This window comes from Galleria mellonella, unplaced genomic scaffold (genome assembly GCF_026898425.1).
Source record: "Galleria mellonella isolate WM207_F2 unplaced genomic scaffold, CSIRO_AGI_GalMel_v1 utg19, whole genome shotgun sequence".
In the NCBI taxonomy this organism is placed as follows: domain Eukaryota; kingdom Metazoa; phylum Arthropoda; class Insecta; order Lepidoptera; family Pyralidae; genus Galleria; species Galleria mellonella.
The window spans coordinates 4,933,733-5,077,599 of record NW_026442028.1 but is presented as its reverse complement, the minus strand read 5'-3'; the positions used below and the strand labels follow the sequence as shown (position 1 = coordinate 5,077,599).

The window sequence follows — 143,867 nt, the reverse complement described above, 5'->3', positions numbered from 1 at the left end:
GAATATAGAATTATTATCATGAATTTAATTATAACGAATTACTCGTAGTATTTGACACTAGTTGCAGTTGCACTTGCAACAGTGTGTGTGCAACTGTTGCATTTATCCAGTAAGTTAAGTTGGAAAGTGATTTTTTTTTTATAGTTACGCTTTACTCATTTTTTTTATATATTTTTTTATATACAGCATTTATTGTGTAAACTATCATTCCTGGTTAAATACAAGACTTAGGTGTGAAGATTTGATGGAAATATAAAGTACAAGTTGTTTGGTTAAGATTGTTACCAATTGCAGTTACTGTCGCCTAAATTTGCAGTTGTTAACTGACAACTGAAGTGTATTCACACATCAGTGGAAACGAGAACTTTTAGATTTTTTTTAGTGTAAGTTAGGTCCTAGTGTCCAGAGATACATATATCAAAATATATCGGCACATTTTGTTTATATTTTTTAATTTATGCTCTGGCTATATATCTCGTGGACGTGTAACTAATAATGGTTAATGTTTACGTTGTAGTTGTAATGAAAACGAAGCTATTTTCGCTTAGGTAGCAAGCTCTTCTTTGCCATAATGCATGTTCCATTATATTATTGTAATACTCATTTAAGTTAATTTTTTTTTATTTCGATTATTTTTAGATCTCTTTACGTCTTATGCATTTATTTTATCAGTACTTTTAAGCTTACAATTTGATCCGTGATTGCAGTAGTGGTAATCCGCTCGCTAGTTCCTCGCGATGGCGTCTATGATGCGTGCGTTGTTTCTATATTATTGGCTCGATCCAATTAGTGATTGTTAGTTAGGGCCCGCATAGACTATATATAGTGCCTTACGTGATCTTTGACGCCTATTGTATAAAAGATCACGACACTGCCACAAAATTATTGTGAAACGAACATTGCACAGTTTTATAGTTTTGAATTGTTAAAATCAATCTTCCAAATAGTCTTTAAGTACGTTATACACATTACCATTTAGAGAGTATCATACAATAAGTGGTGGTATCGTGAAGCGGCATCGTTCCGCCCTGCACGCCGGCGTACACAGGCGCACGAGCCTGCCGCTGTGAGTGAGGACTCCACCGTATAACAGTGCGTAGAGCGACAGCGGTGCCGCCTCACCCGCACTATGCCACATTAGGTTTACGATCCGCTCGAGTTACCATCATACAATCAATGTAAAGTTCACAAAGTACAATCATTACATGTCTTGTCAATGTAAAACTAAGTGCCTTTGAAAAGTTAGTCATTAGAGTTTAAAATGTTTCCGTTAATATAAAGTTCGGTTAAATCACGCATTGTTGTTATTGCAAAATTTCTAGGTTGTGATTTTGACAGACTATTTTCCTATACGAATTGTTGCCAAATTTTGTAACAGATATTTGACCATGTTGTATATGTATAGATTAATTCGCATTGAACTACTACTTGATAGCTGTGATATTGCCATTATAAAACGAACTATTCTCCGATATTAAATTTAAACCGGCGAAGTGTATGTGCGCTGAGAGTAAGCAGTATCTCTTGAGGCCGCAACAGTATGTTAGATAGAACAATATTTTAATAATGACCCAAGTGATGTTAGTGACAACCCTAGATACTTCTGTAATAGGAATTACTGCCTAGAATATTTGTAGTATTGTAGTTACTTTGTAATCTGCCAATAAGAAGTTACAGTGATTAAATGCATTTGATTGTATTTTTATAACCTTTTTTTGTATTTTAATAAAGTTGCTATTCTTGATATGTAATAGTTTTAATATTATTTTTTTCAACCAGTAATTAAATTAGTTGTACGATAATTTAAAAAAAAATCCGCGTGTAGTCTATGAATATTGAGCATCTAGATGAAATAGATGTGGGATTGCACTAAATTCTATTTCATCAGGTGTGACATAATAAATTTAAGACAATCTTATGCATGCTAAACATAAACTAACAATATATATTTATTTACAAGGTGGACCTTTCACTGTGGACTTTCATATGGTTTACTGTATATTACCTATCAATGTTTCACTGATCTCCTACAATGGATGGTTCTGCATCACATGGTTGCATGCTACCTGGAATTTAGATATAAACAATAGTTTTAGATTAATAATGGTAGACTGTTCGGAGCAAATTAATGGGAGACATGGTGCATTATCCTCCGCTTACATATGGTAGCACATTTTCTTTTTTTTAAGGTGGCTTGGCTTACACAGTACGGTGGTAGCTTTAGTGTTATTGCACGTATTTATTTTTATTTGCGTTTTAATTTCAGTTGCACAATTTTACACTCCTTATATATTGGGTTATGGTGCTCCTGGTTTGAGCAGCGGTAAGGCCGGGTGGACACTGTACGAATGCGTCGATTGCGGCAACAAATACAAGCACAAGGGCTCTCTGCAACGGCATATAAAGTACGAATGCAGAAAACAACCAAGTTTTAAATGTCCTTACTGCGTATACAGAGCCTACCAGAAACACAATCTGTTGTTGCACGAGCGGCATCTACATAAAGACTTGCCAGAGAAGGTGGATTTCGTGACGGAATGACCCGCCGCAAATGTAATACAATGTCAGTACATGTTACCAACTAACGGCATACATATATACTAACCTCTTTTTGTACCAGTACCAATACTTTGGGGCACTAACGCTAATTCTCCACTCATTTATATTTATGGGTTATCAAAATGCATATTATTTTATATTTTTATAAATCATAATGTTTAGCTTTTTATATTTACAAACAACATTTGGTACATTTGCCACTAAAATATAGGTGTTTTTGTTACTTGAAATTTTTATATGACAACGAAAAATCTCCAAGTCTTACAAGTGGCAATTATGCATGTACCAAATGTTTTTTTTTTCTATACTTATTACTATTCGATCGAGGGAATCTTATTTTAATTGTATAGATACTGTAAACTTTTGCTTTTAATGGACCTGTGCAAACGAGAAATTTGTAAATTAGTACAAAATGCTCATACCAGTCTTGTTCACGTTATGCAGTGTTATATGTGTTTAACACTTTAATGGATAAAAGAGTACCCTAAAAATTGTCCTCTCGTGTACACAGGTCTCACACCTATATGCATAAAATGACAAAACAAAGCATGCTAAATGTTCAACAAACGCACAAAAATGGTTATTGGGGAAACGGCACTAAATAGTTGTAGTATTCGTATTACACCTAACAAATAGCACCAATAACTATTTTAACATGTTTTGATCAGCAAATTGATAATTCTTTATTTCTGTTACAGCCATAACTATTTCAATGTATAGAAATAGTGGACCTTTTACTTAATCAAGACTCCAAAACGAAAAATGACGGTGAGATATGAAGTAAACTTTACAGCTTCATACAAAGCTGTAATTCGCAGATTAGCTAAAATTGATGAATTCATTCGTGCCTATATTATATGCCAAAGAAGAGTAACACCTTCCTACTAATTCTAGGAAATGTAAAAATTCTATGAAACGTATATATATATATTTTTATAATCAACAGTATAATAAGGAAGTATTTTCAATAAATATTTTCGTTAATATTTTATAACTGGAGGGTAACGAAAAATATCTGGCTCGAAGGACCAGTTTAAGTGCAGTGTATTGAATTATTTAATATTGTATAAAAATATAGTATTATCAATTTTACAAACAGTTATCATTGTTGGTAGACGTAAGGTTAATTTTTGTACTGCGAACAGTACACACGGACAGGTCACTTGTTAACCTATTATAATATTTATTAGGAAAATATCAGAACAAATATTTATAAATCTATATAAGAGGCATGCGATTATGAAGACTACGGCATGTTGACCACATTTACATATACTTTTTAGAAATCTACAGGTTTCACACGCTGAAATAATGAAGTTACTGACATTTTATAACTGAAAATTATCAACATTTGGAAATAACATAATCGCAAAACTTGACTAAAATAATTTTATAATAGTTGTACTTTTATCAAAATGTTACTTATTTTGATCTATCTATTGTTAATAATCGTTTTAAGACATTCATGAGCAGTTAAATAAATATAAGTCTAAGTAATTGTGGATAATATTCCGTAGCCTTTTAAACAATATCAAACACTAAAGTGTACGTAATTAGTTTAACCCTTCTTTGCACCATTATGGTAAAAAATTTCAATCATAACATTGAGAATGCCCGAAAATTATATAAAAGGACAAGTTCACTTTAAAATGATCGTGTCTGGATACCTTTTTAATGTCCATTACAGAAAAAAAAAACATAGCTGTCAAATTATTTTTTTTTAACCATTTTTCCTTTAATTTTGAACATGAATTATATCTCCTTGATTTTTTTTTTTTCACGAATAAAAATCATGCAAAGAAAGGTTAAATGCGAAATATGCAAATATAAATTACTTAAGTCTTTAAGTAGGCAGCTATTATCTGAAATACTGTACCAAAAATCTCACCCTAAACCATAAACTTTATGCATAATAAGTAGATAATTAGCAAGTTATTACTTAAGACAGTGGTTTTTTTTTTTTTAATTTACGAATAATTCATAAAGTACCTATAATACATTGTTATATTTTCTTGTTATTAATGTTTGTTTAGTGTGTGTTCCTTGTTACCAAAGAATATTAATGTATTACCAGAGATTGTATAAACAAATTTTGTATTAAGGGCACAGTATTTCTGTTGAATTGTATATTATTTTTTTTGCATTTGTTACTGTTATGTAAGTTACCTTAAAGTTCAAATTATAATTCATGCAATATTAAAACCAAAGAATCTTCCAGTCGATTCTTAGCCATATTGAGTTAGTCCTTATACATTATGTAGTGTTAAGTAAATTATTACGGTACTCAAGATCGGTGTGACGTGGTTACCTGACTCCCAAAGAAATGTAAACCATATTTTTATTACGTGTTGAGTGTTTATTATGTAAAGTTTTATCTAAGTATAGAATAGTTATATTAAGACAAATAATATACTGCGAGACCCACCAACAACGTAGTTTAGGTATTATCGGAAATTTTCACCGTCGATTCACTGTTCGTTATATTACTAACAGTTTTCGTATCCTATACATTACTGTGACATTAATAACCAGTGTTAAATTTATATTTAAACCATCATTTGGAAAACATGGATCCACTCAAGTTCTCGACCGACTATAAAAAAGGTATACTTTCTCATGTTTATGTTGCTACTTTTTCGACAATATATACACGAGTAATCTGGCAGCTATGTCAAGTATATTATAAGTAAGTATTCCTAGCACTTATCAGGACTCAGATTCGATGAAATTTTTTATCATCCCCTTAAATAAAAAGAAAAAAATCTGTAGGCACATCCACCAGTATTCAGAATTCAAAATCAGCGTTCTGATCAGTCTTGTCTGAAGTATTTATAAATTAAATTTCATTTAATCATTCAGTCAAAAAATTGATAATATATGTGTGTGTGTATATATATATATATATACACATATATATTTCATCGATATTATTTTTTACACGTCCTTTAAACACAAATATGATATGTTTCTATCGTTGACACTCAATATTATCAATAACAAAAGTTTAATATCAAAAGCATTGCTGTACTGTAATAAAGATATTGTAATCTGCTTACATACTATAATATCACTATGATTAATTTCTGTCGTACGTTAATTCCTGTCTCTGTATCCACCTCTAATAATTTGATATGATTTTGTAAAGAGAACAACTTTAATACTTGAGTAGGTCCATGTTTTTTTTTTTTTTATTTTTTCTCTAGGTACAGTTAAAAAAATATATAACAAACATAATTGCAGCTGAGATGAGCGAAAAATCACTATAACTTAGTATATTAAAACAAAAACGCCTTATGGGCTTCTGTGCCTTATTTTTTATAAGCATGCTAGACTGTAATATTGTTGAACGATGTAGGATACAGTCGGTATAAACATGTATTCGAGTGTATAGACATAGTAGGCATTATACAAAACTGTAGCTCAGTGTTTGTATTTTTTTTAAAAAGGAAATCAGTAAACAAGGTGTGAACATTGCAAAATCTCATTTAAAACAGCTGCTACATTTAAATTGAGTTAAAAATTCGTAATTTTTTATATATTCGACCTATTTATTCTGTATTACTAGGCAGATATATTTTTATTTACAATACTTGTTAATTATTTAGTTGTGAAATGATCACTGTTCTTGTATTTAGTTCTAAACACTGGACGCTAAAAATTTATTGAGATTGTATAGAAATAAAACGAAAGTAAATTCTATAAATTGAAAAAAAAAAACAGTTAAAATAGATGCAGATTGGCAAAAATGTTGCCTGACATACTTGTTAAAATAAAACTGAAAAGCTAAAAAGAAAAACAATAAATATACTATTTATTTCGTTTACGTATTGTATTCGATTTATCATTATTGGCAATATAATAATAATAATAATAGCGCTAAAAGCTGAGAAATAAGCAATTCAATATAAATAATAATAATTTATTTACAAATTATTGGTGATTGCCAGTAGCAGATCCTAAGTTATTGTTAAGTAATTGTTCAGCAATATTTACCATTTCGGTGTGTAAATGTTTTTTTTTTTTATAATATCCAAAATAAGTCAAATTAACATCAACAAAACCAATTATTGATTAATTGCATTATAGTTTTTCAAGTACCTTCCACATGATTACTTTTTGATAATTTGAATTATTATTAAAATATTTTTTTTATAAAAAAAAATAACCCGCTTTAAAGCGCTTTAATTTTCGAACACTTAATCATATTTAATGCGATTTGTACATGGCATCCATATTTGTCTAAAACGTTACTTTCGTACAGCTACAGTGTCGATAAGTTAGCAGTGGTGTGTTTCCGAACTAATCTAGAAATAGCCATTTAGAATATAAACGTCTATAGTAGGTACAGTATTATTAAAAAATCAAAATTATAAGTATTGCTATATACCTTAGGCCTTTTAACTCTATTTCAGTATCTGTATAATATTTTATATATACATGTAGTGCAACGCACGCTACCATTACATAACAGCATTCTAGCATGCATTTTAAAAAGTTACCAATAAAATAGTATTTATTGTTATTATAATAATTATGTGAAATATTACCTAGTGCCTATTTTGATATTATATTTAGATTTAAAATTTGATAATTATTTTTATTAGATATAAATAAACAGAAAAATGGACGATATATAGGTATACTTCAATAGATATGGCACAAAATATTTTTTTTTTAATCGTTTCCATTCTTTTTTTCTTTTGATGCCTTGAATTTATGAAAATTAATTCATTTACAAGAATAAGATGTATAGATAAAAAAAAATAGGATATTTTATTGTGCAACAGAGTTGATCCTATATCTTTTACTTACTACGCATTTTAGCATTTTCACAAAATCTAGACTAAAGCTTGAGCTATTGACACTAAAAGAATGGAAAGTAATTAATTTTAGTCGCATAATAGCGCAAATTCTATAAACAGGCAAAAGGACACTTAGTAGAATTCAAATCTAAATGATATTTTAAAATAAAGCTAAAGTTGTTCTTTGTCTGGAAAAAAAAATGTTACCTATCTACGTACTTTTTCCGTGATTAATACCTTTTATATATTTCTGTTATCCAAAAAATACAACAGTGAGAATGGCACAAAATAATATTAAGTTTGGTGTATTTTTTATTTTTCAGTGATATGGAGTGCGTTTGGTTTGTTCTTTTTTTATTGGATTATGCATGTGAATAAATGTTCTCAATTAAATAGTTATTCGTTTGTTTGTAAATAAGTTATCCCGTCCGTTTCGTGAGAAGTCACTTACCAAGTCGTAATGTGGACTTGCTAAAAACAAAAAATAACTTGCCTAGTAAAAAGAATATATCTCTATTAAATTTTTTTATACTTGGCTTTATTTAGTAAATAATTTTGGCAATTTAAAAATATGGCGTTACCCACATAAACTATATAATAAACATATTTAAAGTAGTTTGTTTCTAACAAAATTCTATATAAAATGTGCCAAATATATTTATTAGATATGCCAAGGATAAAAAAATAATAGGTACTAAGAAACATAATACACAAAAGTAAGCCAGTCGTTACATTACTCATTTTTTAGACAATCTATGTCATTGTTGCAGGTGAAATGGATTTCTTTAAAACAATGATGCAAAATATGTTGCCCGTTGTGCCAATGAAGACAAAAAACTATTGGTCGCACTACGACATGTCGTACGAGTGTGAGAAGTGCAAACGGAAGTACAGGCATAAGAGTACGTATAGGAGGCATATCACATACGAATGCGGCAAAGAGCCCATGTTTCGATGTCCCTTCCTCGACTGCACCTATAAAGCTTACCAAAAGACCCACACGGATGCACACATCAAGACAAAACATAAAATTTTGTCGTTAGAATACAAACGATGATGCATGAAAGTAAGAGATTATTATTAAATTGAAATTGTGATATTAAAGAGTTAATTAATTGTAAATTTATTAATAATAGTTTCATTTTATTATGTACTTTCTTCCCCTTGCACTGATAATTATACTTCAGTTCCTTCTATAAACTTCTAGTCAGTATATAAAAAGTACTTTGTAGCCCCTAATCGCCTCTTACGACATTTTAAGCAGTAATGATATTCCGTTTACTGAACCGTTTATCACGAATAGATAAATCTCACACGCAAAATTAAAAAGTAGATACCAAATATTACCTTTCATTGTTTTCTTTCTTGATTTTATCTCAGAAAAGTAGATTCATTACATTTAGTACAAACAATATTTAATTTTTTTTTAAAAATTTCGAAATTAGCGCCAAACCCTATAAGATATTCTAGATGGTAGATAACTTCCTACTCTATTACCTAGGTACTATGTCAATACCGAGAAATATTTTTTTTACTATCAACAATTAAGCGCCTAGTTCACACTACACTGTATCCGAATTTGAAAGAAAAGTCACTCGAACAAATATCATTTTGACAATATGAATTGTCAAATCGGCTAGCTAATGTTTCCATTGCATTTATTAAAATGATATTTAAAATCTTTATTTTCTAATTTATGAATTTAATATAGATTCGAATTACAATGAACCGTTTAGTATGGATAAGTAGATGTCAAATCAATACAATAAGAAATGGCTTTTTTGGCTCTTCGATACTAACACCTAGTAAAAATATACAAGATGTAATCTTAATTCGTGGTCTACACGATCAAAAAAAAAATGCACGGTCTACTCTCAACTACGTTATGGCTATCGGTGTTATGACTGTAGGTCTAAGCTACGCGGCTGTACCATTATATAGGATATTTTGTCAGGTTTGTTAATACTAAAGTAACCTCAAAAAAATATAACTGGAATCAGATTTTTATAGTCACTGGATAAGTTTAGGTTTAGTTGATGGTAACTACCCCTAAGATACTGCATTTGGGTACTGTATTTAAAGACGAGCCGATGAATCGCTGCCTACCATACAATCACAAGTGAAACTTAGCTATAGACAAAAACATCTGAGAGTACATATGCCCTTGTTTTAAGGGGCCAGGCCCACTGGAAAATTATCTTATATACACCAACGGTGCTGCTCCTTATATAGCCTACTAAATAAAATATAATATAGTACTTTTCTATGATTTAGATTGTATGTTACTAACAAGTGATAGTAAATATATAAGTTACGTATATTAATTTTAGGCATACAGCTATGGTGGTACTACTGGGCATGTCCAATCAGACGATATAATAAGCAACATGCCTGTTAAAAAGCACAGGCCGTTGAAGATTAAATTCAATGCAGATGTTGCCTCCTCTATGCAGTGGAATTTTAAACCTCAACAAGTTGATATTACTGTGAGTATATTTGTTCATGTATATACAGCTATAGCATTCAACTTTTACAATTCAATAACACAAATAGAGGGAGATTTTGTACAAAAGTCCCTCCCTCTGGTAAGACAGTAAGGTAAATGACAGAGTTACTAGGTAGCAAACATAAAAATGTAAACACAAATTGAGAACTTCCTTTTTTAGGCTTACTACTGATAAAATAATAGTAGAGATTATAGCCATTATTTCTTATCTCTAGAAATAGAGTTTATTTCATTATTGATCCCATACTTATAATGTCCCTATAGATTTTTTTTTTGTTGAAAAACTAGATTTTAATTATTTATTAATATTACCTTCACTTTATTTATGTTAACATTTATATTATACAAATATTAACTATTAAGCTACTTATATTTTAAATTAAAACATCCTGATTGACATTAATTAATTATATAAATGCAGGTGGTGCCAGGTGAGACAGCACTAGCATTCTATACTGCTCGGAATCCAACAGACAAGCCTGTGACGGGCATCAGCACATACAATGTGATACCATTTGAGGCCGGCCAGTACTTCAATAAGATACAATGCTTTTGTTTCGAGGAACAACAGTTAAATCCACATGAACAGGTGAGTGACATTTTTAAAAAGCAACCTTTATTAAAAATAAGAAAAATATTTACTTCAGCACTTACATTTTATCCAATAATCTTCAAGTTTTTAATGAAATTGGTTTATTTTAATATAAAATTAAAAAATATTTAATTTAATTTACATTATGCTGCTAGGTATTGCACAATGAAAACTACTATTTTTGCTGTACTAATTTATAGTTCTTTTATTTTTAATTAATAATAAATATTAATGATATTAAGTATTTTGTATATAAATGATGATATCCAAGCTTCAAGTAACAATATCCAAACTTTTCTAATTTTAAAAAGTACCATAAAAAGATGCACATATTTCAGAGGTGCTGCTCATGTTTATAGGCGATGGTTTTTTAATGGGTGAAAATGGAATAGTAACCCCGCCCGCGCTATCGGAATACACCGACGAAGCACCAGTTGGCCCACCATGATGAATTCGACAAAAATTAAACATGATGGTTTTCAGGGGGAACCGTTTGGAGGTCGACCTGAGAGGGTATATTGTTAGTAATAGGGCTATTAGTCCCCATTACTAACTATCCCTTTCCCCCCTATAGGTGATGGTTACCACTTTCCATCAGGTAGTCAGTCAGCTTATTTGCCACTCTAAGCATCATAAACAAAAAAATCACTGTACACACACAAATAAAATTTGTGTTGATTTTGTATTACTATACTTGACCTCTTCCTTCTTAATAAAAACATTTTTTTTTTTGTATTCAGGTGGATATGCCAGTATTCTTTTATATTGATCCAGAGTTTACAGATGACCCAAAAATGGAATATGTGGATGAAATTGTGCTCTCATACACGTTCTTTGAGGCTAAGAAGGGCATGAAGTTGCCTGTTCCCAGCTATATTAAGCAGTGAAGTGATTGTTACGTTTAGTTTATTATTAGGAAACTTTATTATACTTCAGTTGTATAATTACATTGTGGTACATAGTCAGATTTTAGTCTAATATAAAAATGGAATAAATAACTCATATATTGGATGGACACCAATATGAAGTACATTATTTGTACATAAAATGTATTAAAAAAGAATCAATCGACTCCATGTAGTATTTCTGTGAGTATAATTTAATTTTTTTATCAATTGTTATGTTAATATGGAATAAAATATTAATTTGTTATTATTTTATTTTGACTGAGCAAATAATCACTTGTTCATACATTTTCTAAATGCAAATGGCACAAGAATTGCATTTATTCAATGATACTTACTATCTGTTTGCAACTGCCTCTGTGCCGATGAATTGTTTCCATACAAACTTGGTGACGTTGGTAGACAGTGGCCTATTTGCAGCAGTTGCTGACAAATACAGAAATGTAAGAAATAATCATCGTAATCAGACAAAGCCCAAAACTCTTTTATTACTTAATATGAAATCAACTAGAGGCCTACCACAAAATGAAATTCCAAATTTTTGACTCAATTTTGTGTTTGCTTTCATACCAAAATTGGCCCAGTAAATGGAGCTTAACATTTCGTTCGTCATAAATCCTATCATAAAAGTTTAAAAGAACTAAATGTTATAATTTTTGATATTTTTAAATTTTGGCACAAATTTTTAACTAATTACGTTTTTTTGACACCAAATTTGATTCTTACGGTCAAGAAATTTTGGAAAATATTTCATATTAAACTCTATGGATAGTAGCATTATCATAATAGATATTTACAAATGTAGATAGGGGCGTGGCTAGCAGGCTGCGTATAATATTTACCATTTTTATTCAAAAGTACTCGTGATTCATCTGGGAATTTTGACTGGAAGTACATTTATTGATTGCTATATCTTTACCCTTCATATATATATATATATATATATATATATATATATATTCTTTATTGCACTTGAACATCCATCAGTTTAGCAAGGGTAGGCTTGAATTCTCTCTTTGATTGATCTCTAAAGGAGATCTCTTCCAGCCAACCCAGTGTAGTTAGAGAGAAAATTAATTTCAGGACTAAATAAAAACTCTGACGAGGTTATGTATAGTTTATTATGTACGCGATGGTCGCGTGTGTGGTGCGCCGGTGTGCGGCTAGGATTTGATGGCGGCGGTGACGGGGTAGCCGCGGCGCAGCGCCATGCACTGGTCGCGGTCGATGAAGAGCGCGTTTGCCTTGCCGCGCAGCGCGGCCTCGAGCCCAGCTCTGGTGGCCAGCAGCGACTGGTGCGCGCCCTCGGCCGCCGCCAGCCGCGTCCGCAGCCTCTCCATCGTGTCCTGCAGCTCGCACACCTCCCTCACCAGCCTGTCATGCCGCACGCTCCACAGTGTAGTTTCGCATCTCATATACGTGACAATAATGGAAGTGTCGATAGATACGTTATCGCTACCGCGTACCTGACGCGACAACGATGATAGCAATGAGACGGCAACTACTGCCAAAAAACGACTAGGTTTTTCCATTCTTGTAAATATAGGATATAAAAAGAATTTCTCGACAGATTTTAAAGGATTATAAATGGCATATCTTATGCAGCGTTTTATTACCTTACACGAACCTTTGTCTAATAAACCCTGTGCCTAAATTAAGAGATCAGTTAGACCCACAGTCAAACCTTATAAAAGCCAGACCCAATAAACTGCTATCACTATGTTAAAATGTGACGTGATCATAAACATCACGTAACTGCCAATTACCGACCTCAACCAAAAGAGAAAAGAGGCGGCGTGGTCCAAGAAAGACGTCAAAAAATAAACAGTGCGAATACCCGATTGCCCTTTTTTGCGTCATTATCAGAAAAGGAAGCGCCGTCAAAAACTTGGCTAAGAGCGCTAAGTAAGCTAATCTTTCCGTAAAAACTACAGCATGGAATTCTTCAAAAAGGGCGTATTAAGGCTTCTTAAAGATCGACAAAACGCGCCTGACACCCATGGTGTTACAGGCGTCCATAGGCTACAATAACTTCGTTTACCATCAAACAAACCATAAGCTTACTTGCCACCATAGTAGTATAAAACATTTTTAATGCAAACAAGAGTTACTATTATTGATTGTGATAATCTGGACCTGTTCTGGGCGTCGTCGCGGCACTTCTCCAGGTGCGGACGGTTGGTGCGCGCCTGCAGCCGCGTGTGCGCCACCTTCATCGGCTGCAGCTTGTCCTCGATCGCCTTGTTCAGCAGCTCCAGCGTCTTCTCCACCTCGAAGATCTCCTGCTGGATCTGCCACAATTGATACGTCACTTATTGATTGGAGCGAAATCTATGATGTGCAAGATATCAAGTTGAAATCTTTAGTATTTTCACATGAAAGTATTTGACTAGTAAAATCGATTATTTTACTCAAACGATTTTTTGACCCTTGTTCAGGTATTTGATAAAAATATTCAGTTTTAGTGGTGAAACGTTCATTTAAATTAATGCAAATAATTTAATTTCATTTTCATCTTAAAGTTTATAATTGTATATATTATTTGTCAAATGACTTGATGCTTTCTTAATTTTTTTTCGAAAAATGTTTTTGTCTATTTATATTTTACATCTTGTTTCAAATGCCTGACTTAATACATGAGAACATTAGAAATTGGCGTGAATCAGTTACCACAAAACCATCTAGAATCAGTAGAGGTACCTACTGCATCAACGAGTTGATACCGTGTATTTCTGCCATTATAAGTCATATATAAAAAGTTGCCCATCTGCGTAGTTTTTTTTTAATGAACAATAATGGAATGGCAAGCCCGCCTGCGCTGACGTTATACACTGGCGAAGCACCAGTGAGGGATGATAGTTGAGAATGAAAAGGCATGTGATTTAGCCCATAGTGTGACTACACCTGGAATTCACCACGATGGTTTCCTGCGAGGGACACCACGTGAAGTTCGATCCGGCAGGGTGTATTGCTAGCAATGGAACTGAAAATCCGCATTACTAACAATCTCCCCCCCCCCCCCCCTCATGTGCATAGTTACCTTGTGCAGATGCAGCTGCAGCTTGTTCTTGATCTCGATGGTCTCGGCGATGCGGCGCGTGAACGCACTGTTCGTGTTGCTCCACTGGTCCCATATCTGCGTCGCTGACACGTTGATCAAGTTCTCTGAGTCTGTGTAATAAGTGATCATTACAACTTCATCATCATTATCATCATATCAACGGTTAACTGCCTACAGCTGAGCATTGGCCTACCCCATAAGAAGGTCTGTCAAAACCTTCTTATCATGCTTAGCCACTAGTCAGACTTTGGTGATGTTTTAAGAATGACGTTGCTGCCCATCCTTCGAGTCGCCTTTTACGACACCCACGGGAAAGGAAAGGGTGGCCCATTCTATGCTGATATCATTCATCCAAATTAAATAACACTACATTTTTAACTATTCTACAAGGCTTAAACATTACGTTAATCTCCAGACTTCCGCAATCTTTTAAGATGCCTACCTGAAAGAACAATTAAAATTAAATGTGATAATTTTCGGTTGTAATTTAATATTTCAAAGGTGTTCGATGCAAAATGTATATTTGCAATAATGCGAAATGTCTGTGCTGTCTTAAGTTGCAGCGAAGTCGAGAGTACTCTTGCCAGAGCCTCCGATTCCGACAGGGGACGACTAGTCTTAGTTCAATTTGACCAATCTAAGACAAACTGGGCGTTTACTGCAAAAAAAAAGCATTTACTGTGGCTCCACAATTTTGAAACACATGCATTATTGGTGCGTATGCAGCGCGGTTGTGTATGGGGTGGTGCGGTGCATGTGTATATAGGGTGGTACGGTGCGTGTGTGCGTGGTGCGTGCGTGTATGTATGGTACGATACGTGTGTTGGGCGATGCGATGCGTGTGTGGGGCGGTGTGTGTGTGTAAAGTGTAACGTGTGCATGTATAAGGTGGTGCGTGTGTGGGGCGGTGTGAGTGTAGTGTAGCGCGTGTACCGGACAGCATCTGCACGGCTTTGGCACGTTCAGACTGCGAGCGCTGCAGCGTGGCAGCGCTGGCGGCTGCCCAGCGCGCCGTGTCGCACACCGTGGGGTCGTAGCGCTCGATGCCCGCGTACAACTGCAGGCCCTGCGCATGCGCACGCGCCTATATTACTATGCTTACCACACAGTTCTACACACACACACCGCTCACTACGAACCGCGGACTCTATTTGAGTTTGTCATGAACCAACGAGATTATATATAATCGATAGACCTGCACGATTGGACTATTTATTTATTTAACTCTTTATTGCACCATAAATAAAAATATACAGTGACAAGTGAATAATTCAAGTGAAATACAGTAACGTAAATGCAGATTGAAATATACACATAAAGGTACAAAAGACGGTCTTATCGTTAGGGCAATCTCTTACAGACAACCTTTGGTTAAAGGAGAACAGATAGAAAAGGGCAGGTGGCGCAAGGGTGAATTAATAATTATGAACTTATATCGATTGCGATTCACTTTTTTACGATGTTGCGATCTGGGTCATACATAAAAAAGTATATTATTAATTAACCGTTAAGGTTTTTAAGGGTCTGCAACGCGCGCGTGACAACCCTGGTGTTACAGACGTCCATAGGCTACGGTAACCATCAGACGGGCCATATACTTCTTTGCCACCATAGTAGTATAAAAAAATAGGCCAAAAAGTAACCCAAAAAGTACTTCTGCAGTTATTGTAAAATTACTGGTGGGTACCTTGGAGAAGTTGTTGAGCTGGTGGCACATGGAGTCGATGCCGAGCGCGTACTCCTTGTTGCGCATGTCCGTCTCGAGCTCGTGCTGCGTCGCGCGACAGTTCTTCGCCTGCTGCCGCACCTGGCGAGGCAAACGCCAGGCGAGAACGTAAAACAACATAGTGTCTGGTGACGCTGTAAGATTTTACTGTAAAGGTAACTTTACTCGTGGGGGGGTGGGAGGAGGGGTAGTAACTATACACCGTACTAGGTCAACCTCTAAGTGGTTCTCCTTGCGAACCATCGTGGTTAATTCTTGTGAAATTCATCACGATGGGCTAACTAACCTGCTTTCATCTTCACCTGTCATCTATCACTGATGCCCCGCCAGTGTATACCGATAACGCAGGCGGGGTTACCATTTCTTTATTGTTTATTACAAAAAAAAAATCTTTACTCGTGGAGTTTTGAAAAAGAGGTACACAGATATGTTTGCTCTTAATATTTATCCGCATTTCATCAATTCCTCATCACATATCCTCACATCATCCTTTAACTGTCCACTGTTAAACATAAGTCTTCTCCTTGGGAGGATTTTGCTAGTAGTTACCATGCTTGGCAGACGGATAGGCATCCGCAGTTAGGCTTTGGAGATGTTTTAAAAGGGAGGCTGTTGCCCATGCCTCGCCCTCCCTTAATCGCCTCTTACGACACCCAAGAGAAAGGGAGAAGTGGCCCACCACCAGGACCACACGACAAGTTCCTGTTTTATGCCTGATGAAATAATCACGACCGTGACTCTTGAAATAGTAATCAAAACTCAATAATTTCGTATATAAAGTTTCAAACTGTACCTTTTCCAGCATATTTCTGAATTTATCTTGACACTCGCGTAGAACGGCGACCTCCTTCAGAAGAGATTGCTCCACCGCATCGTGCACTTGCTCCACACCTAGTTATATTTTTTTAACCTGTTGAATATTTATGAGCAGACTGCAAGCAGTGGCCGTTCGCGAGTATGACGGATGAACCAGTATCATTGAGCTCAACTGTACTTAGAACTTAAAATATCACTGAGTAAATTACCACAGACTCCTCTTTACTAGAGGGAGACTTTGTACAAAACTCGTTTGCTTAGGCACCTCTGTTCCATTCGTGTTTCTACCGTGAAACAGTTGTTTGCGTGGCTATGTTTCGGTTTGAAGGGAAGGGATATGGCAGTGAATTTACAGAGTACAGAGAAATAACACCTGAGTCCTCAGGAATGGCAAAGCATGGGGGGTATCATGGGCGAAACAGTATACTCTATTATGTCCATGGTACTGCTTATGTCTATAGGCGACGATTACCACTTTCCAACAGGTGGGCCGTCAGCTTGTTTGCCATTCGAAGTTACCAAAAAAAAAACTCGAGTTCAACACAAAGTAGAACTTGTATGAGGACTAGACAGATTTTATAAATATTTCGATACTTATTTTATTTTTAATATATACATGTTGTATCAGCCATTAACTGTTTACCGCTAAACATAGGCTACCCCATAAGGGGGAGTTCTGCCAGTAGTTGCCATACTTGGCAGGCGGTTTGGCAACCGCAGAATAGCTTTTGGTAATATTTTAAGAGGGACGCTGCTCCGCATTCCTCCACCATAAGCTATCTTAGCCGCCTCTTACGACACCTACGGGAAAGGAAGGGGTCATCTTGTCTATGCCGGGACCTACACGGCAATTACATAATATATAAATATATACATATTTAATATAAAAAATATGCAGGCCAATACAAACAAATGTATGAATAGGTACAAATATTTGTATAGCGCAGGAATGGAATGTGTCCAGGCCGTACCCTGCCTCTTCTCGCGGTGGTAGAGGCACTCCTGCACGATATGCAGCGGGCCCTCGATGCCGGCGATGGCGCGTTCGAGCTGCCGCCGTGTCTCGTTCAGCTTCTCGCACGTCGCCACTAGCCGCTCCATCTCGATCGACACCTGCCCACCACCATTACCACCACGCACGTTTAGTCACATTAAGCCGTAGTGAACTCCAGGTGTATTCATCACAATGGGCTAACTGACCTGCCTTTTCTTCCTCACCTGTCATCCATCACTGGTGCCCCGCCAGCGTATATCGTTATCGCAGCTACCATTTGCGGTGGGGCTACCATTCCATTATCATCTATTAAAAAAACTAGCTCATCCATCACGCACTGCCGAGGATTTCTCAAGAGACTACAGCATGGGGTTCTTCAAAAGGGGGATAAAGAGGTTTCTTTAGGGTCAGCAACGTGCGCGTAATACCCCTGGTATTGCAGGCGTTCATAGACTACGGTAACCACTTACCATCAGCTGGGCCGTATGCTTGTTTGCCACCTCAGTGGTATAAAAAAAACGCACTTTATTTGATGGTAACCACGTTATAGAGATATCGCCTTTGTTCTACTAGTGCTACCACTAAGTATTATAAACAAGTAAATAACTAAATGCGTATACTAAAAAAAATATTATATATATATATATATATAAAAAGGTATAAATATAATTACAATTTTCAATATGTTATTTTCCAATATATATATTTATATATATATATATATATATATATATATATATATATATATTTATACAACTTAGAATGGTAAATAAACTGACGACCCACCTGATGGAAAGTGGTAACCGTCGCCTATAGACATGAGCAGTACCATGGACATAACAGAGTATACTGTATGTATATATGTTATATGAATCTATTAAGAGCACGTTTTAAGTTATCATTGAGAAATAAGTAAATCTATCTCATGATGTTGTTATCTAAGTGTGTACATATCTAAAATTTGCAACAATATCTCACCTCATTTCTCCAGAACGTGGTGTCAGTGATGCGTTCACCAATTCGCCTGCCCGAGTCGCGCTGGCCTTGTGTGCCTATTTCATCTGTTTCCCTGTAAATATATATATGTTCGTACCTACTAGATAGACAATTAGTGCTTTATATTCGAAAATTCTTTTACTATAATATATAATGACATACTGTATACTGCTGTCTACGCCACAAAGTAACTGGTGTGATCATAATGCAAAGTAGATGAAAGCGTTTATTCTAATAAATAATTGTAATGAAGCGACACTAATGCTTTCTCGTACTCTCTGTAGGTCCTAATTCAAATCCGGCTCGAAGGATCAAGTAGGAGTTATCACTCGACTAGTGCTGATATTATCCCCACCTGAGCATCCTCATAATATCGTTTCGGACGCGCTCGGAATAGTTCCTCTTGGCGTCCGATTCGTTATAGTTGTTGATGCTGTTCTGATTCCACTCGTGTTGCGTGTAGCGGGTATAGAGGGCGGCGCGCGCTGCGTGCTCTGGGCTGCGGTCGAACCCGGTCACCAGGTTCGGGAACCGCAGCGGCTCGGCCGCCATCCCGGCCGGCGTGTAGCACGGGTCTACCATGGTGTTTGTTATTGGTTGGGATGGCCTAAAAACATATTGTTAACTAGTATTTTGCGACCCCCTATTCCCTTTGGTTCCTAACCTGTAGGTATATATTTTTTTAAATTATAAATATCACATTCCTAAAATTTTATTTATTATCATAATTAGGTATCGGTTAAATACAATAAAATAAATAATACATCATGAAATATCCAAAACGGACATCAATTACGTTGTGAAGTGTCTCTATAGAAAAGCGATACGACAATATTAGAGTTAAATAGTTAACAATACGTGCATTGCGGCTTTCTGCGATGTCCTTGTAGAGGCTTGGGGACGTCCAGTGAATCGCGACCTACACTTCGAAAAACAATGTCATAGACAATCCTTCAACATTAGACAGGCCGCATGCTTGACATCAGTATAAAAAATATTTGCAACAAAGTATCATTCAAATAACGCTGTGTTGACTTTCCTGAAGTTTAAAAAAAAAAAATGGGACTTACATGGGTGTAACTTCAATCTCCTCATATCCCATGATAGGTCTCCACGGATGCTTCTTGGGCGAATGAAAACAGTACCCAACCTGCGGTGGCACGCTCGGAGTACCCGCAGTTTCTTTCACGGGACTCCATTGTTGGAGTTGCTATGAAAAATTACAATTTTTAATTTCTAAATACCTTATGTTAACCAAAGACTGGAAAAGTGGCTATATAAAATGAAGAAATAAATTATACTGTGTATTTACCGTACACATTGATACTTCCTTAGCCATTACAAATAATTTTATTAACGAATAGAGTAAATAAAATTGTAATACTGAACTGAATATTTGTTGCTACATTGAGAATGAAAAAGAAGTAAAAATTCAAAATGTTTATTTTTCGTGGCTAATGTGCCCGGTTGTGCAACATAAAGAAAATGACCAGCGACTGTATAATTAAATGTCAGTTCTAAGTCAAGCCAACTATACTTTATTATAAACTCGATCGATAATAATGTTTAATCAAAATTGCTTATAAAATAGTAATTATATATTTGTTTGTAAATAAAATATTTTACAGCGTTGATTTTACTTTTAGGAAACATTTTTTTAATTTAATAGGAAATGAAATTATCTCTGAAGATTTCAAACGTTGTTTACAGGTTATCCAATCGACGAAAGAATCTAATGAGATTTGATTGGATGTAACTAGACGTTTTCGTTGTCAGGTTTCTATTATGTCAATGTCAAATGATTCGCTAACGTTGACAATGAATCCAAAGTGAATTTGTCGAATTGTCTCGCTGTCTTATGTTTTTTATTTGGCTTAGCTTAGCACTTTCTTAATGTTTTCCTTTTGTTTAAAAAAGCCAAATTTAGCTAAAGACCGCAATTAAAAAATAGTATGAGTGACATTCCAGAAAATGCGCCTCAACGTAAGCATTTCGTTAAAAAATTAACGAAATAGATTCTTTTGCAATAAGTTATTCACTCTTCAAAATCTTTTAGATTGTCCTGGTACCGAGAGCCAAGATGCTGGTAAAGCGTCAGCATGTGCTGGGTGCCCTAACCAGAATATATGTGCCTCTGGTAAGTGTTTTACTTTAAATAGACATTATAACAATTGCCTTGCCAAGTTAAATCCCTCTAAAATTATTGCACCAATATAAAACTTTTATTTTAATTAAAAAAAAAAGAATTCCTTTTGTATAGATAAGAAATTTAAAACTAGACTTATAAATAAACTTATATTTCTTTACCAATTATTTAGAGAAGGCAGAGAGAACAAAGTGTTAATATTCTTATCTTTTAATCATGTTATCTGTAGTGGCTGTATTACTAACGTATGCACTGTATATTATATTCATCGTATCCAAACAAATATAAATTTATTTTATTATTAATGAATTTAAAAAGAGTAACTGTATATGGTTGATGGCTAGAGAACACAGTCCGGTGTTAAATCCACCAATTTTACTGTGCAATAAAATTTAAATAAAAATAACTTCTGAGTAAGCTTGTAAACAGATTTATTTAAATAAAGATGATTAATATTCTATCATCAGCTATTTATCCCTAAAGAGAATATATATATATATATATATATATATATATATATATATATATATATATATATATATATATATATATATATATATATATATTATATATTATACAACTTAAAATGGCAAACAAGCTGACGGCCCACCTGATGGAAAGTTGTAACCGTCGCCTATAGACATGAACAGTACCATAGACATAATATACTGTTTCGCCCATGATACCCCCCATGCTTTGCCATTCCTGAGGACTCAGGTGTTATTCCTCTGTACCCTGTAAATTCACGCCATATCCCACCCTTAAAACCGAAACACAGCCATGCAAACACGACTGCTTCACGGTTGAAACACGAATGGGACAGAGGTACCCAAGCAATCGACTTTTGTACAGTCTCCCTCTGGTATATGTTTTATTATATTGTAATATTGCTATATATAATTGAATGTAATTATAAATATCAGGGGATTTACTGCAATGAATATTAATGTTATAAAGTATTACAATTTATTATAATGACAATTTATTATTTGTTTATTCTGATGGAAGATAAAGAGCATTAATAAATGTATAATAATACTTCAGTGTCATTAACATATGATAATAATGTTATTCATTTATATGATAGGATATGAATGTGAACTGTGACTTATCAATGTCACTGAATTAAGCAGTGTGATTATAATAAGGTACATTATAATCTGTTTTCTTATACTTAGCTCATTTAGTAAATAATCTTAGCTTGTTGTTTTATCAAATTAATGTATTATTTTAATATATATTATTATTATTACTAGATGACCCAGTGTTTAAGTCAACAAATATATAGATAGATAGATAGATAATTTATTTGCATCACTTACAGCACACAAACAGCAAAAGATACAAAAGCAAAGTGAAAAAAGATAAAAAAAGATACATGTACAAAAGATTAAAAAAAAACCAAAAACAAAATCAGAATGCATTAAATTAGTAAAAATTTTTTTTTCTTCATGCGTGTGCCACAGTAATACAAAATGGCCACAACTCAGCTTTATATGGCAACTTTATACATGGCAACTGGTGGAAACCGCTGTGTCGCCATTACCAATCTGCAATAAGTGCATTGTAATGTGTGTGCTTATATAATTAAATAATTTAACTATAACTACAACTGCTTTTCACTTCAAGTCTAACAAATTTGGTGTCAAAACCCGGGAATATAAGAGAACTATATAACACCTAGGAAACACAATCTAAGGCACCATATCTCTAAATTTTTGTCTAAAATTATAATTTCTATTTGATATAGCAGCAAAATCTTTATCTGAAAAAGCTAATATGAACTAATTTTGTAATAGATTTAAGTCCAAATTTTATTAGAATTTTAGTTTATGGTGTTCAATAAAACAGTTAATAAAAATTAAATTATCAAATTAAATTATAAAATTAAGTGATAGGTCTAGAGAAATGACATCTCAGAATTGACCCAATGGGCCACAGTGGTTAACAAAATAAAAAACTGTACAAGTTAGAGTATATATTTATAACATTTTATGAAATCAGTTGAGTAATTTCTGAAATTAGTGTGAAAAAACATGGGATTTTTATTTATTAAAAATTTCGAGTCTGTTTTTCAATGACTAAATTCAATAAGAACATATATTAAGGTTATTATTTATTGTGTTAAGAATATAAAAAACAGATTGTTAAACTAAATATGTAGTAAAATCACAAAAAAATGACATTTCAGGGTAGTCATGTCTGTAGGCGACGGTTACCACTTTCCATCAGGTGGGTCGTCAGCTTGTTTGCCATTCTAAGTTGTTTAAAATAAAAGTCAAAAACAAACAAATTTAAAAATTTGTTTTTGACTACCCTATCAAAGATTAGAATCCTGAGTATGTTTCTTTTATTTTTTAATTATAAGAGTTTGGAAAAAAAAATATTTTACATCACTTGTAGACTCAATTACTATAAACTATTAGTATAATATTAATACACTATGATGCCTATGGTACAGTTTGTATCTATAGACAAGTATTACCACATTTCTTCAAGAAAACTGTTAGCTTGTTTGCCATTTCATGTTGCATAAAAAAAGTTTTATTTATAAATAAGTAAATATTGATATTTTAACAGGAGCAGCCTCCTTACCGGACCCAGCCATAGATATAATTAAAAACAGACTATCAAATGTGAAGCACAAGATATTGGTACTGTCGGGCAAAGGTGGAGTGGGAAAAAGCACAGTCACATCACTATTGGGGCACGGACTGGCTGCTAAGAGTCCTGATATTAATGTGAGTCAATTATCAAGTAATGTCTTTAAATCTTCATTATGGGAAGTTGTTCTATACAGATAGATGGCTCATAATTTTTATTTTTGTAGAACATATTTAGGTAAATATATTTACAGAAACCTTATAATTTAGAATATTTTACAAAAATAACATTAACCCTCACGATATAATCTTCAATGGGTCAATCAAAAATTATTTTGCATTATTGTGGCAAATATAATGCTAGATACACCCACATTTCACCAAACATATTTGAACCCATCTTGACAGGGTGCAAGCTTTATGCCACACTTGTTTTCTATCACTGGAGAATTAATGGGAAATTTAAATTGGCAAGCTACATTTCTATGTCAGCCAAATTACAACTAACCAGGTGTGGTATAACATCATACCTCCTTCATATGCTATTTATCATCTAAATCACTTGTTATGACATAACATCTATCGTGATTACATTAACATTAAATGATCTCTATTAAAACGTGCATTACAAAGGATTCATGAATATCAAACGAAGACAGTGCCAATCAAACGAAGCCGTAGAACATCTCGCATAGTACATCTAATAGTTACTAATGTATAACGAATATTTTGCAATGGATACGGTAGTAGCAACTTTTAGTAAAGATATTATTTTCAGAATTTAACAATTAGTGTCACAGGCTAGTAGAAAACTACCACAATACAATTTCCAAGGTACCTGCCTTTTTACCAGAGGGAGACTGTACAAAAGTCATTTACTGGGGTATCTCTGTTCTATTCGTGTTTCTACCGTGAAGCAGTTGTTTGAAGGGTGGGATATGGCGTAAATTTACAGGGTACAGAAGAATAACACCTGAGTCCTCAGGAATGGCAACTCATGGGGGGTATCATGGGCGAAACAGTATACTCTCTTATGTCCATGGTACTGCTCATGTCTTTAGGCGACGGCTACTACTTTCCATCAAGTGAGTCGTCAGCTTGTTTGCCATTCTAATTTGTATAAAAAAAAACTTACTAGTCTTTATCCGCGACTATGTCCGCGTGATCGTGATAAAAAATAATTTATGTCCACCATCTCAAATTGTATTTATGTGTTAAATTTTATGGCAATTGGTTGAGCCCTTGACGTGCTAAGAGTTGCTTAACCAACACTCACTTTCATATTCGTTATATTAAGAAAAACTGACGTATTACCCTGTTATATCTGGACCTTCTCTCCTGCTCACTTCCGAACTCCATTTACACGTGTTCAAAAAGTAAACATGTGGAGCAGACACGTCTATTGATCCCGGGGGCTCGACTCGGAAGATTTTGCAAGCCAGCGCGGCGCCGTGGGCGAAATGGTACCGCCTGGTACCGGCTCACGGATCACGTGCTTCCTACTTGCCCTTTATATAGGTCAGGTATTATGAGCCTGGCATGCAAATTTTTGACCTACATTCTGTAGAAAAATGACGGTTTTTATGTAAAAAAGTGCCCTATGAAATAATCTCTTGTGAATTAGTCTGATACTTTTGTCTACTATTACTGTTTCGCCATAGAGAACCTAACATTGGCATGTCCACATTTCGCCGAATATATTAGAATCCAAAATGGCATGGTAAGCCTACTGTCGTCACTCGATTCAGGGCAATTGGCCTATCGTAATGAATTTATCAAAAATTAAGCACGATGGTATTCAGGCGTGTAAAGATCGACCGGCATGATATATTACGAGCCATGGGGCCACTAGCCTCATCAGAAATTAAATATGATGGTTTAAAGGAGAGACCGCGTGGAGGTCGACCAGCCTGGTATTTTTTTTTTGATGGGTGAAAATGGAATGGTAGCCTCTGCGCTATCGACATACAATGGCGGGCCACCAGTGATAGATGACTAATGTGGATGAAAGCAGGTCAGTTAGCCCATCCTGACGAATTGAACTAGAATTAGTCACGATGGTTTCCAGGGGGAACCGCGAGGAGGTGGACCTGGTTGGGTATATTGCTAGTAATAGGGCTATTTGACTCCTTTATTAACAATCCCTTTCCCACCCGGCCTGGTATATTATGAGCTGTGGGGTCCCTAGTCCCCATTACTAACGAACTTAGTTAGTAGTGTTATAATAAAAATGGACCATTTTCAGGTAGGCATCCTGGACGCGGACATCTGCGGGCCGAGCCAGCCGCGGGTGCTGGGCGTCCATGGAGAGCAGGTCCACAACTCGGGCTCCGGATGGTCGCCGGTTGTAAGTATGGTTTTTTTTTTGTTTACTGGTCATATCTTATCTTAATCATTCTACAGTAAAGCCATAAACGTTGACCATGATATCGACATTTTTGGTAAATCTTTAGTGCAGTTTACTAAGCTTATTAATAACTAGCGGCCCGTCCCCGCGTCGCACGGGTGGACATTTTTACATTTTAAAAAGTGACCATTAAGGCTGCACACGCGACGGAAGCTTAAAAATGAAGTAACTTCTCCCGTTTTCCCAACATTTCCCTTCACTGCTCTGCTCCTATTGATCGTAGCGTGATGAAAAATATATCTATTTTTTTTTATACAACTTAGAATGGCAAACAAGCTGACAGTCCATCTGATGGAAAGTGGTAACCATCGCCTATAGACATGAACAGTACCATGGACATAACAGAGTATACTGTTTCGCCCATCATACCCCCCATGCGTTGCCATTCCTGAGGACTCAGATGTTATTCCTCCGTATCCTGTAAATTCACGCCATATCCCACCCTTCAAACCGAAACACAGCCATGCAAACACAACTGCTTCACGGTTGAAACACGAATGGACAGAGGTACTCAAGCAATCGACTTTTGTACAAAGTCTCCCTCTGGTATTGTTTTAATATTCTTTTTTTTTTTACTGTTTCAGTACGTGACTGATAATCTGTCATTGATGTCAATTGGATTCTTGTTAGGCAGCCCCGACGACGCTGTCATATGGAGGGGGCCTAAGAAAAATGGTAATTATAGCGTATTGTGTAGTGTAGTGTAGTGAAACTACGCAGAATTGCAAAGCAGGCATCTGCCGATTCATAAAACAATAAAAAAATCTTTGTTTTGTTTTTTTTTTTTCAAGCAACTTAGAATGGCAATCAAGCTCACGGCCTACCTGATGGAAAATGGCAACTAGACCGTCACCTATAATCGTGAGACATAAGCAGTACCATGGACATAACAAAGTATACTGTGTCCGTCCATGATCTTATGATTCGTTGCCATTCCTGAGAACTAAGGTGTCATGCCTCTGTTCTCTGAAATTTTACTGCCACCACCCTTCACTGAAACAGCCGTGCAGACACAACTGCTTCACGGTAGAAACACGAATGGGAGAGAGGTACCCAAGCAAACGTCTTTTGTATAAAATCGCGCTCTGATTTCTGAATATTTATAGAAGATATCCCACCAGAGGGAGATTTTGTACAAAAGTCGATTGCTTGGGCACCTCTGTCCCATTCGTGTTTCAACCGTAAAGCAGTTGTGTTTGCATGGCTGTGTTTCGGTTTGTAGGGTGGGATATGGCGCGAATTTACTGGGTACAGGAATAACACCTGAGTCCTCAGGGATGGCAACGCATGGGGGGGTATCATGGGCGAAACAGTATACTCTCTTATGTCCATGGTACTGCTCATGTCTATAGGCGACGGTTGTCACTTTCCATCAGGTGGGCCGTCAGCTTGTTTGTCATTCTAAGTTGTATATAAAAAAAAATCTTAAATTGAAATATTGTTATTTATTGTTTAGGTATGATCAAACAGTTCCTCAGTGAGGTGGATTGGGGAGAATTGGACTACTTACTGATCGACACACCACCAGGTAAATTATGCCAATTTATATTTATTTATATTTCCCTCATCATTTTAGCTGTTTACTGTCCACTGCTGGACATAGGCTTCCCCCTTACAGGTAGGGAGGGAAGGGGACGACCGCAGTTAGGCTTTGATGGTGTTTGAAGGACGCTGTTGCCAATCTCTCAATTATTACTTACTAACATAATATCAAATTTTTGTTCCTTTACTGATCAAAAACTTGTAATTAGCTCTCTGTTTTTATTATTGTTTCTATAGAGAAATTGTAGCTTAATATTTTTTATATACTACAACTTAGAATGGCAAACAAGCTGACGGTCCACCTGATGGAAAGTGGTAACCGTCGCCTATAGACATGAGCAGTACCATGGACATAACAGAATATACTGTTTCGCCCATGATAACCCCCATGCGTTGCCATTTCTGAGGACTCAGGTGTTATTCCTCTGTACCCAGTAAATTCACGCCATATCCCACCCTTCAAACCGAAACACAGCTGCTTCACGGTTGAAACACGAATGGGACAGAGGTACCCAAGCAATCGATTTTTGTACAAAGTCTCCCTCTGGTAGATATATATAATATTCTAATAGAAGAAAGAGAAATTGTTTAAATTTAATAATAATATAATAAAAATAAATTGAAACAATTATATAAATAATTATATTCTTTGTTGCACTTGTAAATTGCATTGTTAATGCATTTATAAATATTGTGAGCAAGGGTGGACTTATTTGTCAAGTGTATAATAATATGATTTCTCACAATATCCGTCATCTTATATTCGCATATGGGCTCAGCTGAGCCGTTGCACGTCGACCCCTCGGGATTTGTTGTGCTTCCCCCTGCTTTATACCATCATTTTATAGATAGATAGTGTTACCCTAACGATATCCCGCTGTTTAAGATATCTGTAGTCCCCTGGCTCTGGATAAGCCATTCTCAGTAGACTCATGCGCATGCTCGCTAACGAATCACAGTTGCACATCAAGTGTTCCATGGATTCCGATTTCTCCCCGCACAGTCTGCACAGTGTGTCCGAAGATAGACCCATCTATATCAGTCATACGGCCTGTCTTTTTTTTTTCTTTTTTTTTTTTTTATAAATATTTTTTTTGTGTTGTTTCTTTATTATAATTCTTAATATATGGATTTTTTTTAACCCCTGTGTGGGTGTCGTCGCATATTTCTTGTAAAATAAAGTTTCTTTCTTTCTTTCTTTTCTGATGGCAGATAGCATGTGGACGCCTACTACGCCAGTAGCATTGTATTCACTACACTGGTTACGAAGTAACTTATTCATGTCTTTTTAAGAATCCATAGCTGTTAGTCTTTATATATATATACATATATACACATATATACATACGGTATACATATATATACATATATATATATATATTTCCACCTTGTTCACACACACACACAAACACGCGCGCGCGCGCGCATACACACATACAATAAGTGTAATGGAGGGGGGGGGGGGGTATTTAGTCATGGGGTCAAGCATCTTCACGATATACCCTATCAGGTCGCGGGGAAAGGGATTGTTAGTAATGAGATTTAACAGGTCCATTTCTAGCAATATCAAGTCGACCTCCACGCGGTTCAGCCTGGAAACAATCGTGATTAATTTTTGATGAATTCATCACGGTAGGCTGACAGACCTGCTTTCATCGTCACATATCATTCCTTACGGGTGCCTGGTTTGGGCCTATACCGTTAGTGCAGGTGGGGTTACTATTCCACTTTCATCCATAAAAATAAACCCCATTAGGTCCACCTCCGCATGGTCTCTGGGAAACCATGTTTAATTGGCAGTGATTATTTTTATTATTACGATCGGCTAACTGACCTAATTCTTCACGCCAATTCTCTTTTATGGTAGATATAAGTAAAAAATATGTAACATTCACCATTTGGCCATCGAAAGCACTTGTATTGTATCCTATATACTGTCACTGCAGGCACATCAGACGAGCACCTGTCCGCGGTATCCAGCATAGATTTCACATTTTTAATTTTAGTCGCGGGTCTACAATTATTAGAGTTTGATCTACTAAGAGAAATCATTTCACCTTGGCGAAAATCTATGTTAATAGCTATAGATGGGTGGTGTTTGTCTATCTTACTAAGTGGTTCAACGCTCACGATACTCACAACAAGTCGAATTCTTTCATTTGCATTGCCGGGCTGAGCGGCGCCACGCGTGGTGGTGAGCACGCCGCAGGAGGTGGCGCTGCTGGACGTGCGCAAGGAGCTGCAGTTCTGCCGGAAGGTCGGCGTCCCCGTGCTCGGCGTGGTCGAGAACATGTCGCTGTTCGTGTGCCCCAATTGCAAGGTATCGTGTTTCGTTAAAATAATAATTCGATCATATCGTTTATTTATATCAACTTGTAATTGTCCACTGCAAATTCCAATTTCAAATTATAGTACATTACTGCAGCGGCCAGCAACTGAAGCATTGATGGACGAACGTGCAAATGTGGGCCGAGGCGCAGCCGAGACACACATACGCGAGTCCATCAATGTTTAGTTGTGGCCAAGGCTTGTATAGTACTTTTCTCAAACAATGTGCGGAAATCAAAAACACAATTTTACTTTTTAAGTTCAATGAAAAATAATATGAATAAAGAACAATAATATTTCACGCGCCATAATGTTCCTTTGGTATTTTTTTTTTTTCAATAAACAGCTTTCTAATTATCAATTGGCTTTAATAAGCCAATTGATAAATGATATTGTATGTCCAATATTTATCATTATATCTGCTGAACATAGACCAACCCCATAAGGCGTCCAGTTTGGTAACTGTAACCACAGTTAAGTTATGGTGATGTTTTAAAAGGGATTCTGCTGCCCGTTTCTCGACCAATAGCTTCCCTTAGTCTCACGACACCCACATCCCTACCATCAAACAGTATTTATTTATTGTGACCTGCAGTTTACAGATGATTAAGCTTCAACATACTACAGCCAATTATAATTGTTGTATGTGTCAAATTATATACAATATTCATTTAATAAGTATATATCTTGATGATTAAATGATGATGATGATGATGTATGAATCATCATTTAAATTTTTTTATGCAACTTAGAATGGCAAACAAGCTGACGGCCCACCTGATGGAAAGTGGTAACCGTCGTCTATAGATATGAGCAGTACCATGGACATAACAGAGTATACTGTTTCGCCCATGATACCCCGCCATGCGTTGCCATTCCTGAGGACTCAGGTGTTATTCCTCTGTACCCAGTAAATTCACTGCGATATCCCATCCTTTAAACCAAAACACAGCCATGCAAATATAACTGCTTCACAGTAGAAACACGAATGGGATAGAGGTGCCCAAGCAAGTGGTTTTTGTACAAAGTCTCCCTCTGGTAAAACAAATATAGTTTATAAATATAGTTGCACTGATTGCGCAGAGTCGAAGCGAAATCTTCCCGGCGACGACGGGCGGCGCGGCGCAGATGTGCGAGGACCTCGGCGCCGCGCTGCTGGGCCGCCTGCCGCTCGACCCGCTGCTGGCGCGCTGCTGCGACCAGGGCACCGACTTCCTGCAGGCGCTGCCCCACTCGCCTGCCGTCGTCGCGCTCAACGATATCGTTGACAGTGAGTCGCTTGTCCCAGGGGCTGGTCCCATGCACTTTATAAATAACTACTATTTATCATGTAATACCATTACATAGCACTTAAATGGCGAAACTAATTAATTCATAAAGGTATTTTTAGGGAACTGATTTAGTATTTTTAGATCCTAAATCGCTCTGAGTAGCCAGAACTAAGGCAGGTAGGCTAGGTAATTCACTAATCGCTTTTGTCAGAGAAAACATGTCAAAAGTTGACTATAAATATCGTGCAATGTTTGGTTATTGCAAACTGCGAGATACGTACTTTATGTAATACTATAAAAATAAGGAATTTTTAGTAGAAATAACAATAGAGTAATTTATTCAAAAAACCAATGTACAAAATTGAAATAAGGGATAATCATACAAAAAAGAGCATTAAATTAAATTGAATAATTAAAAAAAATATATTTTACAATCAACAATGTCAACTTCATCCGTAATATATATGTATGTCAAATTTATTTTTAATTCTGGCTTTTATGTTAGTCACCAGTACAAAAGTCATGTACGGAGTAATAGCATTTTTCCAATAAAAGGGATCGTAATTTAATTTCTAAAAGAAAGTTTACTTAGAAATTCACTAATAATACTGCTATTCAATAATAACCCAAGCATTAATCAATCGGCAATTATACCAGAAGGAGATTTTGTACAAAAGTCGTTTGCTTGAGCACCTCTATCCTATTCGTGTTTCTACCGTGAAGCAGTTGTGTTTGCATGGCTGTGTTTCGGTTCGAAAGGTGGGATATGGCAGTGAATTTACAGGGCATAGAGGAATATCACCTGAGTTCTCAGGAATGGCAACGCATGGGGGGTATCATGAGCGAAACAGTACACTCTGTTATGTCCATGGTACTGCTCATGTCTATAGGCGACGGTTAACACTTTCCATCAGGTAGGTCATCAGCTTGTTTGCCATTCTAAGTTGCATAAAAAAAATCCATTACCTTAAGGTTGTCTTGCAAAGATTGCTCTCAGCAATAAGACCGCCTCACTGTACTTATACAATTGTATCGTTGTGTTTGTAAATTGTCTTGCTTATTTCCTATATTGTATAATGCAAATAAAGTATACTCATTCATTCATTCATTGAAATAAATATATTCTTACACTCTTAAACATACACAAGTAAGGTTCTTAATCTATGATACACACATACATATATACATACATATCTGTCACGCCTGTCTCCCATTAGGGTAGACAGACACAATGGAACGCCAAATGCTTCGATACAAACAAACCTCTTTCTCTTCTTCCACATTCATCAATCTTATTTATACATTAATAATCTATGATCTTAAAAAAATATCCTTTTAATATTTTAAAAACTTTATTTGTTCCAGAAATAATATCAGCCTGTGAAAGTACTTGAAGTTGAATTAATCGTCGACCAGTGAAGCCTTAATATTATAACTTAAGACTAGTCAAAAATTCAGGTGTTACACCTTGTATTAAAAACGTTGGGATAATATTATTGAAATATTATATTTTCTTTGTAATTAAAATTCAATATGAAATAAAGTAACCCATCTTTTTTTTCTATTAAGTGAAAAAATGTTTTTGTACATCATATTTTTTGTTGATGGATGATAATGGAATGGTAAATACCTGTGCTATCGGTATACACTGCCGAGGCACCAGTGACGGATGATTGGTGATGATGAAAAGGCAGGTCAGTTAGCCTATCATGACAAATTAATGATAAATTAATCACGATGGTTTCCAGGAGGAACCGCGTGGAGGTCGATCTTATCAGGTATATTGATAGCAATGAGGCCTAACCCCATTACTAACAATCCCTTTCCCCCTATACATAATATTTGTACGATTCTACGTACGAGTTAGGATTCCTAATGTAGATTTACTATCTGTAAATATAAATTAGAGAGATTCTTATTCCTGTAAATCTCAGCTTACTGGAAGCTTATTATGACTTGATTATCAATCCTTACATTCAACTGCCTCGCCATAGTATTATATTATCTATATACGGATTGTGCTCAGAGGAATTGTTCAATATGATGTCCACGGCCACTTTCTAGCATTGAACGGCTCGTCATCGACAGGGAATTCATCCTCATGTACTACAGCCTCAATGGTCGCGTACTGCGCGGTTTCAGAGATGTTTTCTCCCACAAACACTCAGTTTATAGAATGAGTCAAGGTTATTCTAAGAGACTACAGCATGGAATTCTTCAAAAGGAAAGTAAAGAGGTTTCCTCAGGGTCGGCAACGTGCGAATAATACCCCTGGTATTGCAGGCGTTCATAGACTACGGTAACCGCTTAATGTATTATAATTTTATTTTACAGAACTGTTTACCTATTATTTCTAAAGTAATCTGTCTCGTATAATTTGTGGTTGGCGTATTTTTTTAATGAATAGTAATGAAATGGTAACCCCACCTGCGCTAACGGTACACACTGGCACCAGTGAGGCATGATAAATGAGAAAGAAAAAGCAGGGCAGTTAGCCCATCGTTATGAATAAACTTGAAACCAGAGGGAGACTGTACAAAAGTCGATTGCTTGGGCACCTCTGTCCCATTCGTGTTTCAACCGTGAAGCAGTTGTGTTTGCATGGCTGTGTTTCGGTTTGAAGGGTTGGATATGGCGTGAATTTACAGGATACGGAGGAATAACACCTGAGTCCTCAGGAATGGCAACGATGATGGGCGAAGCAGTATACTCTGTTATGTACATGGTACTGATCATGTCTATAGGCGACGGTTACCACTTTCCATCAGGTGGGCCGTCAGCTTGTTTGCCATTCTAAGTTGTATAAAAAAAAATTTAACACAATAGTTTCCAGGGGGGACCACGTGGAAGTTGACCTGACTTACGCATTACTAATAATCCTTCCCTGACCAAATGTCTTTAAGGTAAATATTTTGCCATAATTACTTATCTTTACTATCAGTTTCATCTAATTATTCATGTATCCGTGTGGTCCCAGCATAGGATGAGCTACCTCTTCCTTTCCTACAGGTGTCGTAAGAGGTAACTAAGGAATGTTAATGGTCAAGGGATAGGCAATAGCGTCTCTCTTATAATATAACCAAAGCCTAACTACGGTTTCCAACCCCCTTGCAGAGCGGGGCAACTACTGGGGTAAAACTCCCCTTACGGGGGTCACCTATGTTCAGCAATGGATAACGGGTGATATGTTGAAGACTATCCTTACCAATATTATAAATGTGAAAGCGAGTTTGTTTATTTGTTACCTTTTGACGGCTTATTTATCACTATGAAATTAATTATACACGTACTATATGATATGTATCAGAATATAAATTATTTTTATCCTGATTAGTAAAGATATCATGGTCCGCGGAAGAAGTCGCGGGTAAAAGCTGGTATTGAATTAAAATGAGGCAAAGGTTTAACGCACTACACAACACTTATGTGTTGTCAGAATGACACACCACACGTGACAATGACAGCGGTAATCTAATGTCAACTGTCAGTCATCTGAAGAAAATCATGTATCTTCTTCAAACCAAAGCTTTTAATTGAAAATTCGAATTTTCGAGAATATAAATTACAATACTTTCTTTCCTGTTACGTAAATAGTCACTAGATTATTTTAAATAAATTTATTAGTTGTCTTTTATTTTTTAAAAGCAACATTAATATCATTGGGATCTATTGCATCACCAATAAATTGTCTTACATGGGCATAATTATAGTAAATACCCGAAAGAAATGCCTTCTCATGGAATCGATGAAGAGGAAAAACCATGCAGAGCGTGTACGGATTTCAAAACTTGGGCTAAAAAGCAAAACAGGGTTACATCTCCCTCGCCGAGTAAACAGGTGAGGTTATAGTGCGATATTGATAATATTATCTCGTTTAAAATCATATCTTATGACTTAAAAATACACCAAGGTTACTCATTAATTATACTAATTGTCAATTTATTATTTTTAAAATTGATACCACAATATAGTGTATTTAACACTTGTTTGTTTTATTGTTTGTATTTGTTATACCAATTTGTATATATATTGGTCACTATATCTAAAAGATTACCCAACTTAATAGCTTTAGAGCTGCTTGTACTATTAAAAATTAAATAACAAATCTTTTATTTCTATATAGCACAGTTTTATAATACAGGATAATTTTAAGCACATTCCAATCTTTAATATTTTTGTCACTAAAAGAAATAAGGTGTAGAATAGTACATTTCAAGAACTTGATACTTTATGGTCTAAAAATAATACTCAGAACTTACTTAGATGGAGAGTAATAAGTTAATCTGTCAGTTTGCAAACAAAATGATATCTTTACAATTTATTTCAGGATATACCTAAAAGAACAGATTGCCCTTTAGACAAAGATGAATTGGGACGGTCATCCTGGGGATTCCTGCACTCTATGGCATCATATTTCCCAGAGAAGCCCACACACTCACAGTCAAGTGACATGGCTAGATTCTTCAACATCTTTGCACAATTCTATCCATGTGAACCGTGTGCTTTAGACTTTCAAGAAGAGTAAGTGATATAATGACTATTACTGGCACACTTAAAAAAGAACATCCAAACATAAAACACCATTTTAGTCCATAGGATTAGCAACCCATGATGTAAGATGGGTGTCAGTGTATAATGTGGTGTTCATTTCTATAGATGATAGTTACTACTTTCTATCATGTTGGCTCATCAGCTTGTTTGCTATTTCAATTGTATGAAAAAATCTCTTGTTGTATATCCATTTGTTTTTTTAATTTTTAATGTAAAAAAGTTTTATTATTTATAAATTGACTAAATAATTTTTAAGAACTAAGTCTCTGTGTACTTGTTACTCTGTGTAGTTATTAATCTTTTTTTTTATCTGCTGATTTTAATATTTGTTTTCAGCATAAAAAAGAACCCACCAAAAACAAGCTCCAGAGACGAGCTGGCAAAATGGCTGTGTGAACGTCACAATACTGTAAATGTTAAACTTGGTAAACCCAAATTTGACTGCAGCAAAGTACACGAGAGGTGGCGAGATGGCTGGCTCGATGGTTCCTGTGATTAATAAAGTCACTTTGTAAGAAAAATGTTGCCATAATATATGCCATTATATTTATTTTATATTGAATAATTAAAATATACCCAAGTTACCCAATAAAGGTCTAAAAACTACCAATTTAGAGGTATTATAATAATTTTTTTATTCACTTGGTAAATATCAAATATCTACAATTTAAACATTTTAAGAAATAAAATGGCAACATTTTTTATTGATATGTTAGTACAATAAATTAGTGTTGCTCGGTTTTAGTATGAGATTTTAAAGGATTTTTGTTGCTGTACACTTTACAATTTTGTGTAATTGTGCATTTTGTAAAAAAAAGTAGTTCAAGTTTTATAATGTATTTTGTATATAGATGTATGTGAATGCGCACATGTTTCTGAATATATGACTTATTAAAATAACTCTATTGAGTCGAAACTCGTATTTCTGTAACCTTTTATTTTAATATCGAGGAGGAAATCGTTTATCTATTTTTTTTTAATAGATGTAAATGGAATGGAAACCCCACCCGCGCTAACGGTATACACCGACGAGGCACCAGTGGAAGATGATAGGTGAGAATGAATGCAGGGCAGTTAGCCCACTATAATGAATTCGACAAGAATTAACCATGATGGTTTCCAGGGGGAACCGCGTGGAGGTTGACCTGATAAGGTCAATTGCTAGCAACGGGGCTATTAGACCTCATTACTAACAATCCCTTTCCCCCAATTTTATTTATCATCGTACAATATAGGCAGATAAAACTGAGTACCAATCACCTCACAATATCGTTCATTTCATTCACTTTCATTTCTTATTCATACCTGAAATTTCTTCCTCTAACAACATAGATCGATTTTGAGGCGACAAGAGGGGGGGGGGGGAAAGGATTGTTATTAATGCCAACTGCTTGTTCCCATTGCTAGCAATATACTCTGTCAGGTCGACATCCACGTGGTCCGTCCTGGAAACCAATTTGCTGAATTACAAGCGTATTCATCACGATAGGCTAATTGACCGGCGTTTCCATTGCTACTTATTATCTCTCACTAGTGTCTCTGCTAGCGTATACCGTTAGCGCAGGCGGGATTACCATTTCATTATCATAAAAAAAAATTATCAGTCTATCTCTCACTAGAATCCCATCGTCTATACTGCCAGTGTATCCCATCATGATGGGCTAACTAGCGTTTTCATTCTCATCTATCACCCTTCACTGGTGCTCCGCCAGCGTATCCCGTTAGCGCAGGCGGGGTTACCATACCATTTTCATCCATCAAAAAAAAAAAAATATAAAAAGAAACTACAATATTATACTATTGTAAAAAAGTTTATTCAAAAGTAGAAAGTCCCAGTAACATTTAACAACGATGTCAGTACATTTACATTATATCATGGGTAAATAAACCTTACAATTCATTTAAATTTACCATCACGTTTTACATGTCCAGATATTATCCACTCTGAAAATATTGACACACTTTTCATATTAGTAAACCACCATAAAAAATACGATCAATCCATCATTATCTTGATGCGAACAAGGTGTTTTAATTCTAGATTTTTAATGGTGAATTGAGACTAAACAAATAGAACAAAATACCTAAAATATAGAAAAGAAAACTACGAAATTATTTAGTGATGCAATCAAGCAAACAAAAATATGCCTTCAGCATTTTATACTAAATTGGTGAATGAAAGAATGGGGCCGATTCTGAGGCTATATAATAATAATAATAACAGAGACATAACATGTAATTGTTGCATACACATAGCCATAGGTGCGTGAGCATGCACATGCATATGCACGCATGGGCGCGCACACGCACACACACACAAACTCTCACACTGCACTTACTTGGTCTCGGCCCGTAAGTGCAGTATACGTAAAGTAGCGTATATACCAACTAACGCTGAGTTTGCATAAAAATTATAATATTTCTTTATTACTTGACTGGAAGTGATCTCTGTCAGAGATAAGTCCACCCTTGCTCACAATATTTATAAATGCATTAACAATGTAATTTACAAGTGCAACAAAGAATATAATATATTATAGATTATAAAGATCCAACAAAAATGGATCTTAATGGATAATAATAAAACTATTATTATTGTGAATTAAATCTATTGGAGAATTAGTTTACATTGTTTCTTACTATAAAGATTCCGCAGTGATATCGAAATGGAATTTAAATTTTAGGATTTAGTTTAGAAAAATGGCGCCTCAAAATCGATCCCACTGTCCGACTTCTTGCTTGATCTAAACACAACTTTGTATGTTAACGTGACGAGGGAATCTAATATGACCAATTATTGGTAATAAAAACGATGAACGAAAATAAAACGATGCACATTTTGAATTATAGATCAAGTAGGTAGTTTTTCTTAACAATTTATAAAATAAATCGATTGAAACCTAGCTAGCTAGTTAACAAAACGTCTCTAACAATTCTGCAATTTGGCATAACAGCGACAGGTTCACTTTACGAATTATCATAGAAAACGTTCAATTTTATGAATGGAATAGAAACAATCTTTTAAAAGAAACTTGAAAATATAAGTCGGCCACGATGCGTCTGGTGGACCATCAATCTATTATGTACTTTAATGAGGGTAGCAATAAAGCATATATTTTAAACAACCCTTTTATGACTTGAATATGAACTTATTGACATTATTATATTAAATGTCAAATTGGAAATGTGAATTCAAATCTTGTAATGGGTGGACATTTTATTTACCACATAGACCTAAATTGTGTTAATGACATATTCAAATAACTTGAAACAAATCATGCTTACTATAATGCCAGACTGGTCGTTGGGCTCCCTAAACTACGGTTGAGCGCAATGATGGCAGGCTTATCCGTCATACTCGTGAACGGGTGCTGACCTGCTCTTGTTTATTTTACATTTAATAATAACTAATTACAGTCACAATATCCTTATACATTTGTACATAAACAAATTGAAAAGAGTAACTGTTGGAGTTTTTTGCTGGTTCTTGTCAGCAGACAACATTCCGCACCCAGCAGTATGTAATTAAAAAAAAGTTGATTTAAAAGGACTTGTAACAAGTTTATTGAAAAAAAAAATCTATTCTATTAAATTCTAACGATAAATGTGGCCATTTAGATCACAAAGTGCTTTAGTACAGAGTCAATCATTGCAATTGTAAATCAGTCATTTTGCATGACACTGGAATTCGACTTAAAACTAAAAAAAAATATCTTACATAACTAAGAACCTAGGACACTTGAATAGTAGCTTGCAATTTAATTATATTGTAAAGAAACTAAATAATGTAGAATAAATCAACTAAATCCGTTACTCTGTAACACTAGATCTCAGTTCATAATAAACGTAAATTTATAAACAATGATTAAGTGAACAATTTTGTACTTTACATCTTTCGAAATGGAATTATTAAAAAAATTTTTTTTTATTCAACTTAGAATGGCAAACAAACAGACGGCCCACCTGATGGAAAGTGGTAACTGTCGCCTGTAGACATGAGCAGTACCATGGACATAACGGAGTATACTGTTTCGCCCATGATACCCCCCATGCGTTGCCATTCCTGAGGACTCAGGTGTTATTCCTCTGTACCCCGTAAATTCACGCCATATCAAATAACACACCTGATAAATGAAAATTAGTGTTTAGAAACTACATTTGACAACGAATATGTTTTTAGCTATTTTATATAACATTAATAATCCTGTTGTAAGAATTAATTTTTTTTTATGAACGCCCATAAATAGAGATTATATATATATAAATGCTAGTTACGTTTCTTCCTTATCAGATGGTGAACGAAATTTGGCCTGTATTTTAAATACACAATCGGGACTTAACGCGATTTATTAATTAAATAGATAAATATCTAATTAATTAAAACATTTTAAGAAATAAAATGGCAACATTTTTTGTTGATATAACAGTACAATAAACTAGTGTTGATCGATTTTAGTTTGAGAATTTAAGTGATTGTTGCTGTACACTTTACAATGCTGTGTAATTGTGTATTTTGTAAAACAAAATACAGCGTTTTTCAAGGCACTTTCTTCCACGCACAACCATTCTTTGGAATCAACTTGCAGCAGCAGTATTTCCGAACCGATACGACAACGTAACCTTCAAGAAAAGAGTTTATTCCTTTTTAAAAGGCCGGCAGCACACCTGCAATGCCGCTGGTGTTGTGGGTGATCATGGGCGGCGGTAGTCACTTACCATCAGGTACCAGTTTAATAATGAATTTTGTATATAAATGTATGTGAATATGCACAAGTTTGTGAATTTATGACGCAAAAGCTTTATATTTATCGACAATATAGATGCAGGTATATATACCTACCTACATACATGTAAAAGCTTTTACATCGCCTTAAGTCCCAATTGTGTATTTAAAATATGTGTACACAACGCGAAAGTTTAAAATTAACTAAACTTGGCATGTACTGTAACAACGATTAATAGAACGAACAAGTTGTTAGGAAAAAAAAAACAATTTTTATGTGTGTATGTCAATTGTTATTGTCCTTTAGCAATTATATATATATATATAATAATCTCTATTCGTCTTATGTGACCGATATATAAAATAGCCTGTCTTTTTTCTATCGCATTTATAAAAAAATTAACCATAATGAACCAAGATGTAACAGACTTCTCTTTGATCTTTCTACATTAAAAACATCACTGTGGATTACTTATAAATGACTTATTTTGTTAAGTGATACTTAAAGTTGCCAGTTATCATAATTAAAATGATAGATTACGTAATCGTACAGTGTACTACAGTATACTTATAATTGGAACATCAACAAATGCTGATATAAAATCACAAAACGCCACAAGCGCGCTGCATGCGGCCACATCACGTGGCGTGCGGTGGTCCCCGCTCGGCGTGCGAGGCTCACTGTCTGGGTTGCTCTCATAAGAACTCCATCTCCCTCTCGATGCCCACGAATTTGAGTTGCTCCGTTGGCCCGTATCTGTAAATTTGTATATAACAATCAAAATGGTATAATAAAGGGAAATATTTTCATGAATACGTGCGTGGCAACTATGTAGTTGCCGCGTATTATCCCTCCCCTCCCCACTTTCCACTGGGAAAACCTCCCTATAGGAGATTTGTGATAATCATTTTATCCATTCCATAGTTTTTGTTATAAACTTTTATTTGGAAAAAGCAACAGCTATGTTCCTTGCTTCTTCTTCTCAGCCGACATTGCGTTCCGAACTAAGCGGTAGATTTACAAAAAAGTGACTATTTAAAAATGCTTATTATTAAGTTTACTTGAATAAAAAAATATTTATTATTAATATTATTTAGAGAAATGGTGTCTTAACATCGGTCCTAGTTTTTTTTTTTTGATGGGTGAAAATGGTGTGGTAACCCCGCCCGCGCTAGCGCGATACGCTGGCGGAGCACCAGTGAAGGGTGATAGATGAGAATGAAAACAGGCCAGTTAGCCCATCATGATGAATTCATCAGGAATTAACCATGACAGTTTCCAGGGGGAACCGCGAGGAGGTCGACCTGGTTGGGTATATTGCTAGCAATGGGATTCTTAGACTCCATACCATACAAATTTACTATTTAGTTACTAGAACCGATGGGGGGAAAAGGGATTGTTAGTAAATCCCTTTCCCCCCCATCGGTTCTAGTAACTAAATAGTAAATTTGTATGGTTCTATCACTGGAGCTCACAAATATATAAATCAAGGACGATATCATTTTGTATATATAAGATTTCTAAACGCAATGCCGCAATATTTTAAAGTGTAAGATCTCGTAATAAAGTTTTGCTACTTATATACTCCCGTCAGCCGTGATTTAAGCGAATCACTTCATAAAAATCAGCATATAGACATATGTGCCACAGGAATGGCAACGCATGAGGGGTATCATGGGCGACACAACATACTCTGTTATGTCCATGGTACTGCTCATGTCTATAGGTGATTATTAGCACTTTCCATCAGGAGGACCGTCAGCTTGTTTGCCATTCTAAATTACATAAAAAAAAAATGTTTTGGTTGAGTCTTTAAATGATTTAAAGACTCGATTTAAAGACATGGGGTCTATGTGACCTTAATTTCTCCTTTTCTCAATACGCCTGATGAAAACTTAAAATAATTCACCTGTAATCGAAGAACAACTCCTCGCCGGGCTGTATGGCGCGCTTGGCGAAGATGCCGATGCGGTGGTCTCCGTTCACCATCATCACCTTCGCATAGCAGTTCGGGTTGATCGAGTGATTGGCGAAACGAATCTTGTTGCCCTTGCGCGTCGCGTCCACCACGAAGTCTGATAATTAATCATATTATTTAAATTCTCCACTAGCCCTGCCTTTCTCGTGAGTGTCGTAAGAGACCCTTAGACATCAAACTTAACGATCGAGAGATCAGCAACAGCGTCTCTCTTGAAACATCACCAAACGCTAACTGCGGTTGCCAACCCGCCTGCCAAACGAGGCAACTACTGGCAAACCCCCCAAGGGGCGGCTTATGTTCAGCAGTGGACAGTTAAAGACTGATATGGTGATGATTTAAATTGAATACTCTGCTGAAATCTGGGATTTATTTATTAAAATTTTTAATCGACTTCAAAAAAGGAAGCACTTCTCAATTCAGTAGTTTTTTTTTTATGTTTGTTACCTCACAACCTTGTTCTTTATTAATCTACTACCAGATTGGATAGAAAGGATATACTATCAGAGATAGACTTTGTTCAAAAGTCGATTGCTTGGGTACCTCTTTTCGCCGAACCCAAACTAAGGCCGAAAGTAGAATTTCTGGCCGAAACCGAAACCGAAAGTTCGGTCGGACTATTTACTACTACTACTATACTTATTATATTAGAATATAATAAATAAATAATATGGTGGCATACGAATAAATATAAAAAAATAAATAAATATGTATACGGACCGTTGTTGAGGTTGAAGAGGAACGAACACATGTACTTGTCGTACACCTTGCCGCGGCGGTCGGCCTCGTCCTGCGAGATGATCTCGCCGCAGTACTCCGAGATAAACTCGTTCTTGTGAGCGGCCTCTTTCAAGAAGATGCCCCAGCCGGCCACGTCGCTCGGCGCCAGTAACAAGTGCTTGTGCAGGCCCCTGTCCAATGTAGTTAGTTATATTTAACCTAGTAATGTATGCGATGCAGATATAAACTATCTATAGCGGTGTTTTCCAATTTTCCAAGGGGGGCAATTCGATAGTTAAGAACGGGCAATTAAAAAATGGACTCGAAGCGATTTTAACCCTCTTGCTTCGGACCATTTAAATGCAATGCTACGAGTAGATATCGGTGCCAAATTTAACAAAAAAAAAAAAAAAAATGCAGTAAATATTTATTAGGTATATTATTATTATTATTCTTATTTGACATTATCAAAATATCAACAATATATATATATATATATATATATATATATATATATATATATATATATATATATATATATATATATATATATAGGTAGTTTATATATAGGTGTTTGACTTTATTAAAGTTACAAAGCTGCATGTATAGTTTCTTTAGTTTGTCTATGACGAAAAAAGTGTTCATAAAAGATGTTGACCTCTGCACGGAGACGTTCTTGCAGCAGACGGGCGGCGCGCCGCCGGTGTTGTTGCTGTTGTTGCCGGCGGCGGTGTTGCCGGCGGCGGCGGCGGCGGCTGCGGGCGCGCGTCGGCGCCGCACGCCGAGCACAGGTCGGGGTCGCACTCGCGCACGCCCAGGTAGCACGGGCACTGCTTCGTGTTGCACTGCGCCTTGCAGCGGCAGCCCGGGAACCGGTTCTGGCCTGCCACACACGACAAGCGACACCTCGTCTACCGTGCACGTTCTATACCATGCCCTATACCGTGCGGGGGGAACGGATTGTTAGTAATGGGGAGATTAGTCCCCATTTCTATCAATGTACCCCATCAGGTCGACGTCCACGTGGTTCCCCCTGGAAACCATCGTGACTAATTTGTCGTTAATTTGTCACGGTGGGCTACCTGACCTGCCTTTTCATCCTCACTAATCATCTGTTACTAGTGCCCCGCCAGTGTATACCGATAGCGCAGGCGGGTTTACCATTCCATTATCATCCATTAAAAAAAAAAAAGTGCTATGCCATGCATTACACCAAACAAACTAAATTTGAGTTTTGATTTTAACCTGTTTTAAATTTCACTTTACTACGGAGAGATGTCTGGGGCAATTTATTTACCGGAGGGAGACTTTGCACAAAAGTTGTTTGCTTGGTTACTTCTGTCCCATTTGTATTTCTACCGTGAAACAGTTGTGTTTGTATAACTGTGTTACAGTTGGAAAAGTAAAATATGGCAGTGAATTTGCAGGGTACAGAGGAATACCATCTAAGCAATGCAATCTAGGCAATGCATGGGAGGTATCATGAGCGAAACAATATACTCTGTTATGTCCATGCTACTGCTCATGTCTATAGGCGACGGTTACCACTTTCCATCAGGTGGGCCGTCAGCTTGTTTGCCATTCTAAGTTCATAAAAAAAAAGAAAATTAAAAATAGAACAAAACAGATGTCGCAACAATGTTTAGTAAGACAATTATATTAAGATAGAAAATGAAGTAACTAGAAATAAAGCATTGATTTTTTTTTGGTTCTGTTTATCACAAATGGAAAGACAAAAGGCTCTGCCCATACAGCTCATGTCTATCGTAATAATCATTTTCAAATTATTAAATTTATCTTTGGTAAAAAAAAAATTCAAAATTTTTTAAATTGTTGAAGCGATATATTCATACAGAGAAAAAAAGGTCCTAGTCTTTTAAAAATTCTTGAAATAAGCGCGGGACATGATTCGTTTTAATAAATTTCAAGTAAACGATCTGTTGATTATTTGACAGTTATTTTGGCGGGAACGAACCATAGACTAAGAACAGAAGTATGTCGAATACGTTATCGAATCATAACACTGTTGAATTTCAATATCAATAGACAATTTGCCGAAAACTGAAACAAGATATCTGATTACTTCATATTCCTATTAATTTTGTGGCATGGAATTAGGCATTTTCGGGAAACTGACGAATACTTGGGTAACGGTTAGATATCACTTTACAATAATTTATTACAATTATATTTAAAAAAAAAAAAGCAGTTTGATTGATTCTTATAAAAAACTGTAATGGCAATAACATTATAGAGTTAACAGCATAGTTCTTGGGAATAACAAGGTATGAGAGGTATCACACGTTGTAATAATAACACTTTAGATGTAATAATTGCACGGCAACATTCTCGATAATTCATAAAAACATTTTATCCTTGTATGTGGCAATAAATAATTTTAATTGGAGGTAGAAAGATAAAAGGTTGTTGGTGTCTGCTCTTAAATACAGAAACAGAACAGTTTTGTCGTTGTCGCTCATAAAGTGTTTAATAAGTATAACATTTAATTTCACAATCGTGAGACTTTAGTTTTAGAATTTATTTTTTTTGTTTTATAAAAAGAACTTTGCAAAGGATAATTTCTCGTGTCGTTCTTAAATATTTAAAAGTATTTAAGATTGAAACGTCTGTCGGAAGATTCAAGATCGAAACCCTTAGTTCTTATAACATTTACGAGGTAATCTCAGGTAACTTTAGCATGCTTTAGGGAGCCGAGTGATCTGAGTATGTTGTAAAAGGAATTTTCGCTAATCAAAGGGTAAGTCATTTGAACTAAGTTTGAATCTAGGTAGTTTAGTAGTACTTTTAAAACAACTTGTCGGTTTTCACATTCTCAGATCTTTTAAAAAACTTATCGTACATACAGTCCACTTATATACTCGCACACACGTATTCTGCAATACCCATGGTGCTAACGGCGATAGTTACAGCTTTCAGGTAAAGTAAATTTAAAAAAACATATTTTTTATAAGCTCTATTCATAAGATACTAAGCGTGTGATTTTGTATGAAAACTGTGACTTTTTGTATTAATAAATAAATAAATAATTGAAAAAACCATAACTCACAGTCGCTGCTGCACTGGCAGAATTTCTCGCAGAAGTTCTGCGACTGAAGACAGGGGCACAGACTGTCGCAGGGCTGGTTCGGGTGGTCGCACGGAGTGTAGTTATACCTATGGACGGACAGCACATTTTATATATATATATATATATATATATATATATATGGCAATACATATATTACAATATGAAAATCTTAAAATTTAGAGTAATTAAAAAATTCGAAGTGGACGGGATTTGAACCCACGCCCATTACGCCATACCAGGGACAGTATTCTTACTACATGAACTAATAATATTACATTCAATTTATCATACAAAAATTCAGAAGTGTAGTGAATAAAAAAAATTAATTTTTTAAGTTAATAAAAACATATTTGATAAAAATCTATGGTTATAATGCAAGATATAAAATACCAGAGGGAGACTTTGTACAAAAGTCGATTGCTTGGGTACCTCTGTCCCATTCGTGTTTCAACCGTGAAGCAATTGTGTTTGCATAGCTGTGATTCGGTTTGAAGGGTGGGATATGGCGTGAATTTACTGGGTACAGAGGAATAACACCTGAGTCCTCAGGAATGGCAACGCATGGGGGGTATCATGGGCGAAACAGTATACTCTGTTATGTCCACGGTACTGTTCATGTCTATAGGCGACGGTTACCACTTTCCATCAGGTGGGCCGTCAGCTTGTTTGCCATTCTAAGTTGTATAAAAAAAAAGATGAAATTAGACAAAGCACATAATTAGATAATTATAAATATTTATTGTGGCCATACATCCAACTAGCTAGGTTCAGGGGGAAGGGATTTTGAGTGGTAAGAACTAGCAGATCCAATAGCAGTCAATGCTAGTAATATACTGTACAGAATACAATGTGGGGTCGACCTCCACTCAGTTTTCCCTGGAGACCTTCATGATTAATTTTTAGTCAATTCGCCATAATGGGCTATATGACTTCGTCGTTACAGTTTAATCTCCACTGGTGCCTCGCTATCATATACAGATAATGCAGGCGATTTCATTCAACATCATCATATCAGCCCCTAGCTGTCCTTTGCTGAACATAGGCCTCCCCCTAAGGGGGGGGGGGGGGGGGTTGCCAGCAATTGCCATGCTTGGCAGGGGGGTTAACAACCACAGTTAGCCTTTGGTGACGTTTTGATAGAGAAGCTACTACCAATCCTTCGATTAAGTTCCCTTAGTCGCCTCTTACGACACCCACGAGAAAAAAACCTTGTGTATATATATTTATTTATTTTACACTTTATTGCACCAAGTAAAAAGAGAAATTTCAAATACAGTAAATATTAATGAGAAGTGATACAAAAGGCGGCCTTATCGCTAAGTTATCTCTTCCAGACAACCTTTGGGTAGAGGACATTGAGAAAAAGGCAACAGGGTAGGTGGCGCACTATTATATAAATATTATCATATACAAATATATATACATACATACATATATACATACACATGTATATATAATATATAGACAATTAAATATAAACATAATATATATATATATATATATATATATATATATATATATATATATATATATATGGTGGCCCATTCTATATATCACATCCATTATCATCCATAAATAAGCCCACTATCTACATACACGTGGTGCGAGGCGGAGTCCTTCTTGAGCTGTATCTTGCGGCAGTGCACGGACCAAAGCCGGTGCTTCTTCTTCTTCTTGCGCGGCGGCGTCAGCTCGGCCTCCACGCGGCACTCCTCCTGCCCCGTGTTGATCCAGTACGTGTACACCTGCACCCACCACACAGCGTTACGGCTTATTACATAGAGCAAAAAAAAAAGGGGGGGGAGGCCAAAAATCTTAAAAAAAATTATAAGTAATACTTGATTATTCCCAAGTCTTAGTCTTCAGGAGCAGTAGCGAGAGCGTCATATTATATTCCGTGATGCCATGGTGCTGTTCATGTCTATAGGTGATGGTATAACTTACTGTTAGCTGAACCATCAGCTTATTTGGTATGTTCGGTTACATAAAAAAATGGTCGTACAATATCGTGAACGTTACTTTATCATTTTGTAAATTTCGTGAGGCAAACGAGCATGCAGCTCACCTGATGGTAAGTGACTACCGTCGCCCATGATCACCCGCAACACCAAAGCCCTTGCAGGTGTGCTGGCGGCCTTTTAAAAAGGAATATGCTTTTTTCTTGAAGGTTATGATGTCGTATCAGTTTGGAAATACTGCTGCTGGAAGTTGATTCCAAAGAGTGATTGTGCGTGGAAGAAAGTGGCTTGAAAAACGCACGGTGGAAGAGCGCCACTCGTCCAGATGGTTTAGTCATATATTCGTCCGTATAGTTGGTATCCCTTCTGGCATCAGAGAGGTCATTTGCAACAGACATAGTTTTTTTTTTTATGGATGATAATGGATTGGTAACCCCACCCGTGCTATCGGTATACACCGGCGGGGCACCAGTGAAGGATGATAGGTGAGGATGAAGCAGGTCAGTTAGCCCATCGTGACGAATTCAACGAGAATTGTTCACGATAATTTCCAGGAGAAACCACGTGGAGGTCGACCTAATAAGGCATATTGCTAGCAATGGGACTGTCAAACTCCATTGCTTAGAATCCCTTTCCCTCCCTTATACACATAGTTGTCAAATCATTGACAAGTAATATAAATAATTTGTCATAGTAAAATTACACGAGCATCCAATAGATGCAATGCACCATCATTATCATCTCATCACCCGTTAACTGTCCACTGTTGAACATAGGCCTCTCCCATAAGGTGGGTTCCCCCAGTAGCTGCCACACTTGGCAGGTGGGTTAACAACCGTAACGCACATACCTGCTGACAAGTCTTCGAGAGCATGATCTGAGCAATGGCACAGTAGTTGGAGGGGAACACCTTGTGTAGAGCCCTAAACAGTGATTGGTCCGAGCCAGTCCACTCAGAGTCCGTGTCGCCCAGCGTCAGACCTGCCGCATTACACCAACATTTAGAACACAATAGCCATATCTGATAAATACATACAGCCTGTGACTTTCACCGCATGACTGTAAAAATATATATACAAATTATAATAGGACTTGGCTTTGTGTAATCTAGAAATGTAAATTTTTTTATTTATTTTTATATTAATATTACATCTGGAATCAACAGCTTATATCTAGAATAATTTAAAATACTATATTTATACCATACATTAGCCAATTACAGATTCCCAATTTGTATACCAGACAATTTTATGCTTATTTTTGGAGGGTAGGCAAAATTAACTTTTTTCTTTGCATAATGGTGGAAATTTCCATCATAACATTGAATGCACAAAAATTATATAAAAGAACAAGTTCACTTTATGTCGATCGTGTCTGGATACCTTTTTAATATCTATTGCAGAAAAAAAAACATAGCTGTCAAATTTATTTTTTTAACCATTTTTCGTTTAATTCTGAACATGAATTATATTACCTTGACTTATTTCATCAATAAAAAAAAAAAAAAAAACATGCAAAGAAGGGATAAATAGAAAGAAAAAATAAAATCTATGACTATACTTATTTGAAAAATCGTATCACTGGAAGTTCAGTAATATATTAATATAAATTAGTGTAAAAGTGTGTACTATTTGTGTGTGTTATGTGGTGGTGTAAAAAACCTGTGTCAAACATATGACTTATATAACTTTCCACTAAAAAAAAAATTATCAATCGATCACAGGTATCGTGGTCGTCTCTCGTCAACTAGTTATGTACAATAGTTACCTAGTGCGTTGTACGCGTTGTCCGCGAGCCCGTCGGCCGCCGGCTTCAGGCCGCCGTTCGAGCTCCAGTTGCTGTTACTCGAGTTGCTATTGCTGCCTGCTGGTGACGCGTCGTTAAGAAAACAAAACGATTAGATAAAGATATGTTTATTTACAAACATGTGTGTATAGTAGGCACAAAGACATACTGGTTATTCAATGATAGCTTTGTATAGGTCTAACATGTTAAATCTTGTTTTGATTTGTAAAAACCTATAATAGATTTTTTGTGTCTTTAATGCTTTTTTATTATGAAATTTTCTAGTTATTGGTTTTTCTTTAATAAAAATTGAGATTCCTTATACTGGAGTCTTACAGCCCGATTTCTAGCAATATACCCTTTCTGCTTACCCCAATGGGAAACAGATGTGCTAGATATATCAACAGCATCTTAGCCACGAGAAACGGTCCTGAGTCACCTGCATCCATTTACTCCATGCAACGCATTTGAGGTCATCACTCCTTGGTCCTCAAAGTTCTTTTAAATTTTTAATATAATTTCATACTACTTAGACACGAAATTCCTTTTTTATCGTAATGTATATATCTAGTACTATGTTCCGTAGCAGGGAATGCGGATAATTTGGTAACACCTTATATATGTAAAAATTAGGTATAAATAAATTAATGAGATTGACATATAAATCATTCTATCTTTCCAATTTTGTTTACACACTACATACATACACTGTTTAGCACTACTACCGCCCACTCACTACTTCCTATGCCACTGTATTAGATTGACTGGAAAAAATCTCTTTTAGAGATAAGTTCGCCTTTGCTAACATTGTTATTACTGTATGTTTTAGTGCAATAAAGAATATATATATATATATATATAAAAGTATGGCGACCTTTCTGGTAGCGGTTGCTGTCGTTGCTGTCCTCGGAGGAGGCGTCGTTGGGTGAGTCGATGGCGGCGGACCGGCCCTTGTCCACCTCGCCGGCCGCCTGCTCACGCGCCAGCTGCTCGCGCATGCCTTCCTGCGGGGACACGCACTCACTCACTCACTATACTGCGAGTCAACGGACCGAATCATAAGAGAAAAGATCGTAGTAATTCATTAATCTTGGATATCTTTATTTATTTTTTTATACCACTGAGGTGGCAAACAACCATACGGCCTACCTGATGGTAAGCGGTTACAGTAGCCTACGAACGCCTGCAATACCAGAGGTATTACGCGCGCGTTGCCGACCCTGAAGAAACCTCTTCACCCCCCCCTTTTGAAGAAAATGATGAAATGAAATTTATGTTACCAAAAACTAAACTGTATACAATGTAACGACAACTTTTTTTAATGGGTGATAATGAAATGGTAACCTCGCCTGCGCTATCGGTATACACCGGCGGGGCACCAGTGAAGGATGATAGGTGAGGATGAAGCAGGTCAGCCAGCCCATCGTGACGAATTCAACAAGAATTATTCACGGTGGTTTCCAAGGGGAACCGCGTGGAGGTAGACCTGATAAGGCATATTGCTAGCAATGGGGCTTCCAAACTCCACTGGTAACAATCCCTTCCCCCCCTATATAACGACTACTACTCGTGTGATAGAGTCGCCCTCTAGTGTCAAAGATTTCTAATCTACCTGCGACGACACATGACAGATAGGAATGTTACGGCTCTTTAACCGGTTTTCTTGCTGGCCGCTAAGACATTCTATAGAACGTTTCGGTTTGAAGGATGGGATATGGCAGTGAATTTACTGGGTACAGAGGAATAACACCTGAGTCCTCAGGAATGGCAACGCATGGGGGAGGGGGTATCATGGGCGAAACAGTATACTCTGTTATGTCCATGGTACTGCTCATGTCTATAGGCGACGGTTACCACTTCCAATCAGCTTGTTTACCATTCTAAGTTGCATAAAAAAATTAGTAAGAGAACTCAACTCACCAACAGCATATAGCAATTGGATCCGCACGGCTCCGAGAACGGCTTGAGGTCGGGTCCCTTCCGCTTGGACAAGTTCGGTCCGGGGTGGCACGCTTGCAGACCTGGCAGTACGGCACACGTGTAGCTAACTCATAATTATGTTACTGAACACGGGGCTACTTACTGGCGCGTGGTGTTCATATCAAGCGGTGACCGTCATTGGTCACGTGTTAGAAATGGTATGAACAGTAATGATTAACACTTTGCTGACCGGCGACATTATAATAGAAGGTAAGATAGAAGGAAGGAGGGGAAGAGGGAGACCGAGGCGTAGTTGCATCAGGCAGATCAAGGAAGGAGTTGGTGTCGTGTCATATCAAGAGGTGAAGAGATTTAAGTTTTAACAATTATGATTTTAAGTCATGTTATGTTTTTTTTTACAGTGTCAAGCAGTATTATAAATTACAATTGTTTAAAAAGTCTTTTAGTTGGACGTAATCTTTGGAATTACCAAAGATTAAGACCGTAACGGTTTTCCTGGTCAGCAAAATGTTAAAATGTTGAAAATAAGAGTTCATTTTAGAGTTGTCTATACAGGCTACACAAAAAGTGAATATGGACTAAACATCTAGGAGCTCTGGGGTCCGTATGAAAAATATCAATAATTATATGAATGTTTATTTATTTATTTATTTACTCTTTATTGCACCATAAATAAAAATATACAGTGACAAGTGAATAATTCAAGTGAAATACAGTAACATAAATACAGATTGAAATATACACATAAAGGTACAAAAAGCGGTGTTATCGCTAGGGCAATCTCTTACAGACAACCTTTGGTTAAAGGAGAACAGATAGAAATGGGCAGGCGGCGCAAGAGTGAATTAATAATTAATTAATAACGTTAAGTGGTATTGGGCGGGTCACATTAGACGTATGGGTCCCGATAGGTGGGTTTGTTCTCCACCCAGTGGGTGCCTACTGACGGACAGTGTCGTCGAGGCCAGCCCAGGAAATGAAGACGTGACGTGAGATGGCGCTGAACAGGAAGCTTTGGAAGATGATAGAGACCTCTGCCCAGCAGTGGGACAGCGTAGGTTAATAATAGAATATGAATTTTATTAATATAGTTACGTAAACACATTATTATTGGTTATTAGTGAAATAGGTATATATTCAACTGAATAAGGGTTGAACAGTGGTTAGAGGACCCATGATTTATCAGAAATGTATGTCAAAGGAGTTTCGATCAGGTAAAGTGTATATAAATTATTGGCAACAACTATTAATACTAAAAACATATCAATTACTCATTCGATTCATATGATTATTGTGGTTATATTTTTTTTTTTATACAACTTAGAATGGCAAACAAACTGACGGCCCACCTGATGAAAAGTGATAACCGTCGCCTATAGACACGAACAGTACCGTGAACATAACAGAGTATACTGTTTCGCCCATGATACCCCCTATGAGTTGCCATTCCTGAGGACTCAGGTGTTATTCCTCTGAACCCAGTAAATTCACTGCCATATCCCACCTTTCAAACCGAAACACAGCCATGCAAACACAACTGCTTCACGGTTGAGACACGAATGGTACAGAGGTACCCAAGCAAACGACTTTTGTACAAAGTCTCCCTCTGGTATATTAAAAATGAAGAGTGACAATTGATATCTACATCACAACACATATTGTTAAACATATAGAGATGATAATCAACATAATAGAAAATAATATAAGAGTTATTAAAAAATAATACTATATTAAAGTATTAAAAAAGAGCGAGTGAATGGCATGAGATGAAAGCGAAATTAACAATGACCGTCGACCAATGAGGAGGAAAGGTTTTCGAGTGATCTCGTACAGACAAATGGAGTGTAGGGCGACCTTCCACCAATTGGAGCAACGACCATGTGTTGCGGGCAGCCCATAGATATATTAGATTACCCAATCCCATTGAGCAAATTGCAAACGAATCTATCGATAATTTATTACTGTTATTTTTTTTTTTTAATACAACTTAGATGGAATGATGGAAAGTGGCAACCGTCCCCTATAGACATGAGCAGTACCATGGACATAACAGAGTATACTGCTTCGCCCATGATACCCCCCATGCGTTGCCATTCCTGAGGACTCAGGTGTTATTCCTCCGTATCCAGTAAATTCACGTCATATCCCACCCTTCAAACCGAAACACAGCCATGCAAACACAACTGCTTTACGGTTGAAACACGAATGGTACAGAGGTACCCGCAATCGACTTTTGTACAAAGTCTCACTTTGGTGAAAATTTTATAATGAAAATTTTATGGTGAAAATTTATATGCTTGAGATAGAATGAGACAGCAACGTTTGACATCTTATTCTGTTTTATAGGTGCGTTGGAGAAAACGTATCTGTCGATTGATGCGTTTAGCATTTGTCTCGAGTTGGGCTGGAAGGTGGTAAGATTATTTTATAGAAGTCTATGGCGGAAAGGCGTAGGTTCAAGAGTGAACAATGAGTTGATATGGTGATGGTGAATGGTTCAGGTGGTACGGCCTTACCTGCCGTCTGGCTTCCTGTCAGCCAAACAGAACAACACACTTGTCAGCCCTATATATATATATACATATTATTTTACACTACTTATATACTACACTTAAGCAGTAAATTCCAGTATCTTTTTGAAACTCACGAACGTAACTGTAACAGACCGTTGTTGGAAAATGTTTTATTTGGTAGTTATCAAAATGAAACGGATGCTGGCAAGACACTTTTTTAATCAAAATCCAAAACATAACAAATTAACAAGTAATAACAACTAACAACCCGTGCACACACGTGTCACAGGGCAATCGTTCGGCGCATGCGCGCCGGCATTAATTCAATCAAATACTAACAGATGGCGCTAGTGGTTACAATTATAACATTTTACGAGTTGCGAGGTGCGTCGCTTACAGTAACCTTCGTTCCAATAATATTCTCCAACTATCTTTCCCCTCTCACCGTACTGGTTACGCTACAAACTCTTTTCTCCTACATTCTTCACGACTCTGGAACGCGCTTCCTGATGCCATTAAGAGACCGACTAAACCGTCTTTGAAAAAAAACATTCACGCTCACTTTTTCACTTTATCCGAGCAGTAAGTGCTTTATATTATTCTCAATTTCGTGTATAATATAGTATATGTCATATATGTGTAAGTATATTTGTCATTCATATATATTTATTCGTTTATATATGTAATTTTAGTATGTATGTTTATCAATAATTAGTAGTACCACATTCGAGTATTCTGACACTTGCCTATGGTTGACTGGGAGAGAATGCTTTTAGCATTAAGTCCGCCATGTACACATATTTGTACTAATGAATAAATAAATAAATACTACATATAATAAAATTATGGTATAATATAATTTATATCACTTACATACTTTAGTCAATATTAACTGTATGTTTATGACAATAATTTATACTATGGTAACTTGAAGTACTCATATTTTAACCAACAAATTCATGAAGTTTCAATATACTTTGCAGTTGTGTTTGCATGGCTGTGTTTCGGTTTGAAGGGTGGGATATGGCGTGAATTTACAGGGTACAGAGGAATAACACCTGAGTCCTCAGGAATGGCAACGCATAGGGGGTATCATGGGCGAAACAGTATACTCTGTTATGTCCATGGTACTGCTCATGTTACCACTTTTCATCAGGTGGGTCGTCAGCTTGTTTGCCATTTTAAGTTGTATAAAAAAAAAAAAAAAAACTTATTACAGGTATATTAAGATGTTACATTTTGCTTACTTGAATTATATTAGTTATTTGAAAGGAAGTGTTAAAACATACAAAGGATCAATGAAAATTTATTAAATTTATTACTGTTTAGAAATAATATGGTTTATATTATAATACTAAGATATGCTAAAACTACTATTTCATTTTTTCCCTTATCTAAAAAGGAAGGATTTGAATTAGATATTTATTTATTTAAACCCGAACACCGGACGGTGTTCTCTACCAGTCAACCATTGGGCGAACCGAGAAAAAAATAATATACATACGAATATCAATAATTTCATTCATAAATTAATACATCCAGTTTTCATACTAGTAACAATGGCATAAAATAATACAGTTTTGGGTTCGTCTGTTAAATTATTTCTATGATTTATAAATAATAGAATATAGTAAATTAAGTACTGTGTTACAGTATTAATGTATGAATTTGAAGGCGGGGGAGCATGATGGTGCGTACTCACGGTGCAGGAAGCAGTCGTACTTGAAGCAGCGGCGGCAGAAGAGCGTGTGGAAGGAGTGCATGGTGCGGTCGCGCGACACGGACTCGGCGAGCGGCCCGTCCACGTTGGGCGTGCACTCGGGCTGCCGCGCCAGCGGGTCCGCCGCCGACGTCAGCGCCGTGTACCTGCAACCCGCCCAGTCCCGCTCTACTCTACCACTACCACTACCACTACCACTACCAGTGCACGGCTGTCTAAACTTTTTTTTTTATACAACTTAGAATGTCAAACAAGCTGACGGCCCACCTGATGGAAAGTGGTAACCGTCGCCTATACACATGAGCAGTACCAATTTCATTTGCCTCAATTTCAATTGATGTTGCCTCACTATGCGTGTTCTACCCCTGTACAATGGATTATACTCAGAGGAATTGTTCAATATGATGCCCACAGCCACTTTCTACCATAGTATGGCTTGCCATCGGCAGGGAGTTCATCCTCATGTCCTACAGCCTTAATAGTCGCGTACTGCGCGGTTTCAGAGATGTTTCCTCCCACGAACACTCAGGTTGTGGAATGAGCTCCCAGCCGAGGTTTTTCCAAGAGACTACAGCATGGGGTTCTTCAAAAGGGGGGTAAAGAGGTTTCTTCAGGGTCAGCAACGCACACGTAATACCTCTGGTATTACACGTGTTCATAGGCTACGGTAATCACTTACCTTCAGGTGGGCCGTATGCTTGTTTGCCACCTCAGTGGTATAAAAAAAAATGTAAGCCATTAAAAACTTTACATCTACTTCATATTTTGCTTTAGAATTTTTTGTAAATACTATTTTGGCGTTAAAATTTTTAGGGATAGCTTAATCTTGCTATACACTGTGGATTAATACAAGCTACTCACTTTTCTCGCAGTTCCTGCGGTGTGCCTTTGTCAGGGAACTGCAAACTGATAGCTTGAAATATAGTGAATATGGGAAACTGTTTTTCATCGATCATCTTCTTGTCTGCATCTTTGTTGTCTTGTTTATCCTTCTCCTTGTCTTTTTGCTCTTTGCTCGTCTCTTTCTACAATTACAATAGAAAGCACTTTTAAAGTTTGCTGAAGCAAGCCGAAGAATAAAACATTATATATTTCCCTTTCATGCTACGATGGATCAAGTATATCGAATGGAATGGTGAAAAGTTGAAGATAGAATTTTTTTTTATACAACTTAGAATGGCAAACAAGCTGACGGTCCACCTGATGGAAAATTGTAACCGTCGCCTGTAGACATGAGCAGTACCACTGACATAACAGAGTATACTGTTTACGCCCATGATACCCTCCATGCGTTGCCATTCCTGAGGACTCAGGTGTAATTCCTCTGTACCCAGTAAATTCACGCCATATCCCACCCTTCAAACCATTCAAGTGATTGCTAATGGGAACTAGTAACCCTGTTACTAGCAGTATACTCTACCAAGTTCGCCTGCAATTTATTGTGGTTAATTCTTGATTAATTCCTTACAATAGGTCAATATCTTGATTTTATATTCATCTGTAATCCCTCATTGGCAGTCCGATAGTGTTTTTTTTTTTTTTATGGGTGATAATGGAATGGTATCCCCACCCGCGCTATCGGTATACACTAGCGGGGCACCAGTTAAGGATTATAAGTGAGGATGAAGCAGGTCAGTTAGCACATCATGACGAATTCAACAAGAATTGTTCACGACGGTTTCCAGGGGGAACTACGTGGAGGTCGACCTAATAGACCATATTGCTAGCAATGGGGCTGTCAACCTCCATTGCTAACAATCCCTTTCCCTCCAGTCCCCTAATGGTTGATGGGTATTTCTTAATGGATGATGATGGAATAGTACAGGCGTACTTATGTTAACGGTAAAATCCAATGGCAGGGTACCAGCAAAGGATGAAACAATGAAGATGAAGTCAAGGCAGTCGGTTCATTGCTGCGAATTCCATATGGTTTTCTGGACGAATTTGGTAGAAGTCCATAGAACAAGAGGGCCACTAGATCACATTAATAATCCCCTTCCCCCAGCATGGTAGGGGTTACCATTCCATTGAGTGTAGATGTAACTAAAACCGTACATCTCTGTCGTCGCTGGAGTGGACAGCGTCACGGTCCCGACGCTCCTCGGCGACCTCGTCCTTCGTCTGGTAGGCCATGAGCGCGTGCACCAGGTCCACGAACAGCTGATCGTCTATGAACCCGCCCTCCTTGTCGCCTGTGTGTCACAACCCACACATCAGTCAATTCACTTGAACATTCATAAATATAGTAGGCTGCAAACCATAGAGGCGTACAATGTACAAAAATGATTTTCAACTTAGACATAAAATTTCTAGTTTCTATGATATTCTGCTGAAAATTATACATTCTAAATAATAAAAGACAGTTCTTTTATATTTATTTACATACAAAGTTGCTTTTTTGGGTCATCGTCATGTAGCGTTTTATATGTATGCCCCTATGTTTTGAAGCCCACTACTTTACTTATTATTATTTTTTTTTTTAAATTGATGTCATTCAAAAGATTTTACTTAAAAAAAAAGCATGTTTTCAATTCATCGGATTTATCTTATGAGTCTTTGTCAATTTTATAACAATTTTGATTTATTCCTATTAATATCAATAAGACTCACTTATATTTGTAATCGATAGTAATTAGGAACAAAATCATTCTGTAACATAATACAAATAGAGTTCAGTTTTAAATGAGCAATTATACAAACATTTAATTTAATTTTGCATTTCATTATTTTCCAAAATTATACTCATAGTGAGTATAATTTTGGACTTACAACTATATTGGAATTTTGGAAAATTAAGAAATATGTATCAATTTTGTATAGGCAATTTACATAAACAATACAGCACCATGTAAGTTAGTATTTTTAAGTTTAACACATAAAATTTATTTATATACAAAAGCACTAAACAGGGAGACTAAAATGGCAATTTTTCTAATTTTTAATAGGATCCCAAAACAATTTTGATTTTTGACACATGTAATTTACTTTTAACCTTTATTTTATACAAAAAAATTGTATGTGCTCAAATATTCCATTTACACATACAGACAAACAGTTATTTAATGAAGAAACCTGAAATTATTGTATTATCAATTATTTTAGGATTGCTCCTAAATTATGCATTTATTAGAATTAGTTGAACTGTAAATATGATTATTTTTTAGGATCCTAATATGATTTACTAAAGTAGCCATTTTAGAGTCCAAGATGATTTGTGACGTGAGGGGAAGCACGAGAAGCGTGACGTAGGGTGAGGGCGAAGGCCTATGAGGTGCTGAAAGAAGGCCTAGTTTGAAACATAAGTTTGGTACAAAAATGGAGGAGAGCAGGACGTTTACAAAATCGAACAAAGAATTTGATGGAAAAATAATGGTGTGGTTGTAAACGAAAAATAGTTCTTTTTCCTTTTTGCAGAAATTGAGATCAGAAATGTTTTCGTAAAAAATATGTTTGAAACATATAAAAAGTTAATCAAATATTTTATTTTCGTTTATTTGTGGAAAAATATAAAAAAAACGTGTCCGCTCTTCTTCATTAGCAGATGGCATAGAAGTAAACGAATCTGTAGAAATAGTAATAAAAAGGCACATAAATTATTAAATATAAATCTCTGAAAGTTTTTTTTTTTTGATGGGTGAAAATGGTATGGTAACCCCGCCTGCGCTAACGGAATACGCTGGCGGGGCACCAGTGAAGGGTGATAGATGAGAATGAAAACAGGCCAGTTAGCCCATCATGATGAATTCATCAGGAATTAACCATGATAGTTTCCAGGGAGAACCGGGAGGAGGTCGACCTGGTTGGGTATATTGCTAGCAATAGGATTCTCAGTCTCCATTACTAACAATCCCTTTCCCCCAATCTCTGAAAGTTAAATCTTAATTTTAATTAAATATCATTGAAGAATACTTATAATAAATTTTAATATGATCCGTGTACTTCTATGTGCCAAGATCAGTAGACTCTGTAATTGAGAAGCATAGATGTGTGTGCCACACACCAATGTGAATTATTCTTATGTAACCGTCTGTGGACAGAGCCAATGTTGTTTATTGTCTATTGAATATTTGTATTTATGGTTCCTTTTATAGTAGCTACAGAAAATCTGTATAATTCTTAACTTGTGTACGCAGTGTTGTTATAACTGTCTTTTTTTTCATACAACTTAGAATGGGAAACAAGCTAACGGCTCACCTGATGGAAAGTGGTAACCGTCGCCTATAGACATGAGCAGTACCATGGATACAACAGAGTATACTGTTTCACCCATGATACCCCCATGCGTTGCCATTCATGAGGATTCAGGTGTTATTCCTCTGTACCCAGTAAATTTACGCCATATCCCACCCTTCAAACCGAAACACAGCCATGCAAACACAACTACTTTACGGGTTTCAGCAAACGACTTTTGTACACAGTCTCCCTCTGGTGTCTAGACATGTTATATTTAAAACTGTAATTTAGATATAACCAATCAAATAATAATAATATTCATTCAGTACTTCTGAGGAATTATTTATTATTGAATATGATATTCAAAATCAATCAATCAAAAAAAAAAGGGTGCACGATGAAATTTTTCTGGTCCTTCGAGCCAGATTGGTAAACATTACATATTTTTAAATAGAATGTGATATATGTCTTATATACATCCATATGTTGTTAGTAAACTGAAATTTGGATTCTGCTTATCTATGAAATTGAAACAAAAATTATTTTATTTTATGCAAAGTGTCCTCTTATATCCTTTACATATATTCTTTACTGCACTAGTAAAAAAAAGATACAGCAATTAATTAAACAATTTGTTAACAAGATTAGACTTTCATTATGTTTAAATTTTTTAATTAATTGTATTTGTTGGCCTTATGCTCAGTTTTAGAGGAAGAATTCTCCATAAATGCATTAGTCACATTTTAATAGAATTATATGGCTGTTTAAATGTTTTAACTTGGTTGCTTAAACCGCTTAATATTTACTATAAGAAATTCTAAAGAATTTTTAAATACCTAGAGAAATTATCACCTTTTAAATTTTTTTTTTTTTACGTAGATTAAATTTTTCTTACGTAGGGCCATTTGAAAGTATAGTAAGACCTCAATAATCCAAATACCCAAAATTAACATGCTATTCAGAACTATGGACGTTCAGGTTACAGTATGTAGGTAGACTGAAAAAATTTTTTTAAAGAAATGAAGGTTTTAAAACAAAAAAAAAAATTAATATTAATACACTTTTTTAAAATAATCTGTTATGGTTCTTCGGTGAATGGTATTATATATTTCTTCTTAGTATTATATAGTTCTTTATGAGTGGTATTACATCACAAAGAAAATGCTTTATCTCTCAATTTACACAATAGCAGTTTTTCTGGAATGGAAATATCTATTAGCCTAGTTTGGGGACTGATGGTAATGCAGATATTTCCTCGTTGAATATAAATTGTAAAAATTGTTAACTGTAGCTTATGCAACTGTATCTTTCTTAAATAAATATTATTATTATATGTAGTAACTAAAGTGAATAACAATACTGTGAACTTATTTATACAGGGAGTGATATCTGAAGTAAATAAGACAGCATTGCACAGTGTGACCAAGGGGGAGAGGTTGTTTGGATTATTGACTCCCTACTGTATATATTATTTACCATATTTTTTCTATATGAATACTATTGTTTACTAATTCAAAAATATTCTAAATCTACTGAATCTTAATCCCAGTTCACATTTACCTACTCAAAAGTATGATCTGATTTGCAGTATATGCAAATTTATGGAGTAACTCATTTTAAATGAGAAAATTTTTATATGACTTTGTGCAATCAATATAGGGTTACCATCTGTCTAAATTTGCCCAAGCATATGTGAAATGACTTATTATTAGTGTCCGACCGAAACATGTTTTACAGCCGAAACCGAACTGTCGGCCTTGGTCTCAGTTTTGGTTAAAACCAAAACTTACTGAAACATATTTTATAATATATAATTATTGACACAAACACACAGATTGTTAAAGGGTAATAATAAACACTAATCAAAGTATGTAACATATATGTCATATATATTTATATGTAAAATCATATTAAAATTATGACTTACTCTTGGAAGTAAACTTAAAAAAAAACTTTCAGTTAGACACACACACAACACAAACACACACACTAAGTTTCGGCGCAGCCGAAAGTTTCGGCCAATTTTTGACCGAAACAGAAACTAAGGCCGAAAGTAGAATTTCTGGCCAAAACCAAAAGTTCTTTTGGACACTAAACTATTGACTGATATTGATTATAAAATGTGCAATGAATGTGGGATTGATTATTCCATTTTGTAACTCCTACTCGATTTGAATTTTTTTAAACAATAACAATAAGAGAGTTATAAATGGTAACCCTATGAATGTATGAAAACTGCGTTAGCTTCCATTCTCATGCTGATCATAATAATTCAGACCTGTCATGCAACCAATGGCCCAGTCCACAAACAAAAAAGAGGTATGATGTGTAAGCCAATGTACCATGCACTTTCCCGTCGTAGTTCTTTATGAGCTCCTCGATGAATGTACCGTCCTGATCCAGGACCTCGTCGCCCATGTACGGAATGTTGTGGAGCACCGTCTCATCCTCCACCATGAAGTTTTTCTGTGTCGGTGCCCATGTGTACATTGTCGGGATGGGATTCACTGAGTTGATTATACGTATTGGCACTTGCTGAGTTGTCACTACACCTGACGCTACAAAAGGAATGTATCTTTTATAATGTGCCTACATTTAAAACTATCATCATCTTCATCATTTTTAAATACCTAATGCAAAAATCATCAGATCATTATTCATTAGACTATTTAGCATCACTATTTTATAATAATAAAAATGGAAATATTGTTTAGCTGACCATCTGTGTATGTGACCTCTGCGCGTTTCATCAGGCTCTCGTGACTGGGAGCAGGAGCTGGTAGTGGCCAGAAAGGCCTCCTTCCACGGTCAGGACACTCCGATTCCCTACTTTCAATTGCTTCCGACATTATCCTTAAATTTCGGGCCCATGCCACTTTCACCTCGTCTGCACGTTTGAACCTCTACGATCAATTGAAAAACAATGTAAGTTTAAGAATAAGCTTGATTTATGTGATTAAATTTACGTTTAATGTTTGTACCTTCACTTGGCGGAGTCTCATATATTCCGATTTCACTCTCTTCTTCCATTCTGCAGATACTTTGGATTTACTCATAGGTATACAACATAAAAGAAATAAAGACACCTAAGCAAAGCTTTGTTATGTTTATAAGAAAATTAGGACAGCGAATAAAGAGTGAATTTGCCGGTTTTAGTCACAGACTAGAGAGACATGTTGGTCTAAACTTTTAGTCACAGATTATCTAATCTGTCTCTCTAGAATTAACTATTGCAGTCTAAGAACAAGTAAGTACATAGAAGGAATGCTAAAATAAAAACTGGAAATCATATGATTGCCTTCTTTCTTCTTATGCAAATAAAATTAGTAAAAAAAGGACAAAAGATACATTATCAGTTGCTATTTCTCTCAATTCATAGCAGGCTAGTGTATAGAAAATGTGTATGTGAAATTTTTATTCATTTACATTACTAGATTCGACACAGTTTATTTATGTAGAAAGTATGCAAGCAGGTTGTATCTGAATTGTAGGGTTAAATGTCAAAGACATATTGTATATAAAAAACAAATTGCGGCTTATTTCAAAGTTTCTATATAATAGTATGCTGTTCATAGAATTATTTAAAGATTATTTGTAAACACACATTCCAGCAAGGCATATTTTTTGCAATATATTTATAATTTATTATAGGTTGACCAAAAAAAAAATTTACATATCGGTGAAAAGTTTAATCCGCTATATGTACATAAATTACGCTATTCCACAAATAGGAACTGTACTTTTTAATATTTATATCCTTTTTTTACACTTGTAGAAAATTGAAAATCATAAAATTTTCGTTGTTTAATATAACTTGAGCATATAGCTGAAGCTAGATTTTAAGCTATGGCGAACTGGTGTTCATTACAATTCGATGGATTATTATTACACATGACAGAAAAAGACAGTAACATTTATTTTACTGTAGAAATGAGCAAAACAGAAATATCTTACTCATGCTTTCAACTAATGCTTTGTCTGCTTCTTTATTATATGTCTGTGGTTTTTCCTACTTTAGAGTTCAGAAATATAGAGAAAGACACTAAACAGTTATGTGCATTCAATCATATTAAAATATTAATTTAAGTCTCTACTTAATTTAATATTTTAAATATTAAATAGCTATTCCTCTAAATAGCGCTTAAGAATTGATTGCAGTTTGTTGTAATCTATTCCACAATTAGGAAGTAGCGTGCTATACATATAATACAAGTTTTTAATTAATTGATAATGACATGCACAATGTTTGTATGGAATTTGTTATTATAAGAAATAAGAACCAATTATGCAATACCATTTTACTGACATTTATAAATAGTTTGCAAAATGTTCGCATATATATTTATGTTTAAGTCACTTTAGTCGATTCTGAAGTGTCGTTTCTCTAAATCTATCTCAAAAATTAAAATTCAATTTGATAATACCTTTATTATTGTATGTCTACAGATATCACAGCGAAATCTTTATGCTTAGTACTAAGTTGAAGTAAATTTCCAATAGATTTAAATAAAAATTATTATAAATATAGTTTATAATAGTCCATGAAACAACAATTCCTAGAAAGTATCAAATAAAATATTAGATTAAGCGATAAGTTTAAAGAAATGGCTCCTCAAAATTAAGTTCATTATAAATGAAAATTATAGGAAATGGACCGTCTATGAATCTTAAACGCCCATAAACAAAATTATATTCCCTTTTCCAAAAATTTTAACTCTCTTCTATCAAAAATTATCGATATTGTCTATGTTTTCTGTGTGAAGCAAGCGAATAAGCGAATGAGTACGCTGCCATTTTCTATTGGAATTAATTGAGAAAACCAATTTTGAAAAAAGGTGAGCATGTGTAGAAAGGTATATTTTAGTTACTTTTATTTCATATCGTATATTTTATTCGTATCATAAATTCAACCTTCGTAAATCGCGTATTCGGCTACGGATTACGTAATTTTTTGTTCCTCATCTTCTAATTATTTACATCCTACCACGAAATGTGCAAAACACACGAGTTTCTCGAACGGGGAACGTAGAGTTGCTGTCTACACCGAAAAGTTGTTCTGTTTGTAGGTGTGTGCGTACCTACATACTGCCGCAGGTTATGCGAGGAGGCTCATATAACTATGTCCTCGTATCGCGGCAATGGCGCGGGCGGCGCGTGGGACGGTGGCCCGCCAGGCGCCGAGTCGGAGTACCCGCAAGCCTCGCACTACGCTGCGCCGCCGCCCCGTGCCATGCCCAGCACTGACCCCTGGACCGGGGTCAGCTACAGTCAATACGGCCCACCGCCGAATTATGGCTACCAGGCATACGGCGCCGGCTATGGTTACGGTTATGATTCTAATTATTATCAGAGGCCTGAATCTAGCTATTATCCTAAGTATCATGATTCCCAAGCTGCATACCCTTCTACGCAGCAGACTAGTTATGAATATTCACAACCTCCATGTGATAGATCACATTCCTCTGCTGATGCACGAACTTATAATCATCGGAGGTCTTACAGATCCCAATCACGAAGTGGTTCTCCATATGAAAGAAGAGATAGATCTTATTCAAGAAATAGAGAAAGTAGTTATGAAAAAGCTAAAAGGCGCAAATCTAGAAGCAGATCACTTAAGTCAAAAAGATCAAAATACTCTTCTAGTGATCATTCAAGTTCTCGGTCCAGGTCATATTCTCGCTCTTCATCAAGGAAAAATAAAAAGAATAAGAGATCATCATCATCTGATTCCTCTGCATCTGACAGATCTTATAAGAATAAAAGTAGTAGAACTCATGACCATGATAGTTCTCTTACACCACCTCTGAAAAATAGAAGTTCTAAATCCCGAAGTCACTCTAGATCTCATGAAACTCCAAGTGTAGGCAAATCAAGTAGTAAATCTCCTAGACTTCAAACTGAAAAAGATATGTTAAAACAATCGAGTAAATACCATTCCAGTAAAGATTTGATGAATAAGGACAGAAAACATAGAGATATATCGACACCACCTAGGAAGCGAAAGGATGCATTAACCCCTCCAAAAGGGCATAAAAATTCTGACAGATCATCTGTAACACCTCCTAAAAGTTATAAGAAGACTGATCGCCGTGATTCTCCAAAAACGTATAAACATAAGGAGCGAGAGTACAACACACCGCCTAAGAAAGGCAAACAAAGTTCTTTAACTCCTCCAAAATGTTATGCACGGAGCAGTTCATCGTCAAGCTCTAAGTCTCGATCCAGATCTTCATCTCCGCGACATTCTAAAAGTAAACGTTCACGATCGCGCCACAGCCGATCACCTTCTAGCTCTAGTCGATCATCAGTTTCAAACCGATCACGATCTAAAACAAAACGCCGCAACAGAAAATCCATATCAAAACATAGATCTCGGTCAAAAAGTCATTCGAGACGTCGCTCAATTAGTACAAAGCGGCGATCCCTCAGCAAAAGTAGGTCAAAGTCACGGCGAAGGTCGAAATCACGGGGTAAAAATAAAAAATTGACTCCCAACTCTAAATCTCGATCACCAAGCTCTCGGTCACATAGCCAAACTCACAGTGATTCTGGAAGTGATGATGAGAGACGTGGACAGTTTACAGTGGCAGACAGAAAGCGCTTCTGGAAACTGCATAGAACTAGGCAAGAGGAGAGAGAGAAAGAAAAAAGTCCTGTGAAAGAAGTGAAACCTCCACCGGGAGCGGTTGAATCCACACATGTGGACGATATCCAATATGGTGATCCACCCGAAGTGGAAGGTCCTAACTTCGCAGAGTTACTCCCCCCGCCCGACCAACTCATGCAGGCTGCTTCATCATCCAAATCTAAGGCTATCCCAATACCAATAAAGAATGATGGCAGTTTCTTAGAGATGTTTAAGAAAATGCAAGAAGAGACTAAAAAGTCTGAGGTGGAAGAGAAACCTCTAATTAAAAAACCAACTTTGCCATTCATTGGAAAAAGACGTGGTGGCAGGGTCCTCAAGACTGGTATGGTAAAGAAGGCCAAGGCAATAGACGATCAGACTGTGGATAGTGCCCCTAAAGACGCCTGGTCTCTATACATGCAGGAAGTTAAAAAGTACAGGGAGACCTCCTGTGAGGAAGAAAGAAAAACAAGACCATTGGTCAAATAATATTATTGCTAAGATGTAGCATTAAGATTTTTATTATGACTTCTGTACTGTATTATTTTAAATATTATTTTATACTCTATTACCAGTGTTTATAATTAAAATTTAGACATCGCAGCATCTTTTATTTTGTATCGTGGAATAGAATTTCCTAATAAAGGATTTAAAAAATGAATGTTGTGTTGTGTTTCGTTCCAGCAAAATGCCCGAGATCATCAAATCCGCCGCCGACATCAAAACTGCACCTTTCGACCCGAGGTTCCCTAACCAGAACCAGACAAGGTAATGTCGATATCCGAACATTTACTGTGGTATTTAGAAGTAAACGACAGCTGGAACCAGGATTTTTTCAATGGATAATAATCGAGTGGTTTCCCTGCCTGCGCTAATGGTATACGCTAGCGAGGTATCACTGAATGATGATAGGTGAGAATGAACACGCAGGTCTGTTAGTTAGAAGTCACGTGGAGGTCAACCTGATAGGGTATATTGCCAGCAACGGTACTTGCAGTCCGCATTACTAACAATCCCTTCCCTCCCAATCAGGAGGGTTGAAATAGTTTGTGCAAAGGATTTACGTCATTTATACTTTATTAAATATAATAGTCGTCTTGCTTTGATGTATAGAGTAGGTACACTTGTAGTTTCGTCAGCTGGGTTTATGAATCGTTCCACATTCCATAGGAGCTTTAGCTACCCAAATTACTAACATACAGCGTCTGGTAGTGACGACTCGTAAGAACTTAAACGGGTTCCTTTTTACTTATTTTTTTTTTTTATGGGTGGAAATGGTATGGGAACCCCGCCTGCGCTAACGGGATACGCTGGCGGAGCACCAGTGAACGATGATAGATGAGAATGAAAACAGGCCAGTTAGCCCATCATGATGAATTCATCAGGAATTAACCATGATAGTTTCCAGGGGGAGCCACGAGGAGGTCGATCGTGCTGAATTCCAGATGTATTCATCACGATGGGCTAACTGACCTGCATTTTCATTCTCACCTATCATAATTGGCTAATCAGTCCGCAAGATTTAACCAAAATGTCTTCTAGAGGGAGCAGCGTGGAGGTCGACCTGATAAGATATATTGCTAGCAATGGGCTTCATATACATCATTACTAACAATCCCCCCCCCCTCGCAGTTTATTGAGTGATGCCCCTTGTGATGAACGTAACAATCGGCCTTATTTCACCAAGTATACCTATTAGAACCTTGGTGATTTTTAATACAGGTTTAACACCTAGTACAGGCACCAGCTCCCACAAATAATATTGTTAAAATGTTCTGTTTCTCAAGTTATAGATATTAAATCCTTAATTGTTTGTGATGAGAAATAATAATAAATAAATAAAAAATAAATTACCAAAAAAAGGGGGGCGAGCCCACCGCCGTCACTAATTAATCTGGTTTGTTATTGGTGTCAGGTAGTACGAAATTTAAATTGTCGAATTTAGATTTTTTTTTGTTGAATGAAAATGGATTGATTGGTGGCGGAGCACCAGTGAAAGGTGATCGATGAGAATGAAAACAGGCCAGTCAGCCCATCATAATGAATTCATTAGGAATTAATCATCCAGGGGGAACCGCGTGGAGGTCGACCTGGTTGGGTATATTGCTAGCAATGGGATTCTCAGTCTCCATTACTAACAATCCCTTTCCCCCCGACAAATTTTGATTGCCAATCATATTATTAGATGTTTATACCAAACACGTTTCTAATGTTCAAAATTGTTTAAGTTCATTGTTATTTCTGGCGTATTTAGTTAAATAATAAAGGTATTGTAATTATATAGGTAAAATGGATTTTGTTTCTTAATAAGCCATTATTGCTTTAAACTTTAAAGAAAGACTGCAGTTTCAATTATCACTAAATATGGGATTAACGATGGGGAAGAAAGGTTCTTGAGTGGCGACCCCGTACGGGCAAATGCAGTGTAGGACGACCCCCTACTAGATGGAGTGATGACCTCAAATGCATTGCAGGGAGTCAGTGGATGCAGGTTTTTTTTTAATGGAATGGTAACCCCGCCTACGCTAACGGTATACGCTGGCGGGGCACCAGTGAGGGATGATAGGTGAGAATAAAAAGACAGGTCAGTTAGCCCATCGTGATGAATATATCTGCAATTCAGCACGATAGTTTCCAGGAGGGACCACGTGGAGGTCGACCTGACATGGTATACTGCTAGCAATAGGACTGGTAGTCCGCATTACTAACAATCCCTTCCCCCCAGTGGATGCAGGTGGCTTAGGACCGTTCCTTATGCAATTTATAGGGGAGGCCTATGCCCAGCAGTGGACGGATAATGGCTGAAATTATGATAAGACTAGCACGTGAACCACTATCGATTGCAATAAGCATTATCGAATCGGTTAATTAATGTTAAACAACTTAATAAAAAATTCTCCATCTGAAATTGGTTTAAACAAAGCCAAAATTTTAATATTTGATTTCCATTTTCAGACACTGCTACCAAAGCTACCTAGACTTCTACCGTTGCCAGAAGGTGCGCGGTGAGAAATACGAGCCCTGCAACTATTTCAAAAGGACATTCAAATCCCTCTGTCCCAATGAATGGGTCGACAAATGGGACACCCAGCGCGAAGAGGGCAGATTCCCAGGCAGAATTTAAGCTATTCCATAGCAAATGTTAATTTATGCAATTTTATTTTAAATAGGTCTGTACGTGATATAGCCATTATAATGAGTTGATTTACATTGTTGTTTTATTGTATAATTTATTAGTATTGAATCAAACGCAGTGTAGGACGACCCCCCACTAAATGGAATGACGACCTGAAGTGCATTGCAGGGAGTCAGTGGATGCAGGTGGCTCAGGACCGTTCCTTATGGCAGTCTATGGGGGAGGCTTATGTCCAGCAGTGGACGGATGATGGCTGAAATGATGATGATTATACCAATATTGCTATTTGGTCCTGGCATGGAATGGGCCACCCCTTCCTTTCCCGTAGGAATCGTGAGAGGCGACTAAGAGAACTTACTGGTAGAAAGATTGGCAGCAGTGTCCCTCTTCCCTGTCACTGGCAAAACCATTATTGGAAACGCCTATGTTCAGCAGTGGACAGTTAACTGCTGATGGGATGGGAATTAAGAGGACTGTACTCGCATCAGAGTGCAAGAAATAGTGGTCCAACGACTGACATGTCCCGAACGGTTACATGACCATTTGGTGCGCAATGCTCTCTTGAGACATGTCTGTTGGATTACTGGAAGGTAAGAGTTCTTCTGGCTGTATTCATTTCTAAGTGAATGAAGTGACGGTGCTTTTTACATAACGTCCCGGATTCGATTCTCGACTAGTCATTTGAGAAAATATTTTTTTCTACGTATTTATGTACGTAATGGGATCAAGTTATAGGAAAAGTCTTATAATTTTTTATACCTCTCTCTGTATTAGGATTTGATATAAGCTTTATTGGCTCATTCGTGATAAAAAAAACTTCTATAACATGCAATTTTTACCTTGATCAATGTTCATGTTTATGGCTGCTGAACATTAGGTTCGATTCTTGATTCGATCAGATCTATTTAGAAAATCATTTTTCAATACAAATACAAATGACTTTATTGTGGATCATAGGTCAAATTAAGGTATTACATCAGTTAAATAGTATCTCCATGTCCTGCTATATAAGCGTACAATATATGAAACAGTTAACAGTATATAAAACAACATTTAAAATTATATATATATTTCAAGTATCATAAATAAATTTATAAGTAAAAAAAAATCCGAAAATGTGTTACACCTCTTTCTTTATTCACATTGTACCTAAATAGGTCCAGGAAACGCGCCCTTATCCCTCAGCTCGTCCCAGTGCGATATCCAGTGGTTCGGGCAGATGGTCTCGAAGTACCGCTTGAAGATCTTGCAGTCGTCCACATCTCCTAGCAGCCGGGTGCACTTGTAGAAATCGCAGTAATTGTCGTAACACGCCCTACAAGGCGATGAAACATTACTCTTTATATCTATTATGAACGTGTTTGTTTGTCACCTCTGACCCCCTTTTTTAAATGAATGATAATGGAATGGTGGCCCCGCCCGCGCTAACGGTATACGCTGGCGGGGCACCAGTAAGGGATGATAGGTGAGAATAAAAAGGCAGGTCAGTCAGCTCATCGTGATGAATATACCTGGAATTAAGTTTTACCGACAGTTGAAAGTCCAGCTGTAGTTCTAGTGCCCTCCCCAACTATTATGGTACACTACTTTTTTTATGCTACTTAGAATGGCAAACAAGCTGACGGCCCACCTGATGGAAAGTGGTAACTGTCGCCTATAGACATGAGCAGTACTATGGACATAACAGAGTATACTGTTTCGCTCATGATACGCCCCATGCGTTGCCATTCCTGAGGACTCAGGTGTTATTCCTCTGTACCCTGTAAATTCACTGCCATATCCCATCCTTCAAACCGAAACAGCCATGGAAACAAAACTGATTTATGGTAGAAACACGAATGGGACAGAGGTGCTCAAACAAACGTCTTAGTACAAAGTCTCCCTCTGATAATTTGGTATTCTTGCTTGTGCTTATATTAGAAACTTACTTTGTTTGATTGGTGAAAGGATACCGGGGATCTATCCGTATCGTCCTGAATTCTTGATCACACATGTTGAATTAGAGGTAAAAATAATAAAACATATGTATATAAATGAGTGTCAATTTGACATACAATAAAACAAATGAAATTGTAAATATCAATATATTTTTCTATAGGGCCACGGTTTAATTCTATCTACAGAAGGTCAGTATACAATTGATTAAACTGTTTTAAATTTCGAATCTAATAAAAAACAAAACAAAAAAAAATTTCGGCAGTATGGTACACTGCCGATGTCAAATCTGCGGTATAAAATTTATAAATAATATAGGGCTAAGATAAATTTACCGAACATTATTTAAGAACCTTAACACATAAATATTTGAAGACTGAAATAAAAAATACACTTGTCTCGTTGCTGATTACAAGTCTTAATATAATAATAATAAAATCACTTTTGTCTATTGGTATGCTCTTCCATACGATGTGACATCAATTTGTTCGCCATTTTCAGTAAAGGGATAATTCTCAGAGAGACAAAATGTCTACGTAACTACATCGTGCATATCCGACATGCTCTTGACCTAAAACGTAATTCAATCTATAAAACAGTACAGGTACTTACGTATTGCTTATTTCAATAAGGACTATTTTTTACTGCAATAAGAGAAATAATCAGCAAGAATACATACATTAAGAGGCCACGTGTAGGAAGTAGCCGAGTCCATTAAACATAAAAAAATATTTATAAAATATACATTTTTACATGGAGAATACTGCCACATATACAGTTCATACAAAAGAATAAAAAAAAAAAGTGTTCCCTCAAAATTAAAGTTCGTAAAATCAACAAATACATTGCTGCTGGATAGTCGACAATAGAGCATATAAAAAAAATATCAAACAATCTCTGCAGATGCTCATGTCTACAGAAAGTAAGTCAATTCGAAGTTAGATTACTGGAAATTCCATTTTATAATAAGGATAAACTTTGCTATTGACCATAACTCACAGTTCAGTGTGATACTTTTGGAATTAAAAGGCGAAAATAGAAAAAAAAAATAACATTGAAAAAATAGTTAATAAAAGTTGTCTCTGGAAGGTCTTATGGAATAAAGATATTGGATATAAAGGATAAAGTTGAAGTCATCAGCGATACATAAAACTAAAAACCTACCCGTACTATAAAATAAATTAGGACAGACATTTTATGAATCAAAACTTCAAAAACAACATCTTTCAGTCTCCTATACTAACTTGACAACTGGACGCATACTACAATTTTTTTGCTTTTAACGATCCATGTTTAATTTTTTGAAAATGTTCAGTTTCCCTACTTCCTTATAGGGTTTAGTAATTTATATGATATATTGTAGGTAGCGTATATGCCTATTCTATGCCGGGACCATATGTGGTCCCGGCATAGAATAGGCCACTCCTTGCTATCACGTGTGTGTCGTAGGAGGCGACTAAGGGACGGGCAGCAGCATCCCTCTTAAAACATCTCTAAAGCCGAACTGCGGTTGCCAATCCGCCTACCAAGCGTGGCAACTACTGGCAAAAGCCTCCAAAGGGGAGGCTTATGTTCAGTAGTGGACAGTTAAAGGCTGATATGATGATAATGTACGTAGCGCCCACCTACTGGGAGGAGGGAGGGGTGATATCGCCCCGGTTGTGAACCTATAGCGTATACTACATTATGTAGCTATGTCACATCTCGTAGACACGTGATGATCAATGTATCTCGGTATCGGAATGCTTCCCGCTGGACACGCTGACGGTAGCGTACTGCTGCTGTCGGTGGAGGATGCCCAAGCATTGCAGGAGACACTGCATATTCGCCGCTGATGTTGCCTGGAATATAACGTTCCAAAATCAGCATTTCTGATTGTGGTAATAAATAGGCAATTCATGCAATGGAGATTTATTTTCAAATTTAACCTTTTTTTGCATGATTTTTTTATTGGTAAAATAAATCAAGGTGATATAATTCATGTTCCAAATTAAAGGAAAAAGGTTAAAAAAAAAAAAAATAGATAGCTATGTTTTTTTTTTTATGCAATAGACATTAAAAATGTATCCAGACACGATCAACTTAAAGTGAACTTGTTCTTTTATATAATTTTTGGGCGTTCAATGTTATAATGGGTTTCTACCGTGAAGTAGCTGTGTTTCGGATTGAAGGGTGGGATATGGCGTGAATTTACTGGGTACAGAGGAATAACATCTGAGTCCTCAGGAATGGCAACGCATGGGAAGTATCATGGGCGAAACAGTATACTCTGTTATGTCCATGGTACTGCTCATGTCTATAGGCGACGGTTACCACTTTCCATCAGGTGGGCCGTTAGCTTGTTTGCCAATCTAAGTTCATTTGAATTCATCATTAACCACGATAGTTTCCAGGGGGAACCGCGAGGAGGTCAACCTGGTTGGGTATATTGCTAGCAATGGGATTCTAAGTCTCCATTACTAACAATCCCTTTCCCCCCGTGAAACTTTATTAGGACACGGGAGGTTAGTATTTCATTTATATCCATTAACCCGTAGAGTGATCGGCTCTAGGCTAGCTCACTACACTCACTGCGTCACCGATTTTTGAAATTACCAAATTTCGATTAGAGATTAAGGAATACGTCGCTGCAAATTCGAGTTATGCAACGCTGTTGCATTAGCGCGCGTTACTACATTTTTGTTCGGTACAACGTACAATGCAGAAACGCTCGAGGGGATAAAAAATCCTAATAATATAAAACGAGAATTTAATAAAAATAAATTCATATAAATACCTTCAAAAGCAACAAGTCGGGATCTGTGTGCGGGAAGGGTGAATCCGACGACTCTATACATCTCGCCAAAGCGGCATCGCTGAAAGGTGAACATACATTGTAACTAGTCGTATCCCGCGGCGTTGCCCGCCTTTAACTATGTAGTTCCTGTATATCATTCCCATTAAAACTCTTCATGAATCCGGTCTTATATTTTATTTTATATTTAAATGATAATTACGTATCTAATACCTTCATAAAGTTTCAGTCAATTCAACTGATCGGTTATTTTATAGCATTTTATATGTGATTCTTTAGATTGTTATAAAAGATTTAACGACTTAAAACTAAGATGTCTGTTCTCCACAGTATAGTAATAAAAAGACAACCTTAATTCAGTGGCTTGAAGTTGTTGCCTGGCCGACGCCATAGCATCATGGACAGCAAGCTGTTCTCTTGGTTGTAATGGCGGATTAGCACCCATTGCCTGCAATATTTACATGTATACATATATGTATATTTACATGTATGTCCTAAAGATACCTGTGTATCAAATTTCATTCAAATTTGTTAAGTCCATTTATGAGTAATTAATGAGCAAAGTAAAGACTGCGTTTCGGTGTGAATGGTGGGATATGGCAGTGAATTTACAGGATACAGAGGAATAACTTCTGAGTCCTCAGGAATGGCAACGCATCATGGACGAAACAGTCTCTGTTATGTCCATGGTACTGCTCATGTCTATAGGCGGTTACCACTCTCCATCAGGTGAGCCATCAACTTGTTTGCCTTAGAACTTAGAATAAGTTGCATAAAAAAAAACATATTTACATAAACACATTTACAATATTAATAGAATGCATATTAAATAACTAAACCTAACTCCAATCCTTGTAATGTGCAAAAACAGCCAATCATAATCTAATCCAAAACATTCAAAGACAACACAAGTTTCGTTACATTTTGTTTTCTGGCACAAAATAAATTCTACATTGGCAACATAATTTAATTATGGTGAAACATCAATGCCATTTTGATTAACATAGAGTGTAAAAGCAATACAGGCATGAAGAATGTTAAACTGCATACAAAAAATACATGAGGTTTACTGATTTTGTTGTTTCAGTTTTGAAATTCAAATTAATACCTCATTTAATCATTACTATATTTATTTTCCAGGAAGGAAAGGGGGCTAACCCCTTGAAGAAGGCACATAATATACTTTTAGACATGTCTTTGGTCAAAGCTATAAGTTACTCTGCTGAGGCTGCTGGTGAGCACCAGACACTTCTGGGGTGGGAATGGCTCACCTGGCTTCCCCTTAAATATGCCCATACATGTAATCAACTGAAATTAAATGTCTTAATGATAAGTTCCTTACTTTACAGTTAGTTTACTCATAGATTTAGATACTTTTACATAGCTTTTTTTTAATAATTAGAAATATTATTGAGCACTATAAAGCACTTAGTAATTTTTTTTTAATCATAATAACAATTATTTATTCTATTAATTTATATTATTTTAAAAATTTTAAAATATAAAATACCTAAGCCTAATATATGGAAAAATATAAAAATATGTTTAAATATTAATTGTGATAGATTACTTTAGTGTGTATTTCAGCTATTGCTCGAAGTCCATTGACCCACTCCTGCCTAGCTCTAGCATCTGTTGCTCTCAGCTTGAGCATGTCACCAGAAGCACAATTGATAGTGAATGTGCGCGAGTCTTCATCACTAGGGCATATTACTGCTGCTGCCAAATGTGCCTGTTGGATATTAGTATATTTAATTTTTTTTTACATAAATTAAGCATAGGAATTCATATTATTACATTTTGTAAACATTTCATTTTAATAATTTATTATTTAAGACTGAGGCAAGCTTTCTAATTGATAGATATTAAAAAAAAATCTAAAATAAAACATACTTAATGGTATCGTATCATATAAATAGATCTACAAGCAAATTTTTTTTTCAGGAAATTTAATGAATTTGTATAAAGAATTACATTTAGCCTAAAATTATAAGTTGCCAGTTTGTTTCATTGCGATTTTCATTATGATGAATATACTTCTTTGTTGAAAATCAAAGAATGAAATCTACGTTTCATTATTAAATCCTAAAGTTAGCTAAATTATCCATGAAGTCTATAAGAGAGGCCTATATCCTATCGTGGACACTGAATGACTGAAGTGATAATTAAGATGCACGAAGAGGGTCCTACGTTGTATCAATACAAATACGTACTTTATCTGTCTAACTTTAATATTGAAATTATAAGTTTAAAACAACCCACCTCTCCTCTAGCAGGCTGTCCAGGTTGTATAGTATCTCCAGGTCCATCATAAAGATAATAAGACAGCACACCAGTTTCAGGATCAACTGCGAACCATCTCTGTTGCCAACCTTTTACTACATTTGTGTATTTGTAAAGCTGCCCTGATAAGGGCCTATGAGATCCCGAGCCTAGGTTCGTCGTTTTCATCATTTTATTCACAAAAAAGTTTTGGTAATCGTAATTACAATTAGGAAAATTTCATTAAGAAACCAAATTGATAAGTTTGAAAATTTATTTATATATTATAATTTATAAAAATGTAAAGATAAATAAAGAAATACTGATTAGATAGGTGATCTGTCATTGTTGACATAAAATACGTATTTTTGCAAGTGACATTTGTTAAGAACCTCCTTGGTTCAATGGCAGGCGATATGCATTCTAGCAGCGCTTGTCAATGTAAAATAAAGAAAAATAATATTTGAATAAATATGACAGATTACCCTTTTGTCTTATATACTATAAACATTGACTGAACTTTCTAACTGACTAATATTAACTAGTGTAGGTAACCAAAATCCTAGTCCTGGTTTTCCTTAACATTGATCCTGATCCCGGCGTTGCTTAATACTGGTGAGTGTTACTACCAATTTCCTATATTAGGTTATGGGCTAATACCAAACTTCAAAATGGATGTGTCGAAATTTCAAATTAATAAACTAGAAGGTGAAAATTGGATACATTGGAAGTATCGCATGTCAGCACTATTAAGGGGAATAGACGGTTTAACGGATGTAATAAATGGATCAATTAAAAAACCGGAAATGCCAGATAGTAGTGCTGGGGATTCAGCAGCTATGGCTAAGTACGAAGAGGACTTACGAAGCTACACTAAGTTGGATAGTATAGCTGTACTTGTAATAACAAATAATATTTCTGATAATATCCTGGATAAAATTCTAAGGTTAACGACCGCAAAGGAAATATGGGATGAATTGCATCGCCTATACGAAGGTGTATGTGAGGACCGCCTGTATGATTTGTGTTTAGAATTTTTCAGATATAAAAAAAATTCTGCTGATGACATAGCTTCACACATCTCGAAGTTGAAAAATCTGTGGTATAAGCTCAAGCAAGAATTAATGAAAGAAGAGGAAGGTAAGGATTTACCTGAAGTTCTATTAATTTGTAAAATCTTGGATACTTTACCTGAAACATATTTTTCATTCAAGTCAAGTTGGCTGTTAATGTCTAAGAAGGATAGGAATATAGAGAATATCACAAGTCAGCTGTGTGCGCATGAAAAGGCACTCGGTAACAATGTAGACAGTGAATCTAGTTGTGAGGCCTTTGCTGTCAAAGGAGTCAAGAAGAAACCTAGTAAGTGTGAAGACAAAGGTAGTAATAACAAGGACAGTAGCAAAAAGTTTAAATGCTTTGGTTGCAAAGAGGTTGGTCACCTTAAGAAAGACTGTCCTAAGAAAGTAGTTTCTCGAAAAGATTGCAGTAGTAAGGGAATTAACATGATGTTACTGACTGTGAATTCGGCTGAAAGTAGTATTGTAGATCGTGACCATTGGAATGTGGATAATGGGGCTACGAATCATGTTACAATGCGGAATGATATCTTTCAAGATTTCGAATACTTCAGTGAAAGTCACACTGTAACTACGGCGGACAAAAATGTGATCAAGGCAGTAGGCAAAGGATCAGTTTGTATTGAGGCCGATGTTAATGGACATACTGTGAGATCGACTTTGAGAGATGTTTGGTATGTTCCTCAGATAAGTAGAAATCTGTTTTCTGTATTATCGACGCAAGATAGGAATCCAGGTAGCGTGTTTGAATCACGGGTCACTACTTGTACTATGAAAATAGGAGGAATGATTACTGTGACAGGAAATAGGGAGAGGTATGGAGGATTATACAAGCTGAATTGTAGAGTCGTACCGCCTATTAATATGTCAGTAAATTTGGTACAGAAAGTTGATATATTGCAACTTTATCACGAACGTTTTGGTCATCAAAATAAAAGACATATAAGAAGTCTGATAGATAGAGAGTTGGGAATAAAAACAAAAGATAGTGAAGAATTATGCGAAGGTTGTATCTTTGGAAAATCTCACAGACAAAAGTTTGGTGTACGAGATAAAGCTACGAAACCTGGAGAACGCATACATTCGGATGTTTGTGGGCCCTTTCCATCTAGTTATTCCAAATTACGATATTTTGTACTTTTCAAAGACGAATATACACGTCATCGTTTTGTGTATTTTCTTCGGAATAAGTCGGAAGTACACGAGAAATTGAAACAGTTTCTAGTTGAAGCTAAAGTAGCTGGTCATGTTGTTAAGGAACTATTGAGTGACAATGGTGGTGAATTCGACAATGCACAAGTACGGAAAATATTGGTGGAAAATGGAATAAAGCAAAGACTGACGATGCCGTATACACCGGAACAAAACGGGAATAGCGAAAGAGATAACAGAACGATCGTGGAATGTGCTAGAGCTATGATGCATACACATGAAAGGTTACCTGAAACTTTGTGGGCTGAATTGGTGAATACTGCTGTATATATTTTGAACAGGACAGGGCCAACGTCAGTGGAACACAAGTCACCCTCAGAACTTTGGACTGGTATAAAGCCAAGGATTAAACACATGAGGATCATTGGGTCATCATGTTATGCTCACGTGCCTAAACAGACTCGAAAAAAATTACATAAGAAAGCTATGAAATGTATTCTAATAGGGTATGATAATGATGATGGATATCGTCTCTGGAATGGTTCTACTGGTTTAGTAAGGTCAAGAGATGTAACATTTGATGATATGTCTCTGCTAAGAGGTGAATCACTGAAGGTGTCTGAACCCATGCAAGCAGAATTTCCTAGCAATGTAATTGAGTTGCAACCTTTGGCATTACAAGAGATAACTCAACAGAGGAATGATGAAAAATTACCTCATGTAGAATCTTCTGATGCTCAGAATATTGTAATTGATAATGATGAAGTTGAAGGTCTTGTAAACAATAATGAGTTTATTGATAGAGAAGACACTTCTGTTATTAATGAAGATATATTTGATGATGCAAGAAGTAATACGCTAGAACAAACTATTGAATGTGGGGGAGTATTAGAAGGAAATGACGAAGCCGAGCTTCACGAAACTATGGATGAACATGAGATTATAGAGGAAAGTAGTCGTATTCTTAGAGATAGGTCATCGCTTCGTCTACCACAGAAATTCAATGATTTTGTTCTATATAATATAAATGGAGAGAGCACTGGTAATCAACTGGAACCTAATAGCTACAAGGAAGCTGTGAGAAGTGCTGAAAGTAAACTTTGGAGAAAGGCAATGGATAAGGAAATTAATTCTCTGAAGGAAAATAAAACTTGGGTGTTGGTAGATCTCCCGAAAGGTCGGAAAGTCATACCCTGCAAGTGGGTTTTCAAGGTCAAATTAAATGCTGACGGGAATGTCGACAAATACAAGGCTAGGCTTGTTATTAAGGGATATAGTCAGAAGAAAGGCGTGGACTATTATCAAACATTCAGTCCTGTAGCAAGAATGGCGACCATTAGAAGTGTATTAGCTGTTGCCGCTAGTGAACAGATGCATATGGCGCAATTTGATGTATCCACTGCATTTCTGTATGGCGATCTTGATGAAGAAATCTACATGCGACAGCCGGAAGGTCATGAAGATAACTCTGGTAAAGTTTGTTTACTGAAGAAAAGTCTTTATGGTTTGAAGCAGGCACCTCGGTGCTGGAACAAGCGTATATTAGATTTTTTCAAGGAAATCGGTTTGAAAGTATCTGACGCTGATCCATGCCTTTTCACAAGAAAGGAGTCTAGCGAGAAGCTCATTGTGGCTCTTTATGTGGATGATGGTTTGGTAGCTGCATCTAATCAGAAACTGATCGAAAATTTCCTAAAAGATTTAATGGGAAAATTTAAAATCACAACGAAGTCTGTATCCTATTTTCTCGGTATAGAGATAATAACCAGAGAAGACGGCATAAAAATTCATCAGAAGTGTCATGTGAACAAAGTTCTTCGACGGTTTGGGATGGACAGCTGCAGACCGGTGCATACACCAATTGTTAGAGACATGTCTCAAAACCGGGATAAGGTCGACATGAGTAATATGTTGTTGAATTATAGACATATTGTTGGAGCCTTAGCATATCTCATGGTTGGAACGAGACCTGACATTGCATTTGCTGTTAGTGTCGTCTCAAGAAATTTGGAAAATCCAACTGAAGACGATTGTGTAAAGCTGAAACGGATTCTGCGTTATTTACAACATACGCAAGATATGGGTATTTTGTATCAAAAGGACTATAAAAAGAGCATCATAGAGTGTTATAGTGATGCTGACCATGGAGGAGACGTTGGTACTGGAAGGTCAACTTCTGGAGTACTGTGCATGTTTGCTGGTGGTGCTGTATCTTGGATGAGTCAAAGACAAGCAAGTGTTGCAATTTCAACCACTGAAGCAGAAATAGTTGCAGCCAGTGAAGCAGCTCGAGAATGCATTTGGCTAACTAGGATACTAAGCGAACTTACTGAAATACAGTATCCTCCTGTATTACAAGTGGACAATGAAGCCGCGGTGAGACTAGCGGAAAATCCTGAGTTTCACAAGAGAACAAAACATATTCTCATCAGGCACTTCTTTGTTCGAGAACTTGTGACAAAAGGTGATCTCATGGTTCAGAAAATTAGCAGTGAGTGGCAGCTTGCGGATATTTTCACCAAAGCTTTACCAAAGCCAAGGTTAGAGAAGATTAGTAAGCTGCTAGGATTACACATCGAGAGAAGATGTTAAGAACCTCCTTGGTTCAATGGCAGGCGATATGCATTCTAGCAGCGCTTGTCAATGTAAAATAAAGAAAAATAATATTTGAATAAATATGACAGATTACCCTTTTGTCTTATATACTATGAACATTGACTGAACTTTCTAACTGACTAATATTAACTAGTGTAGGTAACCAAAATCCTAGTCCTGGTTTTCCTTAACATTGATCCTGATCCCGGCGTTGCTTAATACTGGTGAGTGTTACTACCAATTTCCTATATTAACATTAAGACTACTATAAACTGTGGCTCTCTGTTCTTACTATTACTACCACAGTGTAAAATGTCTTCATACTGATAAATCGTACACTATAAAGTATACGTTATCCTATATCTATGGAATAAACTTTTTGAAGAGAATTTTTCATCTACCATTTTCATCCCTAGTTAAGAAATTAGGGATGAATGTGGTGGGATAGATAAACATTTAGTTGTACTTTATGTATACATAAATACGTGACGGGACCATGTGTAATTGTTTGTTATGATTGTTAAGTATCCGATCTCGAGGAAAATTTCCAAGACAAAGTCTTAAATAAAAATAAGCTATTAAATGCAAAATTATAAAATTCAGATTTTCTTCAGAGGCATCCTATAATTAATTAATTAAAAATAATACAATTAACATAGTTATATAAATATAAATTTCTTTGCCTAAATATTTGGATATAAATTTAAAAATAAATTTGGAATAAGTAATGTTGCTAACTTAGTAACTTTCCCTTTAAATTTAGGAAGTAAAATACATATAGCGTAGCAGCCTATTTTTTTTATATGCAAAAATATCAATTTTCATTCATATTAATTAGTTTTATTTTGTACTTAATTATTGAAAGCGAAAATATTCGCTTTTTTATCTATCTATCGATTTATATAAATTATTGTCAGTAATAATTTATGTTTATTGTAGGTACATATAATAAGAAATAGGATTACAAAGAAAAAATAAAAAATATGCCAACGTATGTCACATCCTAAAGTATTTACTTCATTGGATTGTACAATATATGCAAATTTACTCTGTGATTGTATAATACAAATTTTGTAATATTTCATTTCATTTCACCATGTTATCATATTATTATATGTTATTGGGCAAAAGACCAATAAAGAAACTGTGCTGGAAATTTCTTTTGGTATAATTACTATAATTTTTCGGGGAATTTTGATTTGTTGTTGGCAACATAGTGTTTGTGTTTTGAAATTGTATCTGATATCATCTATTTTTTGTATATTTGTTTTCAATTAATTAACTGAATTAATTTCAATTCTCCAACTTTTGTTGCGTGCATTATAAACTCATGAACTTATTATGTTAGATTATTTGTGATAAAATGGTTTTTAAATTAGTACGGACCGATTCTGAAGACCCATACAAGATACAACTTGATGTAGGGACGCATTTGATTGGAAGGGGTAAATTTTTAAATGTAAGTTCTGTTATTATAATTTCACTATATTTAAAATTATATCTTACTCAACTATGCCTATTTTGTCTTAAGAAGCAGATGCCTAATTGCTTATTATGACGAGCAATTATGGTAAGTAAGAAAGCTGGCGTATGATGGGCGTATTTAAAGTGTTATCTAGTGTTTACATTAGAATAAGGAAGGAGCAGAGCTTTCAGTTATAAGCAAAGACAGATCTGAGAGTACATACTTGCTTTTTTAAGTGGCCAGCCCCTCCCCCTGTAAAATAATCTTTAATTTGCCAATTATACATTACTGAGTCAGTAGGCAGCCTTAAGGAAGATAATAATCACATATATCTATTATTAATCCTATCTTATTGCATTACTCTATTGAAATTAAATTCCCTGTCTGTACTTATATTCATACCTAATATTTGTAATTATTCTTTTTTTATTAATTTTAATTTTGGTCCAATTGAGAGGCTAAGTGAAATGAAATGTTTAAACAAACCATCTAGGGTAGACAATAACTCCTTTATTTATATAAATTACAACCTTCTACAAACCTCTTTTAACTATTATATTTTTTGTTTTTTTTTTTTCAATAAAAGGAATTTAGCACAAAAGAAAGAGATAAAACAGTTCAATAGGTAAAATAGGTTTATGAAAGGTTTTATGTTTATGTATAAGAGCATACTGACCGACATTGGGGAATGATATTGAGGTACTATTCTCTAAACCTATTTGCAAAGAGAGCTATTTACAATAAGTTATAATTTTATTTCAGTGTGATGACAAAAGAATATCAAGGAACCATGGGGAGTTACAAGTTGATGAAGACACAGTCATTATTAAAGCAGTAAGATATGAAATAGTGTTCAATTCTAATGTCTCTTTGTAATATATTAGTTGAAGCCTCTTACCAGTTCTTCCTGGGCGGAACTGTACACTGAACTAGATGGTAGATTAAAAAAAGGTTGTATATAAATGGTAAAATAAAAATATGTACCATGTCAATAATTCACTGTGATTTTATATATATATATATCTATTATATAATTCTTGTGTTGCGGTGTTTGTTACCAAACTCGTCCAAAATAGCTATACCGATTTTTATGAAATTTTGTGTGCATATCAGGTAGGTCTGAGAATCGGCCAACATCTATTTTTCATACTGCTCAATGACAAGGGTGACCCACACCTAAATATTCTTTTTTCTTTGTAGTTTGTGAATTTTTTTATTTTTAGTTTATTATTATTTAGCATTGAAAAACACATACAAATTCAAATTTTGACCCTTTTCTGATTAACCCCTGGTTTTTAATCGCGATTTTTATATTCCGCAATAGGGTTTCAAGATGGCAATCAATAATAATTGTAGTATGATAAATTTACATGTATAGTTTTAGAACTAATGTATATGGTGCAACAACGTTTGCCAGTTCAGCTAATATATATATATACATGTGACACTTAACCTAAATAATTTTCTAATTGTGGTATATCAATAATTCAATGTGTCAGAGTTTTTCTAGAACCACCCTCACTGTTATAACTTTTTATGGAAAAAGCTATTATTATGTAGGGTACTAACATATAACTGATCATCAATTGTAATAAGCCATTCTCAATAAAAAAACATGATTAATTTGTGTTATTCCTTATTTGATATATAATACTAATATATTTGTTTTTGTTTCATTTATTTTGTAGCTACACCAAAACCCTTGCTTCTACTTAAAAAAGGGCATTGAAGAGACCCAAATATTAAGGCAGAATTGTACCGTAAATCTTTATAATGGGGATAAATTTGGAATGTTACCAGATTCATGTTGGTATGAAGTATTATACTGCACAAACTCTGATGTCAGTAAACATACACCTGAACAAGAAGTTGATGAATGTGATAAGTATACAGCAAATACAGAGCTGGTGGATGATGGCATAGACAATAATGATGATTCAATAGAACCACGAGTAAGAAGTGATGAGGGTGATATGCCAGACTCTCCATCTCTCTTAGGTATGTAATAAGTCATCGGGTTTCATATGAGTTTCTAGACATGAGTATTGATTTATTAATATGTGAAGCAGAGGGAGACTGTACAAAAGTCGATTGCTTGAGTACCTCTGTCCCATTAGTGTTTCAACCGTGAAGCAGTTGTGTTTGCATGGCTGTGTTTCGGTTTGAAGGGTGGGATATAGTGTGAATATACTGGGTACAGAGGAATAACACCTGAGTCCTCAGGAATGGCAACACATGGGGGGTATCATGGGCGAAACAGTATACTCTATTATGTCCATGGTACTGCTCATGTCTATAGGCGACGGTTACCACTTTCCATCAGGTGGACCGTCAGCTTGTTTGCCATTCTAAGTTGTATAAAAAAAAAAAACTTTATGGTAAATTATAGTAATATAGTGTTTTCTAAGTTACCTTGAAATGTCTGGATTATAATTTAGGCTCTTTGCATGCATGTTAAACATTTTAGGCAGTAAGTTTACAAGATAAACTTTGTTCATAGTAGCAATTAGGTTAGGATTGCTTTGTCCAGTAAATTAATCATTAATTTTACATGGGTCCTTATGTAATATATTTTTTGTAATCTGTTATAACAATTCTAGCAACAGTTCAGCAGTCTGTGTCAAATCTTCAGACACAAGAGCAGTCAACAAGAGATGAGATAACACCAACAGATGATGAGGTAACACCGACAGATGATGAGGTAACAAACAAGAAAAATAATGGTACTGATCATCATGCAAATGATGAAAATCCTATAAAAAGATCACACAGTCCAACTCCAGGTGGTGATGATGATTTAGCAAAAAAGGTGAAGATTGAAGGAGACATTAAACAAGAAGTGGATGATATTAAACAAGAAACAGATGATGTACAGGCTGGACCTAGTAATGATCAAATGGTAAAGTGAACCACCAATTATTGTTACATTTGAATATAAAAAGAAATTAAAAAGAATCATTAAAATTGATCTGTTGAAATTTTGATACTTCCTTTTACGATTAATAGGAATTTTTGCTTTGGTTCTTAGTCATATATTAATTTTGTCTCAATCAAAGATGAATTTACACTTTGTTCTATTACAAAGTCAAAAAAAAAAATTATTAAAACTTTTTTTTTTATACAACTTAAAATAGCAAACAAGCTGACGGCCCTCCCGTTGGAAAGTGGCAACCGTCGCCTATAGACATGAGCAGTACCATGGACATAACAGAGTATATTGTTTGGCCCATGATACCTTCCATGCATTGCCATTCTTGAGGACTCGGGTGTTATTCCTCTGTACCCAGTAACATCACGCCATATCCCACCCTTCAAACCGAAACACAGCCATGCAAACACAATTGCTTCACGGTTGAAACACGAATGGGACAGAGGTACCCAAGCAATCGACTTTTGTACAAAGTCTCCCTCTAACTTTATGACCCTTGTATGAAGGATCAATTTTTCTTAGAGAAAATAAAAGATTATTTATTTAATTTTTTATATATTGTCATGAATTAAATTAATTCCATTGTATGGTAGAGAAAAGAATGTAATATAGAAATATGATAATAATAAAAGGTGATAAAAAAATGACCTATATGAATAATTTGCTTTTTCTTATGTAACTTAGAATGGCAAACAAACTTATGGGCCACCTTAAGGAAAGTGGTAAGCATCGCAGTATACTGTGTCGCCCATGATGAGTGGTTCAAGCCTTGTCCTGAGGATAAAGATGTTATGCCACTGTACCTTGTAATTTGATTTCTTGATTGGGTTGCTAGAAATTAATCAATGACAATATCAAAATGGTAAACCCTTCTATGCGATGGTTGGATAAACAAAATCTGTTTCAGGATGCTTCTGGATCTCACAATAAAAAGACCCCATCACCATCGCCAGCAAAACCACTAATTCCTCAGTTGCGGGAACGATGCATGTACGGAGCCAACTGTTACAGGTATGTATACAAACTTATTAGTTTTTTAATAGATATAAATAATTCACAATAAGCCTTATTTGTGAACTGCTAGCAAAATAATCGAAAGATACAGCCATTTGAAAAATTTATAGATTTTTTGGATCCCTTAATTTTTTCTACTAGTGTATAAGTATACCATGGTATGGAGAACCTTCCAGATGGAATGATGACTATATGTGTTGTAAATGGTTGTAGGTGACTTAGAACTGTTTGTTGTGCAAGCAGACGCCATTTTGATAGTAGTAAAAAATAATATACCAGTTAAAGTATGCATGTCTCTGTATAGAAAAAATCCTCAGCACAAAGCGCAGTTCAGCCACCCGGCGGACACGGATTGGGGCGCGGGCGAGCGCGGCCAGTGTCCGTGGGGCCGCACGTGTCGCCGCCGCGACCCCCGCCACTGGCAGATGCACGACCACCCGCCCGGCACGCAGCCGCCGCCGCCGCCCCACGCTCAACCAGGTTTGACTCGCACGTATATAGTTTTGCTAAGAGATTTTATACAAATTGTCTACGTGGGTTTCTACTGTCGATCAGCTGTATTTGGTTTTGTAGAGCAAGACATAGCAGTAAAATTACAAGATATAGAGGCACCATAATTCTCAAGAATGGCATTACATGGGTACCTTACACATAGTGTGTTGTTGATGTCTATAGACGACTATTTTCTATTAGCTGGGCCGTCAGGTTATTAGCCGCTCTATCATAAAAAAGCAGGTCAAGTGTGAGTCGGACTCGCGCAACGACGGTTCCGTACAAAATTTTCAAGTTTAAATTTTTGTGAAAGATTTACAAATTTGCGGTTTTCGGATTTTTTCCCTTTGCTTGTGCTACATGACATTGCATCTTGCCAAATTTCATGATTTTAGGTCAATGGAATGTACACTATAAGTTTGATTACATTTACGAATGGCAAAATATGTGATATAATTTTTTTTATACAACTTAGAATGGCAAACGAGCTGACAGCCCACCTGATGGAAAGTAACCGTAAAATGGAACATAAATGGTCCTATCTTTTGATCGTCGATTTAGAAGCTTGATTTTTTCACTGCTTTAAATGGTTGCAGACCTGAGTATATGATATTAATTTCAACTTGATACCTCCACGGGTTCTTAAGAAAAAGGATCTTGACAGACGGACAGATGGACAACGAAGTTATCCATTTTCCTTTGGAGGTACGGAACCCTAATTAACTAACATTTCCGTTTTGTTGCACAGGTATGCAAGTAGTCCAAAGACACGGTAATATATTCTATATAAATGCACATGCTGTGAACTTTTACGATGACCATTTCCAAGTGGAGGATTCAGACGGAGACAGTGTCGATTTCGACTACGAGTTCTAAACAGATACGGTGTTATTGTGATATTTATCGATTCAATCATGAAATCCTATTGGATGTTCCTAATTTAAAATTATTACTAAGAGACGAATGTTGTTTATAGCAGGTAGAAGGACTAAGAGAATCAGACATGATAGTAATGGTGACTCACCGGCGCAAGACCTCATATTACAAGGTAAAAGAGTGAGAAAGACGATCGATAGGCCCACATGGAGCGATTCTGAGTCGAACAGTGACCCATTCCAAACAGATGATTCCGATGACTGGCAACCGTCATCGACTAATGATACAGAGAGTCAATACTTCACACAAGATATGGACGATTGAATTATGTTATGTTGATATGTGATTGTAAAATAATTGTTGTTTATAAATATTCAAGTTTTATGCAACATCAAGGATATTATTTCTCCTCTTTCTGTACGATAATAAAAAACATATCTCTATTTGTCTATATTTATGCCATTTATCGTTATTAGAATAATTAGAATTATAAAATAATGTATAGTTAACGTTAGATAGTTTAGTTTGTTATTTACATACATTGTTACAAGTTGTCTGGAGTCTGTAGCACAGGTTTTTTTTTTGATGGGTGAAAATGGTATGGTAACCCTGCGCTAACGGGATACGCTGGCGGAGCACCAGTGAAGGGTGATAGATGAGAATGAAAACAGGCCAGTTAGTCCATCATGTTGAATTCATCAGGAATTAACCATGATACTCTCTCCTACTTGCTGTGCCCAACAGGGTCCATAATTGAAACCTTATGTAATAATTATGTATTATGTATTAATTAATTATTATGGAATGCAATAAATAAATAAATAGTTTCCAGGGGGAACCGCGAGGGGGTCGACCTGGTTGGGTATATTGTTAGCAATAGGATTCTCAGTCTCCATTACTAACAATCCCTTTCCCCCCCGTGTAGCACAGGTTTTCCTAGTTCAGCTATCAGTGCATAATAAATACACTGAGTATTCTTAAGTAAATAGTTTGTTCATACAGCAATGTTGTGAATGAATAAATATAATTTCGAATTTGAATTCATGACCTGCTTCTGCCTACCCTAATGGGAGACAGGCGTGACAGATATGTATGTATGTATGTATTTGAATTCATGTCAATTCCTATTAGGCTGAGATCTGAATGCCCAAGGCTTCTATCATTACATATATACATTTCTTAGATCTACTTTTATAATTCAACCCATATGTGCACACTGCTTCTAAAGACTTGTAACTTATATAATAATAGTGGCCAAATTAATATTTTGTACTAATGTATATATGCAGTGTTCCCCCCCTCCCCCCTTCTTTTCCCATATAAGTCCATTATTCCTCTCATTCACCAATCTCCTTTACGCATTTCCAACATTCCCTTCCTTTTTTCCTCAATCCTTTACTCCATACCGTAGATAGCGGAAACCATCAACAAATGTATTACAAAAGAGGGTTGACGTCAGGCAGGTGGCCGGTCGTAAAACTTAAAACCAAATCTTTTTGTAATATGGATAAAATCATCACGCCGACCCCAAATGATTGGGATAAGGGTAGGAAGATAATGACTAATGTATATATATATAACATGGGGCGTAAACGAGCATGCGGCTCACTTGATGGTGACTACCGCCGCCCATTATGATCACCTGCAACACCAGTCATTGCAGGTGTGCTGTCGGCCTTTTAAAAATGAATATGCTCTTTTTTTGAAGTTATGATGTCTTATCGGTTCAGAAATACTGCTGTTAGCAGTTGATTCCAATCATACATCGATAACCAATCCCAAAATGTTCTCTTATCATATTATTAGCTAGCTAGAAAGTTTGTAATCATATAATTAGTTTACTCTGTTATGTCCACGGTACTGCTCCTGTCTATATGGGGGGTATCATGGGCGAAACAGTATACTCTGTTATGTCTATGATACTGCTCATGTCTATAGGCGACGGTTACTACTTTCCATCAGATAGGCCGGCAGCTTGTTTGCCATTCTAAGTTGTATAAAAAAAAAATCTTGTCAATTCACAGGTTTTATTTATATTATCAAATGAAAGATGTGGATCAACAAAATAGTTATATTATACTTTCAGTACAAATGAATTTGCATCTAAAGTCTATTTACAAATTAATAATAGCCTTCATCATCAGAGAGATGATTATTTTCCCAGTCTTGCTGCAATGCTGGCGGTGGTACTATCAGAGTGGATGGGGCCTCACCACCTCGCACATGGAGCGCATACACTGCCGCCTCGACTTTCGCCACATTGGCGCGTGTTACGTTCATTTTACGGCCCAACTCCTTGCCCATGCCGAACAGACCTAAGAATTAAAAAAAAAATGCTGATAGTATACAATCTGTGGATAGCTATCGATATAGTCATATACAATTTACAATTAACTCATCACGAACAATGATGTGAAAATTATTGAAAAAAAATTGGTGACCAGTAGTAGGATATTGGTAATGGATTGTTATGGGAAGAGGAACTAACCATACTTATAGACATAAGCCTATCCCTAAGGAGGTATTGCCAGTAGTTGCCACGCTTGGTAGGCGAATTTGCAATCGCAGTTAGGCTTTGGAGAATGAAATGAAATGAAATTTCTTGCTATGAATGTGGTAAGTTTAGGTACTATTATACATTTTGTGTTTAACATTAACATTCAGCTTGGCATGCAACATTTTTACATGTATTATTATTGTCAACTATGTATTATTATTGTCAACTATGTATTATTATTGTCAACTATGTATTATTATTGTCATCTATGTATTATTATTGTCAACTATGTATTATTATTGTCAACTATGTATTATTATTGTTGTTAAATATTTGAAGATTTTTTAAGAGGAACACTGCTGCCCACGCTTGCTTTCCTTAGTCATCTTTTACGACACCCATGGGAAAGGAAGGGGTGGACCTTTCTATGCCAGGACCACACAACAAATACCCATATAATGGCCAAAAACTATAAAAAATTAGTAAATTTAACAATAATATTTTCACGATTCATGGGAACCATTTGTTAAATGTAATAATATGGGATTAATAACATACCTAAATATCCAGTGTAAAGCTCTCTGACAACCTGACAAACGTAAATACATTCAGCACTGTCCCCGCTAGCTATAGTATTTATCGCTCGCCTCATCAGCTCACCAGTGAGATCTGCTATACCCAGCATATAGTCGGTTTGTGGCATTTTTGTAATGACACTGCGTTCAATCTCATTACCATCAATTTCCTCCTTCACATTGTATGAAAGTTCAGTCTGTACCTCTTTGTATGGAATGATAACTTTCTTCTCCATTAACGAGCACAGTGTCCTGGCCTCAATGAATTCCTGAAACCCTGCTGTGACAGCCCTGGTGTGTAAATATGCCGGACTATTTTCCAATTCTAAACCAATACTTTTCAAAGGCCCACTGATTAGTTTTTGAAGCCTCTCATTTGCATCTTCTACAGCTTTCTTTGTTGCTTCTTCACTGTTCAACAATATAAAAAAAATTTAAACCAAAACAATAAGCAACAATAATATGAACTTAAATGTTCTTGTATGTTACTACTGAATTTATAAGGAATTAGTCGGTATAGGGTATGGACAAATGCAGTGTAAGATGATTCTCCATTAGACAGACAACCTCAAATACATTGCAGGGAGGAATTGCTGCCCATCCCTCCACAATAAGCTCCTTTAGTCGCCTTTTACAATACCCACGAGAAAGGGTTGACCTATTCTATATTGGGACCTACACAGCTATATATATTTCATGTAATTATGGAGAAGGCTTATGTTCAGCAGTGGACGGTTAACGGCTGATATGATGATGATGAAATTGTTAAATATTTGGAGGTAAACATTTAGGATTTTTTTCCAAGATGGAATTTGCCCATTAAAAAGGATATATATGTATTCTTAGACATGTTTTCGGTAAGCTTATCTTGTATTCTGGGGAGGGCACAGCCCACCCCTACTTAAATATGTCTTTGGGGCAAAATGAAAATTGCAACAATAGGTAAATAAACAAACTCTAAATATCATGGGACTGAGGGTATTCACTGACTGAAGTAAAAGTCTCAGACTTTCATTACAAAATATTACATTAAATAAACCGTTTCTAAATAATTGTATAAAAAATTACCCACGTAATAGCAGAGTGTAACAAAAAGATGATGCGTTTACTCTCCATGGTGATGTCTCTGGATAGTTTCACCAATCTTTCGTGTCTATCTTGGCGGTCATTTAACTTTATTGCAGCGGATCTGAACATAGCCAATACTGGACTATCTGGTGCGAGAGACGCGGCCGTCTCGCGAGCCACGGAGGATAATGTTTGTTGGTTTTTATTGCGATTACCGCGGTGAAATCGTCCTGTAAACAAAATTTTATAATTACATCAACACGGTTTGTTTTTATTCTGTAAAATTTTATTCATCCATTTACCTCGTCCTGACATAACTAGGAACTTTGCTAACTAAATCGAGAATAAACTAATAAAGAAAATAAATTATATTCTTTTTGTAATGTACTTGTACGTTTTAAAACATAAACAATAAATTACAGATTACACTACACAACATACATAACAAACTTCTTAACTCTGTCATCATGACATATATCGTCACATTCCCTATACTAGTATTTGCATTATAGATTAAGAATAAATATAAAGTTCTTTTTTTAATTATTCAACAATGAATTTATTTTATATTATATAATATTTATTATATATAATTAAAGATTAAGTAAACAATTTAAAGTACTTGAAAATAAAATACATGATAATAAAATAATAAATATATATTAATAAATATATAATAAATATGTACTGATATTTAGTAGTAGACCGTTAATGATTGATATAATAATAATAAACTGTACAAATTACTTAGAAAGTGGAAGATTTGCCCGATATTTAATGAAAAATGAATCCAGAGAAAGTATTAAGTATCTAATATACATATACGGACAAAGAACGCCTAAAAAGCAAAATTTTTTAAAACCGTGTTTTCGTATGTAGGACTTAGAAAAAAAAGTAAATTCGTACAATAAAAAGTTCTTATTTTTAATATAAAGTCCAAATTTGTGTAAAGTTTAATATATAGGTAAAGTACATATAAACTCTCGTAATAATAATGACAAGTATAATTATACTTGTCATTATTATTACGAGAAATATAATCAAACAAGGTCTATTATGTATATTTTAATTTATGTTTTTGTATTGATATATGGATGTATTTAATATAGGTATATTAGATGAATTCATAAATTTTTTATAATCACGTCATGTGGCGCTATTCCGAATTTATATACAGCATGTATTATCTGTCTACGGTGGCGACGTTTACTACGATTGTACTTGACGTGACGTTGTGTGTGACGTCACGTCAATGTTGTCATTTGTTGATTTACACCTACCTACCTGTGCGGTAGTATTTTATACCTACTTAAAATTTTAAATTCTTTTAATCATTAATTGATTCCATTAATCTCCATCATTGTTAAAGAAGTTGCTTTTTAAATAAAGGAATTCGCGTTGACTGACCAGAGTCCGCGAAATCCACTAAAATATCTAGAAACGATAAGCCGGGCGTGTCCTATATTATTGAAAAGGTATTGTTTCCAAGATCATCAACTAGATTATGAATAAGTAATTTAGTTGATTTGTAACATTCCCGTTGTTTACATATATTTTAAATACACAATCCTGACTTAACGCAATATAAAAGTCCTACATACCTGCTTCTTTATTGCCGACGTTTTACCTGTAAAGGCTTTTACATCGCGTAAGACCCCATTGTGTATGTAAGATATGTAACTCGTTCTGTTTTTATTCTAATTTATTGCTTTCTACAGGAATTGTAACTGACGACGTCTACAATGTCACAAACTATAACTTTTGGTGACTCATGTGCTCCTATTACTTGTCATGCTTGGAACAAGGATAGAACACGTAAGTAATTAATTAATTAAAGGGAAATTCCGAAATTCTTATTTAGAATACTTCTGATAACCGCATGACCGATATTGGGATGTACCATGCCAACATATCAACTGAATAAGTAAATTGAATTCTAGGTACAAGTATGGGTATGGGTGTAATGGCTTATTTGATTTCTTATTTTTTTTTTTTGATGGGTGTAAATGGAATGGTAACCCCGCCTGCGCTAACGGGATACACTGGCGGAGCACCAGTGAAGGGTGATAGATGAGAATGAAAACAGGCCAGTTAGCCCATCTTGATGAATTCATCAGGAATTAACCATGATAGTTTCCAGGAGGAACCGCGAGGAGGTCAGCCTGATTGGATATATTGCTAGCAATGGGATTTTTTAGTTTTCATTACTAACAATCCCTTTCCTCCCTAATTTGTGTGTAATAAAAATAATTTCTTATATTTTTTTTTGATGCAAAAATGAATTGGAGAAGAAAAGTGCACTAATCGTTCACAAGATACCATTTTTGATGAGAATTAAATATCATAATTATTTTTCTTCCTTTAATTTCTGTAACCCTAGTAATAATCTTGTTTTCTATCATGCATATATGATTATAATTTTAAAATATTTTTTTTCTCCATTATACAACTTAGAATGTCCATAATTTCTTATAATAAAAATTATAGAATAACTGCAAAAATGAATTAGGAGAAGAAAAGTGCTACTAATCGTTCACAAGATACACATTTTGTAAGAAATTAAATATCATAATTATTTTTCTTCCTTTAATTTCTGTAACCCTAATAATAATCTTGTTTTCTATCATGCATATATGATTACTTTTAAATATATCTTTTTTTTAAACAAAACACAGAATATGCAAACGCAACTGCTTTACAGTATCTGATAGAATATTGGTATAAGTTTTCAATCCTAAAATGTTTGGCTTTTAGTAGATAATAATGGATAGGTTAAAAGATTTCCCCATTAATTATCATAACCAGAGGAGACTTTGTACAACAGTGTTATTCCTCTGTACCCTGTAAATTCACTGCCATTAACGACCCTTCAACCGTGAAACACAGCTGTGCAAACACAGCTGTGTTCACGGTTGAAGGGTGGGATATGGTGTGAATTTACTGGGACAGAGGAATAACACATGAGTCAATAAGAATGGCAACGCATGGGGGGTATCATGGGCGAAACAGTATACTCTGTTATGTCCATGGTACTGCTCATGTCTATAGGCGACTGTTACCACTTTCCATCAGATGGACCGTCAGCTTGTTTGCCATTCTAAGTTGTATAAAAAAAGTTGATAATTAATTTGAAATGTTTTAAAAAAGTTAATATGACAATGGGTTTGTTATTACTTGGTGCTTTTATGGCTTAATCAATTAGAAACTGCTGTATGAGTGGTGAATTTAATAATTAATGATGATTAAAAAATTTATTATACATATAGCAATTTTTATTTTATGTGTCTTAACAATATAGGCTCAGTAAATTAAATGGAACCTGTATGTGCAGTTATAAAGGGAGGTTTAGCACAAAAAGAAAGTTTAAATCATACATACATATCTGCCACGCCTGTCTCCCATTAGGGTAGACAGAAACAATGGAACGCCAAACTTCGATTCAAACAAACTCTTTCGCTCTCTCCACATTCATCAATCTTTTCATACATGCTCGCTACTATGGCTACTTTTAATTTGGCCCTTCTTCAGCATGTCGCCTATTTTAAAGGATATACATTTTGATAATCGGAAGGTATGAAAATTCTTACCAATATGAATACTTATTATTTTTCAGAAATTGCTTTTTCACCAAACAATAATGAAGTCCACATCTATCAAAAAGAAGGCAGTGATTGGAAGCAAACAAACAACCTTGTTGAACATGACTTAAGGGTTATGGGGATAGATTGGGCGCCAAACACCAATCGAATTGTGACATGCTCTGTGGATCGTAATGCTTATGTTTGGACCCAGGGACCTGATGGGAAATGGTCAACCACCCTTGTGCTTCTTCGTATAAACCGTGCTGCAACCTGTGTAAAATGGTCACCTATGGAAAATAAATTTGCTGTCGGCTCTGGAGCAAGGTTGATATCCATTTGTTATTTCGAGAAGGAGAATAATTGGTGGGTATCTAAGCATATTAAGAAACCTATACGCTCGACTGTCACCTCTCTTGACTGGCATCCCAACAACATATTGTTGGTTGCCGGTTCGGCTGATTTTAAAGTTCGCGTTTTCTCCGCATATATCAAAGATATTGAAGACCAGCCCGGACCAAATGTATGGGGATCAAAATTGCCTTTGGGACAGTTACTGGCAGAGTTCCCGAATTCGCCATCTGGAGGAGGTTGGGTTCATAGCGTTTCATTTTCTGCTGATGGAAACAAAGTTGCATGGGTGGGACACGACAGCTCCATCAATGTAGCCGATGCTACACAGGGCAAAGCTGTCTTTAAACTTAAGACTGAATATCTGCCATTTTTGGGATGCAATTGGATAACAAACAATTCAATTGTTGTGGCAGGGCATAGTTGCATTCCATTGTTGTATGCTTATGATGAGAAAGAAGTTAAATTTGTTGCTAAATTAGACAACACTCAGAGGAAAGAGTCGGGAGGATTGTCTGCTATGAAGAAGTTTCAATCGCTTGATCGTCAAGCTCGTATTGAGACCAACGATACTCTCTTAGACTCCATTCACCAGAATGCTATTACTCATATCAGCCTCTATAAAGGGACAAAGGCTAACACTGAAAAGTTCAGCACTTCTGGTTTGGATGGACAACTAGTCATTTGGGACATAGATTCCCTGGAGAGGAAGATAGATGGGCTCAAAATATAATGAAATGGCTCCAATGAATTTATAATTTTATTTAAGGATAATAATATAATCGGTTTGCGTGCGAGTTCTGAATTCACTCCTTTAATATAGATATATTAACAGAAATACGAAAAGCTGTGGAAATTATAACATCGCAATCACAGTCTGATCAGTCTAGCTAGGAGAAAAATAAGCCAATACAGAGATGAGTGACTTCAGTTGCACAAACAGTAAAAATTTTCAAATATACAGAATAAACTATAATTTATAGATACAACTTCTATGTTTATTTTTTTTTTATTTATTTTTTAATTATTATACAATTATAAATTTTAACTGATCGTAATAAAGTAATAAGTTATATAAATTAAAACATACAACTACAGCCTATTTATAATTATTATAGATCACTTTTAATACTACTGAAGTACTGATTGCTGTCAATGTTACATTAAAATTTAAGGAATCAACGAGTGTATTTTTATTTTTTAACGTTAACATCCAAGTCATATATTAAACCTATAAAACTATAAGGCCATATTGTTTGTAAATGAGTGTGCATTATTGCGTGTTGGACACGATATTGAACACTGGTCCGATGCGGATGAACACCCGGCGCAGCACGGAGCGCAGCTCGGGCTTCAAGTCGAAGCACGTGATCTCACACAGCAACGGGTAGTAGCTGGATACGTGGGCCGCAAACTGCAGTCAATACATACATTACATTGCAATAATTTTTCAATTGTTTAGTAAATATAAGGTAACCTCTCCTTGGGGGGTGGGGGGTTTCTTAGTAACGGGGAAGTTAGTCCTTATTACTATATAACTAACTTAATATATATATATATATATATATATATATATATATATATATATATATATATATATATATATATATATATCCTATCGGGTCGACCTTCACGTGGTTCCCCCTGGAAACTATTGTGATTAATTGTTGAATTAGTCATGATAGGCTAACTGTTCTGCCTTTTCATCCCTCACTGGTGCCCCGCCAGTGTATACCGAAAGCGCAGGCGAGGTTACCATTCATTATCATTCATTAAAAAAAATCCCTCTCATTTGGGTCCTTGTATGTGTAGTTAGAGGTTGAGTAGGTCCATATAGTACAATTCGAACTCGACGGGTCTAAGTTTACTAAAACTTAGATAACGAAGCTAATTAATCCAAGAGATAGTGGCCGTCTCTTGTTATTAAATTCAAATCATCGTTATCACTACAGTGACTCATTACAGAGGTACCTCTTATGACGGGAGATATAAAAGAGTGGTGATACATTGTATCCATACTCCGTCGCCACGCTAGGTTTAAGTATGTAAGTAAAACATACAGTAACAACAATAAGTTAATAACAATGTTAGCAAAGGCGAACTTATCTCTAAAATAGATGACATAGGAAGTAGTGAGTGGGCAGTAGTAGTGCTAAACAGTATGTATATATATATATATATATATATATATATATATATATATATATATATATAAATAAATACAACATATAATATGCGCAAGTCGAGTGCTTTATAGATGAAATAATGCAAATGTTCGCCGTACATAATACAATTTTATGTCTAAACGACGAAATTTTCGGGATTTAGACATTTTACGTGTTTCTACCGTAAAGCAGTTGTGTTTACATGGCTGTGATTCGATTTGAAGGGTGGGATATGGCAGTGAAATTACAGGATACAGAGGAATAACACCTAAGTCCTCAGGAATGGCAACGCATGGGGGGTATCATGGGCGAAACAGTATACTCTGTTATGTCCGTAGTACTGCTCATGTCTATTATATAGTTAGGCGATGGTTACCACTTTCCATCAGGTGGGCCGTCAGCTTGTTTGCCATTCTAAATTGTATAAAAAAAAATATACGAGTATAACAAAGAGTGAGCTAATTCAACTAATAGATATCGATTATATTTTAATGTAAATATTATGTACTTACTCTTTCGTCGGGCATCTTAAGTATTCTTGTGAGAATCAACAGTAGGATCGACGTCCACGCATCTCTATGGGTTTCATTGGTAACCCCAGCGAAATATTCCAAGGCTTCGCAACAAATGTTTATTAAGCTTTTTTGTACAGCGGGCCAGTGATCTCGACGCGCTTCGTCACTGTACATTTTGAATAGTATCCGCAGAACACACGCTAATGATTGCGTCTCCTGTTTCAACATGTTAGGTTTCACAGCTCCTTTAAAATTGGCTTTCCAGAGTACATTTCTCTGGGCGTTGTTCGTATTGAATGTTTTAGCGAAGCGGTGGCTGCACATTAAGCATTCAACGAGTCGCAGCAAATGAGGTGAACTCAATAATCTGTACATGCCTTGTTCTTCACGTTGACATTCTTGTTCTGTTCCTGGTGTGCCCCCAGTTAGTTCTGCAGCAGCTAACGCTAATGTTTCGGCGTCTTCTTTTCTCGATGTCGCTGGGTAGAAGACTATGTTATCGATCGTTTGAATCAATTCGAGCTGTACCACACACTTTATTAGAAGACTGTTGAATACTCTGTTAGATGTTTTACAATCATCTCCTCCTTGAGGTTTCTTCAGTATGCCATGTCGTACGTGTGGCGTTTCCCCGTCGTCGTTTTCTTCAGGCTTCCAAGTAAGTAATGTTGTTGGTAGCGTACTGTTAAATATGTCCAACATAATTTGACATGTATTACTCCACGTGTCTTCATTGAATTTTGTTCCGTTTGAAATGACTAGATTCTCTAAACAATTTGTACCTGATCTCGCTAGCTGTTCGTTGTCTTGTTGGACACACCAATGTAATTGCGAATAAAGTTGTTCTAACAAAAGCGTACCGAGAACGTCAAAGTACTGCGTGAAGACATCCACGATTGCGTACAATGCATGATTGCAAGTTGTAGTCATCCATTCATTTTTCTCCAACTGATGTTCAGGTAGTTTCATATTGTCAAATATCCTAAAAAGAATATTAAATAAATCTCTCCACCAATGCGGACGGAATGAATCACCATGAGTTTTTATAATCTCAAATAAGACTGTTAGACCTCGGGTCCGAACATCTAATTTGCACCGGCTTACGACGCATGACAACGAGAAAAGTAGTGGGAACCATCCTCTCAACCAGACTCTATCTACTTCAGGTGCGCCTGGTTCACCTTCAAGCCCTGCGTGCTCAGCAAATAGCTGTGGGGAAGCACCAACAGCAGTGGCACAGGATCTGACTAGTCTTATCGCTTCCATAGATGTATCGGGGAATTTCGCATTGCAAGCAAATTCAGATAAGCATTTTACTGCATCTTGGAATGAATCTATCATGGCAGGGAATTGCTTTTCATACAATTCTGTTATTATTTTACCAGTGGTTTGGAATGCTAAGTCTACAATCGCCTCATCTTGATCACTTGCTGCCAAATGGAATACTGAAAATATGTTTTTCCAACCAGATTTGATATTTGGTGCTTGAGAATTTACCATCTGTGCAATACATCGTACTACCATATCTCTTATTGTCGGTGAGCTGTTCTTTTTCATAATATGTTCAAATGGCCTTAAAAAGTCTTTTTGGAATTTAAAATTAGCAAACTCTCCTTTTTCAATAAACTTCATAGAGAGTTGCCTCAAGGAGTCTACCGCAAAAAATGAGATATCTTCATTGCCACTGCACCCAACTTTATTGAAATGGTCACCTAGCACTTGCCAAATTCGTGACCATTGTAACCTGATTCGTCCCATATTGTAGTACGATATTTCGACGATTTTTTGAAGAGAGAACATTCTAGGATTACTTGGATGGCTTAGTTCGTCAAGCGAAACTTGGCACAATGCTTTAACAAAATCAACAATTGCATCGCCATCCAGTCTCGTAGAGCCAGTAAATATTCTGTCAACGGCAACTACAACACTCTGGGAACTCGTTTCACCTATATGCTCTTTCACGCTAGGATCTAAAGTCATCAAACTGAATTTTAATGAATCTGGTTGCGGTTTTATTCCAGATCCTGATAAAAATTGTGGCCGTACACCTGTTCCAATAAGCTGAGCCAATTCTAACTGAGAAATGCATTTAACAACATCTAGCCAACTTGATCCCAAGTAGTTTCCATCAGTATGTGCAACTGTAATTAAAGTTTTGATTGTGTCTATGTTCTTAGCTTTCATTTCGGTGATTGGCGAATTGGCTGTGAGAAGAGTAAATCGTGCAAGTGCTTGCACATATGCATCTCTTTCTAGGGACATGTGGAATATACACGCGATACGGATAGCGCATCTAATTCCATCGAGGCAAAGTGAAGCTATTTCAGGATCATCACAGTCCTGTAAGCCTACTGAAAATGCTGCAAGGAAAGGTGTCCATGCCATTTTGAACATTGGTCTTACATGTTCCACATGTTTAGCAGTAGTAAATGGTGTCTGCACGTGAGATACGGATTCCATCAAATTCTTTGCAGCTGTAGATATTTGTTCCATTTCCATATTCCAAATTAGTTTTCGTTTCTTTTCATTAGCAATCATGTGTTTACCAGGTTTAGAAGTATTTTTCATTTTAATTTCATGTCCAGCAATTTCGTCATATATTTGAGACAAATACTCGCGTGGCAGATCATTATTGTCGCTTATACCACTGTTCAATTTAATATACTGTTCTTTTGTCATTTTGTTTTTTACTTGAGGTGAGTGTAGGTCTGTTGTTAGCATAATAATAGAGAATGCTAATACATAAACTGTGTCAGCGCTACTGAATAGAGTGTTATTTGGATTACACTCACAATAACGTGACGCAAATTTTTCCATCAATCTGTCAATCTTCTGTGCTTCACCAGGTAACCTGAATCCTTCTAAGAAATGTCGTAGAGCAGCCACAATATCCATATTTGCAAAATTCATTGAATCCACATATGCATACATAACTTCTTTTGAATGATCATCATTTTCCCCTAAATATTCACCTATGAATGTCTTATCAAGTCTTTCATCAGTTAATAACCATTCAGCAATTTCCTTTGTAGATGTTCCTAGTAAGCTTTGCTCCTGCAAGAAAGCTACCCCTTTCTTAGGTTTTCTATTAAATAAATCAATACCAGTTTCCCATACTTCTTTTTGCTGTTTTAATACTTCAAATTGTTCTGGAGAATCTAATGTTTCTCTGTTGCCAATGTTACTTGAACCTGTGGAAACTAGACTCAGACTAGATCCTCCATGTGATTTAATACTGTGGTGATCAGTGTCTTCTTTAGCAGTTCTTTCACCTAAAGTAGTTTGTAAGTTTGGATTGATATAAAGTTCCTTGCTCCATTCCACCATACATTTTAATATCGAAACCAAACATTCTAATCCTCTTATTCTCATGGATTTCTCTTGATTTGGAGTAGCACCTAACTCCAATGCTTGTCGCCCTTGTGCAATTTTCGAGACATCATTTACCAACCTTTGAAATAGATTTGCAGCTGATAAATCACAATCATAGTTGACATAGATATCAACAACACTTTGAGCATCACCACAGATCCTTGTAAGTGCTTGTATAACCATCCATTTGTGTTCAAAGGTTGAACTTGATGTTTCCAAAATATTCATGAAAATTTCTTTGAAAAAGACTTCAATTTGTTTTTTGAGATGAACTTTAAAGTTTTGAAGTAGAGCCAGGAATATTGCCAGTGAAAGTTCAAACACTTCAGGCACAGAGCTCACACCATTTTTTGATAATGCAACACAAAGGTATTGTTTAATAGCAGTTATGAACATCTCATTGTTTCTAAACACTGGTCCTGCATTTTGCAGAATTGATAGAAGTAAATGCAGAGATAGAATCTTAGACCTCAATTCATGTGACTTGGGGTCGGGAGTACCTTCAGGAAGGGGTTTCATAGATAATTTGCAGAGGGCTCTAAATACAAGGAATGCATCTTTTTGTAGAATGTGAGTGAATTTAGCCGTTACTGAATTGTCATTCTCTGAAGCAACATCGACACTTTCTTGAGATGGTATTCGTGTCATTGAAGATTCTGCTCCAGCTTGACCATTGCTTTCTTGGGATACACTACCACTGTCTTGTGAATCTGATGGATTTTCATTATTTTCAGGAATATTTTCACTTATATTATCTGCAGTTTTCTTTGTAGCAATAGTGATAGCATTGTCTATAACAGAATCTACTATTTGCTTAGCAATAATTTTTGCTTCCAAAATTTCATCAATTTGTTCATGTTGTGGAGTGACTTCCTTTTCTTCTACATGTACATGATTATTAGAAGGTAGTTTTTCTTCTGCATTGGATTCATCACTCACGACATTGCCATTGGGTATTTTATGCTGTATTTCTGTATTATTGGAATCAGATGCTAAAGCTTGATTTTCCATTTTAGTGAAAATAACATTGAGCATTTGTGTTAGAGTTGCTCTAGCTGTTGTTTGGTTTATAAGGTTTTTACTTGCTAAATATATATTGTAACAAGTCCTGACAGCAAGCAGCACAGTGCCCTCATGTACCTCAACATGTTGGCTTGTTATTACTGTTAATAGAGCTTTTATTATTTGTAGTTGAACTCCTTCATCTGTTTGTGGACCAGTGAAGCAGCTACATATCGTTTCCACAATGCGGTCAATCAAAAGTTTTCTTGGTGTTGTTGAATCAGGAATATTGCCTGTTAGATGACCATAGGCAATAAGTTTTTGAAGACAGTCTAAAGCTGTCACAACTATCCTGGATGCTTTGCTTTGGCATGCCAGTTCAAATGGCAGAAAATATTTCTCAGCTGTGATAATGTTTGATGCATCATTTTTGGGCAGAGGCAGTGTGCCCGATGATGGACTCTCAGACGATTCTGGTTGTCCTCCATTTTTCAGCTCAGTTTTTATTTCCTCTGTAAAGAAGTATAAAATTTAACTGGTGCAATAGTGTTAAATAAATATTGAATATTTATCAATAATTATACTATTTGTATGTAATCATGGACCAGTACATTTTAAACAATATCATGTTGACTCTATTAGTATAATTACCATTTAATATTATCAATAATAATTATTAATATCAATAGTAATAAGAACATAAAGGGTTTAACATCATAGTTTACAGCCAATTTTTTTTTTTTAGTATTATTTTAAGGACTTTTTCCTTTTTCAGGTATATCAGTCCTATTGTACCCTGAACTGATTACAGCCAATTTGTTATAATTTTAAAATGTTGGTTATTTATTTACATGATAGATATCAATAACATTTTCAGCAAATACTTACTTCTAAATTAAGTACGATAATGTAATGTCTACAATACTAATGCCTGATTTGCATTTAAACTAAGGCCATTCAAAGATCTTTTCTCATTTATGGTAATAAGTAAAATGATGACCTTCGCAAAGAATATGCATTATAAATGAACATATTGAAAGAAGATACATAAACTATGTATCTTATATTGTTGGTACTACAAGCGAGACATAGATATTTTCTGTTATTAATAAGTAGTATTCAAACACTCTTTGAAGAATAAATCAAATTTTTTGAGATTAATCAAACAAATAATATGGTTTGAAGATATATTAAAATATTTTATAATCTAGCTATTAAATATATAAAAAGAAATATATTTGTATTTCGTTGTATGTAGTAATGAATGAAACAATTAATAAAATTTGAATAATACTAATTAAATGTACCTACAGATTTACTGTTTTATCAGTATAATTAAGGAATGTGTCACTCTTAACACCATTGTATGCTTTATTACTCTGTATTAAATATACAAATAGTTGATTAATATGATAACATAAGTAGGTCTACAACCTCCACTTTCATTTCCAAGGCCAATTTACAATCACTTCTCTATAAATCATTAAATTCCTATTGTATTGTAGATTATATTACTTCAGCTAATTAATGGTAAATGATGTTTAAAAACAGGTAGTAGTACCTGTAAGCAAACGAATATGATGTCAAAGTATATGTACTACATTCTTACCAAGAGCTACTTCACAAGACTTTTTCAACTGACTATGATAGGACCTTTTTATGTCCTTATCAGCCAATATCTTCTCTAGTGCTCGAACTATAAACATTTCTTTAGTTTTGAGATTGGTTTGCATCATTATTTTATATGGATATCACTCCATTAGTTCCTATTGGAATAGACTCAATTGCGTGGTTTTTTTATACATTTATAGCTGTGTTGAGGCACTGTTTGACGGTAATATTAGATTTATACGACCGCTAAATAACGGCACATAAGTAACATCACAAAACTTTAAAGAGCCGAGGTAAACTATGATTTTATAATAAAACCATTTCTGCGAGACGGAGATTTCACGATTCACACCTCATCACAAACATGTCAATATAATAATGCGTTCAAGACATAAAATTTTTAATATAAATTATTTTTAACTGCTTATTTTTGTGTTAGTGCTGTAATCAAACAATGGTTAATTATTTTTGTTTAACAGCAATATAATTTCTTATATACAAATAACCACATGAAAATAAAAATTTAATTATACTGATATTTTTAAGTAAATTTATCAAAATGTCCTTCAGCCAGTAGAAAAACGACCATACGAGGACAGTCAGTAGATTATCTGGATATTTGTGTGTTCTGTGACGTTTAATGTCAAGACTGTCATTTACGTTCGCCGCCGGTGACTGTCAAACAAGGCAAACTGTCAATGCTTTTATGTCGAGTATAAAATTTATGAGTTTTTTTCTCGAATGCCCCTGGATGCAGTTGCGAATAATATTTAAGTTATACAAATAACGTTATTGATTTTCAAATTTTTATTTATATTATCGTGTTTATAGATATTTTACAAAATTGCTTCCACAATGACAGTCACGCGGGTGGCAGAATCCCGCACCGAGTTTAAATTGAAGAGTTTGCCAGAAGATTGCATATCTAGTGTGAAATTTGCACCGAAATCGAGTCAATTTCTGTTGGTTTCATCATGGGATTGTACAGTAAGGTTATACGACGTGACTGGAAATATAGAACGACATAAATATACTCATGAATTGCCAGTACTCGACGTTTGCTTTCGGGTATGTATTAACTTATGTATATGTTTGGTCAGTGAATACCTTTATGTTTTGTCACAGAATATCTTGTTTAAATAAATAAATAAAATTTTAACCTTTAAAATCAGGATGCAGTACATTCATACAGTGGTGGCCTGGATCAAAATCTCAAACTGTATGATTTAAATGCCAGTACTGAAACAGTGCTTGGTGAGCATAAAGGAGCAATTCGGTGTGTGGAGTATGCAACTGAAGTGAATGCAGTACTCACGGGCAGCTGGGACGGCACTGTCAAAATGTGGGACAGCAGAGTGCCAAATTGTGTCGGGACTTATAACCAGGGAAATGAGAGGGTAAATATATATTGATTAATACACTTGTAATTTTATTAAAAAACAATTTCTTTCTGATTTAAAATAATTATTAATCTATTTCTCAAGAACCTATTTGTTTTTATTTTAATGGGTGATAATGGTATGGTAACCCTGTCTGCGCTATTGGTATACAATGGTGGGGCACCAGTGGTAGATGACTAATCAGGATGAAAGCAGGTCAGTTAGCCCATCCTGATGAATTCTACTAGAATTAGCCACAATGGTTTCCAGGGGGAACCAATCATGGAGGTCGACCTGATAGGGTATATTGTTAGTAATAGGGCTATTTGACCCCAATTCCTTTCCCCCCAGAATCTATTTGTTGGAATCTCAGTATAAGAGTGGCACCCTTCGATGCCAAGAGAGTCTAGGCCGCCTTCATTATATATAATTTAATGGAACTGATCTGATGATGGAGCCAGAAGGTGGTCATAAGAACATAATAAAACTGGCTTGTTGGATTTGTCTCATATGGCTGACATAATATATATATATATATATATATATATATATATATATATATATATATATATATATCATCATCATCATCATCATCATCATCATCATCAATCTCAGCCATTATCTGTACACTAATGAACATAGGCCTCCCTATAAACTGGCAACTGTAAGGAACAACTCTGAGCCACCTGCATAATTACTTTTATTGAATGAAAAAATTAAATCTTTGTCTTAATATTTATTATAGGTGTACACAATGAGTATAGTGGGCGAAAAGTTTGTTGTGGGTACTTCAGGACGCAAAATCTTTGTATGGGATGTACGTAATATGGGCCATGTGAACCAACGACGAGAGTCCTCCTTGAAATACCAAACTCGTTGCATTCGGGTGTTCCCCAACAAGCAGGGTTATGTACTGAGCTCGATAGAAGGCCGTGTTGCTGTTGAATATCTAGACAGCAACCCTGAAGTGCAGAAGAAGAAATATGCATTCAAGTGTCACAGGATCAAAGATGGTGGTATGTACAAATATTTTCCTGTATTTATAATAGATAGTTGTATAGATGGAACTAAAGGTATGTTCCAGGAATGCATAGAGCCTGAGTCCAATCATATGATACTATATAAAAAAGTGACAAACATTTATAAATAAAGTTTGATATATTTTTTTCTCAACTTTTCTATATGGTTCATGAAAGGGCTTACTAATACATTTATACTATTATTATAAAAAGAAAAGATTTGTTTGTTTGTTTTTAATGGATAAACTCAAAAGTCTTCTTTATCCAATTTTGAAAATTCTTTCCCCTATACCAAGCTACATGATCAGTGAGTAACACAGGGTGTATATTATTTTCTATCTACCAGTTAATTGATTAGAAAATTAATGGTTATATTTTTTTGTCTGTCATATCTATTTTCTATTGATCTTTACACTTGATCACAAGTATTTAAAAAAAATAAATTATATTTTGGGAGTCCCATTCAGTATTTCCTGTAGTACCTAATGTCAATTGGTAATTATTGTTTTTCTATTTTGTATTCCTACCTGAAATATGGAATAAATGTATACTATTTCTATGTTAAGTTTTTTATTAATCTGGAATCATATTTGATTGGTAATTAATTTTATTTTTAATTTTCAGGTTTAGAAAAGATCTACCCAGTGAATGCAATAAGTTTCCATTCCGTATACAATACATTTGCGACGGGTGGCTCCGATGGTTACGTCAACATTTGGGACGGTTTTAACAAGAAACGTCTCTGCCAGTTCCACAGATACAACACTGCCGTGTCCTCCCTTAGCTTCTCTCATGATGGGTCAGCTCTAGCAATTGCATGCTCGCAGCTTGATGAAACCCAGATAGAGGATCCTAAGCCCGAGGACACCATTTATATAAGATATGTGACTGATCAGGAAACTAAGCCGAAATGAGGGCCAGGCTTTGCTCAATAGAAAATATGACTTGACTATTTGATATATACGATTGACCTTAATGACTTAATATATTAATAAAAAAATAAATACTAATGACAATGGTTTAAAAATCTAAATCTATGCATATGTCCAATTCATAGAAGTGATATGGTAGATAAAGTGTAAATACAATAAGCAAGCAGGGAGTCAATCGGTTAAGTAGGTAACAGGTAGTATTATGTTTTAAAACAGAATCTATATTTAGTAAAGAGGACTAATAAGCAGAAGGAAACTGACCGATTCTAAATTTACCTGAATTTAACTATTCCATGTATTTTGAAATTGTTATTTTTTTTAAAAAAATATTTCTAAGTAGCATTACAGAATTATTATGTTCTGATCATCTCTCTTTGTTTAAATTTGTGGATTTTATTATTTGATTTTAGTAATAGATTTAGATACAAAGAATTACATACAAATATGTTATTTTTTAGTACTTTTTGTTATATACATGGATTGTGTTCATCTCCTTTCACTGTATAGTCAAATAGTCAAAACGGTTCTGCCTACTGGGTGTGCAAAATATTTTATTTGTTCTCTATTAATAAGTTAGATATAATTAAAGATAAGTAACAAATTGATACATTTATAAAAAATTAAGAACGAATATATGTTTTACTTTATTTGTCCCATAAAATAATTTCTCGGTCTTCCCCTTCCTCTTTTGCCCTCTATTTTTCCTTTTTACTAGAATGAAAAATAGAGGGCTTTTGCATTGGCAGTGTCCCTCCTAAAACGTCACCAAAAGTCATACTACTGTTGCCAATCCGCCTGCCAAGCGTGGCAACAACTGGCAAAACTCCCCTTATAAGGCTACGTTCAGCAGTGGACTGTTAAAGACTGATAGAATAACAACAAGGTGTGTAATGTAAGATAGAGGTCTAAGTTAATGACTAGTGTCAGAGTGTCTAGTGTCTGAGTGTCTAGTGTCTAGTGTCTAGTGTCTGAGTGTCAAGTGTCTGAGTGTCTGAGTGTCTGAGTGTCTAGTGTCTAAGTGTCTGAGTGTCTAGTGTCTGAGTGTCTAGTGTCTGAGTGTCTGAGTGTCTAGTGTCTGAGTGTCTAGTGTCTGAGTGTCTAGTGTCCGAGTGTCTAGTGTCTGAGTGTCTAGTGTTTAGTGTCTGAGTGTCTAGTGTCTAGTGTCTGAGTGTCTAGTGTCGAGTGTCTGAGTGTCTGAGTGTCGAGTGTCTGAGTGTCTAGTGTCTGAGTGTCAAGTGTCTGAGTGTCAAGTGTCTGAGTATCTAGTGTCTAAGTGTCTAGTGTCTAGTGTCTAGTGTCTAGTGTCTGAGTGTTAGAGTGTCTAGTGTCTAGTGTCTGAGTGTCTAGTGTCAGAGTGTCTAATGTCTAGTGTCTGAGTGTCAAGTGTCTGAGTGTCTGAGTGTCTGGTGTCTAAGTGTCTGAGTGTCTGAGTGTCTAGTGTCTAAGTGTCTGAGTGTCAAGTGTCTGAGTGTTAGAGTGTCTAGTGTCTAGTGCCTGAGTGTCTAGTGTCAGAGTGTCTAGTGTCTGAGTGTCAAGTGTCTGAGTGTCTGAGTGTCTGAGTGTCTGGTGTCTAAGTGTATGAGTGTCTAGTGTCTGAGTGTCTAATGTCTAGTGTCTGAGTGTCGAGTGTCTGAGTGTCGAGTGTCTGAGTGTCGAGTGTCTGAGTGTCGAGTGTCTGAGTGTCTAGTGTCAGAGTGTCTAGTGTCTGAGTGTCTAGTGTCGAGTGTCTGAGTGTCAAGTGTCTGAGTGTCTAGTGTCTGAGTGTCTAGTGTCTAAATGTCTAGTGTCTGAGTGTCTAGTGTCTGAGTGTCTAGTGTCGAGTGTCTGGGTGTCGAGTGTCTGAGTGTCTGAGTGTCTAGTGTCTAGTGTCTGAGTGTCTAGTGTCTGACTGTCAAGTGTTGTGAGTGTCTGAGTGTCTAGTGTCAAAGTGTCTAATGTCTGAGTGTCTAATGTCAGAGTGTCTAGTGTCTAGTGTCTGAGTGTCTGAGTGTCTGAGTGTCTAGTGTCAGAATGTCTGAGTGTCTAGTGTCGAGTGTCTGAGTGTCGAGTGTCTGAGTGTCGAGTGTCTGAGTGTCTGAGTGTCTAGTGTCTGAGTGTCGAGTGTCTGAGTGTCTAGTGTCTGAGTGTCAAGTGTCCGAGTGTCTGAGTGTCTGAGTGTCTAGTGTCTAAGTGTCTGAGTGTCTAGTGTCTGAGTGTCTAGTGTCTGAGTGTCTAGTGTCTGAGTGTCTAGTGTCTGAGTGTCTGAGTGTCTGAGTGTCTAGTGTCTGAGTGTCTGAGTGTCTAGTGTCCGAGTGTCTAGTGTCTGAGTGTCTAGTGTTTAGTGTCTGAGTGTCTAGTGTCTAGTGTCTGAGTGTCTAGTGTCGAGTGTCTGAGTGTCTGAGTGTCGAGTGTCTGAGTGTCTAGTGTCTGAGTGTCTAGTGTCTGAGTGTCAAGTGTCTGAGTGTCAAGTGTCTGAGTATCTAGTGTCTAAGTGTCTAGTGTCTGAGTGTCGAGTGTCTGAGTGTCTAGTGTCTGAGTGTCAAGTGTCTGAGTGTCTAGTGTCTGAGTGTCTAGTGTCTAAGTGTCTGAGTGTCTAGTGTCTGAGTGTCTAGTGTCTGAGTGTCTGAGTGTCTGAGTGTCTGAGTGTCTAGTGTCTAAGTGTCTGAGTGTCAAGTGTCTGAGTGTTAGAGTGTCTAGTGTCTAGTGCCTGAGTGTCTAGTGTCAGAGTGTCTAGTGTCTAGTGTCTGAGTGTCAAGTGTCTGAGTGTCTGAGTGTCTAAGTGTCTGGTGTCTAAGTGTATGAGTGTCTAGTGTCTGAGTGTCTAATGTCTAGTGTCTGAGTGTCGAGTGTCTGAGTGTCGAGTGTCTGAGTGTCGAGTGTCTGAGTGTCGAGTGTCTGAGTGTCGAGTGTCTGAGTGTCTAGTGTCAGAGTGTCTAGTGTCTGAGTGTCTAGTGTCGAGTGTCTGAGTGTCAAGTGTCTGAGTGTCTAGTGTCTGAGTGTCTAGTGTCTAAATGTCTAGTGTCTGAGTGTCTAGTGTCTGAGTGTCTAGTGTCGAGTGTCTGGGTGTCGAGTGTCTGAGTGTCTGAGTGTCTAGTGTCTAGTGTCTGAGTGTCTAGTGTCTGACTGTCAAGTGTTGTGAGTGTCTGAGTGTCTAGTGTCAAAGTGTCTAATGTCTGAGTGTCTAATGTCAGAGTGTCTAGTGTCTAGTGTCTGAGTGTCTGAGTGTCTAGTGTCAGAATGTCTGAGTGTCTAGTGTCGAGTGTCTGAGTGTCGAGTGTCTGAGTGTCGAGTGTCTGAGTGTCTGAGTGTCTAGTGTCTGAGTGTCGAGTGTCTGAGTGTCTAGTGTCTGAGTGTCAAGTGTCCGAGTGTCTGAGTGTCTGAGTGTCTAGTGTCTAAGTGTCTGAGTGTCTAGTGTCTGAGTGTCTAGTGTCTGAGTGTCTAGTGTCTGAGTGTCTAGTGTCTGAGTGTCTGAGTGTCTAGTGTCTGAGTGTCTAGTGTTTAGTGTCTGAGTGTCTAGTGTCCGAGTGTCTAGTGTCTGAGTGTCTAGTGTCGAGTGTCTGAGTGTCTGAGTGTCGAGTGTCTGAGTGTCTGTCTGAGTGTCTAGTGTCTGAGTGTCTAGTGTCTGAGTGTCTAGTGTCTGAGTGTCTGAGTGTCTAGTGTCTGAGTGTCTAGTGTCTGAGTGTCTAGTGTCCGAGTGTCTAGTGTCTGAGTGTCTAGTGTTTAGTGTCTGAGTGTCTAGTGTCTAGTGTCTGAGTGTCTAGTGTCGAGTGTCTGAGTGTCTGAGTGTCGAGTGTCTGAGTGTCTAGTGTCTGAGTGTCAAGTGTCTGAGTGTCAAGTGTCTGAGTATCTAGTGTCTAAGTGTCTAGTGTCTGAGTGTCGAGTGTCTGAGTGTCTAGTGTCTGAGTGTCAAGTGTCTGAGTGTCTAGTGTCTGAGTGTCTAGTGTCTAAGTGTCTGAGTGTCTAGTGTCTGAGTGTCTAGTGTCTGAGTGTCTAGTGTCTGAGTGTCTGAGTGTCTGAGTGTCTGAGTGTTTAGTGTCTAAGTGTCTGAGTGTCAAGTGTCTGAGTGTTAGAGTGTCTAGTGTCTAGTGCCTGAGTGTCTAGTGTCAGAGTGTCTAGTGTCTAGTGTCTGAGTGTCAAGTGTCTGAGTGTCTGAGTGTCTAAGTGTCTGGTGTCTAAGTGTATGAGTGTCTAGTGTCTGAGTGTCTAATGTCTAGTGTCTGAGTGTCGAGTGTCTGAGTGTCGAGTGTCTGAGTGTCTAGTGTCTAGTGTCTGAGTGTCTAGTGTCGAGTGTCTGAGTGTCAAGTGTCTGAGTGTCTAGTGTCTGAGTGTCTAGTGTCTAAATGTCTAGTGTCTGAGTGTCTAGTGTCTGAGTGTCTAGTGTCGAGTGTCTGGGTGTCGAGTGTCTGAGTGTCTGAGTGTCTAGTGTCTAGTGTCTGAGTGTCTAGTGTCTGACTGTCAAGTGTTGTGAGTGTCTGAGTGTCTAGTGTCAAAGTGTCTAATGTCTGAGTGTCTAATGTCAGAGTGTCTAGTGTCTAGTGTCTGAGTGTCTGAGTGTCTAGTGTCAGAATGTCTGAGTGTCTAGTGTCGAGTGTCTGAGTGTCGAGTGTCTGAGTGTCGAGTGTCTGAGTGTCTGAGTGTCTAGTGTCTGAGTGTCGAGTGTCTGAGTGTCTAGTGTCTGAGTGTCGAGTGTCTGAGTGTCGAGTGTCTGAGTGTCTGAGTGTCTAGTGTCTGAGTGTCGAGTGTCTGAGTGTCTAGTGTCTGAGTGTCAAGTGTCTGAGTGTCTGAGTGTCTGAGTGTCTAGTGTCTAAGTGTCTGAGTGTCTAGTGTCTGAGTGTCTAGTGTCTGAGTGTCTAGTGTCTGAGTGTCTGAGTGTCTAGTGTCTGAGTGTCTAGTGTCTAGTGTCTGAGTGTCAAGTGTCTGAGTGTATGAGTGTCTGAGTGTCAGAGTGTCTAGTGTCTAAGTGCTTGAGTGTCAAGTGTCTGAGTGTCAGAGTGTCTAGTGTCTAGTGTCTGAGTGTCTAGTGTCAGTGTCTAGTGTCTAGTGTCTAGTGTTTAGTGTCTGAGTGTCTAGTGTCTGAGTGTCTAGTGTCTAAGTGTCTGAGTGTCAAGTGTCTGAGTGTCAGAGTGTCTAGTGTCTAGTGTCTGAGTGTCTAGTGTCAGTGTCTAGTGTCTGAGTGTCTAGTGTCTAGTGTTTAGTGTCTGAGTGTCTAGTGTCTAGTGTCTGAGTGTCTAGTGTCGAGTGTCTGAGTGTCGAGTGTCTAGTGTCTGAGTGTCTCATTGTCTAGTGTCTAGTGTCTAAGTGTCTAGTGTCTAAGTGTCTAGTGTCAGAGTGTCTAGTGTCTGAGTGTCTAGTGTCTAGTGTCTGAGTGTCGAGTGTATGAGTGTCTGAGTGTCGAGTGTCTAGTGTCTGAGTGTCAAGTGTCTGAGTGTCTGAGTGTCTCAGTGTCTAGTGTCTGAGTGTCTGAGTGTCTAGTGTCTAGTGTCTAAGTGTCTGAGTGTCTAGTGTCAGAGTGTCTAGTGTCTGAGTGTCTAGTGTCCAGTGTCTAGTGTCTAGTGTCTGAGTGTCGAGTGTATGAGTGTCTGAGTGTCGAGTGTCTAGTGTCTGAGTGTCAAGTGTCCGAGTGTCTGAGTGTCTGAGTGTCTAGTGTCTAAGTGTCTGAGTGTCTAGTGTCTGAGTGTCTAGTGTCTGAGTGTCTAGTGTCCGAGTGTCTAGTGTCTGAGTGTCTAGTGTCTAGTGTCTAGTGTTTAGTGTCTGAGTGTCTAGTGTCTAGTGTCTGAGTGTATAGTGTCGAGTGTCTGAGTGTCTGAGTGTCGAGTGTCTAGTGTCTGAGTGTCAAGTGTCTGAATGTCTAGTGTCTGAGTATCAGAGTGTCTAGTATCTAGTGTCTAGTGTCAGTGTCTAGTGTCTGAGTGTCTAGTGTCTGAGTGTCGAGTGTCTGAGTGTCTAGTGTCTGAGTGTCAAGTGATTGAGTGTCTGAGTGTCTAGTGTCCAAGTGTCTGAGTGTCAAGTGTCTGAGTGTCTGAGTATCTGAGTGTCAAGTGTTTGAGTGTCTAGTGTCTAAGTGTCTGAGTGTCAAGTGTCTGAGTGTCAGAGTGTCTAGTGTCTAGTGTCTGAGTGTCTAGTGTCAGTGTCTAGTGTCTGAGTGTCTAGTGTCTAGTGTTTAGTGTCTGAGTGTCTAGTGTCGAGTGTCTGAGTGTCAAGTGTCTGAGTGTCTAGTGTCTGAGTGTCTAGTGTCTAAATGTCTAGTGTCTGAGTGTCTAGTGTCTGAGTGTCTAGTGTCGAGTGTCTGGGTGTCGAGTGTCTGAGTGTCTGAGTGTCTAGTGTCTAGTGTCTGAGTGTCTAGTGTCTGACTGTCAAGTGTTGTGAGTGTCTGAGTGTCTAGTGTCAAAGTGTCTAATGTCTGAGTGTCTAATGTCAGAGTGTCTAGTGTCTAGTGTCTGAGTGTCTGAGTGTCTAGTGTCAGAATGTCTGAGTGTCTAGTGTCGAGTGTCTGAGTGTCGAGTGTCTGAGTGTCGAGTGTCTGAGTGTCTGAGTGTCTAGTGTCTGAGTGTCGAGTGTCTGAGTGTCTAGTGTCTGAGTGTCAAGTGTCCGAGTGTCTGAGTGTCTGAGTGTCTAGTGTCTAAGTGTCTGAGTGTCTAGTGTCTGAGTGTCTAGTGTCTGAGTGTCTAGTGTCAGTGTCTAGTGTCTAGTGTCTAGTGTTTAGTGTCTGAGTGTCTAGTGTCTGAGTGTCTAGTGTCTAAGTGTCTGAGTGTCAAGTGTCTGAGTGTCAGAGTGTCTAGTGTCTAGTGTCTGAGTGTCTAGTGTCAGTGTCTAGTGTCTGAGTGTCTAGTGTCGAGTGTCTGAGTGTCTGAGTGTCGAGTGTCTGAGTGTCTAGTGTCTGAGTGTCAAGTGTCTGAGTATCTAGTGTCTAAGTGTCTAGTGTCTGAGTGTCGAGTGTCTGAGTGTCTAGTGTCTGAGTGTCAAGTGTCTGAGTGTCTAGTGTCTGAGTGTCTAGTGTCTAAGTGTCTGAGTGTCTAGTGTCTGAGTGTCTAGTGTCTGAGTGTCTAGTGTCTGAGTGTCTGAGTGTCTGAGTGTCTGAGTGTTTAGTGTCTAAGTGTCTGAGTGTCAAGTGTCTGAGTGTTAGAGTGTCTAGTGTCTAGTGCCTGAGTGTCTAGTGTCAGAGTGTCTAGTGTCTAGTGTCTGAGTGTCAAGTGTCTGAGTGTCTGAGTGTCTAAGTGTCTGGTGTCTAAGTGTATGAGTGTCTAGTGTCTGAGTGTCTAATGTCTAGTGTCTGAGTGTCGAGTGTCTGAGTGTCGAGTGTCTGAGTGTCGAGTGTCTGAGTGTCTAGTGTCTGAGCGTCTAGTGTCGAGTGTCTGAGTGTCAAGTGTCTGAGTGTCTAGTGTCTGAGTGTCTAGTGTCTAAATGTCTAGTGTCTGAGTGTCTAGTGTCTGAGTGTCTAGTGTCGAGTGTCTGGGTGTCGAGTGTCTGAGTGTCTGAGTGTCTAGTGTCTAGTGTCTGAGTGTCTAGTGTCTGACTGTCAAGTGTTGTGAGTGTCTGAGTGTCTAGTGTCAAAGTGTCTAATGTCTGAGTGTCTAATGTCAGTGTCTAGTGTCAAGTGTCTGAGTGTCTGAGTATCTGAGTGTCAAGTGTTTGAGTGTCTAGTGTCTAAGTGTCTGAGTGTCAAGTGTCTGAGTGTCAGAGTGTCTAGTGTCTAGTGTCTGAGTGTCTAGTGTCAGTGTCTAGTGTCTGAGTGTCTAGTGTCTAGTGTCTAGTGTTTAGTGTCTGAGTGTCTAGTGTCTAGTGTCTAATGTCTAGTGTCTGAGTGTCGAGTGTCAGAGTGTCTAGTGTCTAGTGTCTGAGTATCAGAGTGTCTAGTATCTAGTGTCTAGTGTCTAGTGTCAGTGTCTAGTGTCTGAGTGTCTAGTGTCTAGTGTCTGAGTGTCGAGTGTCTGAGTGTCTAGTGTCTGAGTGTCAAGTGATTGAGTGTCTGAGTGTCTAGTGTCCAAGTGTCTGAGTGTCAAGTGTCTGAGTGTCTGAGTATCTGAGTGTCAAGTGTCTGAGTGTCTAGTGTCTAAGTGTCTGAGTGTCAAGTATCTGAGTGTCAGAGTGTCAGAGTGTCTAGTGTCTAGTGTCTGAGTGTCTAGTGTCAGTGTCTAGTGTCTGAGTGTCTAGTGTCTAGTGTTTAGTGTCTGAGTGTCTAGTGTCTAGTGTCTGAGTGTCTAGTGTCGAGTGTCTGAGTGTCTAGTGTCTGAGTGTCAAGTGATTGAGTGTCTGAGTGTCTAGTGTCCAAGTGTCTGAATGTCAAGTGTCTGAGTGTCTGAGTATCTGAGTGTCAAGTGTCTGAGTGTCTAGTGTCTAAGTGTCTGAGTGTCAAGTGTCTGAGTGTCAGAGTGTCTAGTGTCTAGTGTCTGAGTGTCTAGTGTCAGTGTCTAGTGTCTGAGTGTCTAGTGTCGAGTGTCTGAGTGTCTGAGTGTCGAGTGTCTGAGTGTCTAGTGTCTGAGTGTCAAGTGTCTGAGTATCTAGTGTCTAAGTGTCTAGTGTCTGAGTGTCGAGTGTCTGAGTGTCTAGTGTCTGAGTGTCAAGTGTCTGAGTGTCTAGTGTCTGAGTGTCTAGTGTCTAAGTGTCTGAGTGTCTAGTGTCTGAGTGTCTAGTGTCTGAGTGTCTAGTGTCTGAGTGTCTGAGTGTCTGAGTGTCTGAGTGTTTAGTGTCTAAGTGTCTGAGTGTCAAGTGTCTGAGTGTTAGAGTGTCTAGTGTCTAGTGCCTGAGTGTCTAGTGTCAGAGTGTCTAGTGTCTAGTGTCTGAGTGTCAAGTGTCTGAGTGTCTGAGTGTCTAAGTGTCTGGTGTCTAAGTGTATGAGTGTCTAGTGTCTGAGTGTCTAATGTCTAGTGTCTGAGTGTCGAGTGTCTGAGTGTCGAGTGTCTGAGTGTCGAGTGTCTGAGTGTCTAGTGTCTGAGTGTCTAGTGTCTGAGCGTCTAGTGTCGAGTGTCTGAGTGTCGAGTGTCTTAGTGTCTGAGTGTCTAGTGTCTAAGTGTCTAGTGTCTAGTGTCAGAGTGTCTAGTGTCTGAGTGTCGAGTGTCTAGTGTCTGAGTGTCGAGTGTCTAGTGTCTGAGTGTCAAGTGTCTGAGTGTCTGAGTGTCTAGTGTCTAAGTGTCTGAGTGTCTGAGTGTCTAGTGTCAGTGTCTAGTGTCTGAGTGTCTAGTGTTTAGTGTCTGAGTGTCTAGTGTCTAGTGTTTGAGTGTCTAGTGTCGAGTGTCTGAGTGTCGAGTGTCTGAGTGTCGAGTGTCTGAGTGTCGAGTGTCTGAGTGTCAAGTGTCTGAGTGTCTGAGTGTCTAGTGTCTGAGTGTCAAGTGTCTGAGTATCTAGTGTCTAAGTGTCTAGTGTCTAGTGTCTGAGGGTTAGAGTGTCTAGTGTCTAGTGTCTGAGTGTCTAGTGTCAGAGTGTCTAGTGTCTAGTGTCTGAGTGTCAAGTGTCTGAGTGTCTGAGTGTCTGAGTGTCTGGTGTCTAAGTGTCTGAGAGTCTAGTGTCTGAGTGTCTAATGTCTAGTGTCTGAGTGTCGAGTGTCTAAGTGTCTGAGTGTCTAAGTGTATGAGTGTCTAGTGTCTGAGTGTCTAGTGTCGAGTGTCTGAGTGTCAAGTGTCTGAGTGTCTAGTGTCTGAGTGTCTAGTGTCTGAGTGTCTAGTGTCTGAGTGTTTAGTGTCGAGTGTCTGGGTGTCGAGTGTCTGAGTGTCTGAGTGTCTAGTGTCACTAGACACTAGTCTGAGTGTCTAGTGTCTGACTGTCAAGTATTGTGAGTGTCTGAGTGTCTAGTGTCAAAGTGTCTAATGTCTGAGTGTTTAATGTCAGAGTGTCTAGTGTCTGAGTGTCTGAGTGTCTAGTGTCAGAATGTCTGAGTGTCTAGTGTCGAGTGTCTGAGTGTCTAGTGTCTGAGTGTCTGAGTGTCTAGTGTCTGAGTGTTAAGTGTCTGAGTGTCTAGTGTCTGAGTGTCAGAGTCAGTCACTCAGACACTAGACACTCAGCCACTCAGACACTAGACACTCAGACACTCAGACACTAGACACTCAGACACGACACTCAGACACTAGACACTCAGACACTAGACACTCAGACACTAAACACTAGACATTAGACACTCAGACACTAGACACTAGACACTCGACACTCAGACACTCGACACTCAGACACTAGTCACTAGACACTAGACGCTCTGACACTCAGACACTCAGATACTCAGACACTCAGACACTCAGACACTTGTCACTCAGACACTAGACACTCAGACACTAGATACTAGACACTCAGACACTCAGACACTCGACACCCAGACACTCGACATTAGACACTCAGACACTAGACACTCAGACACTAGACACTCAGACACTAAACACTAGACACTAGACACTCTGACACTAGACACTCAGACACTAAACATTAGACACTAGACACTAGACACTCAGACACTAGACACTCGGACACTAGACACTCAGACACTAGTCACTAGACACTAGACACTAGACACTCAGACACTCAGACACTCAGACACTCAGACACTCAGACACTTGACTCTCAGACACTAGACACTAGACACTTGACACTCAGACACTAGATACTAGACACTAGACACTAGACACTAGACACTAGACACTAGACACTAGACACTTTGACACTAGACACTCTGACACTAGACACTAGACACTCTAACACTCAGACACTAGACACTCAGACACTTGACACTCAGACACTTAGACACTAGACACTCAGACACTCAGACACTCAGACACTCAGACACTCAGACACTTGTCACTCAGACACTAGACACTCAGACACTCGACACTCTGACACTCGACACTCAGACACTAGACACTAGACACTCAGACACTAGACACTCAGACACTAGACACTCTGACACTAGACACTAGACACTCTGACACTCAGACACTAGACAATCAGACACTTGACACTCAGACACTAGACACTAGACACTCAGACACTCAGACACTCGACACTCAGACACTTGACACTCAGACACTAGACACTTGACACTCAGACACTAGACACTAGACACTCAGACACTAAACACTGGACACTAGACACTCAGACACTAGACACTAGACACTCAGACACTAGACACTCGGACACTAGACACTCAGACACTAGACACTCAGACACAAGACACGCAGACACTAGACACTCAGACATTCTGACACTAGACACTCAGTCACTAGACTCTCAGACACTAGACACTCAAGTTCCGCCAAGATCACAAAAAATCTCCGCCAGTTGCGAATTAATCAATCAGCCGCGATATTTAGGAGAGAGAACGAGTACGCTTACAAAAGACCTACACGCGGGGACTACGTGAAGCAGGTTTGTCCTTTACCCTTCTTTTTATCCAACAAATATTAAGAGAGAGGCTTGCCAATATATTTTCTTAAAATAATCACAATACAACAATAATATGTCAATCAAGTAGAAAAACAAAAAAGTATCAAAAGACATATTCATAATATAAAAATATAAATCTAAAAAAGGTAAACTTGTATGAAAGGAGGTCTGTCGCCAACACTACTACTGAGAATTGTCGATGATTCCAGGGTTACAAGGGGTATCTAACCCTTAAATCTTGGGAGAGGTTTTGCCTCACTCGCTTGTTGTACCGCCTGTACAACGGATTGTGCTCAGAGGAATTGTTCAATATAATGTCCGCGGCCATTTTCTAGCATTGAACGGCTCGCCATTGACATGGAGTTCACCCTCATACCCTACAGCCTAAATGGTCGCGTACAACGCGGTTTCAGATATGTTTTCTCCCACGAACACGCAGGTTATGGAGTGAGCTCCCTGCCGTGGTTTTCCCAGAAGACTACAGCATGGGGTTCTTCAAATTGTTAGTAATGAGATGTAACAGTCCAATAACTAGCAATATATCTTAATAGACTAACTTGGGGGAGAAGGAATAGTTAAAGAGAACTGCGGACTACCAGTCCCATTGCTAGCAATATACCACGTTAGGTCGACCCCCACTTGGTTCCCTTTGGAAACCATTGTCCTGAATTCCAGGTGTATTCATTATGATAGGCTAACTGATCTGCTTTTTTATTTTCACGTATCATCTCTCAATAATGTCCCGCCAGCGTATACCGTTGGTGCAGATGGGGTTACCATTCCATTATCATCCATTAAAAAAAAGGTCGAACTGCATGTGGTCCCCCTGGAAACCATCGTGCTGAATTTCAAGTGTATTCATCACGGTGGACTAATTGATCTGACTTTTTATTCTCACCTATCATCTCTTACTGGTGCCCCGCCAGCATATACCGTTAACGTAGGCGAAGTTACCAATAAATTAACATTCATTCAAAAAACTCCAAAATTGTCCAATGCTCACATTTGGATGCGAGAGAAGCTTCGCAGAAAATATATCTAAAAGTACATTAGCGCTTTTTTAACGGGCTAGTTCCCCCTCTTTCCTCTTAAAAAACAATCCTAAATATGCCAATGTGTAGAATCTTGGGTGAAAAATGTTGATACGAGCTAAAGAGAAAACGCCTTAAAATTATTAAACGCAATATTTTGTCACTCGGAATATTTGTATGCACAAGAAATTCCAAATTACGTACCTATTCCAAGTTACGTGCCTTATGTAAAGTTACTTAAATGTAAATGAACTTACTTGCCAGACCTGTAGGCATCTGTATTTAACTACATGTACTTACATAAAAATTCGCAAGCCATATCACATGTGTTCTAGAGACTATACATTAAAACTTGCATTCTAAACTCTTCAAATTAACACATTCGCGAATGCATGGGTGTACGTTTGCACTGTAAGTTTGCAATTAAATCGAAGAGCGCTTCAATGTACACCTTTAATTTAAATCGAACCTTCGTTTTAACGTATAAAGTATATTTTCCCTTTTTGACCTGTTTACGTATGTTTGCGTAAATGAAAGAGCTCGCTCGTCCAAATTGGTGTTCAAACAAAACTAATATTTGCGACCACCTATAGTTCTCTTAGGTTTATGGACGCCTGGTACCTACGATGTAAGTGCGAGATGTTTGCAAACGCCGTTTTCCGCACCAGTAGTAATTATTCTAGTATTAGGTAGCGAGGCTGCTAATTGAGGAAGTAATTCTAGCTAATATAACGGAAAACAATTTTCTGTTTGTCTAAACATTAGTTTGTATAAATAACTGTTATGTTTAGAACAAAAGCAAATTAACAATAACATTTATTAATAGTAAATATTGTAGGTATTTAGTGTCTACCTACAAAGGTTTCTGTGACTATTTTAGATATTTAGAAAAAAAAGTTCGATTCTTATCAAATTAAAGTATTTAAAAATATCTAACAAACTATTGGTTCCGACAGCAGGTAATACGTCAGTTTTCGTTATAGAGTACTTTCCGTAACCTATAGTTTCCGTTACATTTATAATTCTATCTGTACATACCTACTCTGTAGTAGGCAGTGTGCAGTAAAACGCGTGGGCGGCCGACCTATAACTTCGATTGCGGATGCCACGGGTCACGGGATACGCCATTGCTCTGTACCTCCACGTGAGTTCTTCTCTATGTACTTATACGTTCACAAATAGAATGTTTATATATCCGGAAATTGTACTATCCGAAACAATAACATTTCTTTAGAGAATGGTGCTGGGTACGTATCAAGTTAATAGTATTCTGATATCTAGATATATATGATTCAGAATCGTCACAAATTTAATTTTGTTAAACTTAATCGACCTATGTAACCTTTTCGACTTTTAGGGTAGTATTATAAAACTGTCTTCTGTCATACAGGTTGTGTAAATTTGGGAGTCGTCATTGATAGGGTAATAGGTAAGTTTCCAAATAAGAAGGCCGTGTAAATAATATACATACTTATATATATGTATAGATAAGAGTGTTACCATAGAAATGCTTCGAGAAAAACGGGTAAATTTTTTTTCTACAATTTTGCGTGATAGTAGTAAATAGTTATGAATGTTTCCGTTATAACTTCTATATTTAAATTGTTTTATAAATTCTGCATCTTTTTAATGCGTAAAAACTCATTTTATATAGTATGCGTAAAAATACATTTTATGCGTATAGAATACTGATAAAAAAACTAGTCAGCTAATTTGACAATTAGCTGACAAAAAGTTGATCCGTTTTTAAGGCTCGAAGCTAAAACGTTAAAAATTAAAGTAATGAACCGATTTTGATAACATTCCTATGCGACCAATCTAAGTAAGTATATCTTAGTAAGTATATCTTTTCAGACAAAAAAAGAATTTTCCAAATTAGTTTATAACTGACGAAATTATGAGGTAACAAACATAAAAACAACCGAATTGACACGCTTTTCCTTCTTTGAAGTGGCTTGAAAATATAGACGAATTGAGAACTCTTGGAAATCTATTAAAAAAAAATCAGACGGCATGCTCTATGCACGGTCTATCAAGCATCTTCTTCTAGGCAGCATGGTCTCCGACCTTAGCCTGTTCCATAACGGAACAAACGTACTAAAAAAAAAATCAAGCATCTCCGGTGCATCATCTGTGGCGTTATATTGTGGCTCAATTTATTTCGTATTAGCACTTGTGACTATATGTTTGTATTTCCCACACACATCTGAGGAAGCACAATAACTTTATTACAGATCGCCTCTATTAAAGTGATATTAGAGTAGTGGTGTCACTTGGTTTGGAACTGATAGAATTTGTTATAAAGTACAAATTTTGAGAGAATCACACGTTCCTCCATTGTGTGTGTTGTTAAGATGAGCTTGAAGAAGACATATAAATAAATAATACGGTAGTTATTTCATGCAATTTATACGGTTATAGGAATTACTTGATATATTTGGTCATTGTAAGTACCTATTCAAAATATAATCAAGTTCGGTTATCTAATTATGGGATAGGATGTTGATACCTGTAACATTGGAATCTTTTTTTTTATACAACTTAGAATGGCAAACAAGCTGACGGCCCACCTGATGGAAAGTGGTAACCGTCGCCTATAGACATGAGCAGTACCATGGACATAACAGAGTATTCTGTTATAAAAAAATATATACATAAAAAAGTATACTGTTTCGCCCATGATACCCCCATGCGTTGCCATTCCTGAGGACTTAGGTGTTATTTCTGTGTACCCAGTAAATTCACGCCATATCCCACCCTTCAAACCGAAACACAGCCATGCAAACACAACTGCTTCACTATTTGTCTAATGATTTCATCACTGTAATAATTCAAATGGGTCTTTTCTATAAGACGAGGTACGTATCCGTGTTCGCAGGTCAGAAACAAGTCTATAAGTCTATCTTATTTACTAGTACATTTTTTGAAAAAAATAAATTAAGTATTTATCATTGAAGCATATATGGTTATTTTGCAAAAGGTGGTCTGATCCTTAGGCGCAATATATGTACTTTTAGACATGTTTTTTTTTTGATGGGTGAAAATGGTATGATAACCCCGCCTGCGCTAACGGAATACGCTGGCGGAGCACCAGTGAAGGGTGATAGATGAGAATGAAAACAGGCCAGTTAGCCCATCATGATGAATTCATCAGGAATTAACCATGATAGTTTCCAGGGAGAACCGCGAGGAGGTCGACCTGGTTGGATATATTGCTAGCAATGTGATTCTCAGTCTTCATTACTAACAATCCCTTTCCCCCTACTTTTAGACATGTTTGCAATGCAAAAGTAGTTGAAAGCTCCGTTTGTTGAATTGTTGTCGTTAAAAATATAAATTTTAATTTTAAAGTATTCCTTAATAGCAGTATAAAGAAACATTGTTACAGTTTAAAACTTTAACTTCTAAAAGTGAAAAAAAGCTTTTCGGAAAGAAAGAAAAAAGCGTGTGAAGTCCTCTTAAAGACGATATTTAATATTAGTTGTAGGTGTTCAAGTGAAGTTTTTGCTGCCAAATTTACAACAACTCTTATACGTTATTGATGATGGCGCAGAAGCTAAAAGTCTCGTCAACTTACGTCTGTAACATCATAATTTATGCGCAGATACAAAAATAACAATAGCCCGAGTCGAGAGCTGCTAAGAGCGTGATTTATGTTTTTATACTGCAAGCATTTACGACTGCGGCACTACGCCGAATGTGTAATGGCCGAATTTTGATGGACACTCCCTAAACTGGCTGTAATTTTAATAGCTGTTCATATACCTATACATAATTTGTTGATAACCCAATGTAACTTAGACATAAATTCTTTTTATAGCTTTAGATGTACGCACACACGAATTATATAGAGAGAACTACATATATATACTCAGTTTATCGTAGAAAAGATAGGATACTTAAGTAACATTACATATCTCTATTAAATACTTTATTGGTTATATTACGAATTGATAGTCATATTTATGTTATGGAATTTATATTTACCTACGTACAAAGTGATAGTGTCTAAAGAATCCATAAGTTGAAATGAGAAATCAGATACTGCTATCTCATTCTATCTCATTGAATCGCTGATGGGTAACGACGATTGCATTGATGGATTCCCATGAGATTTGTCTAGAGGGCCTGAAATGACAACTCATAAGGTAAAACAAAACAAAAACCTGGCTAATAAATGCAGTTATTTGGTCCCAGAAAAGCGACTGTAACAAAGAAATTTTAGCGATGTTATTTAATTTGTTATAAAATATTTGAATCGATATACCTAGTGGACAAAATTTGACAAGGCAATATTAATATTTTGCAATAGTCATTATATTCAGATTTCTTAATTACTTTATAAATTGTATACTTTTTTGAAAAGAGTTATCTTCAAAGAGTTCAAAAAGTTTTATCAGAGGGAGACTTTGTACAAAAGTCGATTGCTTGGCTACCTCTGTCCCATTCTTGTTTCTACCGTGAAGCAATTGTGTTTGCATGGCTGTGTTTCGGTTTGAAGGGTGGGATATGGCGTGAATTTACTGGGTACAGAGGAATAATATCTGAGTCCTCAGGAATGGCAACGCATGGGGGCTATCATGGGCGAAACAGTATACTATGTTATATCCATGGTACTGCTCATGTCTATAGGCGACGGTTACCACTTTCCATCAGGTGGGCCGTCAGCTTGTTTGCCATTTTAAGTTGTATATAAAAAAAATCTCTCTGTTAAGTTTTTGCGTGTTCAATGACAACCCTGCAGTTAGAGTCGAGTCATGTCGCCTGGGAAACCCACTTATTATTGGTACAGCGTGCGAGGAACTCTCGACGTCCTCATATGAAACAGTGCGGTCGAATCGAATCACCACTCGACGCGCGCTGTCCGACCGCCGTTGACTTTCCCATACATCTAGTGTACTTGAGATCGTGAATTTTTAATAGTCACTTCAATAATAGAAAAACAATATCGAATAGTTACTGTAACGTTTTATTTTATAATAAAAAAAAAGCTTATATAAATTGTAATGTGAACATCTTAGACAATTTTCGTCTAAGTACTTTAACCTTATTCATTCATTATTCATTAATATAATGAATTATTCAGGTTCTTTACTGAGCATTGACATTTTCTGTCATTTTCTGGCCAAACGGCTTGGTATACGTTACTTTTTGAGATTTCCTTAGCACTGCAACCGCAGTTAGGCTTTAGTAATGTTTTAAGACGGCGCTGCTGCCCATCCTTTGACCATTAAAAGCCTTTAGTGACGCTCACGGGAAAGAAAAAGGCCTATTCTATGCTGCGACCATGTGACAATGGTTAACTACTAGTACTACAAATAAATAAAATTGGATATTTAGAGATTTTTTAATTTTTTTTTTTATACAACTTAGAATGGCAAACAAGCTGACGGCTCACCTGATGGAAAGTGGTAACCGTCGCCTATAGACATGAGCAGTACCATGGACATAACAGAGTATACTGTTTCGCCCATGATGCCCCCTATGCGTTGCCATTCCTGAGGACTCAAATGTTATTCCTTCGTACCCAGTAAATTCACTGCCATATCCCACCCTTCAAACCGAAACACAGCCATGCAAACACAACTGCTTCACGGTTGAAACACGAATGGGACAGAGGTACCCAAGCAATCGACTTTTGTACAAAGTCTCCCTCTGGTAAAATTTAATAAAAGTATTCTGGAAAAAATTTGCCTAAGCATGTCAATCAGCGTTTGCGACAGAATTTCTTATTGTTACAAAAATGTTTAACCAGTAAGCATAATATTCAAAAATAGTCGATTCACATCAAACTTTTTACCCCTTACAAGAAGTGTAGTCAATGAAAAAATATAACAATGCCAATAGGTTTAATTTACACTGTAAATCTTAGCGAAGTGGCCCATTATTTATAAGCTACAATCACCCAACACCTATAAAAGTAAATCCGGTGTAATTCTACAATTAATCGCGTCCAGGGTGGTGCGAGATATAAGGCAACGAGTTATGTACTATTATTTTCTGTTAAGGAGGAACAATAAACCACTTTCTCACATCCAATGACAAATTGCGAGTGAATTAATACCGAGGTCCGTTCGTAGGAATAAATCAAACGGTGCAAACCTCACAGCTGGATTTGCCGCTTGCAGCCTATTGCGTCGATCTTTTATAATCTCGAACACCTTATTCTGTTCACAACAAGGTTGATAATTGATTATTGTAGCAGTACAATTAATGCGGTCATTGGAAATGTTATTTTTGCATTATCAATAACTCTTATATCTTAACGAATAAGATTGAATATAGTTAGATTTCGTGATTTGTGTTTGTAAAATGTGTTTTAAATATACTCGGTCGCTTCAGGATGTTATTGGTCAGTGTCCACGTCTACTAGTGATGGGAAGGCAGCTCTTTCGGACATTAGCTTTGAATGTGCACATAAATATCCCATGTGAACTGCTGTACTGAATTAGACGTATAGGATTTGTTACGTTTCCGTGTCAAGGTGAGGTTTTGTTACAATGTTAAGTCACAGATTAAATAATAGTACAACAATTAAATGGTTTAAGGAAACATGTAATTAAGCTTAGGTAGGTATGTTTTGTGTTAACAAGTTAAAAGTACAGAATAAAATTTGTCAGGAATACATAGAAGTTAAGAAATAAATAAGTAATTGTCGCGCTTTTTTATAAGGATATGTAGTTAACCTGATGGTAAGTGATAACCACCGTCTATTAGAGAAATTGCAGGTGAGATGCTGGGGTTTTAGGAAGGAATATGCTCTTTCCTCGAAGGTGACAATATCGTATTTGTTGGGAAATACGTTGGTTGTGTGTGGAAGAAAATGCTTACAGAACTGCATGGCAGAGGACTGTCCCTCATCCATCAGTTTCTGGGGAAACTTAAACAGCAGATAACACTATTTATTAATTCATTAATTTACGTGCAAAAAAATACCATAGGATACTTAGACTAGCTCATAATGTTTAGATTTTTTTTATAGGAGTCCCGCCTGCTCTAACGGTATACGCTGGCGGAGCACCAGTGGGAGATAATAGGTGAAGATGGAAGCAGGTCAGTTAGCTCATTGTGATGAATACATCTGGAAGTCAGCGCGATGGTTTCCAGGAAGGACCACGTGGAGGTCTACCTGATAGGGTATATTGCTATCAATGGGACTGGTAGTTCGCATTACTAACAATTCCCTCCCACAATGTTTAGATTGTAACTGTGAAAATTTAAGTTTTACAGATTACGTACGTATGTACCATATGTACGTATGATACAAATATGAAATATATTAGCGAAGAAAAATATTTTTAAGGACCGTTGGCTAACCAAAGTGGCTGGAACTCGACTTTCTCTCACCCTTTAAGAGGTCTAGCGTGAATAGATAGAGAATTATTCACCAGACTGTTCGTGTGTGGCCCGTCATTGGAAGCGTTTTTCCATCCCTAGCGGTTGATCGCGTAAAGTGTTCTCAACTAATGCGCTCCAATCACTAAATACCTAGCGCGCAATTACATCGTATCACATCGGGTTTTAATTAATTCACTAATTTGTTAATCTTCCATTACACTGTATTTAAGGTTCTATAATAAATAAATGTATATATATATATATATATATATATATAAATATAAATTCTGCTTCTTTCATATTCCTTTCCTTTTCTGTGGGTGTCGTAAGAGCCCACTAAGGAAGGGCGAGGGATGGGCAGCAGCGTCTCTCTTAAAACATCTCTAAAATCCTAAGCGCGGTTACCAATCCGCCTGCCAAGCGTGACAACTACTAGCAAAACTCCTCTTGTGGGGAAGGCTTATGTCCAGCAGTGGGCAGTTAAAATTATTAATAGTTAGATGTAAGGTGTGCATATGACCATTTGAATGGTTTATTAACATTAGCGTTTTTTTATTAGTTACACTTCTAGCGCCAAATATCTACCGTCGTTTTTCTTTCTCCTCTACCCCAAAGGGTGTCTGGAAGATTTTTTTTTATACAACTCAGAATGGCAAACAACCTGATGGAAAGTGGTGACCGTTGCCTATAGACATGAGCAGTATCATAGACATAACAGAGTATACTGTTTCGCCCATGAAACCCCCCATGCGTTGCCATTCCTGAGGATTCAGGTGTTATTCCTCTGTACCCGGTAAATTCACGCCGTATCCCACCCTTCAAACCGAAACACAGCCATGCAAATACAACTGCTTCACGATAGAAACACGAATAGCACAGAGGTACCCAAGCAATCGACTTTTGTACTTTTGCTTTAGCGATAAGACCGCCTTTTGTACTTCATAAGTGTAATATATATTTATCTTTATATTATTTTTTAAGTGGTGCAATAAATAAATATATAAATGTGATGCGTGCCAAATTGCCTGTTAATTGGTTGAACCGTTAAAGAATTGAGAGGTAACAAACAAAACCATTATCACATATACATAAATACAAATTAATTACTTAAAGTGTTGCTAGGCGAGAAACACGAGAATGTTTCGATACATTTGATTATTTTTTTTTTTAATACATTCTAAAGACCAAGGAAGATTATTAAAAAGAGAAAATAATGGGAAAAGTTGCCTAGATAAACGTAAAATAACCCTATGTTTCCTTTACACTATACATATAATAATAATATTTTATTTAAGAAAGATCTCTCTCTTTTCATTTAAGAGTTTCCTCTTGTCGGTGCAACTAATTCATGCATCTTCTTCCAGCCAGCTCTATCCCAGGCCATACCCTTGACCTCCCTATACGACATGACACCTAGTGTTTCCTTTATCTGTCCCATGTAGTGATTCCTCGGTCTTCCGAGGTCGTCTTCAAGAAAGATACAGTTGCATAAAGTAGAATTTACAATTTTTACAATTTTTATTCAACGAGAAAATATTTGCATTACCATCAGTCCCCGAACTAGGCCAGACCTGAATCTTGGGGACTATATGCATATTGTCCCTATCTGCCAATTTTAGGCGGTCACAGTTCAATATTTTTCGACAAAACCTCTGTCGGATCAGCTTTTTTTTTATACAACTTAGAATGGCAAACAAGCCGACGGCCCACCTGATGGAAAGTGGTAACCGTCGCCTATAGACATGAGCTGTACCATGGATATAACATAGTATACTGTTTCGCCCATGATACCCCCCATGCGTTGCCATTCCTGAGGACTCAGATATTATTCCTCTGTACCCAGTAAATTCACGCCATATCCCACCCTTCAAACCGAAACACAGCCATGCAAACACAATTGCTTCACGGTAGAAACAAGAATGGGACAGAGGTAGCCAAGCAATCGACTTTTGTATAAAGTCTCCCTCTGGTAAAGTTCTAATGCTAAGTTATAATTACATAATGCTAAGTCTAAATAAATGCTAAGTCATAATATCAGCTAAGTTATAATGACAATATGGTTACTGCATTACAATGTCGGGTATGTATGACGAAAGTGCCTATATTTATACAGGTGTAGTAGCGGCTGGTGACCACTAACGGTGACCATAAACCGAGCGGCGCACTGACACGCCATCTCTAATTAGTTTTATGGCCGGTGAGAGGTGACATCACGGTCGACAGTTCACACCGTGGCTGCAATAAAATATTAATTCAATTTGCGTGTTTAGACCGCTCGAGTGTTTTAAAACATATTTAATGGTGGACCTACCATTTACCTACAACGTTACCTATTGGCAATAACGTTGCGTTCTAATTAGTATAAATATTACTAAAGAAAAATCATAATTTTATATTCTGCACACTGTAGGATGGCGTAATCGACATTGACAGTTTTTAGTGTGAAAGAGCTGTAAAATTTTTGAAATCGTCATTTTATGAACATGGTCATAATTATGACGTTTGAAAGAAGCCCTACCTGGTGATTTTTTTTTATGTAACAGAATGACAAACTGATGGAAAGTGGTAACCGTCATCTATAGATATGAACAATACCATTGATATAACAGAGTATACAGATGCAACGCATGGAGGGTATCATATCGACATATCGTCATAGTCGTAGAATACTGACGGATCTGACAAATATTACATATAAAGATCCGTCAGTATTCTACGACTATGACGATATATGTTCTGATACCTTCCATGCGTTGCCATTCCTGAGGACTAAGGTGTTATACTTTGTACTCTGTAATATCATTGCTATATCCCACTTTTCAAAGCAATATACAGCCATGTAAACACGAATGGGGAGAAGTACCCAAGCAGACGAATTTTGTACAAAGTCTCCCTCTAGTAAATACATAGGTTTAAAAATTTATATCTGTATTCAATAACAAATCGATGAAAATCTTCACTTTTGGTTCCAAACGGAATCCATAGCATAATGATAGGACAAAACAAATGACCAAATATTATTGTTTACTTAGAGAGGCGAAATCTATTTTATTTAATCCTAGTTAGAAACGTGTTTGAAATATCTTTCTTTTACTCAGTAGGTAAAACCAATAACATATGTCACTTTTAGATAGCACATCTAGTTAAAATAAGCGACAGATTTTAAATTCAATCTTCAAGAATCTATTTGTGAAAATCGTGTGCAATTTGGTGTTAGGGTTTTTGTGTGATGCCGGGACAAATATACCTATTCATAACATACAAAAATTCTATAAATTGTCGATTTGATTTATATAAAACATTATTAAGACTTCTCGTGTCGATTTTTCTTAAATATTTCCTAAGTTAAGTCTTCTGCTTGTAATTTTTATGTATTTGTATTAGTATAGTATGATATTATCTGTGGTATTTGTTTTAATGGGTCATAATGGAATGGTAATCCCACCCGCGCTATCGATATACACTGGCGGGGCACCAGTGAAGGATGATAGGTGAGGATGAAGCAGGTCAGTTAGCCTATCGTGACGAATTCAACAAGAATTGATCACGATGGTTTCCAGGGGGAATCACGTGGCTGTTGACCTGATAGGACATATTGTTAGCAATGGGGCTGTCAAACTCCATTGCCAACAATCCCATTCCCCCCTATCTATAGTATTAGTAAGATAAGAAATGTATGTTTAAAATTTGACAGCTAACGTTGAGCTTTCCAGTTTTACGAGCAGCGCCCTCTTACATGTTGACCTTAAACAACATTATTATGCAAAGCACGCATAAAAACAAAGTGAGTTAGCGCTCTCTAGACTGGTATCCATATATCTTCTCTTTTATGTATTACTGATAGGTAAATACATATGGACATATCTATCGGTCGTAGTGTGTATTTTATAGAAAAAAAAAATATTATGAACGAGAAAGTTTGTTTGGACGTATAGACGATTGTTTGTTACTCTATCACGCAAAAAAATGATATGATGGTAAATTAAATTAGCACATAAAAGGAAATAAGAAATAAAAAGTAAAAGAAAGGAATAAAGAGAACGAAGAAAGTTAATTGAAAAGTTAATTCTTAATTTAACATTTTTTTTTTATACAACTTAGAATGGCAAACAAGCTGACGGCCCATCTGATGGAAAGTGGTAACCGTCGCCCAGAGACATATATCACTATATCAGCCTTTAACTGTCCACTGTTGAACATAAGCCTCCCCCTTAAGGGGGGTACGTTAACAGTTGCCATGCTTGGTAGGCAGCTTGACAAGTGCAGTTAGACTTTGGTGGTGTTTAAAGTGGGACGCTACTGTCCATTGCTCGCCCATAAACATATAGAATACTTTATATTGAATTTTTAATGGATGGAAATGAAATAGTGACCCCGTTCGTGCTATCGGTATACACTGGCGGGGCACCAGTGAGGGATGATAAGTGAGGATGAAAAAAGTCACTTGGTCCATCGTGATGAATTCAACATTAATCACTTTAGTTTTCAAGGGGAACTGTGTCAAGGTATATTGTTAAAAAGGGGGCAGTCAGACCCCATTACAAGAGATACAGTTAACTAACTCTATATTCTTTCACTACTTATAACATACATGTACAAAGACACCGTTTGTCGTATCTCCTCACTTTCAGGGCACTTACCTCGATAATAAGTCGAGTCTGGGGATTCTTGGCGTCGATATATCTAAGCTAAGATAGCTTCCAAAAAGTTGGGGGTGCTCAATAGGGTGAGACGGTATTTCACGCCAGAAAACCGCCTGAAAGCTATAAAGCTCAAGTGAGGCCACACATGGAATACTGTTCTCACCTGTGGGCAGGAGCGCCACAGTACCAACTCCTTCCGTTAGATCGCATTCAAAGTCGGGCAGCTCGAATTGTTGACGATCGGCGTCTTATTGTCCGGTTCGACCCACTGAAGCTGCGTAGAGATGTTGCATCTCTGTGCATCTTCTACCGAATTTATCATGGGAATTGTTTGGATTGATACCTGCTGCTGATTTTCACCATCGTACAACCCGCCATAAACTAAAATTTCATCCCAACCATCTGGACGAGTGGCGGTCCTCCACCGTGCGTTTTTCAAGGCACTTTCTTCCACGCACAACCACTCTTTGGAATCAACTGCCAGCAGCAGTATTTCCGAACCGATACGACAACATAACCTTCAAGAAAAGAGCATATTCCTTTTTAAAAGGCCGGCAGCACACCTGCAATGCCGTAGGTTTTGTGGGTGACCATGGGCGGCGGTAGTCACTTACCATCAGGTGAGCCTCATGCTCGTTTGCCCCCTGTGTTATAAAAAAAAATGTAGATAAAAAAAAATGAAAAAAAATATAAAAGATTATAATTTATAATAAAATAAACAATATGAATTGTTCTGCTAATTTCTTAGTCAAACAAAACCTTGAATATTGTTTTATATAACAAAAATGTTATGTCTAATAAGTAAGTACCTAATATTTATATTTTTAACAATAACAATAAGACTTTGACTACAAAGAATTAATTTGAACTTAAAAGAATAAGTAAATACGGTTAAAAATTATATTTATAAGTACCAAATAACTTCACATTAGTATTTTCTAATGTTATGATATTGTGAAATATGTAAAAGGAAGTCGAATTAAAAACAATTTTTTATTTATTTATTGTTATATTTTAAGATTTCCAAGTATTTTTTTTTATGCAACTTAGAATGGCAAACAAGCTGACGGCCTACCTGATGGAAAGTGGTAACCGTCGTTTATAGACACGAGCAGTATCAAGGACATAACAGAGTATACTGTTTCGTTCATGATATCTTCCCATGCGTTGCTATTTCTGAGGACTCAGGTGTTATTCCTCTGTTATATCTGAAACTGCTTAACGGTAGAGACATGAATGGGATATAGGTGTCCAAGCAAATGACTTTTGTACAAAGATTAGTACAAAGTTGCACCCTTCTGGTGATCTTCAAGTTGTCTATATTTATAATGGGAATTTAATGTGATTTCTACCCCCAACCCCGCGCGCGACGTCTTCATGGGCTCTGTAAGCTGCAGCTCGCAGTGTAAGACGCGATGTTGCGACGTAAAGCGCTGTATACTCTATTAAGAAAATTTCCGGATGCATTTGAAACAATTTTTGGAAACGACAAGCATAGTAAGTTCGTAAAATTTCTGTTATCCTTATAGACCAGAGGGAGACATTGTACAAAAGTCGATTGCTTGGCAACCTCTGTCCCATTCGTGTTTCAACCGTGAAGCAGTTGTTTGCTTGGCTGTCTTTCGGTTTGAAGGGTGGGATATGGCGTGAATTTACTTGGTACAGAGGAATAACATCTGAGTCTTCAAGAACGGCAACGCATGGGGAGTATCATGAGCGAAACAGTATACTCTGTAATGTCCATGGTACTGCTCATGTCTATAGGCGACGGTTACCACATTCCATCAGGTGGGCCGTCAGCTTGTTTGCCATTCTAAGTCGTATAAAAAAAAGACATAGTTAAAAAGTGAACATAAGTTGAATTTATTTTAAATTCAAATCATCTTTATTCAAATATACTTGTTTTTAATCACTTTTATATCTTTATTAATTTCTCAATCTACTGCACAGTTCAGAAAGTTGTTATCTATTGAGAAGAGCCCGCAAGAAACTCAACAGTTACTGTTTTAAATCTCTGTTAACATTATGTGTATATATTTAATTGTATTATATCTAAAATTACATGGTCGTCAAAAGCTCGCCCGTAAAAGTAAGCTTCAAGTTATTTTGTGGTACTTTGGAAGAGATAGAGACAAATAGCATATTTATAGAGTAGACTTTAAATATAATAATTTTGTATTTTAATGCAATAACTACTAGTTTAATTTTCATGCAATTAAAATGAGAAAGCTCGACTAGTTTCGGGACCAATTCGGGACCCTTAATCATAAGCAGCTTCGACGCGTATAATAGTCTAGATTAAAATTGTAAGTTCATATGAGTTAAGAATTTCTTGTCCATTATCTTCAGGATGCCCTTTCCTTTCCCACGAGTGTTACAAGAGGCGACTAAGGAAATTTTATGGTCGAAGTATGAATAAACAATTGCGGTTGCCAACCCGCCTGTCAAGCATGGCAACTACTGGCAAATAGTTCTAGGTCCATCTGTAGTTATAAGTTATGTATTGTCTGTCAGTCTGTCAGTATATTTTATTATATAGATGATATATGAACAAATAAATTCTCAGCCTAGATACAAGCTGACCGCCATATAAGCTCACTTGTGTCATATGCAGTGTGCACACAATTTTTATTTACAAAGTAGCGTCAGCAACAATGTACGGCTTAGATGCGTATCGCAATATGTATTTAGTGTCCATTACATCGGCGCAAGTCCGTAAACGGGCAGTAAATCAGATGTTTGTTATCAAAAAACAAAGATTTATACTATGGCGGAACGGGCATGCCATTGTGAATTTCTACTCGGTTCTGTCTATTTATCAATTAATGAGTTAGCGTTTTTTTTTTACAACATAGGCGGCGAACGAGATGGTAAGTGACTACCGCCGCCCATGGTCACCCACAACACCTACGGCATTGCAGGTGTGCTGCCGGCCTTTTAAAAAGGAATATGCTCTTTTCTTGAAGGTTATGTTCTCGTATCAGTTCGGAAATACTGCTGCTGGAAGTTGATTCCAAAGAATGGTTGTGCATGGAAGAAAGTGCCTTGAAAAACGCACGGTGGAGGACCGCCACTCGTTCAGATGGTTGGAATGAAATTTTAGTTTGTGGCGGGTTGTACGATGGTGAAAATCAGCAGCATGTATCAATCCGAACAATTCTTCAGAACACTCCCCATGATAAATTCGGTAGAAGATGCACAGAGATGCAACATCTCTACGCAGTTTCAGTGGGTCGAGTCGGACAGTAAGACGCCGATCGTCAACAATTCGAGCTGCCCGACTTTAGCGTGATGATAGAGGAATAAATACAGGCAGAGTAATAGAGAAGTATAATAGATACTTTACTGAATTAGGCGTTTTCTTGCAGAAGTCCATATCACTGATTAGGATTATTTTGTTTAATTCCGCTACCATTAGTATGTATGTGACTGCCAACACTTCAAGATTGGCCACCACTATTACTACCAGAAGTTCCACAACCTTTCATATTAGCCCTCAATTTTCGAATTAAACAAAATAATTCTAATCAAACAACCAGTAATATAATAAATAAAATTTACCAGAGGGAGACTTTGTACAAAAGTCGATTGCTTGGGTACCTCTGTCCCATTCGTGTTTCAACCGTGAAGTAGTTGTGTTTGCATGGCTGTGTTTCGGTTTGAAGGGTGGGATATGGCGTGAATTTACTTGGTACAGAGGAATAACACCTGAGTCCTCAGGAATGGCAACGCATTGGGGGGTACCATGAGCGAAACAGTATACTCTGTTATATCCATGGCACTGCTCATGTCTATAGGCGACGGTTACCACTTTCCATCAGGTGGGCCGTCAGCTTGTTTGCCATTCTAAGTTGCATAAAAAAAAATGTTACAATATTTTATTACCTGAAACTAAATAAATAACATTAGGACAAGAAAAAGTCTGGTTAAAGGCAAATTTAGAGCCACTCACACTATCTTGATAGTTGGATAGGACGATGTAGGAGAGACTCAAAATTTTGTGTTCTTTTTGGACTCTTTGGAGTCTTTTTTTTTTTTTAATATAAGCAGTTTACCAGAAGAACTTTCTTCAAAGAAAAAAGATCAAGAGAAATTAATAACACATTTAGCAGAACGGTGGTAGACTGACAGTAAGAAATAATTTTGGATTTGACTTTACTTCTGTAAAATTTATAAATATGAATTGCTCGATTAAGTAAATTAGCGGCGATATTAATAGACGAGCTGCATACTGCGGTTTCGCCCGTGGTTGTATCGTGATATTGAATAGCCTATACCTTATAACTTCTTTAAGAAATGAGCTCTCAAATGCAAAAAGAATTTTTCAAATCCAATTGGTCGTTCCAGAGATGAACGTATTCAAACAAATAGACGAATTCTTTCGCTTCATATATTTATGGTGAAATTAATATCATAGACATAGACTTTTATGCTCTCATAGAGCTTAATCTAAAATTCTGAAATCCAAGTAAGTTTAGGATAATTTATTTATAAAATTAGTATAGAATTAAATTCGATATTAAAACTAATCAAACAAAAAAAAAAACGATCAATACGAAGGTTTAAAATAGTAAATATATCTTTGCTAAATTCTGGGAAACTTGAAGAATCGACAACCGATGGGGAAGGAATGTTCTTGAGTGGCAACTGCGTACGAGCAAACGCAGTGTAGGATGACACCCCACTAGATGGAGTCACGACCAGAAATCAGTGGATGCAGGTGGCTCAGGACCGTTCTTTATGGCAGTCTATGGGGCAGACTTATGTCCAGCAGTGGACGGATAATGACTGAAACGATGAAACTCCGGAAACCGGATCTAAAATGTTGTATTACATTACTCGGGAATTGGCTTCAATGAACTCTGCCTATATGGCTGTTCCACTATATCACTGTTACACGGATAAATCTCCCCGTTCGATATAAAATGATTAATGGATATAATGTTGGCGTGTTTATAGAGTAACTGTCTAGTCTCCCCGATTTACTACGTGACTCATGGCCAGGAGTTAATAGTACTATCGTCTCATTACTAACGCTATAACCGAAAGATATACGCGACGAGATATATGAGCGATGTTTTAATACGTTTATTCTGGTCGTGGCCATAGGCGTATTTAAAGAGGGGGGGGGGGGAGCCACCCTGTACTAAACAGCCTTTACCCACCCCAGGATTATAAACTCGCTTTTTTTATACAACATAGAATGGCAAACAAGCTGACGGCCCACCTCATGGAAAGTGGTAACCCTCGCCTATAGACATAAGCAGTACCGTGGACACAACAAAATATACTGTTTCGCCCATGATACCCCCCATGCGTTGCCATTCCTGAGGACTTAGATGTTATTCCTCTGTACCCTGTAAATTCAACAACTGCTTCACGGCAGAAACACGGATGGGACAGAGGTACCCAAGCAATCGACTTTTGTACAAAGTCGCTGCCAAGGTTTTTCTAAGAGACTACAGCATGAGGTTTTTCAAAAAAGAATTTTTTTCAAGGTAGGAACTGCACACGTATTGCCTTTGGTATTGCAGGCGTTCATAGGCTACGGTGACTGCTTACCATATTCCTTTTTAAAAGTCACTTACCATCAGGTGAGCTGCATGCTCGTTTGCCCTGTGTGTTGTAAAAAAAAGGTGGGCTGTATACTTGCTTGTCACTTCAGTGGTAAAAAAAAAAAAATATTACAATAGTTATAATACAAACTATTTAAAAAAACAGAGTTAGATTTATGTTAAGGTATTGAATGAATTAAAATAACATGGCAGACGAATTCATGGGCGGTAACCAGTATTCACTAGAGGTGTTAACTATCTTAATTAATTCCGTTCACTCAATTTATTCTTTGAATGCTTTTTCTTGTATGCGCGTTTTCCATTCATCCTATTAGCCGCTTGCAACAACCAACTTTTCAACTTCAACTTAGGGCCGTTGTAAATTGTACGCATTTATAGCAGTGTTGCCAGATTGGGTATTTATTTCGTAATTTCGGGTAAAAAATTTTATTCGGAACGTTTTGGAGAAGTGAAATAATTGGAGAAAGTTTTGGAGAAAAATTAAAAGAGCGTGGAGGAATTTAGGCAACTTTTTTGAAAGTTTTTTTTTTAATATATCCCTATAATGTAATTGAGCATACGGCTTATCTTATGGCAAGTAAGCCGCCCAAAGGCACTCATAATATCAAAGAAATAGCCAGTGTGTTGCCGGTCTTTTTGGAAGGAATATGTTTTTTTCTTGAATGTTGTAATGTAGTATTTTGGTATTCGTAAACTATACAGTAGTATATATAATGCGATAGAGACAGCTTTTATAATAAGTTTACTATTGTAATCTTTGTCCAGCAGTGGACGGATAACAATAAAGAGTTGATGATGATCTATTAATGAAAGTATCAGATAAAGAAGCTAGGGATAGAGAACATCTTGGTAAAACTAATGACATTATATGATTGAGTACTGGATGAAATCATAACAATTCCCTTTATTTGTTTTTGTTTATTGTAATTTTTAATATATATATAGTATTTTTATATATATAACATTCTTTTGACATTTGGGTAAAAATAAAAAACTACATCTGGCAACCCTGTGCTGTTGTAAATTGTACACATTTATAGTGGCCCGGACGCCCTGGGTGGCGGGAACACTGCAAATTTTATATATTACTCGTTTAATAACATATAACACTTTGTAACTGTATAAATAAAGTTTAAATTGCAGTAATAAGATGGGGGTCGAGAGAAAAATTATCATGGCCCGTGGAAGTGAGTTTCAGAATGCATTATGGCTATTGTAAATCTATCGGTGCCTAATGACACGGTCACAAATGAGACTAGCGTCGATACGCTTTTGTTTTTTAATAACACGTCTATGTATAAACATCTGATATAACTACGCCATGTTTAATTCTAATAAAATTTACTATTGTTGTGCTGTATTTTTTTTTATACAACTTAGAATGGCAAACAAGCTGACGCCCCACCTGATGGAAAGTGGTAACCGTCGCCTATAGACATGAGCAATACCGTGGACATAACAGAGTATACTGTTTCGCCTATGATACCTCCCATGCGTTGCCATTCCTGAGGACTCAGGTGTTATTCCTCCATACCCAGTAAATTCACGCCATATCCCACCCTTTAAACCGAAACACAGACATGCAAACACAACTGCTTTACGGTTGAAACACGAATGGGACAGAGGTACCCAAGCAATCGACTTTTGTACAAATATGTCCTCATATCATCATCATTTCAGCCGTTATCTGTCCACTGCTGGACATAGGCCTCCCACATAGACTGCCATAAGAAACGGTTCTGAGTCGCCTGCATCCATTGACTCCCTGCAATGCATTTGAGGCCGTCACTTTACCTAGTCCTACCCTGTGTTTGCCCGTACGAGGTTGCCACTCAAGAACCTTTCTTCCCCATCAGTTGTCGGTTCTAGTGTAGATATACTTGTATTTTATTCGAATTGATATATATATATATATATATATATATATATATATATATATATATATATATATATATATATATATATATATATATATATATATATATATATATATATATATATATATATATATATATATATATATATATATATATAATATAATGCATCGCCTACTTAATTATCTGCTTGCCTTAGTATATTTACACTTATATTAATTGTGCATTGAAGTTTAAGTGAATAAATAAATTTTATCATATTTGTAAAGTAATGATATCCATCTACATATATATCACTTACATATATTTATATATATTAGACAAATCATCAGATGTAATGAGTTTCTGTCTTCTTGTTACAACATATTAATGGCCGCTCTCATAAAGTGATGTAAACTTTGGATAGACTAATCCACAACACGTGGTCTCAGTTATTTATTATTGTTAAGTAAATAGGGTTGACAATAAAGCGCATATGCTACGAAATATATATTCAAAAGAATGTCTTAAAGGAATTTCAATATTTTATATATTACAAGACGTATTTTATATATAACAAGTATTAGTTGAAATTGAATAGAAAAGTGGTGCTGGAGAAGGATGGAGAAAATTAGCTGAAGAAATCGATGTAGTAATGAGGAGGTCCTGCTAAGGAAAAGAGACAAATTATAAGAACTATTGAGGTCAGAAGGGAAAAATGTTGGGACACTTGATACGACACGACGGACTTATGAACATTATAATAGAAGGTAAGATAGAAGGAAGAGAGGGGAAGAGGGAGACCGAGGCATAGCTACAACAGGCAGATCAAGGAAGGAGTCGTGTCGTATCAAGAGGTGAAGAGACTCGCTGAAAATCGTAGTGAGTGGCAAGAGCTCCACCGACAGGAGCGCAGCTCTTAAATAGGATAGATAGATAGATAGAAGTATTAGTTAGTATTAGTAGTTTAATTCCTTTAAGACTATTTACTATTAGTTAGTTTCGTGCCTTTTATAGAACCTTTTTTCTTTGGATAGTCTCTCACAGGTTATTTTCCTCAAAAAGCGATAAGATTGAAAAATCTTATGTAAAAATTGTACATCATTATCATTTCAGCCGTTAACTGTCCACTGCTGGATATAAGCCTTCCTTATACAGGAAGTTTTGCTAGTGGTTGCCACGCTTGGCAGGCGGGTTGGCAACCGCAGTTAGGCTTTTACAGATGTTTTAAGAGGCACGCTGCTGCCTTAGTCATCGCTTAGCCGCCTCTTACGACACCCACGGGAACAGATGGGGTGGCCTATTCTATGCAAAGACACACACGGCGAAAAAAAAATTTTATATAGTTATCATAAAATGTATTAATGTTTTTATCTCTCAAAATATTTATTTTATTCACAAATAATTTTTGTTAAATCTATGCATCGCCATTTACACTCTCTGTATAGCGTAACGGTTAACTGATAGAGAATGCCATGAGACATTAATCCGCCCTGTATACATATTTTAATGTATGCAAAAGTATAAATAAATAAATATTTTATATTTTTTTTTTATAAAATTACGAGTACAATGAATAGTAATATTTTTAAACATATTTGAAGGACTAAGTATTGCATAGTAGCAAATATTGGGCGGAGTTCAATAACTCGTGACATCCCTATACAAAAATCTATTCTAAACTGTCATTCATAGATTTCTATTCATCCATAGAATTTTACTGCCATCCTAAATAATTATTTATCGCCATATTTGACCCCGGCAATCTTTGCCGCCCACGCGTTTTTCGTAAACCGCCTAATCGCCAATCGACAATCGACGACCGAAATCAATTTTTACATCAGCTGGATAAAATATTTTGATTTTGTACAATCCAACAGACAGTATGGCGTATACTCCGTTAAGTTTAAATAGGAAATTGGACTTTATATATAAATTGGAATACAGGTGAAATTGTGTTGTTAAAAATGTTATAATAGTAAGCAATTTGTAGCTCGTCTGACGGATAATCTGAACAAGGCACGCCTTTAAATATTATAAATTTATATTGGTTATATTATGAATACGTTTTTTTTTTTGTAATTCACACAATGATGCGCACGCCATTTGTAACATAATTATTTAAAATTCTAATATTACATTGCGGAAGTCAATCCATATTTGACATATGATAAATAACAGTCGGACTATTATACTGCATGAGAATGGAACAGGTATTTTTTGCAATGAGTATAAATGTCATTATTATTCTAAACGCCTTTCAACCTTAGTTTTAGCAGTTTTAGTATCAGCCTCCCACAATCTATTTAATCCCGAACAGTTAATCCATTTTTACATTACCATAATGACGTTTTTTAATCCCTATTAAAATACCATACATCATATACAAATTAGCTATTAGATAGATATATATGTCTCCTATTACTTTAGTTGTCCTACCAGTCATATTATTGAGTATTCTGAGCCAATTTTTTTATAACACAAGGGGCAACATCTATCTTTTATCTAGTTATTTTATCTAGAAACTTCTTAATTAACTTTTTTATTTGTTTAATTTTTATCACTAATAGTTGCAACCGAATTGGCTTTTGCTTTCGCATTTGTTATTGGATCATGCTGTGTGCACATGTTGTGGCAAGTTTACCTGATCAATACATTAATGTACTTGCATGTTATAGTTTAAGTTTTTATTTGTAAGCTTCTGTTATGTACGCCAAATAAATAAATAAATAAAATTATGTACAATTTATTATTAAACTGTCCATTTTCATACTTTTTTTCATAATAATAATAATATTATATTCTACATTAACAATATAAATAAAATAACAACGAGACAAGCGTGTCTCTCAATATATTTATTTACTAACTTAATCAACATATAATTGAATTAACCAATATTAAAAATAAGGGACAATAGTTAACGCGTAGCCATGGTACTTTATGGCCCTTTTTAAGTATGTACATATTTGAGTCCCAGTTAAATTAATGAAAATACGTAACCGACAGTTAACAAGCAAGATAACCGTCAACAACACCCACGATTAAGAAAATTCATTCGAATCCCGCCAGACTCGATTGAATGTTAAATGAATGACAATAACCGTCTAATGTTAATCGAACAAGCTCGAGCCGATTTGGGAAAATTCAATACTGAGTAATACGACCGCTTTCACATCACAAACATTGATCCTTTTAAGGATTATTGCATGGCTGTGTTTCGGTTTTTAGGGTGGGATATGGCGTGAATTTACAGGGTA

General features: G+C 36.5%; 14 protein-coding genes across 17 annotated transcripts in view; 8 read left to right on the top strand and 6 right to left on the bottom strand.

Annotated features, from left to right (window-relative positions):
* Positions 1–1,744, top strand: part of LOC113510404 (longitudinals lacking protein) — a 19,959-nt gene extending 18,215 nt beyond the window's left edge. Inside the window, exon 7 of the mRNA XM_031912753.2 lies at positions 1–1,744. This exon is cut by the window's left edge and continues 777 nt beyond it. The gene's annotated coding sequence lies outside the window, so the exon portion shown is untranslated.
* A 7,228-nt stretch (positions 1,745–8,972) lies between these two features.
* LOC113510402 (cytochrome c oxidase assembly protein COX11, mitochondrial) lies at positions 8,973–11,613 on the top strand. Its single transcript, XM_026893859.3, has 4 exons — positions 8,973–9,315; positions 9,692–9,847; positions 10,289–10,456; positions 11,200–11,613. Exons 1-4 carry the CDS (start codon positions 9,085–9,087, stop codon positions 11,344–11,346), a joined length of 702 nt encoding a protein of 233 aa, XP_026749660.2. The 5' UTR covers positions 8,973–9,084; the 3' UTR covers positions 11,347–11,613.
* Positions 11,614–12,507: 894 nt separating this feature from the next.
* On the bottom strand, positions 12,508–25,125 carry LOC113509982 (tektin-3-like). Of its 2 annotated transcripts, none has more exons than XM_052894058.1 (11): positions 25,021–25,125; positions 20,028–20,167; positions 19,313–19,564; positions 18,940–19,030; positions 17,939–18,080; positions 16,945–17,042; positions 16,113–16,232; positions 15,359–15,491; positions 14,405–14,535; positions 13,501–13,655; positions 12,508–12,738 (listed from the first exon to the last, which is right to left on the bottom strand). In XM_052894058.1, exons 1-11 carry the CDS (start codon positions 25,063–25,065, stop codon positions 12,528–12,530), a joined length of 1,518 nt encoding a protein of 505 aa, XP_052750018.1. In that variant the 5' UTR covers positions 25,066–25,125; the 3' UTR covers positions 12,508–12,527. The 2 variants fall into 2 exon arrangements, with proteins under 2 accessions (XP_052750018.1, XP_052750019.1); XM_052894059.1 differs by lacking the exon at positions 25,021–25,125 and adding an exon at positions 20,270–20,651.
* LOC113509993 (cytosolic Fe-S cluster assembly factor NUBP1 homolog) lies at positions 20,768–32,801 on the top strand. The gene is made up of 10 exons (XM_052894065.1): positions 20,768–20,940; positions 21,014–21,094; positions 23,684–23,844; positions 25,952–26,053; positions 26,698–26,788; positions 27,570–27,641; positions 29,602–29,683; positions 29,855–29,975; positions 31,067–31,253; positions 32,620–32,801. The coding sequence occupies exons 1-10, from the start codon at positions 20,910–20,912 to the stop codon at positions 32,646–32,648; spliced, it is 957 nt and encodes a 318-aa protein (XP_052750025.1). The 5' UTR covers positions 20,768–20,909; the 3' UTR covers positions 32,649–32,801.
* A 1,930-nt stretch (positions 32,802–34,731) lies between these two features.
* LOC113514551 (FAD-linked sulfhydryl oxidase ALR) lies at positions 34,732–36,705 on the top strand. Its single transcript, XM_026898645.3, has 3 exons — positions 34,732–35,091; positions 35,582–35,775; positions 36,142–36,705. The coding sequence occupies exons 1-3, from the start codon at positions 34,981–34,983 to the stop codon at positions 36,302–36,304; spliced, it is 468 nt and encodes a 155-aa protein (XP_026754446.1). The 5' UTR covers positions 34,732–34,980; the 3' UTR covers positions 36,305–36,705.
* Positions 36,706–41,070: 4,365 nt separating this feature from the next.
* Positions 41,071–63,605, bottom strand: LOC113513556 (histone-lysine N-methyltransferase E(z)). The gene is given in 17 exon segments (XM_052894055.1): positions 41,071–41,285; positions 42,439–42,604; positions 43,228–43,418; positions 43,886–43,916; positions 43,919–44,110; positions 46,295–46,401; positions 47,912–48,060; positions 49,124–49,254; positions 50,041–50,136; positions 50,933–51,062; positions 51,979–52,079; positions 56,215–56,378; positions 57,094–57,257; positions 58,288–58,424; positions 62,748–62,963; positions 63,125–63,308; positions 63,387–63,605. Coding segments are annotated over 17 exon segments (2,295 nt in total). The 5' UTR covers positions 63,462–63,605; the 3' UTR covers positions 41,071–41,224.
* Positions 63,606–65,082: 1,477 nt separating this feature from the next.
* LOC113513555 (cytochrome c oxidase subunit 6B1) lies at positions 65,083–70,241 on the top strand. Of its 2 annotated transcripts, XM_026897544.3 has the most exons (3): positions 65,083–65,240; positions 67,718–67,801; positions 69,989–70,241. In XM_026897544.3, exons 2-3 carry the CDS (start codon positions 67,722–67,724, stop codon positions 70,155–70,157), a joined length of 249 nt encoding a protein of 82 aa, XP_026753345.1. In that variant the 5' UTR covers positions 65,083–65,240; positions 67,718–67,721; the 3' UTR covers positions 70,158–70,241. The 2 variants fall into 2 exon arrangements, with proteins under 2 accessions (XP_026753345.1, XP_052750016.1); XM_052894056.1 differs by lacking the exons at positions 67,718–67,801; positions 69,989–70,241 and adding an exon at positions 65,472–67,694 and having other exon boundaries at positions 65,110–65,240.
* Positions 70,242–71,085: 844 nt separating this feature from the next.
* On the bottom strand, positions 71,086–72,231 carry LOC113513553 (uncharacterized). Its single transcript, XM_031912881.2, has 2 exons — positions 72,098–72,231; positions 71,086–71,484 (listed from the first exon to the last, which is right to left on the bottom strand). The coding sequence occupies exons 1-2, from the start codon at positions 72,160–72,162 to the stop codon at positions 71,319–71,321; spliced, it is 231 nt and encodes a 76-aa protein (XP_031768741.1). The 5' UTR covers positions 72,163–72,231; the 3' UTR covers positions 71,086–71,318.
* A 3-nt stretch (positions 72,232–72,234) lies between these two features.
* On the bottom strand, positions 72,235–77,527 carry LOC113519299 (oxysterol-binding protein-related protein 11). Its single transcript, XM_031912887.2, has 5 exons — positions 77,161–77,527; positions 76,469–76,630; positions 75,249–75,346; positions 74,881–74,959; positions 72,235–73,945 (listed from the first exon to the last, which is right to left on the bottom strand). The coding sequence occupies exons 1-5, from the start codon at positions 77,350–77,352 to the stop codon at positions 73,826–73,828; spliced, it is 651 nt and encodes a 216-aa protein (XP_031768747.1). The 5' UTR covers positions 77,353–77,527; the 3' UTR covers positions 72,235–73,825.
* Positions 77,528–83,192: 5,665 nt separating this feature from the next.
* LOC113521837 (aprataxin and PNK-like factor) lies at positions 83,193–89,151 on the top strand. 2 transcript variants are annotated; one of them, XM_052894060.1, is made up of 7 exons: positions 83,193–83,445; positions 84,214–84,285; positions 85,140–85,449; positions 86,052–86,350; positions 87,288–87,391; positions 87,699–87,874; positions 88,863–89,151. In XM_052894060.1, the coding sequence occupies exons 1-7, from the start codon at positions 83,350–83,352 to the stop codon at positions 89,084–89,086; spliced, it is 1,281 nt and encodes a 426-aa protein (XP_052750020.1). In that variant the 5' UTR covers positions 83,193–83,349; the 3' UTR covers positions 89,087–89,151. The 2 variants fall into 2 exon arrangements, with proteins under 2 accessions (XP_052750020.1, XP_052750021.1); XM_052894061.1 differs by lacking the exon at positions 88,863–89,151 and adding an exon at positions 88,635–88,838 and having other exon boundaries at positions 83,194–83,445.
* Positions 89,152–90,819: 1,668 nt separating this feature from the next.
* On the bottom strand, positions 90,820–93,360 carry LOC113521799 (translin-associated protein X). The gene is made up of 4 exons (XM_026907456.3): positions 93,205–93,360; positions 92,907–93,132; positions 91,818–92,245; positions 90,820–91,077 (listed from the first exon to the last, which is right to left on the bottom strand). The coding sequence occupies exons 1-4, from the start codon at positions 93,215–93,217 to the stop codon at positions 90,884–90,886; spliced, it is 861 nt and encodes a 286-aa protein (XP_026763257.2). The 5' UTR covers positions 93,218–93,360; the 3' UTR covers positions 90,820–90,883.
* Positions 93,361–94,144: 784 nt separating this feature from the next.
* Positions 94,145–98,013, top strand: LOC113521827 (actin-related protein 2/3 complex subunit 1A-A). Its single transcript, XM_026907486.3, has 3 exons — positions 94,145–94,377; positions 94,621–94,717; positions 96,516–98,013. Exons 2-3 carry the CDS (start codon positions 94,645–94,647, stop codon positions 97,562–97,564), a joined length of 1,122 nt encoding a protein of 373 aa, XP_026763287.1. The 5' UTR covers positions 94,145–94,377; positions 94,621–94,644; the 3' UTR covers positions 97,565–98,013.
* Positions 97,829–105,883, bottom strand: LOC113521817 (brefeldin A-inhibited guanine nucleotide-exchange protein 1). Its single transcript, XM_026907475.3, has 3 exons — positions 105,495–105,883; positions 99,509–104,397; positions 97,829–98,245 (listed from the first exon to the last, which is right to left on the bottom strand). Exons 1-3 carry the CDS (start codon positions 105,619–105,621, stop codon positions 98,105–98,107), a joined length of 5,157 nt encoding a protein of 1,718 aa, XP_026763276.2. The 5' UTR covers positions 105,622–105,883; the 3' UTR covers positions 97,829–98,104.
* A 272-nt stretch (positions 105,884–106,155) lies between these two features.
* On the top strand, positions 106,156–109,112 carry LOC113521788 (mitotic checkpoint protein BUB3). The gene is made up of 4 exons (XM_026907446.3): positions 106,156–106,564; positions 106,669–106,893; positions 107,621–107,891; positions 108,519–109,112. The coding sequence occupies exons 1-4, from the start codon at positions 106,352–106,354 to the stop codon at positions 108,806–108,808; spliced, it is 999 nt and encodes a 332-aa protein (XP_026763247.1). The 5' UTR covers positions 106,156–106,351; the 3' UTR covers positions 108,809–109,112.
* Positions 109,113–143,867: the final 34,755 nt, after the last annotated feature.

Bases quoted from the DNA above. Each gene is read 5' to 3' on its own strand.
- LOC113510402 (XM_026893859.3), top strand. From the start codon at position 9,085: ATGAACCGTTTAGTATGGATAAGTAGATGTCAAATCAATACAATAAGA. The intron at 9,848-10,288 runs GTGAGTATATTT...ATATAAATGCAG, and splicing joins CTCAACAAGTTGATATTACT to GTGGTGCCAGGTGAGACAGC. The intron at 10,457-11,199 runs GTGAGTGACATT...TTTTGTATTCAG, and splicing joins AGTTAAATCCACATGAACAG to GTGGATATGCCAGTATTCTT.
- LOC113509993 (XM_052894065.1), top strand. From the start codon at position 20,910: ATGAGTGACATTCCAGAAAATGCGCCTCAAC. The intron at 26,054-26,697 runs GTAAGTATGGTT...TTACTGTTTCAG, and splicing joins GCTCCGGATGGTCGCCGGTT to TACGTGACTGATAATCTGTC. The intron at 26,789-27,569 runs GTAATTATAGCG...TTTATTGTTTAG, and splicing joins GAGGGGGCCTAAGAAAAATG to GTATGATCAAACAGTTCCTC.
- LOC113509982 (XM_052894058.1), bottom strand. From the start codon at position 25,065: ATGGAGTTCGGAAGTGAGCAGGAGAGAAGGTCCAGATATAACAGG. The intron at 19,565-20,027 runs GTAAGTCCCATT...ATATGTTTTTAG, and splicing joins GAGATTGAAGTTACACCCAT to GCCATCCCAACCAATAACAA. The intron at 17,043-17,938 runs GTACGGCCTGGA...AAATATAACTAG, and splicing joins CCACCGCGAGAAGAGGCAGG to GTGTGGAGCAAGTGCACGAT.
- LOC113514551 (XM_026898645.3), top strand. From the start codon at position 34,981: ATGCCTTCTCATGGAATCGATGAAGAGGAAAAACCATGCAGAGCGTGT. The intron at 35,092-35,581 runs GTGAGGTTATAG...AATTTATTTCAG, and splicing joins CTCCCTCGCCGAGTAAACAG to GATATACCTAAAAGAACAGA. The intron at 35,776-36,141 runs GTAAGTGATATA...ATTTGTTTTCAG, and splicing joins GCTTTAGACTTTCAAGAAGA to CATAAAAAAGAACCCACCAA.
- LOC113513555 (XM_052894056.1), top strand. From the start codon at position 65,525: ATGTCCTCGTATCGCGGCAATGGCGCGGGCGGCGCGTGGGACGGTGGC.
- LOC113513553 (XM_031912881.2), bottom strand. From the start codon at position 72,162: ATGTGTGATCAAGAATTCAGGACGATACGGATAGATCCCCGGTATCCT. The intron at 71,485-72,097 runs GTAAGTTTCTAA...ATCGCCTTGTAG, and splicing joins CCTTTCACCAATCAAACAAA to GGCGTGTTACGACAATTACT.
- LOC113519299 (XM_031912887.2), bottom strand. From the start codon at position 77,352: ATGATGAAAACGACGAACCTAGGCTCGGGATCTCATAGGCCCTTATCA. The intron at 76,631-77,160 runs GTGGGTTGTTTT...AATATCCAACAG, and splicing joins GACAGCCTGCTAGAGGAGAG to GCACATTTGGCAGCAGCAGT. The intron at 74,960-75,248 runs GTTGTCTTTTTA...TTCACCTTTCAG, and splicing joins CTTCAAGCCACTGAATTAAG to CGATGCCGCTTTGGCGAGAT.
- LOC113521837 (XM_052894060.1), top strand. From the start codon at position 83,350: ATGGTTTTTAAATTAGTACGGACCGATTCTGAAGACCCATACAAGATA. The intron at 83,446-84,213 runs GTAAGTTCTGTT...ATTTTATTTCAG, and splicing joins GAAGGGGTAAATTTTTAAAT to TGTGATGACAAAAGAATATC. The intron at 86,351-87,287 runs GTAAAGTGAACC...AATCTGTTTCAG, and splicing joins GACCTAGTAATGATCAAATG to GATGCTTCTGGATCTCACAA.
- LOC113521799 (XM_026907456.3), bottom strand. The intron at 92,246-92,906 runs GTGGGTAATTTT...ATTGTTGAACAG, and splicing joins TTGTTACACTCTGCTATTAC to TGAAGAAGCAACAAAGAAAG. The intron at 91,078-91,817 runs GTATGTTATTAA...TTTAATTCTTAG, and splicing joins GCTTTACACTGGATATTTAG to GTCTGTTCGGCATGGGCAAG.
- LOC113521827 (XM_026907486.3), top strand. From the start codon at position 94,645: ATGTCACAAACTATAACTTTTGGTGACTCATGTGCTCCTATTACTTGT. The intron at 94,718-96,515 runs GTAAGTAATTAA...ATTATTTTTCAG, and splicing joins TTGGAACAAGGATAGAACAC to AAATTGCTTTTTCACCAAAC.
- LOC113521817 (XM_026907475.3), bottom strand. From the start codon at position 105,621: ATGATGCAAACCAATCTCAAAACTAAAGAAATGTTTATAGTTCGAGCA. The intron at 104,398-105,494 runs GTAAGAATGTAG...ACTTCTTTACAG, and splicing joins GTCTTGTGAAGTAGCTCTTG to AGGAAATAAAAACTGAGCTG. The intron at 98,246-99,508 runs GTAAGTACATAA...TATTGACTGCAG, and splicing joins TTAAGATGCCCGACGAAAGA to TTTGCGGCCCACGTATCCAG.
- LOC113521788 (XM_026907446.3), top strand. From the start codon at position 106,352: ATGACAGTCACGCGGGTGGCAGAATCCCGCACCGAGTTTAAATTGAAG. The intron at 106,565-106,668 runs GTATGTATTAAC...CTTTAAAATCAG, and splicing joins TACTCGACGTTTGCTTTCGG to GATGCAGTACATTCATACAG. The intron at 107,892-108,518 runs GTATGTACAAAT...TTTAATTTTCAG, and splicing joins TCACAGGATCAAAGATGGTG to GTTTAGAAAAGATCTACCCA.